This window comes from Rutilus rutilus, assembly GCF_951802725.1.
Source record: "Rutilus rutilus genome assembly, chromosome: 14".
Lineage (NCBI taxonomy): Eukaryota > Metazoa > Chordata > Actinopteri > Cypriniformes > Leuciscidae > Rutilus > Rutilus rutilus.
This window is the reverse complement of record NC_140219.1, coordinates 18560791-18664406: the sequence shown is the minus strand read 5'-3', so window position 1 is coordinate 18664406 and position 103616 is coordinate 18560791. Positions and strand designations below refer to the sequence as shown.

At 38.5% G+C, this 103616-nt stretch overlaps 2 protein-coding genes across 5 annotated transcripts; both read right to left on the bottom strand.

The window, feature by feature from the left end:
- Nucleotides 1-443: 443 nt before the first annotated feature.
- mcf2a (MCF.2 cell line derived transforming sequence a) lies at nucleotides 444-26420 on the bottom strand. The gene is made up of 30 exons (XM_084429911.1): nucleotides 25828-26420; nucleotides 21074-21142; nucleotides 20777-20891; nucleotides 20373-20463; nucleotides 17400-17519; nucleotides 17201-17317; nucleotides 16970-17119; nucleotides 16037-16158; nucleotides 15833-15947; nucleotides 14763-14882; nucleotides 14489-14680; nucleotides 13501-13692; nucleotides 12704-12875; nucleotides 11579-11661; nucleotides 10937-11019; nucleotides 10791-10857; nucleotides 10563-10678; nucleotides 8913-8982; nucleotides 8713-8805; nucleotides 8531-8623; nucleotides 7201-7326; nucleotides 6908-7129; nucleotides 6595-6687; nucleotides 6089-6167; nucleotides 5938-6001; nucleotides 4148-4248; nucleotides 2418-2530; nucleotides 2206-2318; nucleotides 1182-1285; nucleotides 444-1078 (listed from the first exon to the last, which is right to left on the bottom strand). The coding sequence occupies exons 1-30, from the start codon at nucleotides 25919-25921 to the stop codon at nucleotides 1038-1040; spliced, it is 3330 nt and encodes a 1109-aa protein (XP_084286037.1). The 5' UTR covers nucleotides 25922-26420; the 3' UTR covers nucleotides 444-1037.
- A 3819-nt stretch (nucleotides 26421-30239) lies between these two features.
- On the bottom strand, nucleotides 30240-93221 carry atp11c (ATPase phospholipid transporting 11C (ATP11C blood group)). 4 transcript variants are annotated; one of them, XM_084429628.1, is made up of 31 exons: nucleotides 92654-93221; nucleotides 61983-62102; nucleotides 60088-60177; nucleotides 51587-51667; nucleotides 50136-50243; nucleotides 48480-48608; nucleotides 48042-48130; nucleotides 47233-47283; nucleotides 46801-46865; nucleotides 46640-46721; nucleotides 46011-46161; nucleotides 45537-45734; nucleotides 44579-44740; nucleotides 42932-43119; nucleotides 42769-42840; nucleotides 42489-42562; nucleotides 41794-41897; nucleotides 41502-41683; nucleotides 41146-41412; nucleotides 40612-40789; nucleotides 40403-40505; nucleotides 39722-39867; nucleotides 39565-39624; nucleotides 39012-39139; nucleotides 38792-38927; nucleotides 38324-38389; nucleotides 38124-38227; nucleotides 37516-37672; nucleotides 35233-35323; nucleotides 31869-31900; nucleotides 31055-31093 (listed from the first exon to the last, which is right to left on the bottom strand). In XM_084429628.1, the coding sequence occupies exons 1-29, from the start codon at nucleotides 92678-92680 to the stop codon at nucleotides 35234-35236; spliced, it is 3408 nt and encodes a 1135-aa protein (XP_084285754.1). In that variant the 5' UTR covers nucleotides 92681-93221; the 3' UTR covers nucleotides 31055-31093; nucleotides 31869-31900; nucleotide 35233. The 4 variants fall into 4 exon arrangements, with proteins under 4 accessions (XP_084285756.1, XP_084285754.1, XP_084285753.1 ...); XM_084429627.1 differs by lacking the exon at nucleotides 35233-35323 and adding an exon at nucleotides 33458-33566; XM_084429629.1 differs by lacking the exon at nucleotides 35233-35323.
- Nucleotides 93222-103616: the final 10395 nt, after the last annotated feature.

The window sequence follows — 103616 nt, the reverse complement described above, 5'->3', positions numbered from 1 at the left end:
AAACGCTGGTATATCAAAGTCAGCCCTCCAACTGTGGGCCTGAGTTTATGTAGTAAATTCATATAAGGCTTCAATTAATATTTAATTAAGCATTCGAAACAGTGGGTATATTTAATGTTTGCTGTATGATCTCACTTAATAAGAAACCTCCACTAACACGGCTCTGATTTTGCAGCAGCACGTGGCGCCATGCTTGTGACAAGAAACACACATGAGCTCTGCTCGCCCCCTCATGACTCATATTTGTGACTATAAAGTCAACATTACATGACTGCCCCCAGGTCTTCAAGCTGAGTAGATTCTGTTCCTGACAAGAGAATCGTACTAAATAAGAGAGGTAAGAACTGATAGCATGCAAAATTCAACTGGTTTAAAGCTGTAGAGAGACACAAATTTGTGTGACCTGAATAAAGTGCTTTGATTTTTTTTTTTTTTTTTTTTTTGAGGTAACTAGTGCACTACATTAAATTAAAGTGGGGAGACGGGCATTATGGCACTGCATGATTTGGCATTAAAGCTCACAGGTAGAGCTCTGTTTGTTCAAACAGGATAAATACAACAACAGTAACAGTACACGATAAATAACAGCACATACGCACAGTTTAAAAATCCAGGTCCGTTACGAACACAATGTTTTCATTGGTCAATGTTTTCAAGAGTGAAGACAGCCACAAAGGCCAGATAAGAAGAGGTTTTGATGGGCCTTGATTCATTAAAAAAAAGTGTCAAGTCTACTGGGACAATCCCAGAGTCAGAATGTTCTAGGCTTCACGTAGTCAGGAGGACTGAAGTGCTTAGGCGTAGGACTGATCTTTAAGAGCGCTCTCTGGGTATTCTGAAATGATGATCTCTTGTAAGGTGTAAAAAAAAAAAACCCAATATGTATTTTGCATTTTAGTAGTGTCTGATCGCAGTGACGATCAGAACAAGAACGTTGGAATACAATCCTGCTGGTCAAGTCTGAATCCGTGTCGTCTCGTCCAAAATGAGCTACCAAGTGTGAATGTGAAGGTCCAATATAGCACTAGATGATTCCTTCACGGTGAACTGAGCTTCCGCGCTTTACGATTCCCTGGATCTGCAGAGAAGATAGGGCAGCATGGATCATATGCAACAAGGAAGCTTTCGTCTCTTCAGGGAACTACACTAAACGGGCAGCAAATGTCCAAATAGACTCTCACCTCCAAGCCGGTTGGAGTGATTCTTGATGCGGTCTCCCAGAATGCCCTGCAGGTTGGCAGTAGGGATACGGCCTTCTTGTCTGCGACTCAGATTCTTCACCAGCCTGTGACAGTTCACAACTAAACTGATTCACACCAAACTAACATTTAAAGCCACTTTAGTGTTGTGAAATTATCATTTTTTTAACTACCGTAAGCCAGTTAATTAAATAATACGGTTAAGAACTATAGTTGCTACAGAAATCATTTTGACCTATAGTCAAAGCTTACGGAGTGTATAAAAGCAGAAATGCGAATGCATTTTTTGTTGTTGTCGTTAAAGCACTTGCATGAATTATTCAGTAATACATGTATTATTTGATCTGTAAAGTTCAGGGTTTTGCACCATTCAGAATTGAGAACGCCTTTTGAATTCAATTCCTGGATCTGAACTATTTAAATTGAGTGAACAAACAGGGTTTAGATTTTTTTATGTTAGGAAGTAGAATTAAAATAAATTTACATTTATATAACTGCAGTAGTGAAACTAGTGAAGCAACGTGCCTTTGAAAGGAATCTAATTCTTTAATTCAGAATTTTGCAATAAACCCTTTGCCCAACCCTTGTTAAAATTGTTCTTTTTGATAATAGGACTACATTTCTCACAATGCTTCACAACACTTTTTTTTTTTTTTTTTTTACACATTGAAAGAATCAAATTCATGATTCTGTTGAGTTTAAATGGATAGTTCACCCTGAAATTTCTGTCAATTTTTACTAACCCTCATGTTGCTTAAACCTGTATGACTTTCCTACTGTGGAACATAAAATATGATGCATTTAATGAATGTTGGGAACCAAACAGTGACTATTGATTTTCATTGTATGGACAAACAAACATTGAGGCATTTCTCAAAGTATCTTTTGTTTTCTGCAAAGAAAGTCGTACAGGTTTGGAATGAAGTTTCATTTTCCAATGAACTATTCCTTTATTAAGTGGCGTTTGACCCAGAATATCCCTTTATGTTCCCCACACATCACTCACCACTGGCCATCATTTTCCTCATGCTGTAGTTGTATGATATCACCACACTTAATGATCAAGTTATCCAGCCCGGCTTTCCTCCAGTCGACAAAGGCCCTATATCTCCCTGGAACCTAAAACAAAAGTGAAGGCTATAAAAAAAAAAACGTGCGTCACGCCGTCACCCTACACGAGTTAGCACATCTGAAATAAGTGAGTGTGGGATGTCTCACCAGATGAGCGGCGTCCTCCTCCTCAGTGTCAGACGGGTTAGAGAGGCTGTTTGCTCCACTCCAGTCCTCCAGACCTTCACAGATATCTACAGAATAAGGTGCGCCCGGCCAGCCTACACAAACACACCGCACACATGCTTCAGTGTAAACTCTTGCATTCTGATTCATGAAACACGTTCAAAATTCACTATACAGTGTCTGATTAACTCAACTGATGCTGACAGCCTGCGCCAGCTTAGAGATCATGTATGTGGGTGGAGAAATCACATGCTCCTTCATGTTTACTGCTTGTGTGTGGCTTTGAGCTTTGGCTTGAAGTTTGTGGTGATGGGGATAAAGGTTTTACACTGAGTGTGATGTCTAGGATCAGGTGAAACAGTAAAAATTACACTTTAAAGGGTTAGTTCACCCAAAAATGAAAATGCTGTCAGTAATTACTCACCCTCATGTTGTTCCAACCCCGTAAGACCTTTGTTCATCTTCGGAACACAAATTAAGATATTTTTGATTAAATCTGAGAGCTGTCTCACTCCTCCATAGGCTTCTATGTGACTGAAACTTGCTGGCCCAGAAAAGTTATTAAAGAGATCGTTAATATAGTCCAAGTGACTCCAGTGGCTCAATCTTAAGTTTATAAAGCGACGAGAATACTTTTTGTGCGCAAAAAACAACAAAAATAACGACTTTATTCCACTATTCACTTCCTTCTATCTGGGCCTCGAGTTAGTTCACGTGGTGTTTTTGCGCAGCGCGCCTGTGTTACACGTCACCACGTAGGCTCACTATTGGCCGACGCTGGTCATGTGTGTGATGCGTGGTGACGTGTAACACAGACGCGCTGCGCAAAAACACTACGTGAACTAACTCGAGGCCCAGATAGAAGGAAATGAATAGTGGAATAAAGTTGATATTTTGTTCGTTTTTGCGCACAAAAAGTATTCTCGTCGCTTGATATACTTAAGATTGAGCCACTGGAGTCACTTGGACTATATTAACGATCTCTTTAATAACTTTTCTGGGCCAGCAAGTTTCAGTCACATAGAAGCCTATGGAGGAGTGAGCCAGCACTCAGATTTAATTAAAAATATCTTAATTTGTGTTCCGAAGATGAACGAAGGTCTTACGGGGTTGGAACAACATGAGGGTGAGTAATTACTGACAGAATTTTCATTTTTGGGTGAACTAACCCTTTAACTATGCTGCTTTGAAAGTGTTTATAAGTATACGTTTTTAGAAGCGTTTATACGAACTTACCTTACTTTTTTGGTAAGTACTTACAATTAAGTTTGTACAATAAGACTACACTTGCACTGTGTTGGCCTAATGCATTCACGTCTGCATTGTATACTTAAACAGCATACTTAAAGGGTTAGTTCACCCAAAAAATGAAAATTATCCCATAATTCACCCACAAGCCATCCTAGTTATATATGACTTTCTTCTTTCAGACAAACACAGTCGGAGTTATATTAAAACACATCCTGGCTCTTCCAAGCTTTAGAATGGGAGTGAATGGTACCTTACTTTTATGGTAGATCATCCATCTATCATAAAAGTAAGCCATATGGCTCCTGGGGATTAATAAAGGCCTTCTGAAGTGAAGCGATGCATTTTTGTAAGAAAAATATCCATATTTATAACTTTTTAAACTATAATCACTGGCATCCGGTAACGGCCGTAATTTTTGGGTGAACTAACCCTGTGTATGTGTGTAAGTGTGTAATACTCACTGCGTCTGTTGCGCTGGTGCTGGCTAGAGCAGCTGAACGGGTCTGGACTGCTGTGGCCTGACTCAGTCCCCTCTGAGCTGACTGACGCTCTTTGCTGTTTGCTGTGGGACAAGAGCAGAGCATGAAGTGAATAAACAATTATTCACACATACACCATATCTTATACATGAAACAGGAGCAAAACCAGCCATCAGCTCAGCACAAACCATATAAGAAGCTGGCAGATATGGACAGATGGCAGAAATTTCATGACTCTTTCATAACAGATGTGCTGATAAGGAAATGGAGAGAAAATAAAGAGATACGCTCTTGATTTATTGAGATACGACTCAACAGGATGAGCTTGTTAGCATATCTGTCTTGATCTAAAAAAAAGGCCTGTCTTCAAAGCATTGTTCAACAGCCAAAACAATGGAGTCAAACTAAACTCTTCTGGTGTTCTCTTTTGTTTGCATGTCATGCAAAACAGATGCAGAGATGAGCTGGCAAAGCATCTGCCTGTTATATTGATGAGCAGGGCACTGCTGGTGAGGTCGGAGGGGTTAGGTGTGTATGGAAGGGACAGCGATGGTGGTTAAAGCCCTGTATGTGACGGAGCACAGATCCCGCCTGCTTTACCACTGAGCGTCACTGTCGCTGGGAGGGGCGAGTGAGGCGTGGGCTCCGAGCGCGAAGGCACACACACACGCCCCCCGACAGGGACACAAGGTCCAGGCGGGGCAGGCAGCCCTTAAGAACGCCACGGGAAGGCCGCACGGCCCTGTGGGAGGACAGGCAACCACACACAGCGGCTTCATCCCCATCATCATCATCACAAATACTTTTTTTTCATACACTTTGACTTTGGATTTGTTAAAATAAGACAACCTGAATGTGTATGGGTTCCATATATGCAAATACAAGAAATATGTCAGGCTTACACACAGGGTCCAAAATGAACTAAATTAAAAATAGCACTGCGACCATGGCGAGTAGATAAAACACCTACTCAGCAGTAGGCCAGTTACTTTATAAGTAACTCCAACATTATATGACTTAATTCAAATTTTAATAATGATAATCTGACCTTCACTGATGTTAGTGACGAGCGATTCAAATCTACTTAACAAAACATCTATCTATCTATATCTATCTATTGTTTTCTGTTTTAAAATCTTAAAATCATTCTAATATGCTGATTTGCTACACAAGAAACATTTCTTTTTATTATCAATGTTGAAAACAAGTTGTGCAGGATTCCTTAATTAATAGAAAACTCAAAGGAACAGCATTTATTTAAAATAGAAAACTTATGTAACATTATAAATGTCTTTACTCTCACATTTAGTCACACTGTGTCCTACTTACTGACCCCAGTCGTTTGAATGTGTATATATATATACAAACATATATACAGCATATATAATAAATATAAAATAAAATATAATTTGAGTAATATGTAATATAAATATGAAATGTAAAACTAACATTTTATGACCTGTATATTTATTGCAGGTAAACTTTCTCAATTCACAAAAGTTGCATTTAATTAAAAAAAAAAGTTAATTTTGGACCCTGCTTACACATGTATTGCTAAAGCAGGGGCTATAAAAGCAGGAATGGTACTGTAAAAGCTATTGGCAGGATTCTGGGAAGGAAATGTCATGTAAGAGATCTAACAGCTAAAAGCAGCAAAAAAGCTGGTCTAAGCCAAAGGGTCAAGGAGAGAGAGTGATTGGTGAGTGTTGATTATGAGGGATTAGAGAGGGGGGGCTCAGGGATAGTGTTTTTGCACATTAGTGGACTCTTACCTCACGGAGAGGGGAGGAGACATTTGCATCTGCTCTGAGACTGCAGCAGAGTGACACAACTCCTCTGGACCAACGAGAGAAAATGACAGATTACTCAGAGGACTTGTGGTGGAATAACAATGACATTTTATCATGGGAAATGTGTTGAAACCTTTGAGTTGTTTCTGCTGGTTGGTCAGAATCTTTCTGATCTCGTTCAGCCAGGCGATCTTCACCTCCACTGTGGGTGCCTATGGGAAGTTTTTGCATATCTATGTATATAATAGTAATCATTATCACAGTCCATTAAATGATACTTTCTTTAGTTTGTTTGTAGCTATCTTATTCATTTTAAAATGATCTCATTTTGGTATTTACTTTTTGATTTATTTTGTATTTGTATGAGTAACATATCAAATACATAATACTGTATGTTTGAGCATTCATTTCGGAATATTATGTAAGAAAAAGGGGGCGGTCAGAAATGGTCTATTGACCGTGAATCATGTTTTTATTTGAAGCTTGATAAATGTGTAAGTAGTTCTCTAGGTTTCATTATTTGGCATTTGGACAACAGTTACAGTGCAAATTGTGGTTTGACGGATCTAATTGAAATGATAACCTCTATGAAAATGAGTTGAGAAGAATCGCTCAGACTGCAATTGCATTCATTCTTACCTGTATCACATAGACTTCCTCTCTGCCACTGTACCAGATCTCAAACTTTTTCACATCTCCTTTGACATTCTCCGTAATGCCTACTGCACTCATCTGCATCATAAACACACCATTTTATACTCACAGTCAGATACATAGATACCTGCTGTATAAACATTTCATATCCTGTGACATACAGTATAACATCATTTTAAAAACAAGGAAAGAATGTTGTCAGGAACAAACCGGCTGATATACAGCGATGCATGCACATGTGATGCCTCCAGGGCTTCCTGGGTTTGTATACGTGCTCACAGCAGGAAGTGTGCCATACCTTAAGACAGTGCTTGAAGCTGTAGGAGGGAGTTTTGTCGGCGTTCTCTCCATGTTCCTCCCGCCGCTTGCAGAAGAGCAGTGCGTGCTCGTGCAGGAACAGGTGTCGCTGCATGGGCTTGAAGCGGGCCAGTTCCTTCACGCGGGTCGGACCCTTCTTATGACTAATCCACACACTGAAGGAGCCTTGCATTAGCACACGGCCCAAATCGCTGAGTTCGCCCTGCAACGAACAACATGTTAACTAGGCATTGACACACACAGACACTCACTTTAAGTTGGTAAAAATGTCACCTCATATCCAGTGATGGCAATCTGGTGCATTGAGTCATTGACTGACTTCAGCAGGTCCAGCATGGCTGCTAGCGCCCCCTGCAGTTCAGAAACTCTCTCACAGCCTGAGCTGTACTTCAGAAGCTCCTGTTATCAGACACAAACAATTCCTGATTTCATTATTGACAAAAAGATGCTTGCTAGTGTTATTTTAGTACTGATTGATTTAGCTTTTATTTTTGTATTTTTATTTTTTGTTCATTTTAGTTTAATAATAGTGTAATGTGCTTTGGTCATTTTATTATTTCTTTAAAATATTGCTATTTAGGTTTAATTTATTTTTAGTTCAGTTTTATTTTCTATTTACGGTTATGGTTTTTAAATGTAGTGCTTCAACTTAAAGTTATTTCAGTTTATTGCTAAGGCAACATTTCTAATATTCTAATATTAGAATAAATATTTATAATATTTATATTTAATATTATTTCAACTATTTCAATTAACAGAAATGTTTTTAATAGTTTTACCTAACAATATTAACCCTTATTCTTTCATCACAGAAACTACACACTACTGGCTACTTTATTAGGTACACCTAGTAAGTACTGGGTTGGACCCCCTTTTGCCTTCAAAACTGCCTTATTTTTCATGATATAGATTCAACAAGATCCTGGAAACATTCCTCAGATATTTTGGTCCATATTGATATGATAGCATCACGCATTTGTTGCACATTTGTCGGCTGCACATCCAAGATGCGAATCTCTCATGCCACTAAATCCCAAGTGTTCTCTACTGGATTGAGATCTGTTGACTGTGGAGGCCATTTAAGTATAGTGAACTCATTGTCATATTCAAGAAACTAGTTTAAGATGGTTTGAGCTTTGTGTGTTATCCTGCTGCAAGTAGCCATCAGAAGATGTGTTCACTGTGCTCATAAAGAGATGGACATGGTCAGCAACAATACTCAGGTAGGCTGTGGCGTTTAAACAACGCTCAACTGGTACTATGGGGCCCAAAGTGTGCCAAGAATATACCCTCCACACCATTACACCAACAGCAGCAGCCTGAACCATTGATATTGTATCCATGCTTTTCACACTGTTTACGCTAAATTCAGGCCTAAACAACTTGAGCAGTTGAACAGGTGGCTGGTGAGTGTATTTCTTGGTGGACTAAAATTACAAGATTGCAGGATGATATGATACCAATTGCAGATCACATTAACCTTTATCCCAGACAACCTTTTCAAGCACACTGAGGTGTACAATTTTCTGGTCAAACGGACTTGGCACCAAAATATGTACTGTAGTGTGAAAGCGTCCTATTTGTATTCAGCTAAAGTTCACACCTTTAATAGGAGTTGATATTTCGTAAGGCGCTGGACTGGTTTCAGCAGGTATGAGTCAAGAGCAAGTTTATGTTCCAGCTTCTTTTGGCACTCCTGAAACACAAAGCACACATCTCAGATTTTTTCTAGATGCATGCCAGTGAGCTGCAAGTGCGATTATAGATGGAGATGGTTTTTATTACCTGGAAGAACGGACAGTCAGAGAACTGCCTCCATAAGGACTCAGATCGAGGCTTGTTTTGACAGTAACATTCATATAAATGGAAATGGTCTTTCTGAAAATAGACAGATATTTAATGTTAGATCTGTTTCGTGAAAAAACGAGTAAAGACATGAACACTAACCTCAAATTATTCTCATACGGTGTTTTAAACTTCCTCACCCGTTCCAGAAAACATGCCCCTACTGCCTCTGGACTCTCTAGACAACTTTCCAAATCCTGTAGGAAGACACTGGAAAACAAAAGACATATACATGCATATTCATATATATATATAGATAGAGGTAATTATTTGTTTTATACACCCCTCACTGAGTGTCAGTCAGTCTATCTATTACAGAGATGGAATGAGGCATAGTGTGACAGGGAAAAAAGGAACCAAAATAGTTGCTAAAATATTTATGCATACTAGACATTGTATACATAATTCCTGTGATGGCAAAGCTTTATTTATTTTTTTGTGAAGTTTCACTCTATAGTGTCATGTGATCCTTCAGAAATCATTCTGATAATATGCCGATTTGGTGATCAAGTAACTTTTCTTATTATTGTAAATGATGTCAGGATTCTTTGATGAATAGAAAGTTGAAAAGCATTTATTTAAAATAATAAATAACTTGCAACATTATAAATGTCTTTACTGTCACTTTTGATCAATTAAATGCATCCTCTATGAATAAAAGTAAAAAAAAAAAAAAAACTTTTGAATGGTAGTATATACATTTTAAAATATTATTCTATATTTAACCACATCCTTTAGTATCTCATTAGTATGTTTCTAACCACAAAATGTTTTCTTGTTTTAAACATAAATCTGTCAAAAAAAACAATAAAAGACACTTAATTCAAAATATATTCACTAAAAACTAAAAGTCTTTATTTTAAAACGATTTTGCTTCTCAAGTAAATTTATTTTGTTGTAAGGATGTTTAGCTTTTTTTTTTTTACTGGAAAACAAGGCAAGAAATATAAAGAAATAAATGTTTGCTGTGTATAGCCTTATAATCTTACTGACTTCTGAAAGGTAGTGTATGTGTATTGTATATATGTGTATTGTGTGTTGATATGTATGTACAAATCATATATGTTCTACAATTAGTGTGCATTACATTAAGTATGCACTACAATTAGTATGTATTAAATAAAATTTACACCACAAACGCATAGTTTAAATGTGTATACACATATACACATAGTATATGTGCTGTAAAAATCTAGTATGCAATTACAATTAGTATGTATTCAATGTAATATTCACTACAAATATGCACTATGCAATATCTAGTACATATAAATAATTTAGCAACTATTTCGGTTCCCCAGTCGCACTATGCCTATTTCCGTCTCAGTAATAGATAAGACTGACTGACACTCAGTGAGGGGTCACAGCTGTCTATCAGAGCCCCCGCTCTGCTGATGCGCTCCCTTCCAGCTGAGCTCTCATTGGCTTAATCAAATCCTTATTTGACCAACAGCCATTTAGCTGTAATTAAAGTGCTTTAATTGGCGTAACGACTTCCTGCAGTCAACCAATTTGGCAATTTGCCTCACCCGGGGATGAAGACCCAGCAGGGAAGACAGGTTTCAAAGCCGCTGGCAAACACAGCTGCATAAACCGATAAGTTTTATTTAAAATAAGATGTTTTATGAAGGTGTCTTGAAGTCAAAACTGAGAATGTGCAGTTGTGTCTGACTTGCTTTATCTCACAGCAAACAGAATCATATTTCCGTCTGAAGTTACTGTTAACATTTTGCTCCTGCCGTTAGCAGCGTTATGAAGTTCTCTGTGTGTGTGACTGTGTGTGGCCTTGCCTGCTGTGGAAGTTGTAGATATCAGGCAAGTTTCCAAACAGCACATCTCTCTTGTTGCGAAGACTTGCTGGCAGGACCGAAGCAAGAGACGGATTGTCCATTTCAGCCCTGTAGCCCTGCAAAATGTAGTGAGAGAGATCATAAACAAATCCACAGCATCAACACCTCATACAGTACATTTAAACTCTATTTTCAGTGCCACAATCAGAAAAATGAAGGTCATCTTACCAGGAGCACCGCCAGCAGCTCCTCCACATAGATCCTCTCGGTTTCTATCAGCTCCTTCATCACATGTCTGGAGTCACACACATTCACAGGGTCGTCAGACACGTCAGAGTGTCATTTAAACAGACCGTGTCAGACAGCAGACTCACCGTTTGAGCAGGTCAGTGCTGTCTTCTCCATCTATACTGTAGGGGAGAGGGCTGGCCATCTGATAATCATGAATCACCTCAATCTGATGCGCATAAAACACTAAATGATTTCCTGATGTTGATTTAATCAAACCACACATACTGCACATGTCGTCTGTATCTTTTCTGATCTTTATCATCTTTTATACTATATATGCCAAACAAAATATTGACAAATATATTTATTTTTTAAGTTTTCTAAATACAAATAAAAATCACGATTAAATCACATTTTCAGATTTTTAACGTTTTAACGATTGTCAATTGTGAAATGTGTGATTTAATTGTGATTTTTAAATGTATTTAGGATACAAGCAATGAAATTATCCTTAGCAAAGCAAAAGTTTAAAATGGCACCATAATTTCCACTACAGAGACTTACAATAAATCACAATAATACAAAAAATCATTTAAGATGTGATGGAAATGAGTTTCAGACCAAAATGAAAGAATTCTACTGTGATTGGACAAACAAACATTAAACTAGTGAGAGAGTTTATTTTCTACAGTTGAAGAAACATCCATATATTGTATTATGACATTGGTAGTAAATTCGGACCATTGGTAGTGAAAGAACCTTGCAAATGAAAAAGTACTGTTTACCTTCCTGCAGTTTGGGCTTTTCCTTGATGTTCTTTTGCCTGGCAGTGGAAGGTCAAAGGTGAACTTTAAACTGGAATTAAAGTCTGCTTTAAACAAGAAGAGCAGGTGGATACAACACAGAATTAACACTAACACAACACTCAAAACATTTACAAGAAAAGCATCTGTCATTTTTTAAAGGTTGCTTTACTAAAATAGACCAGTGACTATAACACTAAACATTAACATCCACAGCACTATGACCAATCATTTGATATCAACAACGACATTCAGACAGCACGGATCTGACTTTGGAAGTTTATGACCTCTGTAAGTGAATAAAATCCACCCTAAAGCCCTTGTTTCAGCTACAGATCCTTCTTTACTTTGCGTTCCTGTCAGATCACTTTTGATGGGCTGTTATCCAGCTGTGCTGAAGATCACTGTGTGTCAGGTGAGCTCTGCACATCTCTATCGCTTCTTCCCTTGATCTCTCCATCTTAAAGTGCTTCAGCTCTCTAAAGAATACTGAGTGCCAGAAATCTCTCTCCTTTATCGTCTCCTTCACAATTAACTCATCCATAATTTTAATCTAAAATATATTATTATTCTGCAATCCAATTTAATTTTTCTCAGGACTGGTAAGCGAACATATTTAGAAGCTGCCATGGTCACTAATGACGTATACAGTTTAATGGTCATTACACAAAATTTGACCACTATTGACCAATCAGAATGAATCAAATGTAATCTTTGCATTCTGGGGTAAACAAAAAGTGATCCTTCCTAACTTACACAAAGGCTTTCATTTGACTGTAGGTCATAAAAAAATCCTTTGTTGTGTGTCCCTGGAGTTAAAAATTATCAAAAGAGCTTTAATGTGAACCCTATTTCACAACTTCCCAGGAAGTCTGCATTATCCGCAGGGATTTATTAGTAAGAAGTAGCAGCTGTGTAGTAGGTTGTTTGGCTGCTGTCTAGCTTCATCTCTCAGATATGAAACATGTAATGCAGAGTCTTGAGAAGGATGAACTATTTATAAGATTGTGAGAACTCATGGCTGAAAACATATTGAGGATAAGTGGACCTAAATCAAAGTATTTATTATAAAAATAGTCTTTTTCAAGGTCTTGTGCCGGCACATACCATGTTTGGGGGAGAAGAGGGGGGATTTTGAGCGTGGTAGGTTCTCTGGTCGAGGGGCCACCAGTTGAATTGGCCGGACGTGTTTGTGTGCCAGTTTCCTCAGGCAGTTCTGTCTGGACTGAATTAGAGCCTGCACAGAGCTATGCTTTTGAAACGTCTTCTCTATATGAGCCTGAAACAGCACAGACACACATAATTAGGCATTTACATTTATACATTGCCTAGAATGTAGCCAAAAGCCGCTTTTCCACCATCGGGCCAATACAAATACATCAGTCATTGCAAGAGTTTACAGATGGTATAAGATGTAAATAGCGACTGCGTTGTGAAGGATGATCAGATACTCTGCTCAAGAAGAAATCGCTTGGCAAGCTACTGAGAAACTGGCAGCCAGGCAACAGACAAGTAACCAATCCTGAGTGGCGATGTCACTACACACACACACTCTATCAGCCAACCAGGCTGAGAATTCCTGGCTGAGAACAGTTTGTAATCTATATCTGGAACAGCATTATTATGGTTTCTAATAATATATCTGGAACTGTTCCTTGCCGTCCTCAGAACCGCTCAGCCCGAAGGAGGAAAAGCGGCTTAATATTCAAAACATCTAATTTTAGGAATTAGCCATTTAGAGAACCATATTGATCAATTGTTATTCTGAACATCAGCCAAATCAGTCATAAATACGACAGATACTGAACAATCAAAACTTTCAGCTTCAATCAAAAGCTAAAATGTACATTTCTGTAATTACTGTCTGTAAGAACTTAGTCTTTTCGTAGTCTGTCAGTATTCACCTGTATATAAGGAGTGAGCACAGATTCATTCTCCAGAAAGAGCACATCCGTGCCTGCACCGAGGAGAGGTGGTGCCCCCTCCAGGAACTTCTCGATATCTCGAAGAGCTGACTGTGCACCCTCTTTAGACTGGAATTTATCCACCTGCTGATTGGCCAAGAGATAAGCGCCATCATCACACCACCGCTGAGCCTGCAGGACAAAAAATATTACAAATCCATGAAGATCAAGACACTGGAATATTGTCAAATATATACACCCTTAAAAATAAAGGTTCTTTATTGGCATGTATGGTTCCATTAAGAACCTTTAAAATAAATGGAACTTTTTCATTGGACAAAAGGTTCTTTATTATGGATAAAAGCTCTTTAGATTACTAAAATGTTCTTCACACTAAGAAAAAAAATGGCTATTTTAAGAACTGTTCACTGAAAGTTTCTTTGGGGAACCCAAAAATTGTTCTTCTATGGCATTGCTGCAAAAAAGTTTTGATTCAGAACAATATTTAAAATGATATCTTTATCGTTACAGAAATCCTCCTTGTTGTGAATTGGCCTTTATTCGGCAAGGACACATTCAATTGATTAAAAGTGACAGCAAAGACATTTATGTCACAAAAGATTTCTTTTTCAAATAAATAAATAAATAATATATTAGAGTTTGCACAAAGAATTTAAGGAGCACATCTGTTTATAACATTGATATAATAAGGATCATGTGCCACTGAAGACTGGAGTACTGATGCTGAAAATTCAGCTTTGCCATCGCAGAAATAAATAATATTTAAAAATATATATTAAAACAGAAAGCTGTTTTTTAAATTGTAATAATATTTCACAATATTACTGATTTTACTTTATTTTTGATAAAATAAATGCAGACACAATTGAGAATAAAAGGCTTCTTTCAAAATGATTAAAAAAAATCTTAACGACCATAACAGTAAATGAGATTCTGTAAAAAATAAAGAGGGAATGTGTTATCTCACCTCTTGGAGGCGACGCAGTAGGGTCAGTGCTTGTGTCAGTGAGTTGCTTTTAGTACTGAGGGCAGAGGTCAGGGTGTCACACTGATGTCTGAGTTCATTACAGCGCTGGATAATCAGAGCCATGGCATAGTGGTGCCCAGCAGCCAGCTGATGCCCGTGCAGGATAAGAACCTGAGCCCGACTCATCTCCTCCTAAAACACACACTGCTGTCAGAAACACCAGTATATGTGTGACTGCATGTACAACATGAACAGGGTGGCATGATGCAGCTACCTGCGCACGTTTTTCCAGATTGTCCAACTCTCTGACGGTCTGCTCTGTTTGGGACAGGGATTCTCCTGTGACACTTATCTTCCTTTCCTGTGCTCTTAATTTCTCTAAAGAGCACTCCATCTGACAGAAAGAGAAAATGTGTTAAAATACCTTCAATGAATCTTATTATTATCACAGAAGATGATCAATCTTTCTTTTCTTTACTTTTACTCTTGTAAGATAAATTGCTCGTGTTTGTTGCAGGGGTGTAGAAAAGAATTGAAAAGCAGGGCAAGATTCCAGAATTTGTAACTGAATAATTAATATAATGCAGTTTTACTATTATAATAAAAACTATCAGCATTTTAGAATTTTATTTATATTTATTTTTGCATGACTTCTGGCATCATTGGTTGAATACTGAGCACCATGTTGAATTCAGTGGAACAAAGTGATTTTGTCATACATTATATACAATACAGTATATTATTTTAGATTTACTCATTGCCTGGCCATGTCATACTGTATAAACACTATGGTACTGTTTACTATGGTTTTGCTACATTTTATAAAAAATTAGCAAGATGTTTATAGAGTGCTGTGGGGATTACGTATTTTATAAGACAAAACCCGAAACGAGTTCTGGTTCCATCGTCCCGAAGTCAATGGGTTTTTGTAATGGGATTTTGGTTAAAAGCCTGAAATAAGGTTTGTGGTGAATACAAACTCAAGATATTTTCACCAGTGTTATATTAACTTCAGGGTTGGCCTAAAAAAATATGCCATCACTGCAGCACTCTATTGCAAGGCATTAAGTATTAAGCAATTGTCCTGGTATACAATGCCAAAACTTAAAAAAATATAAGGTTCATCAAAAAAAGTCACTTTGAATAAAATGCAAACTCTTGCCTTGACAGATCAAAATTACCCAGAAGATGTGGATATGATCAGAATCATTTCATGATCAAATGCCTACACTGGCTTTGTATAAAGCATTTGTTTGTGAGCCAAGATTGTATATCAGTACAATGTGATCATGGCTAAAACAATCAGAAGCCGTTTTCGATGTTAGAGACAGAAAGTTAGTTCACCTCCTGAAAACTGTGCTCATATCTCAGTAGTTGTAAATACTGCTGCAGTTTGAGGTGGTGTTTATCAAAGAAGCCATCAAAAGCCATCTCCATATCTGTGAGCTGAGCCAGCAGCCTGCAGGAACACATACATCTAAGTTAGGAAACTTCAAAAAGTTCATGTCATTTTGGAAAGGAACATGTGTGTGTATATGTGACGCATACCTCTGCATGGTATCCCAGTCCTGTGTCATGTCCCAGCGCGTGTCAGCGTCCGCCTCCTTCCTCGAAGTCTCCAGGTTAGAGAGTAGCTGCCGCCCTTCCCTCATCACAGATCTGATGGCATCCTTCACCCATGAATATTAACAACAACACTGCTATCATTGACATCACAAAATCGAGGAACAAAACAACAGTGAGAGCCCAGAGGGGCTGGACAAACTCAAGAAAAGACTAGACAGGGACTGCAGACTGGGGTGGAATAGACCTTTTGTGCTCTCTTTTAACGCACTAAGTTCTGTGTACGCTAATCATAGTTTATTCCCCTAGGTTTGGTACATCAAATATTTTTGATGTTTTACTTGGCAAAAGCAAGTGGTATAAACAAAGGACCGAAGTTAGGGTAGACACCATGTTTAATCTGATGCAAAAAAAAAGAGGCTGTGAGAGACTGTTTAATAGATTGTCCTGTCAAAGGTATTAGGTCACCTTTAACATATCCAGTACATTATTTCTTCATTATTATTATTATTTTTGTCCATTTCTGACTATTACTAATCATTTGATCATTTTGCAAATTCTTTTATAATGAGTTTGCATGCCCCTCTACTAACCTCATATTAATTTAGAGACTGGTGCAAGATAATTGTATATTTATAAACTAGACAATTACAAAAAAATGTATTATTTAATGAGTATACACTATACTTTATATCCTACTGTTCAAAAGTTTGGGGTCAGTAAAAAAAAAATTTGAAAGAAATTAACACTTTTATTCAGCAAGGATGCATTAAACTGATCAAAAGTGACAGTAAAGACATATATAATGTCACAAACAGACTACTTTGAACAGTAGTCATCTACTGTACATGCTAGGCTAAATGGCTTTTGATGTTATTGAGAGCACTCCCTACACACGAGCGCCTCATTGAGCTGTACCTTAAGTCTCCTGTATTTCTCGGTGTGTGACATCAGTAGGAACTCAATAGCACTGCACTCCTCTGATAACTGTGTCTCAGCCAGCTCTGTACCAAACGCCTGCAGCATCTGAGCAATGTCTTTAACCAAAACCGCAAAACTCTCAATGGCCTGTAATGAGCAAAGAGACTGCCTTGTTTAACAAGATATTTTTGTGTATTAAGTTAATATATGCATTGCATCGTTCTTTACTGTTCTCAAGACTATCCAGTCGCTGTGGCAGTAGTCAAGAGTTCCTCCAAACTCTGAGGTCAGCTGGTTCTCATCAATGTACCGCAGCAGATCTGTGACAGAGCTGAGCATCACCACCTTAATAACAGACACACGTGGGGTCACTGCAGTTTGCAAAGATTGTAAAATTACAAAGAATTGAGGTTGTAATGAGTCATACTGGCATTTTGAGCATGAAGTCCTCTTGACTAAAGCGGAAGCCGAGATCTGTGACGGTACGCTGGAAGAAGCTGGTCGGTCTCAGCACCAACACCAGGTGAAGGTTTCCAGGGAATGAGGCCTAAGACAGAGAGAGATGAAATCAGCCTGGCAGACACACAAGGACAGGCCACCTTAAGGGACAGATAAAGGCATGCTTAACCCTTAAAAAAAATGTTAACATGTTTAAGGAATGCTGACTTCCATGGAAACTTTGGAAAAAACGTTTTTCAATTGCCTTTAATGGTTAGATTTGATTGTTTTACCTTCATCCCAGACTCAATGTTAAAATAAAAATCGTTTCATTTTCAAAAATGAAATATGATCAATTTCAATTATTCACTATTAATTTAAATTCTTTCCAGCACAATAATTCCCATGGCCAAATAAAGTTAGTACAAATGCTAGCTATGAAATTAGCCTCAGCAAGTCTCCCGTTGCATTATAAATAAATAAATAAATAAATATGGTTACAATGTAATTTTCACCATTTGGAGTTCAAAGTAGACATGAGAACTTTTAAAATTTTAAAGCACTTATATCAATCCTTTCCTATTTCCTTACAAAAATGTATTATTTGGCTTGCACGATTGTGCAAGTTGTACTTTTAAAAGTGAGACTAACTGCTGTATGCTCTAAGAACATCTGAACATCTGTGAAAATGAGTTCACATTATCAAATGTCACAAATTTAAGTATCTGATTGGTCATTTAGAAATGGCACGGAATCATATTTCTGAAATCACTTTAAATCATAATGCCTCTGTTTTTAAATCTTCATATTTTCTGTTGTTATCCATTTCCAGGATTAAATCCCAGATTTTCAATGTGGTATCTTACTTTTGGACCCCACTGTATATGGGAAACATAAAGTACATTAAAAATAAACCTCAATAAAAAGTACAAATTCTAAAGTTCAAATATTACTCATTGAATTGAATGTGATGCTACTCCATGTCCCGTAGGAACACAGACAGCACACATCAGTCACAAAGACAACTGACAATAAGTCTGGACAGACATCAACAAGCTGTCAATCAAATTGATCAGACAACACTAAAACTAGTTAACATGATAAGATCACCAGTCTGTTTAGCTGCTCTCAGTGACATCTACTGTAACCTAACTACACAGCTTATAGAGAAGACACGAGCTGAATGACATGACAAGAATTTGAAACATATCGGTCTAACCAGCCTTATTTATTACTTTGACAACAGAAACAGGAAGTCGCGATAGTTTATCTTAGCACACTGAAAGGACACCACTTGACATTGATTCGTCCTTACGTATTTGTAAACATAGCATCATCTGCGACAATATTCACTCGGATGTCGCTTAAATTCATAACAATACATATCTTTATAGGTTACGTGAATCAATAACGCCTTCGCTAGCATACCCAGGACGAATGACTAAGCTAAAGGCGTCCGTCGCGCCGCAGTGTACCGCTATGAGCTCGCGCTGCCGCATTGAGCTCATCTAAACTTCAGTCCAACTCTTTACTGCAACTACTCAAGACACATTACCGTGGAGCGGCGGATCCTCGGAGGTCCACGCCTGTAGTTCCGCTCACTCATAATTATCGATGTTTTATGAGGATGTTTTAAGACCTCGCCCATCCTGCTGTGGCAGCCCGGTGCCCGGCGCAGTGGACGGTCTGCAGGATTCATCGCCGCAGCGTCGGGAGGGTGGCAGCACCGTCTCTCCTGCGGTCTCCTCACCTCTCCCTCGCCTCAAGAGCGTCATCATGTAAAAACCTGCGCATGGTTTGTGCTAACTCATGCATTCCCTTTGCCTCGCAGTGAGCTCGGATTTCACACACTGTTCTGCAAGCTGTTATTAAAATCAAACTTCAGTCAGAGCTGCCGCATTTAGTTATTTATTCAGGCTAAAGCTCAGAGAAATGGGCAGTAAGCACATACTGTACTGTACTGTACTGTAACTGCGCTGATGCACTTCAGCACCGCGGACAGCGACAAGAGCAGTTTAGCAGAGCGCAGTAAATACAGGCGCGTGGTGCATTCAATCCCCAGAGGACAAATAAGGGTCAATTGTGCTCATTTATTTATTTATTGCCTAGCTCTATTAAGCTTTTCAAAACTACAATAAATATGCAATCAGTACAAATGACTTGAACATCTACGTGCAACTATTTTCACTTTCTGAATTAAAAGTAAATTATGATGTTTAGGATCATTATAATCAAGAATATCACAGATTTTGAACCTTTAGAAAAAATGCATCCTAAAAACACATCAATAGTCAAAAAAATGTGTAAAAGAAATATTATATATATATATATATATATATATATATATATATCTTCAGAAATATATATGAAAACTTGGCAACACTTAAAACCTTTATGTACAATGCATTATAAAAGCATTTTTAATGCACTAATTATGTCTTTTAATGCACCGTATAATGCATTGTATGATCTCATGAATAATTGAACCACAGTTAGGCTATAATACATTATAATATTCATTGAATATATATATATGAAGAGTTCAGATGCAAAAGCCTCTAAGTGCCATATGAAATTTTCTTCTAGAATGATCATTTTTATAAAGCTTGTATATTTAAGTTTAGTATTTTCACTTAAATGACAATTCATAGGTAATTTTCATTGCCATTTAAGTGAAATTACTGAACTTAAATATACAAGCTTGATAAAAATGATCATTCTAGAAGAAAATTTCATATGGCACTTAGAGGCTTTTGCATCTGAACTCTTCATATCTATATATATATATATATATATATATATATATATATATATATATGTATGGTGTATTATAAACAAATTAAAATAATATATTATAATACAAAATAATAATAATAAAATGATCATTCTAAATGACACTTCATAGCCTTTTGCTTCAAAAAAAAAAAAAAAAATTTATAAATAAAACATTGTAATCTCTCACCGCTATCCTTGCCAGTGCTGTTTTGATTGAGGTCCAAGTATCTAATCTTCGGTCTAAAATGATGATAAATTTTACACCAGGTTGCCGTGCTCTGAAAACATGTGAAATGCATCAGGTATCACAGTAACTTCTTGGTTAAGAACATTGGCATTGTAAATATGTATAATGTATGTAAAATGTACACTGGATTTTTTTGCATTGAAATATATATATATATATATATATATATATATATATATATATATATATATATATATATATATATATATATATATATATATATATATAACAGCTCAATTTCTGTAAGGGCTTTTGCAAGGCTTTATGTGAAGAGAATACATAAGGGATTTTTGCTGTACTGCAATGCAGTGAGATGAAGAGGCTTGTAAATATTAGACACAGACCTTGGGATCAGTGTGAGGTATGAAAGAACTTTGGCCAGGGCTTCTTCAGGAATGTCACTGAAAGCAGAGCATTCTGGGAGAGTGATGATGACACTAGAGTCCTCACCACATCCCCCTGTAATCCAAATAAACACATGAAATTATTACTAAGTCAAGGACAAATTCTGTGGCAGCTGAAATTTATCCTATCTCAAACATCTCATCCTAATGAAGTTTATCTGATATGATGAGACAAGCCGTTAGTCCACATGTATAATGTACTTTACGTCTCCAAAAAATAGAAAACAGAAACCCCACCTGATAAATAGGCCACTTGTTTTTCAATGTAGCCGGCCACTTCCTGCAGACTCACAGGCACTGTGACCTCTGAGGAGACACACATATAAATCACACATAAATAACACCGCAGCAAGCTTTAGGTCATGTTTCTGTGAGTTTGTGTGGCTTTGTCACAGTTATGTGAAATTTGAAGAGCAGCACCACCCAGTGTTCATATGTACAAAGTACAGCTGTAATTCACAGTGCTATATAAAATGCTAAAGTTATTATCTGTTAATGGAATCCTTAGTAATATTGACAACAACATTAGTAGTAAGTGGGAATGAGTCTTAAGCATTCATGCCTGCAGAACCATCAGGATGGACTGAAGCCATAGACGGTGGTTCGGTTTCCTCTGAGCCTCGTCTCATGCTACAATATACTGAAAGTGGAGGTTGACAATAGAGGATGTGTTCAAATTACACATACAGCAACACTGGTCTCCAGTGACTTCACCATCAACTCACTTCCTGAGTCTGCGGCAAACAAAAACAAATGAATTCCGCAAGGGGAAACGCAATACGCTGTAGAAGAGATTGATTATTTCAGGTCTTTATCAAGTTACATAGAAATCAAGCTTCTTTTTTCCTACTATAAGGCTCCCCACATTCTATACTATAACCATGATAGATTAAAATAAAAACACACACACAATTACATTTATGTATTCAGACGCATTTTTCCAAAGTGACTTCAAGCAATTCATCAAGGAGCCAAACATATATGTAAATATAATATACAAGGCTAGGTTTATTTGACAACTATAAGCAAACTAGAGAAGAGAAGAAATGTGTGAGTGCATTGGTTTAAGGGTGTGTGGTGGTTAAACATGCTATTGATCTTAAATATAGGGTCATGTCTAGCAGAATGCTAACAAACATGTTGTAATGTGTAAAAAAAACTGCTAGCTAACTTAACCTATTATAATAAAAAATGAATGCTGACGTTAAAGTTTAATGAGTTTCCAACAGGTACAATGTTGCTGGGGCAGAGATGAATGTCCCGACAGAATATTTAATGGCACTCGAGACAGTTTCGATAGTTTAAAGCATTAAATACTGCATACAGTATATATACACCTCAAAATCTAAATTAATGAGACTTCTGGGAACCCTTTTATTCAAGATAAATCAATAATTGTAGTCAATTTTAGTGAGATGTATTTAAACTAGACTAAACCATGCAATGATAAAAATAGAGGTTAAGGTCTGTGAAAAGATTAATCATTAAAATCATTAATCAAATTAATATATTTAGACATTTCCTATTTTTCATTGAGTCTGTTTAGGCACTAATAACTGGAGTAGCCTATTTGCTCATCGTTCTCTGTTTGTTCTTCATGTGATTTCAGGCTTTATAAGAAACCCCAGCATTGGCCTGACACTGTTAACTTTAGGCAGCATCGCCCTTATAAAACAACATAGATAGAAAACCACAGCTTACACTCCTTTGAGGGTGTGTTCAAGAGATTTCATCCAGTCTGTGCAAAATAAACATTCTGGTTCCGTCCATGTGATGTGGCATGTCTAAAGGCCCCATTAACACCATAACTATAAAGATATAGTTCTAAAAATCGTTCTAAATATAAAAGAATAGGAGTCCACACCACAACAACAAAAATAACAGCACAGAGAAACAATATCGTGGGAATCACATTCTGAACGATTTTTTCCAGCTGAACGATAAAAACAACGACAGCCAATCAGAATCCATCCTACTTTAAAGGGATACTCCACTTTAAAATGAAAATTCTGTCATCATATACTCACCCTCATGTTGTTTCAAACCTGTATGAATTTCTTTCTTCTGCTGAACAGAAAGGAAGATATTTAGAAGAATATCAGTAACCAGACAGTTTCTGGTCTCATTGACTTTCATAGTATATTTTTTTCCTACTATGGAAGTCAATGAGACCAGAAACTGTCTGGTTACTGACATTCTTCTAAATATCTTCCTTTCTGTTCAGCAGAAGAAAGAAATTCATACAGGTTTGAAACAACATGAGGGTGAGTATATGATGACAGAATTTTCATTTTAAAGTGGAGTATCCCTTTAAAGAGCTCACGCATTTAAAGCGACAGGTGACAAAACTGCAGCGCACGCTTAGAGTAAACAACGTCACGACATCGTAAGCTGGTGTGTACGCTAATATAGTTATCATTATCTTTATAGTTATCGTTCTTGGTGTGACCGGGCCTTTACTCAGAAGGCTTCTCACTAAACAAACCTGTACTGCTTTACAAATCTAAGATTCAGTAACTACAGATAGACTTTGATCTGTCCTGTAAGAGACAGGTTTGTTTGTCTCAAATATGCTCAGATTAAGACAAAACAGGGGTAAAAAACAGTAAAAAAAGTACAGTAAAAAAAAGACAGTATTTTTTGGTTTCAGTGTTGTGATTGTTGTGTTTATATTTGATTTTTAAAGGCTGAAGTATATATTAAATGCATTAATGATTCATTTTGAGAAAGGCTGTTAATTCAAACTGTGCTGATCCAAAAAAAAAAAAAAATTTTACCTCTGAGTAGGCTAAATAATAACCATTTCTGATTGTTTCACAAACATCATTGTAGATATTTTGGGCTTGAATGTTAAGAGGATTATTGCATGAGCTTTTCTACTGTAAATTTAGAAAAGCACTAGGCCTAAACCACAGACGGTGACAACAAGCTTAGATAAACATGTTTTTTTCGATTCACAAGCTCAAAAGTATTTTGACACTTTAGTTACACTTACACCTGTATGTGTACACTTGGCTACCTATCAAGCCAAGAGGAAATATACCAAGTAAAACATTACACAAAAAAGAAATGTATTGGTTGTCAAATGGTAGTGGTTAAAGGGATAGTTCCCCCAAAAATGAAAGTTCTCTCATCCTCAAGTTGTTCCAAACTTCTGTGAATTTATTTGTTCTGCTGAACACAAAAGAAGATATTTTGAAGAATGTTTGTTACAAAACAGCTGATATAGGGCACCATTGACTTATGGGGAAAAAAAATACAATGGAAGTCAATAGTGCCCCATTAACTGTTTGGTTACATTCTTCCAAATATCTTACTTTGTGTTCAGCAGAACAAATACATTTAGACGGGTTTGGAACAACTTATGTAAATGATGACAGAACTTTCATTTTTGAATGAACAACCCCTTTAATGTGATGAACTACACCTGACCTTACTAAAAATCATACTGTATATTCAATAAAAATCACCTTGACAGTGAATCATGTGTGCCACTTGGCTTAATATTTCATCTATGATATTTATCAATTAAGTGTGGTTTAATATCCAAATACATTTTGGGGCCATTTTTGGCATAAATGTGGAAGCGTCATGAATGATTAGCACATGTTAATTTCCATTTATAACATACAATGTAAATCAAAGCTTTTGTAATAAATTAAATTTAAATCTTATCTTAATGGGATAGTTCACCCAAAAACTAAATTAAACCTGTTCATCATATTAAGCGATCAAGTCTCTTCAGAAAATGTGTACTAAACCGCTCGATCTCTTTATGAACTTTTTGTAGCGTCAAAGTTTCAGTTGCGTAGACTGTCAATGGAGAGACAGAAAGCTCTCAGATTTCATCAAAAAGATCTTCATTTGTGAAAGATCATTTTTGGCTGAACTAACCTATTAACATTTAAAACCAGATCTAATGTAATGTGGTTGTGGGAATGAAGGGGTGAGAGTTCAGATCTGAGGATTAACAACACAGAGTACTGAAAGGCAACTCAGAAAGCAAGTTCAGATTTAAATACACTTCATCATAATTGTAAACTTATTGTGTCAAATATACTGAGGAATACTAACATCTGACTTTCTTTGAACACATTCTGGGCATGCACCAGCCAGACATGTGTTCACAATGACTCTGTTGTTGTTGTGAACCTGTCTCGGCCTGAGAGGGACTACAGTCTCGTATTACACTGCATCATTACAACATAATAAACACCTTTCCACAGCGTTACTTTAACACAGACGTGACACTTACACTCACATAAAAACAACACCAACATGGAGACAGATGCCAATGACCCGAGCCACGCTGCCAATGCTAATCCTGCTACGATCACTTTGAGGAATCCGAAGCATTACATAATGCGTTATAGTAAATATTACATAACACACAACAGAATTGAGTGATTCAGACTTGGACCTTTAAATGCATTTAAGTGACGCCTGTGGAAAGACACTGGCTAAAAATGAAGATGCTGAGTCATTGTCTGAGGAACATCCTCTGGGTTTAAAGCCGAATTGAGAGACAGAGAGCAGGGCAGGGGGTTAATAATACCGGTGCTCTACTTTCTGTCTCTCAACGTGCCTTGTTTTTAAAATGGACAGTACAACTTCTATTTTCAAATCTCACTGCTGGCCCAAATTCACATTGTATGATTATAAACTGAAAGCTTACTGTATAAGCCCATCAAAACACTCATAATATTGAGATTTCATGGAAACATTATGCTTTTCAATAGAAAACTGTTCATCCATGCAGAATTCCAACATATGGTTCTGGAATTCCCAATGCATGTCATTACAGAAAGATTGAATCTTACACATCATTCAAGCAGATTATCAAATATCAGATCTAGGTTATGGCCAAAACTATAAATAGCATACATAATCCCAGCAATACTACATAACACACCAGTGAACATCCTGAGAACATGCTCTCCTTAAGTTAAAGTGGTAGTTTTAAAGACACATACATGTAAACATATACTCACGTTGCAGCGTGCTCTCCAGCTCCGAGCCTGCCTGCAATAGGTTGTAATAGCCCTCCATGTCTTTTTGGGGCTGTTGAGGAGAGGCCGAGCCCATTCCCTGGCTGTTCCCGGAGAGGGGTGACTTGACTCTGGGCCTGTCAGGCCCTCACATCCTACTCCACCAAGGATTCATTTCACTACCTCCACAGATCAGATCCCAGCTGAGGCTCCACTTCAGTTCCGTGCCTATGAACTCCTCAAGTCACCTTGAGCAGGAGCAAGTGCATCCACAAACTCCAGCAGCACGGACAGTCCCCCGCTGGAGGAAACGCTATCTGGAAATATCTACTGTATGGCAAACAGCCTGCTGCAGCTGGTGAGCACTGCAATATCACATCTCAGCTTACAAAAACCACACACACACACACATAAGGGAGGGGCAGAGAGGATGAAATCCTGTCCCAAAAGTGAATCGCATTAAAAGGGTTTCCTGTCCACAGTGCTGACGGTCTGCTCTCTTAAAACACACACCACACACACTCCATCCGGCTGCAAACTCCTGTGAGATAGAGTGCGTCAGATCTGCATCGCTGTTAGACTCAGACTATTGACACTCCGCCAACTCCCTCCCCATTGACTTACTCCACTGTGGAGTTTAGACCCCGCCCACTGCTGATCTCCACCCTCCTCATTGGTCAGTTTTCCCTCACAGGCAGTGACTTTCTCACTGCTGTAAAGGATCTCTGCATGCTGTATTACACCCATTCTCAGCCTTACAAGCACACACACACACACACACACACACAAACAGGCAGGCTGTTCTGAATATCACTATTGACAGCAAAACTATTTTTTCTTCCAAGACTAAGAAGTTGCATTGTTCAGAATACAGAAAAGTATGACGTGTGGGAAAATTGCACAAAGACAAACAGCTACATGAATAAGAGGCATTGTTGACAAAGAACACACTATGTATGCTTCTACAACCACATCCTATGTCCACGAGAGACTGCTGATTTGAAATAGCATATGGCATTACAATCTTTATTTATTTTACGCATCCTCTGCAATTGTTGGAGAGTATTAACTTTAACATCTGAAGACAAATAAAGGACAATACCACAAAAAGAACATGGACAAGGAAGATTTTACTTAAGTTATCACTCTTTTTTTTATTATGAACTTCCACTTTTACTCATGAACATTTTTAGGATTTTAGGTATGTATGAATGTATAAATATATCATCATTATTATTATTAAGATATCAGTATTTATTACACAGATCTGTGGAATACTTGATTCTGATTGGTCAATCACGCCATCCAGCGGTATGTTATTTCCCGATAACAAGATAACAGGCTCATCCGGGTTACTGAAGTCAGCAGCGCTATACGCTTTGGAACGTTTTTTCTTTTTGTGGAAGTTTTGTGTTTGGTGAGTTAATCAAATATATATAAAAAACAGTCAAATAAATATTTTGTGTAGTTAATTACATCATCCAGTATCGTGGACTCGCTCTCTCGTTTCATACAAACACAGCTGCTGCCATTTTGCGACTATTCTTTTGTACACCGTTGGATTATACAAACAGATAACAAACAGGTAAGATTTTAAAAGATTAATCTCAAAACAATCTCAAAATATCAAAATCAATATCCCCATAATTATTTATGTAGCGAAATGCTGTGTAATAAGTGGTATGACTATACCTTATCCCTTAAATGTCCATCTAGTTTGAACTTGCCGAGCTGCAACTGCTCTCTCCGCTGAAGCTTTGCGTTTAAAGACCTAATAAAATATTTCAACTGAGAACAATAGTCCGTGTCTTATTTTTTACTTAGGTGGCAAGTAGCCGTGTAATAACTTGGATAATGTGTATCCAGCCGGTTATCATCTCAGAATAAACCCCTTCAAGCTGATGCAAGACCTGATCACCCTGTCTGGGTTTATTCTGAGATAACAACCGGCTGAATGTACATTATCCCATACATATTCTTGTAAACTTCAACATAAAACCTTAATGTTTATGAATAAAAGTTGAAGTTCACTGTAAAAAATAAAATAAAAATAATATATATATATATTAGGGCTGTGAAAAGATTAATCGCGATTAATCGAATCCATAATAAAAGTTTGTGTTTTATAATAAATGTGTGTGTACTGTGTATAATTATTTTGTATATATAAATACAAACACTTGCATGTATATATTTAAGAAAAATGTGTTATTTATATATACAAATATTTATATATAATATAAATATGTTAATATATACATGCAAATATTTCTTAAATAAATACATGCATGTGTGTGTATTTATATATACAAAATAATTATACACAGTACACACACATTTATTATGTAAACACAAACTTTTATTTTGGATGCGATTAATCGCGATTAATCTTTTCACAGCCCTAATATATATATATATATATATATATATATATATAAATAAAATCCTGTTATTATTGTTGTTTATTAAGATATACTTATATTCATACACAAAACAATAAAAACAACATCACATCAGGTCCTGTAACTGGTTATCATTTCTTTAAAATTTTAGTTTAAATCATTTTTAGCTTGTTTTGTCCAATAACGAGTCTCTATGGCATGACATACATTTTTAAACAAACAAATAATGTAATGTGGTATAATTTACTTTGAAGCCCTGTAAATTGCATGTTTAATTAAACAAGCAGCAGTTTAAAAAAACAGTAAAAACAAGAACAACAATTGAACTCAACAGAGAAATCCTAGGCAAAAAAGATAAAGCGTCACACACAGATGTCTTCTTTCAAAACAGCTTTTATTTGAGAAAAGTTTGAAACAGACTGGTCTTGAGAGGTACATTCAGATCAGCTGGAGCCTGAGGGACATGATGGAGGGAGCAGGGCTGACCGAGTTAGTGCCTGACTCGTTTCACAGCAACACACCTCAGCCCTGCCTCACGCTCCACAATCAGGCTGCCTTTTTTTCTGCTTTTTTTTTTTTACTTTTTCTTTTTCTTACAAAAAGTGGCTCAAAAAGTTTCATTAAAAATACAATCAAATAATTTCATATATATTTATATATATTCAGGCAACATGAGAATCCAAGAATTATCATAAGCTTTGAAAATAGCATCTCTGAAGTAATTTAAAGGTCTGTTTGGAAATTTCAAACATTGCAGGCAAGTTCCATTTACCCCTCTTAAACTGAGCTGAACAAACACATGAATGTCTTCATCTTGGTGAGTGTGTATGTGCTCACCAGGGTTCAGTCCAGTGGTGGCATTAGTGATCACACATGCACAGAGAGAGAGAGAAAAAAAAAAAGAGGGCTCACGCTGGATTAATGTGCACACTAAAACATCACCCCAACTGGCCTTACATGTCTAGTTAATAAGCAAATAGAGCTCTGATATATTTTCTCTGGAAAGCTAATTAATGATGTAATCAGAAATGAAAAGAAGGCCTGGTGGTTACGCTGGGCTGTGATACAGCTGGATTAAGCCCGGCCCAAGATTTGGAGCTGAGCTTAAGATGCTTAGCATCATGACACAGTCAGAGGTCTAACACACACCACTTTCCCTTGGATAATCCACACACACACTTGAAGATAGTTGAAGCTGGAATGGGGGCATTTTTCATATGGCATTGTTTTAAGAGAAACATAAATCAAGAAACACACTGGCTCTTCTAACACCCATTTTGGGCTACAAGCAGAAAGAACAACGGAATGGATCGCTCATATTAAAGGGACACAGAGATTTCAGCTGCATTAACACCATATATGATCTATCGGACTGATCTCTGATCAGAGAAAGAGCCCAGAGCTGCTGGTCTGCAGGTTCTGCTCAGGCTTACAAGATATAGAAACCCAATCTGTTCAACAGCGGATTGCACAGAAAAAAAGAAAAAAAAGAAAAAAAAGAAAAATCAAATGGCACAAGCTGATAATGATTAATTTAAGAGAAGGAAATTCATCTGACAAAAATATAACATTTATGAGTATAATTACAAGGTACAATAAATATGTAAAAAAAAAGAATCATAGTCAAGAATAAAATATTTCAATTATAATATAAAATGTGATGAAATCATGGCACGTAGAAATGGAATGTATTCAGAAGTGAAGAAAGTAGAATGAAGATCCATTCGCTCCTAACCACTAGGGGGCAAACATGGGCTTACCCTTTTAAGTGATTCATTCAGTAACCTCAAAACAGTAACATGCATGCACGTGGACGTGAAAGTGCGTTTTTGAGTTCTGGCCTGGTATTTAGAGCTGACACATTGCTCAACAGTGAAGCTCACTCCGAAAATACACAATTAACTTTGCTTTGAGGACTTGTCTTAGCATGTGCCGTTACCACGGATAATTCACCTTCAAGGAAAAACTGAAGAGAGATGGTCGGCCGCTTTTTTTTTTTTCTTTTTTTTTTTTGGCATCAAGCAAGAATTTCCACTTTTCACCAGTACATTTCTTACATCTATAATCCAACTGTAAACTGATCCCCGTTTCAACAATAAGAGTAACATTGAAAACTGTGAAAGTACGTTTAGTACGATTTTTCACACCCGCACGTACATGTACAGAGTTGTTGGGCACCGTGGGATATCCCAGAACTCCATGTGGTTGAACAAACAGCAAGTTGTTGAAAGGCAGCTTTTATACCCATAGGGTCAGTGCCCTCAGTGCAGCATCTTAGAGAGAGCTCACATTTAGGGATCTCGAACAGCTACATATCACAAAACTCTAAACTACGATCTGGGATTGTGATCACACCTGTTAACCGATCACAAAAGGGGCCAACTGTCTGCTAACAAAGTAAAGAAAACTAGAGAGCATGTTGACGAAGGAAAAGGGTGTTTATAGGAGGGGGGAGGGGGGTTCATGCAAGAGAGCCAATAAGGAATGAACCAGGGTCGGTACATTCTGCAGCAGTTGAGCGCTACGGACAACTTCTCCAGCGACACATTTATCACAATACGGTTGAATATGAGAATATGGCAGTAGGGCAGGGCAGAAAACGTTGTGAAAAGAGTTCCCGTGGAATCGTTCTGGGATGAGAGGCTTTGAGAGAAGTGAAGGGACATGACAGAAAAGGTGGAAAGAGGACTGCTGGTCTGAGCAGTTTAAGGTGGTTCCATTGTCATGTTTCATTTAAACAGGCAGGAGGAAGGGCAGCGACCCTGGAAGATGCGAGGGTCCCATCAGCAGTCTTAACCCAAAGCTGTCCGTGCCCATCAGTAGCGCTCCATCAGATGCTTATAGGAGAGGGGTGTGACAGCAGCCATCTGTGGTGTACACAACAACAAAAATCACCACTGCGCACAAAACTGTTTAGCACATATGTAACAAAGTATTTAACAGGTGAAGAGGATAGATCTTATTAAAGTCTGAATAGCAACAATGTGTCGATCTCTTATTTGATTGATTTATCAAATATAACCAACCCAAACACATAAACCCAGACAATTCTGTACACAATACCAACCCTAAATCAAATCAAACTGATCTGCACCAATGAACCATCCTAATCACAGGAGGATCTGGTTGTCAGGAATGATTCGCTCATATTATCAGTCCAAATAAAACGTGGATTTGAATCCTCGTTTATGGAATGTCCTGGATTTAAAACAAGTCCTCTATGTCTCAGATGCTGTCAATTACCACAGACATTAAACGGGCAATGCACCGCTGGCAAAATGGGTTTTTAATTAAACTTGACTGTGAAATCGATGCTACATGACAAGCAAAAATAAAGTAAAAGGGCTGTGGCATTATCTTTTGCTGAAAAACTTTCATACCTATAATTCGCTTTTGATTTTGCATTTACAAATGCATTAGCAGCTACCAATGGAAGTCTATAATTTACATTTATCTTCCATACAAAATGTGTTATTTGTCCTATAAAGTGGGCAAAATTGTTCAACGAATTGACGGATGAATTTTTGGGAACGCATTACTGGCGTAATTCCTTTGGATGGATTTGTCGGGAAACGTAGATGCTATCCAAGATCAATTTGTGTTGAACCCAGAACATTCCTTAGATCATATTGAGCACTTTACCTGTCTGTGTAAGTTGAAGTTTCCTCTGACAGCTGAGAAGAACAGAAGAGCAAGTTTAATGCTGGTGAGTACTTCCTATCTACAGCCTCACCAATAACTTATTACAACCATCACAAATTTGACCCCAAAAGCTTCAGGCACAGGCGAACATGCAAAACACCCATATCAGCATGCAAAATGCAAAGCATTAATGCAGGGGAACAATCACCGGAACCAAAATAACGTCCCACAAAGGTTAGACAGCCAACTTCGATAGTCACAAAAAAAAAAAAAAAAAAAAATTTTCCAAACTACAAACTACCACACAAAATACCCAACACAGCAAAAGACACGATAAGACCAACATGACACTGCGGTTTCCATTTCAGTGTATTAAAGTATTGCACAAAACAACCACACTCATGTTGTCATTCACACACATATAAATGAGGTTAACCAGAACAACACGACAGATAACTGGTTTAGTCAGTTAATACGGACCCAATCACAGGTTACTTGAGGAGCACATGCAAAGCATAATGAGGGGCGGAGCTTCCCCTGGCAGGCTGAAAGGATCATTTAATATTCATTCATTTTTTTTCCCCCTTCCGCTTGTTTATTTTTTATTCCTTACTGCCAACAGTACTGCACTGCGGTCTATTATTATAGTAGCGTCACTTATTAAATACATACGTTAATTAGGTATATGACAATTCTACAGGGTCATATGTCCTGTAACTCTTGATCTTTTTTAATATAAAATGCAACAGCAGAATTCTCAAAAGTAAAAATCCCATTAAAAATCTCCATAGAGAAAATATTACATTAACTTGTTTCATTGCAAATTTCCTGGTAAAGTAAGACACTATACACAATCCTGAACCAATCCCAAATCAGAACATGGCTGTTATTCTTTCAGGCTTGTAGAGGCTAGCAAAGTAATGCAAGCTATCTACCTAGCTTTTTAATACTAGTTGGTATGGGATTTTTGTGGTGTTAAAGCATAAAAGACATTAGTGATTTATCCAATAAGAAAACACGGTTACACTTTATTTTAAGGTGTCTTTGTTACACTGTAAATGTACTGTGAGGTACTGAGCAATAATAATTAACTACATGTACTTACTATAGGGTTAGGATTTGGTTTAAGGTTAGTTGCATGTAATTATAGTAACTACATTTAACATGTAACAATGACACTGTAAAATAAAGTCTTTTTCACATTTTCAAATACTTTTAGCATCAAATCAAATGTTGTAATTGTCAATCTCAGAGCTGGATGGTTTAGTTCAAGAAATTTTAAATCTCTGTGGAGAAAATCAATGGGGATGTACTTGTGGAACACAAAGTGGGCTGTCACTGTTGAGCTGTAGTGTGTTCTTTTTCTTAAGTCAAAGACTAAATGTCTTTTCAGCCAACCGATGTGAGTTCATCCTGAGGTAGGGAGAATTTCCACAGCAGAATTCGGAGGAAATTAAAAGCATCCCACAGAGGGGGCCCGACTGAACCCAAGGGGAGGAACTGCACTGACTACGAGGCAAATCCCTTGTGGATGACTAGGGTCAGGCACTCAATTGGGGCTCTGATTGTAAAAGTCTGGGGTCTTGTACCTGTTCATTTGACAGAATTGGACTCGTCTGAAAAGGTTCTCATGAGCAGGGGTCTGGCTGAAGACTGAGAGGAATGGCTGCCCCCAACATTCGACTGACCCGGCTTTTTCTGAAAGGGGGTGGTGAAAGACACTTGAACACGATGGATCGGACACACACATACCCACTCAAACACACAACCGCGGTACAGTAAATCCTTTAAAAATAAGACAAAACATGGTGAAGGATGTTTATAACGATGAGATTTCATATTTGAGGGCACAATAACGTGTTTATAGTTTCCATACAGATTAACTTTCATGGAAGAATTCATAATGGCCATTTTTCTAACATAATCCCTCATCCCTTTTGTGACCCATACAAAAGTCAGCAAACACTCAAAGAAACTCACAATGTAAACCCACCAAGAGATGGTTTCGGATTCCAGTTCCTTAATGATTCAGTTAACAATTATTATTTGTATATCTACTTTTAAAGTAGTGCCAAATAATTGATCCTAACTACACTACCATATAACAATGTAAATGTAAAAGTAAGATTTTGTTTTTCAAAGAAAATAATACTAATTCAAGTGACTAAAGACATTTATAATGTTATAACAGATTAGTATTTAAAATAAATGCTGTTCTTTTGAACTTTGCATTCATCAAAGACTCAAAGATTTTTTTTACCATAGTTTCCACCAAAATATTAAGTCTTTTCAACACGGATAATAACAAATTCTGAAGGATCATGTATCACTGAAGACTGTAATGATGCTGAAAATTCAGCTTAACCAATCAAAGGAATACATTACAAACAGTTATTTAAATTGTAATAAAATTTCACAGTATTACAGTTTTTACTGTATTCTTCAGAGACTTCTTAAAAAAAAAAAAAACATTCAAAAATTCTTACAGATCCCAAACTTTTGAAAGGGAGTGTATACTATATATATATATACATATACAATATTTGGGTAACATTCTAATAGGAACCCATAGAGGCAATGTAGATCAATGAGACTCATTTGAGCGCCACTCTGACTAATTCAAGAACCGGTGTTGCCCTTGGACCCCGAAGCCATTCTATTGTACTGTATTTAGCGCCTAATTTCAAATTATAAAAATAGAATAAAAAAAGAAAGAAATAATAATCGCATTATGGTGTATTTATGTTTAATTATGATATATAAAATGATCAATAAAATGCCCCTTTCTTCTCTGTTCTTCCATCTTTTTTTTTTTTTTTTATCCCCAACACTAACAAGACAAAACACTCTCTCTCACATACACACAAGATCTCACTTTGAATCAAGCAGCCCAAATGCACCCATAAAGTCAGTGGTTTGGGTGGGGAGTGGAGTAGTTTGGGCCGAGCACGCATGCAGGAAACCCTGTATGTTTGTGTGCTGCATTCTCCTGGCTGGGCATGCAGAGACAGCAGGCACCTGGAACAGGCAGCTGAAGGAATCCCCATCATACCCTGCAGCCCTTACAGACGCACACTGAGGACCACCCAACAGAGCGGCTCAGCTTTTGGGGACAATTCTTGCACAACGCCTCAAGACAAACACCCGCTCAAAAAACTGCCACCACGATACACCGTTTGACTCACAATCCAAACCCAGAACCCATGACAAACACATTTGAGCTAGCGGAGAACACCACCTTACAAAGAGGGAGCAGAGACAAACGGGTGGAGAGACGGCAGGCAGGACACTGAAGATACAGACAGGCAACCCAAAGGAGGAGGGACAGTGAGACAAAAAGCAGAAGAGGAGCAGGCAGAGAGACCTCAGTCACTCCAGGAAAAGCTGTGAGTGCTAGCAGTCTGCGACAGCATGAAGATAGTGGATGTCCCAGAGGAAGGAAGACGTCGTTTCATCTATGGTACAGCACACAGGTGGGCAAGAGACCAAAGAGGACAGGAAAATTAAAAGAAGATCATGGGTAAGAAAGGGTGGGAGTAAAGTTATGGGGGTAGAGATAGAGAAACAAGAGAAATGTGGTAGACACGCATTTAAATATGCAAGTGAAAAGCTCCAGTAACTAGAACCATGACTATGTACTGTAAGTTGACCAGCTCAGCATGAATAAGCATCTATAAAACAGACTAACTCTTCTGGTGGAAATTGATTGCCACATAAATCACATAATACATTTATGGTCCGCAGAATAGAATATTAAACTATCAGGAATTTAAATTAAAAATCATACACTACCATTAAAAAGTCTGGGGTTAGTAAGATTTTGTTTTAATGTTTTCGAAAGAAGTCACTTATGCTCAGCAAGGCAGCATTTATTTGATCAAAAATACAGTAAAAACAGTAATATTGTGAAATTGTGATTGTGAAATCAAAACATTGCTTTTTTTTATTAAATATGTTTTAAATGTAATTTATTTCTGTAATGGTAAAGTTTAATTTTCAGCGTCATTATTCCAGTCTTCAGTCACATGATCCTTCTGAAATCATTCTAATATGCTGCTAAAGAAGCATTTCTTATTGTTATTAACAACAGTTGTGCTGCCTAATATTTTTGTGGAAACAGTGATTTTTTTTACATTTTTAACATTATAAATGCATCTAAATAAATATTAACTTCTTTCAAAAAAATGTACTGACCCCAAACTTTTGAACGGTAGTGTAGATTCTGAATTAATGAGCTGCATTTGTATTTGTAGTAAAATGCAAATAAACACACCTGTGACCGCATGTTCTATATTAATGAGCATAGTTTAATTTTCATTCATTTTCAATAACAGCTGACGGTGTGACTAAGTTCAGCAGAGCTTGACTTTAAGCCAGCATCACTGCTCATTTGCATAATGTCTGAACTGCAAACACTTTTCATAGCATTTTCAACAAGCTGCAGTCATTAATAAAAAATTGCTTTACAATGTATTAATAGAGTGTAATAGAGTAATTATGTTTTTTCTTATTCATGTTTTCAGTCTTTCTAGGGACCTGTAATACACATTAGCTTGTGATATAACCTCTACACACAATGTATCGTTTCACATTTTAGAAAAAAAGACCATGTTTCTCATCTAACGGAGTTCATTAGGCTATAATTATAAAACCATTTTTAAAGTTGACAATTGAATAATTGACATCATTATCACATTGACATCAATGACACAAAATTTCTCCCCGTTAGCCATTTTAATTGACACGTGGCATTCTTGGAAGGGAAGCGACACCTACCTGTGAGGAAGCAGGGGGCAGATGAGCACCGTATGCTCATCTCTGGCCTGAAAGGCTGCTTAATTAGTGTCACAAACATTAGCGACTCCCTACAGCGGGTGCTCACTTCCTTTAAATAATTCAAATTACTGGAGGGGTCTAATTATTGTTTATAGATTCTAACTGTGGTGCATGTTAGCTGGTTGGGTAGCCACTGACAAAAGCACAGAGTGATGCAAGTATTTATGTCAGAGTGATACATGGGACAAAAAGCTACAGGAGAGTAGGAGAGTGATAGTAACAATTAGACTGATTGACTTCCTGTCTGTTTGACCAACCCCAACAATCCAAACTGTTCAGAGCTTTGAAACAAGGCAAGAGTTCTGTTAGGAAAAAAGTCAATGGAGTAATTCATGACAGTCAGGGGAAGTAAGGAAAAGAGACACTTGAGAAGTGACAGAGTTTAAGAATAAAAAAAAAAAAGTAAGGTCCTAAAAGGTAAAATAAGGCTGGGGGTACAGGGGATTGTTAAATGTGACTGTGTGTCCTAAACAGGTGTGACGTGATAAAGCAACAGATGACACAAACCATCTCTCTACCATGTCAATCAGAGTTTATGTGCTAACCAGCCATGACCACACCAAGCAACAGTGCATTTTGCTTGCCTACACTGGTCCTAAAATCCTGGTCAACATAACTGTGAATTAAACATCAAATATCTTCTAACTGGCCATGACTGCGTCACGTCATGCCTGGTTAGGACACGGTGGAAGATGAAAGAAGAACAGAAGAGAAGGTAAATCAGGAAGAATAAGGGAGAATAGGATGGATATGGTAGAAATGAAGAGTTGAGGAAGTCCGAGAGGAGTAAAAATGGGAGGGAGAAGTATACCTGTCGTGAATGGGGGCCTCTGGGCTTGCGGAGGACCACCAAAAGGAGCTCTGGCAGCAGACTGAGGAGAATGAGGATGATGATAACCAGCCAGGCAGACACTGAACTTAGCATGTTAGCAAACACAAAGTACAAACGCTGCTGCTTCAAAAACGGCCTAGAAAATAAGATGGAGAGAGACAGAGAGAGAGAGAAAACAAGAGCGTTAGACAAGTTAACTCATGCGATTAAACGTAGGTTAATTTAATTTATCTTTACTGATAATTATATTTGCTTCATTCTACAATCATTCAAAAAAAATCCCTAGTGGACCGCAATCTGTAGTCGGAATTATCAGTAAAGAAATCCACTCTTTAACAATTCAAGATGTTGAAGTTATTTGCATCCTTTTTAACTACAAATATAATATCAGCTTAAAAAGTGAAAAGTGATCTAATGACGTGTGCACAGGCGCTAGGGCTGGGTAATTATCCCTCCCCTCCTGCAACCTGTCACTCACATGAGATTTGCAGCAATTACGACAACGATACAATGAATTCCTGATGGACAAAATCAAGCGTGCCCTTCATAGAGAAGAAAGGACTTTGGAGACTTTAACGTTTCCTCACCATATGATGCCTCCCCAGAAGAAACTGAAGAAAACATAGAAGGCCAATGAGCCCCAGATCACAAAATGGTTGATCCACGTCCAGTGCCGCGTGTCTAAAGCCAGCTGGGAGAGGGGAAACAGTCAGTCTCTGACAAATGAAGGTCTGAGATACTTCTTTTATAGTTTAGAAGTTTGAGACGAACTGATCAAGCCACCAACCTTCAATGTCACAGTGAAAACAAGGACTGTAAAGACAATTGTTCCATAAGACCAGTTTCCGAAGACCTGTAAAAGGAAGGAGTAAATCAAATGCAGTTCCCGCTTTTTCATTCATACAGTTTTTAAAGTCACCATTAAATCATGGAATATTGTAGTATTAATCATTATTTATCTGTGAACATCATTTTTTTTATTCAGGTGCCCTTGTAACCTTTAATCAAAATAACTTCCCCCTCCCTCTTGTAACATATTTTCTCTTCTCTGATTAGGTGTTTATTTGTATGAGGGATAAACACTACACAACAATCCAACAAGCCAATCAATTCCCGATAGACAAAATCAAGTCCCACCCAAAATTTTGTTCGAGAAGCCATTTCACGCGGATATAGAATGCCACAATAGAGTATAGCATGTCACTATTGCGACTCCTGTTTCATGCCCAATTTTAAAAAGCAAACCAGCTCTAACCTGCCCATTATCCTGCAGTGCCGGATTGCTGAACAGGAAACGGACACCAAAGAAGAACATGAGACCCTGAAAAATTCCTAATACTGTCCAGTAGAGGAAGGGGCGCCAGCGTAACATGGCATTTTTGGCTATTTGTCTGTAAGAAGGATAAAAACACAGTACATCAGCAACAGCATGGTACAAATGAAATAATCAGAAGAGTTGCAGTGCAGACTGGCACCTGTAGAGGGTGGCATTGTCCAGCAGAACCTCGATGGACATATGCTGTTCCAGCAGGCTGTAGGCCAGAATGGGCATGGAGGTGAAGCAGATGTTGTACATCGTCAGATAGGCTGCGTCGTACAGGGGCTGGGAAGGGGAGCGAGGGAAAGGACGGGGGCACCAGGGAGGTTAATACCACAATAAGGACATCACACATATGCACACAATCTGACTGTGTGGCCACATGCAATGGTCGCTTAATATACAAAACACATGCTGGAAAATGTGATGTCAAGATCCATTAGACCAATTACAGGAAACCACAGCTGAGAATTGGTTAAGAGCTGTTTCTAATCTTTTTTGTTTGTTTGTTTGTTTAATCGATTGCAGAAGTGACAGGGCAATACTACAGGAGAAAGAAGGAAAAAGATGGGACACAACTGATATATATAAATATCAGTTCAAAAAGGGCAGAGAGAAATGCAGAGGAAAGACGCAAAGTCAAGAGCAGAGGCAGAGGAGAGGGACCTGCTGGGACGTAGTCTTCTAACAGGTCCTTTATTTACACATACCTGCTGAGAGTATCCACAGAAAAACTGGTAAAGGAACTGAGGTAATATGAAGCAAAGATTCTAAGGGAGAGAAGAGAAAAAAGGTTTAAAAGAGTCACTAAAATAACTACCTTTATATTTATAGATTGAAACATGGGTCACTGGATGCCAGATGTACCTTATAAAAGAAGTACTGGACAAGATGAGCAATGCGCACATAGTAGAGATGCCCATGAGCCAGCAAAAGCTTCTTTAAGTGCTTGAGTTTAGGGATGGCATAATCACTGTTCCTCACAGCTTGACGACCCTCCTTTCCTTTAACACCTGAACACACAATAGAACACACAACACCATCACATTCCACCGCCAAAAACTAAATAAAAAAATCCTAAGCAAGATATGTACAGTTTAATAATGTACACTTACCATTCAAAAGTTTAGAGTCGGTAGGATTTGATTACGTTTTTGGAAGAAATCTCTTATACTAACTAAGGCTGCATTTATTTGATCAAAAAAGAATTACATTTAAAGTAACTGTTTTCTATTTGAATAAATATAATTTATATTTAAAAGCAGAATTTTCAGCATCATTACTCCCGTCTTCATTGTCTCATGATCCTTCAAAAATCATTCTAATATGGTGATTTAGTGCTCAAGAAACACTTATTAATATTTTCCAAATTGAAAAAAAGTTGTGCTGCTTAGGATTCTTAGCATTTATTTGACATCCAAATCTTTTGTGTCTTGCTGAATAAAAGTATTCTTTCAAAGTATTCCTTTTAAAAAAAAAAAAGAGAGAAAAGAAACTGAGCCCAAACTTTTTAACAGTAGTTTACATGTATGCACAATGAGATCTCACCAATGCCCACGTGTGCCTCAAGAATCATGCTAACATCATTGGCCCCATCGCCAATGGAGAGAGTGATTGGGGAACCTTTGGAGTTCTTCACCATCTTCACGATCTAAAGTGAGTAAAAGAGAACTTTAGCCAACTAATTCATAAAGTATAAGCGCATTTAATTATAGGCACCATAAAGAGATGCCAAAGTGTCAGCCTGCAGGTGTGACCTGAGCTTTCTGCAGGGGTGCCATGCGGCAGCAGAGGACGGCAGTGCTGTTCTGGCAGATCTGCAGAAAGAGGCTCTTGTACAGGCAGGCATCTGCATCACGGGATGGGTTCATCAACAACGACAGCGTAGCACCGTCTATGATGAAGCCGTACTCCTGGTTTGATGTAGACCAACTCCTGTGGTACAAAAATGACAGTAAATTAGGTAATTAAATACACCCATATTAAAATTCTGGCTGATACGATAAGCCTATAATTATGCTCATGTTATGACTGAGACCTGATAAATGGCAGATACTAAAACTCTATACAATTTTGTCTAAAAAAAAACAATTGTCTTAAATGCTACAAGTGAATTTAAGCATCATAACTTTACAAAGTTAGTTCAATACCATATTTCTTATTACATTTATTCATGTTTTTTTAAACATCCAATTAGATGAGCGTTAGGTGACACGTAGTCAAAAACGTAAAAATAGGGAAAATGAGTATAAATTCAATATTGGCAGCCAGTAAGAGGTCAAGGGTCTGACCTGGTGACCCCAGCTTTGACTGGTGGGGCGTCCAGCACTGCTCTTCTATGGTAGTCCTGTAACAACTCAAGAAGTTTTTCCTCGCGCTTTGTCCTCCCATCCTCCAGTGTCCGCACAGTCAGTTCCAGTAGCTCCGTACCCCTCTGGAACAGGCGGCAGGCATAGCAGGTGGACTTGGCCGTCTCCATTTTGTCCCCCGTCAGCACCCAAACTTTTATCCCTGCACCCTGCAAGGCCTCCATGGTCTCCGCTGCCTCTTCCTGAAGTCTGGGACACAAGATTGTTAAGATGTTAAGCTATCCAGGGCTTCTCTTTGAGACAAAAACGTGGCGTAAATAGCCATTTAGGTCACCAACCGGTCCTCTACAGCGGTCGCTCCAATCAAACTCATGCCCGTCTCCACTTGGTTATAAATGGCCATGAGTTTCTCCTCCCTGTCCTGAAGAGCCAGTCTCGCCTCCCTCAGCCCAGTGTCTGCCACGGCATACTCCTCAGCGCTCAGCTGCTTAAAGGCTACACACAGTGTACGGTAACCCTCCTGGTGAGCGAAATCACACAATTAGGCTTTTTCAATATTTATTTTATGGTCATAACATCCTTGAAAATGAAAGACACTGCAATACATTAACATTCTGTAATCTACTGTACCGTTGCATTTCGCTCAACGTGCAACCGAATCCTTTCCACCTCCTCTGGTTTGACTCTTGGGAAGATGGAGGAATCGGCTCCCTTACAGAAAAGCAGCGTCTCCCCTAAATAAACAGTAGAAGACAGGTGAGAGACATTCAGAGTTACAGATTACAACATAAACTTGCTTCTTACATCATCTGCAAAAGTCACAACCACAATGCTAAGATGTTCTGTGGAGTTGCTAAGTGGTTGTGGTGTTCTGAGCAGTCAGAGACTGTTTGCATAAATTATCTTTTTTTTTAACTTAGCAACAATTCATTCTGATGTGATAATATGTAGCATTTTAACTGTGACAGAAAAAAAAAAAACCCGCCAAAAAATGAGAAAAATTAAATTAAGAATAATAAAAAAAAAAAAAAAAAATCGAACTAATACATTTTTTTTTGTGTAGCTATTGGTTGATAAAGGAAAGAAAGAAAATTTCAAGCTGTATTTGGGTTCCGGCTTCAATGTAAACCTATGGCATTTTCCTGCTCAGTCCATCTACTACTGATCTCTAAAAAGGTCACTTCACCTCAAGTCACATGGTTTAAGTTATCATTCATGTCAACAGCAGAAATGGTGCAGGACAAGTTATGCAATTCAAATCTCTAACCCTGCATATGAGCAATAGCAAAAGCCTTAGCAAGCATCACTAATGATCTCTAGCTCACCTGATTTGGTCTGCACGATGACGCTCATTCTCCGTCGGACTGGGTCAAAGTTTAGGACATGGAGCAATTTATACCTGAAAAGTTAGATAAATAATATGTAGAAATACGCAAAACTAATAATAATAATAATAATAATAATAATAATACGTAGCTATGCAAATCTTCCTTACATCTAATTATATATCGCTCCAGGTTTAAAAAACATCCATGGGTGTAAGAACTGAAGAAGTATATTAGCAATAATATTGTGTTTGATGAGACGTCAATGATCATAACTTACTCCTCTATATCATTTTGCCTATTCTTGATCTTCATGTTCTTACTCTCCAAACCAAGAAAGGTGAAGCCATATCTAAACAGAATAAAAGTTATGTCAGTAAGTGCCAGCGATCCCACCATTATCAGCCACAAAAAGAAATAAAAACTGCATATCATGGTCCCACCTCATGGCTCCTTTGACCAGTGCGATCTCATCAGGAGAAGATGCGATGAAACATCTTTCCTCCTCTGGCTGGGGAAACATCCCATCAACACCATCAACTTGGTCCCCAGGAGTTTCCTCCGCTCCGTCCTCCTTGACCTGCACCGTGTGGCACAGGCACAGGGCCCGCAGAAACAACTCCTCTTTCTCCTAGCAGACAGAAAAATAGCAAGCTGCTTATGAACATGCATATTTGTGCATGTTTACTTCAACACTTGGAAAAACTTGAAGTACCTTTAAACATGAAAGCTAATTGGTAAATAATTGAATAATTTAGCTTTCACCATTGTTTTCATTTCATTTGTTAATATTTATAATATATTATTATAATATTATTATACCATTCAAAAGTTTAGGATCAAACTTGATGAACAAGAGAGAAAAAAAAATCTTGCTGATCTTTTTTTAACGGTAGTGTTAATGTAATGTAATTAATGTAATTAACTTTTTAACCCTTTACCCAAAGAAACCCAAAATTTACATAATTAAATTACTAAGCAGAGTCTGAACTTTGATTAACTCCAAAGTAGTGCTGAGTAATTTGCTGATAAATAAAAAAAATTGTTTTCATAATTTATGAAATATTTATTGTATTATGTACTGCAATGTGATAAAAACATCATACTGCTCAGATAGTCATGTGTCATACGTCATTTGAAAGGTCTCACGGAGTCGAATACAACAAGCATGACTAGTTTGGGCTTTGACGAAACTTTAGATCCAACACTTAGATATAAAGATATTATATTTTGTGTATGTCTGGAAACAACAATTAAAAAAAAAAAAATGTCTTCCAGGTGTCAAGGGCTGAAGAAAACAGCTACCTTGGTTCCAAACACTGTAACTTTTGATTACTTTTTGCTATCACCACAAAATTGGATCTAGATGCAGCTCGCATGTAGGGGAACTTCACCAAAAAAAGAATTGTCCTCCTACCTTATTTCCTTCCTGAGTTATTGCATGTCAAATAAGAAAGATATGTACAATTTCCATTGAGCACACTTTTTTGTCTTTTATCAGCAGTTTCTCAGCATGAAAATGCCCAAATGAAATGAAAATGTATATTTACTAAACGTTTTCTATCAAACGATACCTACCTTTTGACTCTCTTTGCTATATTTTTGGAGTTATGACTCTTTACTTTTGTTTATGTCACAACATGTCACAATGACTTAAAGGGTTAAATAAAGGTAGTTCAATAACAATAGTTCATCAAAATTGGTAGAGAACCGTAAAATTTCACTGGTATCAGTACTGAATGCTAAAATGTTGGTATTGTGACAATCCTAGTATACAGATCATATGCACAACAATCTAACAAGGGCAAGGAGAAAGAGGAAGTGCTCTCAAAAGACCATCCGTTTATGGAGCATATTAGTGTATTATAAAAAAGAGTTAATCTACATAACTTAAGTCCTAAAAAAGCCTGCCAACACTGACATTTGATGTTTACTGCCTTTGTGTTTACATCTCAGCCTCAGAGGATTCATAATTTAAAAGGTTTGCAGTCAGTTTACATACTGAGGTGAACACATTCAACAACACGATCCGTAAGTGTAAAATCAATCCCATCTGAGGTCCTTTGGGTCTCAGAATGAGTGTAACTCACCAGTCCAGCCTTCTGCTGCAGTTTACTCACAGGCCCGTCCGTCACAGTGAAGCCGTCCAGCTCGTCTCTGTGTCTGTACTGGAAGCCGTCTATACAGCACTCGATGAACTCCATGTTGTTCTGGGTCAGTGTGCCCGTCTTGTCTGTGAATACATATTCCACCTGCAGGGTGCAGACAAATGTTGACCTTACCAATTATAAATCCGGGCAATAAAGCACTCCTTTCCAAATTAACAGAGTCCAACGATAAGAACGGACAATTAATTTGTGACAAAACCAGTCTGCTTGCATAAATCAGTTTAACGAAGCATGGCCTGTAATTTAGAGCAATCAACTGCATAACCAGCCAAGGATGATCTATGACCTCACTGCCAATGGAAGAGCCAGGGACAGCTCAGATTATGTTCATGTCATGATTTACTTTCATTTGGCCGTTCAGACTAAAACACATTTACATATTATATATATATATACAGACCCTTTCCAAAAAATTTGAATATCATTAAAAAGTTTATTTATTTCCATAATTCCATTCAAAACGTTAAACTTCCATAGATTATAGATTCAGGGCCCACAACTTAAACGATTTCAAGTATTTAGTTGTTTATTTGTACATAATTTGGGCTTCCACCTCATAAAACCCACAAATCATAAAGTATAAAGTTCACGAATATTACATGAAATCACACAATAATTACACAGTGATACCATGGTCATTGAACCAGGTTTTGGTTCTTTTGGCAGTGTGGGCAGTTGCAAATCCTGCTGGAAAATGAAGTCAGCATCTCCATAAAGCTTGTCTGCTGAAGGAAGCATGAAGTGCTCTGAAAATGTCCTGGTAGATGGCTGCGTAAACTTTTCCATGATATTCGAATTTTTTGGAAAGGGTCTGTATATAATTTTTTTTTGTTGGTTTTTTTTTTTGAGTCAGATATGCCACAGTAATCCTGTGTCTAACCTGGCCAAGTTCCTCATTGAGGTCCGAAGTGTTGACGAGCGCGCCCTCTTGGATCTCCGGGTCAAAGAAGTCTTTGTCCCAAGTGATAAAGAAAGAGCCCAGGAATTTCTGCATCTCCACAGTGACGTACATGGACACGGGGATTATAAAGTTGAAAAGGACCATGAAGGAGAGGAAGTCTGTAAACATCTTCACATACTGAAATAAAGACAGAAAACCTGCATTCAGTCTCTTCAAAGCCCAATATAATGTCTGGAACAGCAAAGAAACATGGAGGTTAAACATAAAGCTATTTCCTAATTATGATGTATTAAGTATGATCTGTGTAAGAGCTGACCACAGCCACCAGAGACCAGATTAGCTTGTAATTTATATTAATTGCATCAAGAATGACTGATGATATAGAGGGAGTTGCTAATTGATTCACGCAATCATGTTAAAATCAGTCAGATGTGAAATCCACAGACTGCTCACCATATTAGTGTCTTTCTCCTTCTGCGTTTTCTGGTTGTACCACGGCTCATCCTGACCGTCTTTGCTCTGCCATACGTACTTTAGTGTAGTACACACCACAGCTTTACTGATGAGGATACACAGATACACCAACAGAAAGGCATTGATGGATCTGGAAAAAAGAGGAAACGCATATCATATGTACTTAATCATGTAACCACACATAAACACATCAAAATAAGATGCTAAGAATTTCTGTTGCGTATTTTTTTTTACTATTTATTTTATTTATTATGCATAGTTGCTGTCAATATTCTTATTATAGGAGATAAATAAATAAATAAATAAATACAATCAATAAATTAAATATCTGCATAAAGATTATTAAATATATTTTGGTTATATAAACTCTGGAAAACTATTTATTCAGGTAAGTTCTGATTCATATTATCTTGATTCACTCAAATTTTTAACTAATGTTACAATTAATGGTTAAGATTGAAGACACTATTTTCACATTAACCAAAAAAAAAACAGACATAGATTAAAAGATTGATCTTAAGATCGAAAATGAACTTTGCTAATAATCCGAAAATCAATATTTTGAACCTTACTGCACACTGGGGTATAAAACTGCTCTCGTCACTCACTTTTCAACAGCTGATCGTTTCTGAGATTTGCCCTGGTAGTTGAGCGCCATCTTTGTCTCCATGCCTGTGTATACTGCGACACCTTTAAAAGAAAAGGCAATGAAGAGTGATTCGGGTGAATATAATTTGTCGACGTCAAATTAAATGGTGCCGGGACCTACCATTAATCTTCTTGGTGTTTTTCAACGTAGCACCTTTGAGGAGAAGGTTCTCTGGGCCCAAAGATCTAAATTAAACCATAAAAACGAACAATTATGTCAATAAAGACACATTCTGGCATCCAATCCCACGTTGAAGTGGCTACTAATGAGCAGCATTACTGGAAGTATGTAGGCAAGTTTGGCCTAGCCCGCTCTTGTGAAGGACACGGCATAGAGACTCATAAAAACATTTCAAACGGCCCAGTGACAAATGGAAGAGCGTGCAGGGCTTGAAAAGTTGCCAGGCCGGCTTTACTTTAATGCTGCTATAGCGTTACGGGTCGATGGAATAATGATCAGAGGCTAATGCAAAGGGAAAAGACAGAGCTGGAGTGGCTATGAGGTACTGTGGGATATAGTGGGCCCATGGGATCAGACCAAAGACAGTCTCACCTTACTGCTGGCTCCTGGTCCGCCTTGTAAATGTGCATTCGGCCAACAAACCTGCAGAAAAGCAAACAAGCTACAGTTAAGCAGGCTTATACATGTTCTCTCAAATACAAACATACAGAAAGAGGCTGAACGATTGCGCAGACGTAACATGAATATAATCAAGACTACTTGATGAGGTCAACCTGAAAACATTCATCAGCCACGGGCCACGGTTAAATTACCGACGCCATCATGCACATGCATTAGCGTTTATTTTGTATAGACTCCTTCCCCATTATAGAGGCTTGATGATAATATCTGTATTCCAATACAGTACACTATGCAAATAAGCCCTGTACGAAGTGAACCATTTACAAGGAAGATGCTCATTGGTGATGACCCAACAGTCTGGCATATTGGCAACAGCCCTTTGAAGGGTTTTTTTTTTTTTTTTGAGACTGAATTTTAGCAGGCGACATCTGGTGCTCTAGAAATCAGAAATGCAAATGTTCTTCCACCTAAAGAGGCTATAAAGAGATGTGCTTAGTGATAGGGGGCGCTGGAGTCAAAAAACTGCTATTACAGTTGGACTGCCTCTCTGAACTTGCAGATTGTGTTTGTTTCAAGGTCTGTTTGTTCTTATTACTCAAGCAGAGAGGCCAGATAGTGTTTGACTGTTCCATGAACCACACTGTTAGCTGCTGATCTGAAATCAAACTGGATCCAACATGTAACAAAACAGTTTTTTTTGCAGTACGCTCACAATGTCTCATGTTTTGGTGGCAGTGAAAGAGATTTCTGTTAGGTTTGTGCTATCAAGGTATTCATACTTGTAGAGGTCAGGCTGGGGTTGTTCACACTCAATGGTGGCAGAGAGAGCCTGCAGGTCCTTCTCTGTGTCTGGCACTGTGTAGTGTGTCTGAGGGAAAGACAGGCGAATTAGTATTCCAGGTCGCGTTGAACACACAAATGCACACGGATGGAAGAGGGAGAAAGATGAAGAGTAGAAGAATGATGATGATGATGACGAGGAGATCTAGGCCACCTACTTAAAGAGTTTGACTAAAGCAAAGTAAAGGAATCCATATTTCATATTCGGTTTATATTTGAACAAAAAAACAAAACAAAAAAACAACACACCAGGTGATTCTTATTTAAAAGAGCAAGGAAAGCAGGGAGACAGCTTTTTAAAAATAACATCAATAATCATATCAAGAAAATCATATTTGTGCCCATGTGGTTACTTAGTAAGAGGTGCAAAAGCTCACTTTATGGTTGGATTCTCCATCCAGGCTGGCTGTGGTGACAAAACAAGTGTCATCTTCTCGAGTGGACTGCAAAAGTATCAGGTCACACGGAAAGATCTCGTCCTCCACCACTTCAACCACATCGCCCACCTGAGCAGAAACACTTCGACATTAACCACACACACAACACTCAGTCGAGTCACTACAACCGAATATTCAGCTTCTTTAACAGGTGGGTTGCAGGTTTGTTCTGATTTAACATGTAAATCACTAAATAAAAATATAGAATTTTAAAATGTAAAGCAAATAATAAAACACAGCTACATCCACAAGTGTCCCTTGATTTGTACAGGCTAATGTTAGCTGCTTTTCAGTTTTTTTACAAAATACATTTTTTTCTTATGTCACGTTAATAAGTTTGCATTTTTGGGCTTAAAGTTAATAGTAATATTAATAAATGTCAGTGTTTGATTAGAAAAAACATCTAATCATGAATAACAATTTTAGTACAATACTGGGTTGCCACTTGATGTACTAATATTAGGGATATTTATATATAAAAATATATATATAATAATAATAATTATTATTATTATTATAAAAAAAAAAAATATATATATATATATATATATATATATATATATATATATATATATATATATATATATATGTGTATATGTATATGTATGTATGTGTATATGTATATGTATGTATGTATGTATGTATGTATGTATGTATGTGTATATATATATATATATATATATATATATATATATATATATATATATATATATATATATATATATATATATATATATATATATATATATAACAAGAAAGGCTAGTGGTGCCACACTTTGAGTCAAATTATGCTGTATACACCCAATCTCACTCCGAAATTCAAGCCCTGTAACACCAACAATATTCATCCAGAGCAAATGAAACAAGTGAGTAAAGGGACACGGGTTTGTGTGTCAACTCGCTGTCTGAGAGATGAGAGAGCGCAGCTGGTATTGTGTCTCCCGCGGAAGAGTTTCAGATATTTCAGGATCGATATGTATCGAAAAATCTATATTTTTGACAACATTAGATTGCACTTAGTTTATTATTTCAGATTCTTTCTTAAAAGACTACAAATGAAAATGTATATTACATAAAATTCAACCCGTCAAAGTGGCTAGTAGGAGTGATTGCGTTACACGAAACTGCTGAAATCCACCCGCATATGGCGGGTCGGCAGGTGTTAATGTCAAGCCCTATGTAGGTAAGGAGTATTAATACAGTACGTGAGTGTGTTTGGGTATATGATTGTTAATAGTAACAACGTTGCTGAAAGAAGTATCTTTTGCTCATCAGGGTTGCATTTATTTGATCAAGACTTTTAAACGGTAATGTACGTTACAAAATGGGTTACAAAAATCATCTCTAACACAATTAATTAACAGCTAGCTAGCTGTATTGGCAAACACTTCCAAACGTCTTTGACCCTAACGGTTTCATAGTGTACAGCAGCGCATTTGTTCCATTTCATATACAGCAAGGAAACACTCCCAGCTGTGAACACCCCTAGTGGGCATTCTTCTTTTCCACATGTGAAGTATGGCAGCGTGCCACACCCTGCTCCCACGGTGCATGTTATATGAGAAACTTGGCAAGGGTGTAGCAACAGAAAGATACCTTGATCTTCTCGCTCTCCTTCTTCACTGACCGCCCGTCCTCTAACACCGTCACCGGGTACTTATTCACCTCGTAGTCTGCTTTGTGCCGCAGCCAGTCCTCATAACCCTGAAGAGATACCGAGAATGTGAGAACGGTATGCTGGTGTGTGTGAAAACAGAAGAAGGTCAAATGAGGACTGAGCCAGTCTAATACATTTCTCACATGCAAAAAATTCGGGCTTCCCCCTACTAGTGACTAAACGTTAGTCACCTAGAAGAGGCTTAGCCAACCGAAAATGTCATTAGACGGTTAGTTGCAGAAGAAAAAAAACGGTGGGTCCTTGTGGTAATTACCGTATGTCGGGCAGGAAATCCAAACATTCGCCTATCATCCGTCAACCTCAAATATGGCTTATCATTTGAAACATTCAAGTAGCAACTTTACATGGTTGCTCGCTCTAAAGTTAACCTAGATAAATGCGCGCTATTATTTTGTCTGGAGTGTGAAAGTTGAAGTATACTGCGATTACTGCATGACATGGAGGCGCCGGCGCAATCACTTGCATTTTTCCCTGACAACAGCGGAAACAACTTAAAATACTCCATCATTTTTGGTCATACAGATAACAGTAATACCCCATTTGAGTCGGGTCTACTTTTGTTTGTGTAAACTCACAATAAAATATATAAAAATAAAGAAAACAGGATGCGCGACAAGCTTAATGCGTGCGCTCGAGAGCGGAATTGGATATATATTACGCCTATATTTATTAAAAGCTCATTATGGTTTAGTATTCTCCTCAGTATATATTTAAGTATTTTAATTAATATAAACGTGCGATTAGTCGACTAATGGGTTAAATGAACGGCTACTAGTCGACTAGAAAAAAAACTTTAGTCCGGGGCATCCCTAAAAAAAAAACAATATTCTCTGTAAAATACACACATAATGAATCTGGTTTTCACTGCATACAACAGGCCTGTATTAATAATGGAAACTACGTGAATGAGCTGAGGGAGTCCAGGCATTTGAAGTCAAAGTGGGCTGGGGTCACACGGGCCCCCTGGGATCTTATTTCAAAGCCCAATTAAGGCCTGAGCACCTCTCAGTGTGAGGCCACAGAGATCTGGAAGGAAGTCCACCTTCCATTGTGCTATTCTACAAAGCTTGCGGCAGGCCGGTGGAAAAAAGTTGATCCTAAAACAATACATCTAAAGCTGTGAGAGAACCCCTGTGTTGTGACAAGCCCTTGGATCATTTGTTTTGTGCGTGCGAGATGGACTTTGGGGTCCGGCTGGGGTCGGCATTATTTAAGCAGTGACACACGGCTATAAAACATCAAGTGCTTTAGCGATAGCCAGAGAAACTAGAGGTGGCATGTGAATAAAAAGCGAGAAAGAAATGAGAAAAGAGTTCGAAAAGGATGAAAAGAGCAGACAGGGGCATAAACAGAACATAATTCAACTAACCTGTTTGATGGCCGTCACTGTGATGACAAAAAACAAAGGTAAACCACTGGTCACGGGGCTGGTTGGGGTATCAACAATCACCTTCAAGAAAGGACACACATATATAACATTATTTACGTTTACAGAATCATTTTACTTTGAAGTTGCATTGACATTCATGCATTGCATTAACATTCATAATAGAAATCTATAGGGCAAGATATTTCAGAGATCAGAAATGCGACGCTTACTTTCTTTGTTGCTGCTTATTTCAATTCTCCTGTTCAGAATGAGTATTATTTAAGATTTAAACATCCGCTCAGCAGTGGAGCTCCCATTCAAGGAGGATAAACGTTAAGTTTTCGGTTGCCTACTATTCCTGTGGGTGTATTTGTCTCTATATCAACAATATTTTGTGGATAGTTGTATCATGTCTCTTCCTTGTGAGTATCTTGCAAAAATGCTCATGACGGGAGTTGAAAATTGTCAGTCATGCCAACAACATGCCAAATAAATGCTGTTCTTTTGAACTTTTTATTCAAAGAATCATGATAAAAAATGCATCACGGTTTCCAGGAAAATATTTAGTAGCACAACTGTTTTCAACATTGAGAAGAAATGTTTCTTGAGCAGCAAATCAACATCACAAAACCAGTCACAAGTCGCACGGGTATATTTGCCAATAGCCAACAATACATTGTATGGGCCAAAATGATTGATTTTTCTTTTATGCCAAAAATCATTAGGATATTAAGTGAAGATCATGTTCCACGAAGATATTTTGTAAATTTCCTACCGTAAATATATAAAACATTTATTTTTGTGAGTAAATGCAGCACAATTATTCAGCTTTCAGATGATGTATAAATCTCAATTTCAAAAATGTGACCCGTGTGACTGGTTTTGTGGTCCAGCGTCACATATTAGAATGATTTCTGAAGGATCATGTGAGTGATGATGGCTGTTGAAAACAGGACAGGAATAAATTACATTTTAAAATATATATTCAGAAGTACTTGGTGAGTATAGGTATAATTTCATGTTTTGGTCGATAACCGACAAATAGCCAAAATTCTAATTATATACTATTTTGCCAAAATAAATTGAATGTACAGTATAAAAAATATATATTCATTTGGAGATTTGCTAAAGATTACATTTAACAATTAAAGATTACATCTAATTGTTTTTGTTTGATTTAACAAACTGCTGTATGAGACTTTCTCTGGTATTCAGGTATGGTCACAGAAACGGTTCAAAGAGTTTAGGCTAACTTGTATTGAACTCAGAACAGATAGATTTTTAAAACGGCATGAATAATAGTCCAAAATTAAAGGCCTAATGTTTTGAAAGGGCAAGTAGAGAAGTGACTCATGTGAGATGAGATGTTCACATTAATGTTTGTATTTTAAAAATGCAGCTGGACAGGAAAAGCATGCGTCATATCATAACCTTGAAAGCGTGAGATTGAACATCTAAGATCTGATTGCTTAGAACAGTAAACACCAGTCTATCTTTAACATGAGCAGTTTGTCATGTAGTAGGAAGCATTTATACTTCCTCTATGTTTGTGTATTTATGGAAGAGAAAAAAATAGGGTAGGTTATGAAGTCAACCCACAGAGGTGTGAACATTTTGTTCGTCCAATGAGCTACGGCCAACACGCAACTCACTGCGTCTCCCTCTCACACACACACAGGAACCCTACAGGGCATGGTTGAAAGCGGCCAGTGCAAAAACCACAAGCCACAGTGAGAACTGCATTTTCACTGCAGAAAAAAGGCTCAAACACAAAGATGCCGTGTGTGGCATATCGGTGCCAAAATTCCTGTAGGGAGAGAGTGTAAAGCCGGCAGGACTTCAGAAGGTGAAAGCCCATCTCAGACCAGCAGCACTCCAGCTCAGAGCTAATAATCCCCATCATCCTGATCACGCACACTTTTAACACACAAACACCACAAAGTACATTCAGCCCTTACCCCGTCTAAGACCAAATAATCCCAAATAACCTGATCTGAAACATCCACACACACACACTTTAATTTTGGACTTGGCCATTAGACGTCATCTAAACCGCTTTGCAATCCGGCCAATCATGTAACATCCCCCTCCTCAGCCCACACGCAAGCCGTTGCTTAACATCCACAAGTTAGAGCTTGCAGACTAACCCAAATATACTCAGGCATCTTTAAATCCTGCCCTGCAGCTTATGCTAAAATATCATGCAACACCTTGAGAAACGAGCGCCATATGTGTGCATGCATGTTCACAGGAGCACAGATCTTTCAACAGTGGCCCATTAAGTTATAAACATCTCTCAGCTGCCAGGTGTCTGCTGACAGCTGTTTAGCAGTAGTGCCATCAGGAACAGAAAGAGGAAGAGAAAGGGGGCTTTTCCTGCCAACGCGACACATCTGCATGAGAAAGCAACATTAAAGGGATAGACCTAGTTCACTCAAATTTAAATTCTGCCTTTATTTACTTACCCTTATGTCATTTAAAAACCTGTTTGAATTTCTTTCTTATGCAGCAGAACATAAAACAATATGGAAGAAATATTGAAAAAACGTGAAATTTAGAGTAAAAAAACATTTCATTAACTGATGTTAATATAACAAAAATACTAAAATATGTTTGTAACTATATAATGTACACAAGTGGTGAAGAGAAAGCCACATGATGAATCAAAGTTCATCATAGCTTTCCCACAAGCTGAGGTACATAATAATAGATACAATACTAATAAAATAATGCAATAAATATTCATTTAACAACATAACATAAAAACCTAATATACATAACTGATAACAACAACAAAAATAAATACAAAGAAACAATTGTTTAACTGTAGAACAGTCAAATATCAAGTGTCAGGAATAGTAGGTAATGTCAATTTATGTTTTTTCACTGTAAAAAACGGATCATTTAAACTGTATTTTACTGTAAAATTACATTATATGTCACATCAAATCTATGGTTTCCCATCGTATATAGTAAGGGAACTTATCCAAAATCAATTAATTTGCCATTGCATTTTCATACAGGTTTGGAACAACATAATGGTAAATAAATTATGACAGCATTTATATTTTAAGGCAAACTATCCCTTTAAATTTAGCAGTTCAGGAAAGTACTTTTGAAACGAAAACACGAAAAACAGCAAAGGAAGCAGAAGCACTTGACTTGACCCCTGTGAATACCACCCCTGGTTTCCCTTGTGGCACGCGTGGTTCTCTCTTTCTTCTTTCTCTCTGAGACTGACCCTTCTCCCCAGCAGCCAGGGCTGAGTCTAGGATTCGGTCAGCAGAAAGCGCTCTAATGCGCTTGTGGTTCCTACAAGTGATGGATGTTGTGGGAGCCAGTGGTCCCACACATCGTTTTTTTTTTATTTTTATAAATTGATAAAGGCCCATCTGGATGGAGCCCACTGCGGCTTCCCACTCGATTAAAAATATTAAGAGTGATGCGGCCCAAAGTGCTGAGCACAGTCTGTCTTATGTTTTCATTTGTTTTCTGTTTTTAATACACACAAAAATGCATGCGTAGTGGGGGTTTATTCCTCTGGATCGCTCAGTTACAGACAGCGCCACTGATACAGTTCATCAGCGACTGTAATGAAATAGTCACTTCTCTGATGAAGTGCTGCCCCTTCGTCGTTTTTACGCTCACACAAAACACCCCCACCCATCACTGCCAGACCCACCTCGCTTGTTCCACCGCGTAGACGCAAATACTATTCATTTAACCGCCGCCTCGAGGGAGCCAATTCCCAAAGCTAACGCTGAACACATCAGTTACCGCCGAAACACCTTACGAAGGCAGACACACAACGTGCCAGTTACTAAATACCAACACGAACCTTAGTGGGACTAGATGCCATAACTTAATTGGTTGCAAATTAAAAATGAGGCTGTGAGGAACCACAATACAATCTGTTCAATTTGTCCTACTGTCATAAAGAGGTAGTGTTTACATACTGCACATAAATATATCCCTAATATGTGACAAACATTATTTGTTTCAGGGAAATTCAAGGAAAGACACGGAAAGTTAAACACTTGACACCCAGGTGCCGATATAAGGGAAGAAATGTTTAAAAGTAGGGTAGGTAGGATTTTTCCAAAAAAAAAACATTCCAAATTTGTTTAAACTGTCTTTATATACCAATACATAATTAAAATGTAAGTACTCTGAAAAAGAGAGTATAAAAATCGAGTGTCTGTATAGACCTCTCACGACTGTTGTAAACACAGCTAATTATTTCCATTCACTCCACCCCCTCCCTTCTGAGCTCCTTCCAAAGCCACGCCCCCAAAACACATGAACGCGCGCTCAGGCTCAGCTGGAAGACGCACCTGAGACGAGTGGAGAGGAAGGAGCGCAGTGCATGCAGTGACATCATGTCAGAATCACATGTAATAAAATACCTAACTTTATCACTATGAATATAAACAAATAAGATGGCTTTTAGTACTCACTATCAAGTTAGCATATCGATACTGGTAAAGTTTAAAATATATTTTGTTTGATTCGGTAACGAGCTATATTTATAGGTAACGAGCTATATTTATAAGGCAAAGCTAAAAACAGGTTGCATTGATACACGTTTTTTCCATTACCATCAGTTACACTGTGATGAAGTTGAATTTCGTGTAAGATTCATAACATAAACGGTGTTTTGCATGTAAGAGTTTCCATGATGAAAACATTGTTGACTCTGATGAGGACTACACTCCGGAGACAAGTACCGCATCGTCGGTTCGAGGACAGGTCCGGGGTCGAGGGCGAAGCAGAGGAGTGCGCGCATATGGGCAGATCTTGTAGCAACAGGGGTGGTAGCCATGGTTGCGAGAGAGAGAGTGACAGTCGCCCAAACCAATCAATTGTTTCGTCCCGGATGGAAATAATTAGCTGTGTTTATTGCAGATTAAAAGGTCTACAGTCACTCGATTTTTCAGAGCACTTACATTTTAATTATGTATTGGTATATAAAGATAGTTTAAACAAATTAGAAAAAAAGTGTTTTAGAAAAATCCTACCTACCCTACCTTTAAGTACTACCTCACTAAGTACTCGGTTCTCAATGAAGGGGTCAGAGCCCACTGGGGGGCCTCAGCAAACTTCCAAATGAGCCAGAGAATGACTTAATATAAAAAAAATATATAAAAAAATGAATTAAAATGCTATTAAAAAATAAGAATTGAGTTGTAAACTGAGAATTTTTTTCCCTCAATAATTATTGTTTTTATTGAAAAACAAATCACAAAATTAATTGTGGTTAATTTATTTGAAAATATTTAATTATTATAATAATCATTAAATTACATAAACTATATATTAATAACATAGTATTTTAATGTAATCAACAATAAGCAGCATTTATTGAAAATAAGCAGCATTGTCATAATTACAGCAGAGATGCCAGAGAAAATAACTTTAATATACGTGAGGCCTATATTCCCAAAGGCTGAGAAGCGCTGCACTATTTGATTTCACTAAATGATTCTTGAGGCATCTTAATTTTTAACAACAGCATTTTTTACAAGTTTGCATAAAAGCTGTACTAAAACATGTCTGCTCTTATCTAAACAATTCTACATCAATTAAAATCTTCATCGGAGCAACATTAAACATTAAATTAGCGTGGGACTTGTTTTCTGAGCCTGTGCATAAGAATTCCCCAAAAACATAAAGTTCATGGAATTTATATTCTTGGTGGGTGGCCTTATTTAAGATGGTGTAAAATAACGTTTATTCAGGCTGTAAAATGTCCCGGCAGGCTCCCACCTGTGTGTGTTTGAACAGGTGTAAACCAATGTTTCTCAACGGGTGAGTAACTGATCTGTTCTGTTGGCCTGTTCTGGTCTCAGACAGTATGGAAAAACATGCTACATGCAAATAATCAAATTTAAAGAGGGTATTATTTAATAATAAAAGTCAATGTTGCTTTGAGGACGTTTTTGTTTACTCTCGTACGATATCGTGTCTGCTTGCCACTTTACATCTAATGTATAATCTGGGTGCTGAAGCAAAATCAGAGTTTTGCGGTATAGATGTCACTGCAGATGTGCCCTTGTTTCCATTTTTGAAGCATTGCAGCCTGGCACGGCACTTATGTGCGTCGTGTTTTCCCCTGGATATGCTTTTAAATAAGAATTAATAACTTATTTAAAATAAAAATGTAGAATTTTTGTGGATCAACCCAGAATAGTTTGATAAAGACTTGGTGAATCATACTGTAAGCGCTCTCACATCGATCTGCTCTAAGAAACAGTAAATGCACAAAAACATTCATTTCACTCTCACTCTCTCTTTCTCTAACGTTTACTCAAGATTATGTGCTAATTTCCTCTTTACGGTTATGCACACTTCCACTCTGCTGAACACTGACTGCTTGTTAGCGCAATCCCTCATCTGCATTCACACACACAAACACACACACACAGGTATTGAGAACATTCCAGCAGAATGTGTGTCAAAATGAGCGTGTGAAAGACAGATCCCCCTCGACTCCTCCCCTCCTTCTGTTCTCCTCTCCTCCCATCTCTCTTTTCCCATCAGGACCCCGGCGAAGGCACGCAGTGCTATTTTTAGCATACTGGTGCTTTTTTATCAGTCGGTGTCTATTTGTGGCTCAAAAGAACTACAGAGGGCTTCCTAGCTGCTGACGTCAGCAGTGCTGTGCTGCAGAGGCGTACAGGACAGGGAGAGAGAGGGAGAGAGAGAGAGAGAAGGGGGGAGAACAAAGAAATGAGGAAAAGAGAGGGGGTGTGGTATGGAAAAATGGCAGGATGAAGAGACATGGAAGGATGGGGAGATAGAAATGAGCATAAGACGGTGCGTTTGCAATGGGCCTCAGGAGAATAGAGCGGTTCTATTTGGAGGCTGGTGATTTAAGAGCAGGTCTTGTGTGACAGGCGCGCGTGTGTGTTTCCCTCGTGCTGTTATAATAGTGGGCTGCATGGGGAGAGCTAGTCGGCGAGAATAAGAAGCCCCTCAAGAGAAAAGCAGGATTAGTAGAGGCATGCCAGAACCAAGCAAACTCCTGGGGATCTCTCTCACACGCGCACTCAGATCACATCACAACATGGATGTACATAAGACATAATGAGGCATGCATATTTATTATAGACTGTATGAAACTCCCTTGTTTAGTTAGTCAATCTTTTAGTAAGAAGAATGAAAATTTGATAAACCATGATGTCACAGTACGCCATAATCTGAAAAATCGAAAACATTTAATTCATGCGATACAGAATCCTTACGTTAAGTGAGAAAGAACAGTTTATCATCTATATTTATATATGAATTTGCTGCTTTCTAATCTGTCAGAGGTTTTTTCATATATTTTCAAAGAACTGCTAATTAATGCGACTGATTTTGATTCATTAATATAATTGGCTTATAAGCTTAATACATTCGCGAGAAAGACTATAATGGTCGAGTTTGAAGTCGAAGTCTGTTTGTTTTTACAAAGTCCTTTTCCATTTTGCAGTGCATAGTCCTATCTAATCACATTCAGTTTAACTCGGATAACATAAGTTTTCTGTAGTATTCTTTCAAACATTTGGGCTCAGTATGACTAAAATGAATAACACTTATTCAGAAAGGATGCATTAAATTGATCAAAAGTGACAGTAAAGAACCATTTTAATGTTCATTTTCTATTTCAAATAAATGCTGTTCTATTCATCAAAGAATCCTGAAAAAAAAGTCACGGTTTCCACAAAAATATTAAGCTTGACAACTGTTTCGATATTGATAATACATGTTTCTTGAGCAAAAAAACCCCCCAGCATATAAGAATGATTTTTGAAGGATCATGTGACACTGAAAATTCAGCTTTGCATCACAGGAGTAAATTATATCTTACTCCTTACTTTTAAAAGTTATTTAAAATTGTAATAATATTTCACAATATAAAAAAATTTACTGTATTTTTGGTCAAATAAATGCAGCTTTGGTAGAGCTTTCAAAAGCATACAAAAAAAAAAATCTTACTGAGCCCAAACTTTTGAACGGTACTATACAAGTCTTTTTTGCCAACATACCTCCATATAGTGCCTGAGAACGCATCATTCGCAGGTTTTTGATACATTCATTACCACATACATCAATCTCTCACGCACAAAATCAGCTGCAAAATCAGGTGTCAAATCGTGCGTTTCATTTCTCACTCACTTGCACCTGACAGCAACAAGACCATGTGCTCTTCATCAATCCACCATTACCCTTTCAATACACACACTTAAAATGGCATCAGCTGTTTATACGGTTCCACTCTCTAGTTTAACCAGGGTCATCTTCATGTGCTTTTATGGAGTGGAGCAGAGGCTTCCCCGTCTCTGTCTCTCTCTCTGCCATTATCACAGGTCCAGTGACATCAGATCAGCATGGAGCAGAAGCAGCCAGGCTATGAGTCACGCATAAACACACTGATATCCTCACACACACACACACACACACAGGATGTTTCTCTAGGGATGGCAAACGCTTATGACTGATCAAAAGCGCTCACTTACCTGCACCAAGAATATGATGAGGAAGTAAAAATTAGCAATTCTTCTAAACTGCTCGAATAGGTTCTTTGGCAGGAAGTTCCACACGGTGTACTGAGGAAGTGAGAAAACAAAAACAAAAATAAATGTAACAAGTTAAAAACCAACAAGCTGTCAATCAATTACTATAATCATTTAAAGTTGTAAAAAAAAAAATTATTTTTCCCAAAAATGAAAACCGAGCCATCATTTAATCATCTTCACACAAAGCTATTGTTTGGCTTCAGAAGACTTTTAATATAGTGTTTTTTTTAGCTTATCAGTCCCAGTCCTCGTTCACATTCACTATATGGAAATGCAGCAGGAACACTGCAAAATAATACAGAATTTTTATTTTTATGTGAACTATTCCTTTATAGCAATGTGATTGTAAACCTACATCCTGATGAAAAGCTGGAGGAAGGATTAAATGCATTCAATATTCATCAGCTCCTGTGTTTGTGCTTTTCTGGGAGAGGGAGCTTAGGTGACTTCAATAGCTCCAGAGCGCTCTGATGTGTGTGACCGGGCAGCAGCTCTCTGGGCCAGCAGGTATTACATTGATTCGGATTAACGACTCATCGCCTGGAACCCCGGAAAGGGGAACCTGCCACCTGATCCGTTTGAAAGTGTCTCGCAATTTATCCACTTCTCTTTTTAGAAGTAGACACAACAGCAGAAGTGCACTAGTTCATTAATACTTAACATCAAATTTAAGGCCGAATCTAATACGAGCATATAAAAGAAAGTGTTTTATATTTTGTTTTTATGAACCATTTTATTTCAAATAAATATTTGAGAGTGAATATCAGCTTGAATTACCCGGTAAGCCAAATACTCAGCAATACAACTAATAAATGCAAATGCTGACTGGATAATGTGGAAGGGGAGACAGAAAAATAACTGGAATGTAGACAGTCATTTCCACCTAATATAGCCATGACTGCTAAATAATGGATCGCCAACAGTGAGGAAAGGCAGATTGAGGAGCCTGCAATAAGATAAAAGGGAATACATCATCATTTCTAACAGAGCAGATGTTATACTGAGGTGAACTCCATAAGATGTGGCAGGTCTGGACCTCTTTTAAGAGGAAAAACTGGATCCAAGGGAGTTAGAGAGGGAAGATGCAAAGCAGATGCATAGAGAAGTGTAAACATTGCAGTGCAGGTAATTAAAGTGTGTTTAGAGTCTCATGCCAGAGAAAAATTGATCACCGTACACCACAATGCCACAGGTCTGATAAATCTATTACTTCCTACTCCCTCGTTTCTCCCTTTCCTATCTTAAAACACTCCTCATCTATCGACTGAATGAGGAGATTCAGGAAAGAGGGGGGGGGGGCAGAGTCAACCACCCTGAACACTTGAACTTTAATTGCAACTATGTATTTATCAGCCGGATCTCAAGCACTGCTCTGACAGGCAAATTAGGATGTTTCATTGGGTGGAAGGAGATGGTAAGATTTACTGCAGTTTGTGGATAGCGTATAATGGAAGAATAGAGAGGGGAAAAAGAGAAAATGGAAAGAATGTAGTCTCATCCCAGACTCAGTAGGGGGTTCCAACAGTCTCTTCACACCTGGAGGAACAGGTGGCTGAACACCAGGGCTTTAGAGAATCATGCTCCAGCCATACTCTCAACATGCTGCTGTTACCACACATCTCTTATGTGTTAACGCTGCGCTGCAGTTGCCATGGCATTAAACAACACTTGCTAATTACGGGCTAAAGAAAATTACAAACAGGCTCTTGTAGGGAACAAAACCCCTAATGCTGTTATCCTGTAAAATCTGATCACACTGTGGCGAGCTTAAGTACATCCCAGTTCCTGCTTTTATATTTGTGACAAGGTGTGATATAACAAATACCAGAAGTTACCTTGGAGGACACAATCCTGTTGTCACAGAATTTGGAGGGGATGAAGGCCTCTGTGTCCGGACATGGCCGACGTCCTACGTAGATTGTCCTGCTGTCCACTCGCTTCTCATCTCCTCCACACTACAGAGACACGTGGGGAAACAGGAAGAAAGAGAGAGAGAGAGGTCAAGTGACAAGTCTGACACAGTAACATCAGCCGAAAGCAATGGAAAGATTCTGACCAATGTCAAACAGGGAGCGCGTTCAGAGTAACATGTTTGAAAACAGTCAATATTTTTGCTACTCAGCATGGTGAGTTGTTGTGAAATCTTCTAATTTAAAATGTGGCCAAGGTAATATTCTGTAGTGGATGCCAAGGATGCCACAGTCTTCCAAAAAAAAAAAGTGTTTGCATTTATTAGTAGCTTTCATGGTGTCACAATTATTTTCTGATGCAAAAATATGTTTTTGTGGCAGGGCCAATTGAAATACTAGAAGAATTATTGAGATTAAAATGGAGGAAAAAACAACCCCTAACTACAATTTGCAAAGCTTTGCAGAGCGAGCTTTGGAGCAGAGTTCCAAATTTACTAAGAAACGCAGCCAAGTATAGCAAAGGTCAGGTGGGTCAATCCACAAGCGGAAGAGTGATCAAGCTCCTGAGACTGGACAAGTTTGTTATATAACAGTTGAAAGATCTCACTCTTAGATATGAAAGCAATTACACGATTTATTTCTATCTATCTATCTATCTATCTATCTATCTATCTATCTATCTATCTATCTATCTATCTATCTATCTATCTATCTATCTATCTATCTATCTATCTATCTATCTATCTATCTATCTATCTATAACTACATAGCAAGATGGCAGTCAGAGCCATTTATTGCATTGTAAGAATGTGGTCATTCTTACACAGCACTGGGAGTGTTTGGGTATTGTTGTGTAAAAAATAGAAAGGGAGTAGCTGGGGTGAGTATTCAGAAGTAGTTAATGAACAGAACACAGTTTTTCCTGCACTGCTATTCAGCAGAGACAGTTGGAAGATGCTGAATCTACAGCATCACAGCAAAAGAAATCATATTTTTTACCTGAGTTGGGAGTTTGAAGTCTGAGCTGAATGCAATGGAGACAAAAAGAGTGGGTACCGCAAAATAATATAACGATAATAAACAGACAGCATGTCTTTCTTTTGAGTTGCCCTGAAAAACATAAAATTAACAGGGCAGACCAATATAGTTTGGTCACGACTCGTGAACAAACTTATAAGCGGTTTCTCACAAAACTAACAAGACTTACAAAACTAACGAGTTATCAGAAACAATTTGAAACTATCCATCAAACGTATTAAATGATCATTTGAAATCACTTATACTGACAGGTCAGGAAGTTTGTGTGAGAACCAAGCGGCAACCTCCCTGAAACCAACACTGAAGTGAATTCAACGGCAATTCATCGACTGGCCACTTGAGGCTGGGTGCAGAAGTGAGTCAAATCTGTATCTCCCCCATGTTAAAATGCCAAACTTTACAGCAGAAAAAAAAACACGTTTACAGCCTGGTGCAAAAAGTGGCTTTGGTCTATATAGCTTATTTTTCCCTTCATGACGACTGTGAGGGGGGTGAATGTTTTTATAACTCATCCGTTTACATTATATTAAGCCTTAAATTTCTGCATAATTAAGGGTGTCCACTTTTGAGTGACAGGTGGATTCCCGCTGCAGTGGTCATTAGTCATCATTAGCCGTTTGTCTGCTGTTTGTTAGCCGTCACGTTAACTCTGCTAATTGTCTGACTGTAAAAATAAATAAATTCGGGAGTAACGCGCTACCAAGATGGCGACGGTCGGCCACGCCCGCTTTAGGCTTCAAAAACGGTCTTCAGAAACCTACGGGTGACGTCACGGACACTACGTCCATATTTGTTTACAGTCTATGGTGAGAACACAGTTAAAGATACATATTTATTGTTTAAATGTAATATTCCATTATTTTTAACTAAACTATTATACTAAACATCAAAATGTGTTATACAATATATAGCATGTTTTGTTTAGTATGTAGGCCTACTTAGGACCAATAATGTGGTGTGTGGCAGAGGTTTGAGCCCGCCCACTGAAAAATTCCCTAGGAAACACTGAAACAGGTCTGTGTTTCCTCTGTGGTCAAGTTTGTGACCCGGGACATTCTTGTAGCATGAAAAGGGCAACAAGTTGACTCGGAGCTGTGTAAGCACTGGATTGCTGGAGGAAACGTTGGCATAAAACACACACGGTGACGGACAGCCAGGAAACTCTACACTGCTAAGCTACAGAAAAAAAGTAGCTAACTGCATTTAAGGTACTTAAATGGGAATATCTTTTTAAATATACAACCTACCAGATGATGTTATTTAATTGAATCTGAGGCTAATCTTTCTGGCACAAAAAAAATGACGTTTTTTTAAATGAATGAACAAACGAAAAAACAAAAAAAAATCTCAATAAGGGTGACATCAACACATTTGACATCATTCAATTAAGATGCAGCTATAAAATTATAATATGCCCTAATTTATATAACTGAGTGGAAAACTGTTTTCGACTAGATTCACAGATTTCATTTACGTTCGAAAAAACAGATTCACTTGAATTGGACTTTCCAAAGCAACATGGAAAGAGAGTAGACCATTTAGAACTCAATTCACTGCAATTAATAAAAATCAAGACTTTCAAGTTCTACATATAAAGCCTGGAACACACCAAGCCGACGGTCGGCCGTCGGGCAGTTTTTGAGCGTCGGCCGACTAAGTTTTCTCAGTGTGTCCCGCACCGTCGGCAGAAATTGGTCCTCGTCGTTTTTTTTTAGTCACACCCCAACACTGCCATTTCGGTCTCTGAGGGTTGCGATGAAGACAACACACACAGTCATCACATCTCAGCAGGCTTTCAGCATCACACTTCAACCACACCCACCGCCCACTCTTTCTCACCCCCCCTCCCAGTGTTCCCCGGGACAGTGCAAGCAGCAGCAGCACTATAACCGTGTGTGAATAATTCAGAACGCATTGAGAGAAAGAATGAGAGGGTTTATCGAGAGCCACAGGCTGAGAATATGTGTGTGTGTGTGTAGAGCTCCCCTCCATCGTTGTGGTCGGGTCATCTGTCCTACACCTCTGCCCCCTCAGGTAGAGGGATTGTCGGCATCAGGCCACAGGCCACAGGCTAAGTGCTGTCACAACCTGTCCGGACATTTTCAACAACTCGGCGACAGGACTTAACGGCATGTATCAGATAACACACTGATCCTGTGCTCTAGCATATCTGCCTGAATCGCTCACATCAGTGTATTCATCACCTGAGAACCCAAACAAAGCGCATCAGTATGCGTCAGTGGTAAGCGATAACTCCCGTCCCTCACTCAGGGGCCTCGAGGAACAAGAGGCTTGTGCGTATCTACTGCAAACTAGATGCAAATCTTCAGCATGCAAGTCGCTCTCATGCACATATGTGCTCTGAGTCAGAGGAGACAGCTATTTAAAACAGTCAACGACTGTTTCTCCTCCTTTCATCTGCATCATCTTCTCGTCTCCCACTGGATCTGCCCTCGATTCGGCTTCTTCTGAAAACGTACGTGGCAGCGCAATGTGTGTATTCTGGCTCTCCGGTCAGGAAGAGCCTGGGATTACGTAAGTTTTAGTGAAGCGTGACGGCTCTTCACACATCAGCGTGGCATGCGGTGCGTTGCCGGTCCCGGATGAAGCAGGCTGGTCCAAACGGAGAGGGGAGGGGCAGGTGTGAGGAGAGAGGAAATGGCACAGGTTCCAAAACTCAGGGGATTGAATCCACCTCCAAATGCCACCCGGTGTAAAGGAACACAGCCCAGGGCCTCGGAAAAGAAAGCACACGGACCTGTGTAACATCTAAATAGAATTATAAGGTTATCAGAGCTGTGACGATGCTTGTGTGTGAGGGCTGCCGTTTCAGCGTTTCACAGAAAGGTCAAAATGCTACGTAAAAGTGAATGATTCAGTGAGGCACTTTAGGTTAGATGCTTGCTCAGATACGGTCTCTTCATTTCATTAGTTATACATCAGCCACAGTCTGGCAAATGGTTAGGAAGAGGGGAAAAGGGCCTTTGGGAGGGAATCCACCTTGAATGACTCTACTGATGATGATTATTATTTTCATGCTGTCTGTGTTGTTTAGCACCTGAAGGAATTTTGCTGATGGTAATGGCACAAAAAAAATGGCTATTTCAGGGAAATAGCGTAAAAAAAAACATGGCCAGACAAAGGCTGAAAGAAAGCACGTGGAAGGATTGTGACAGGGAACTTTGAAAGACAAAAAGTCCATGATTACACAGCCTCCATTTACTAGAAAGTATCAAATCTGGCTCAGATACTGTTTCTATATAATGATTCCAGTTCCTACATGATTCGATTAAAGTTTCGATTCATTTTTTTCAAAAAAAAAAAAAAAAGACTCGCTTTTCATGACTCTCATGATCTTCATATTGCAGAAAAAAAAGAAATCTTATAAGTTTGAGACAGATTCATATATTTATTCAACTAAAACACTAAAAATAATCTATTGGGAAGACACTATTGGGAAGACACATTATACATTGTGCATTAAACTGCCTTTATCCAAGCAAATGTAACAAACGCTTACACAAATCTGCACTTCTATGTATTCATGATTTGAAAAACCATCCCACTCACGAGGAACTCATGGATAACTTGAGTTTGAGACAGATTAATAAACCTTTGAAGGAATCAATTCATTAAAAAAAAAAAAAAAAGTCAGACTAAACTGGCCAGGCTATTGTGAAGACAACACATTATATAATGATGTTGTCAGGTTTTTTTTTGTTGTTGTATTTTACATCATTCCCTCTAATAACATACAATGAAAGAAACTTTAATATCATGAAAACCATTCATTTCACCCAACCAAACAGTGACAAATGCTGACATTATGAATCTGCACTTCTATTCAACTCTATAATGAGCCTCATTTGCACTCAAAAGGAGATGTGTTTCCCCGGAAATAATGACAATAACTTTTTAAAAATTCATGGTGTAGCACTTTACCAGCACATATGGTATGTGAATAAGACAAAGGCAACGGTTGAGTGAACTGGCTCATCAGAGTCTCTGACAAATCAACCTTTTAAGGCATTGTTACACAGCTGATTTAAGGCTGCTCTGTGCCTGCTCAAAATTCTGTGTAAAGGCGTAATGCTGCATAAAAGACAAACTAAATAATGCCTGCTCTGGCCCACCTTAGCCCCTAGAATAAAAGTATACTATTAAAATTGCTGTGTAAAAGCATTTATGCCACGCTTTACGCTGTTTACGCTTTAAACAGTCTTCACAGTGTAAATTTGGCATTCATTAATTATTCCCACTAGTTCTTGTGAAACGAACAAAAAAAAAATGTATCTCAAACCTATCACAACACTAATAAATAACTAGTTTTTCTGAAAACTGTTTTCAGGAAACTGAATAGAGAGGAGTGTAAAAGTTCAGTTCTGACAGTGATTAATTAATCGGGGTTAAGAGTGCAGGTCAGTGAACCTGCGTTTTAAACTAATCTTGCTCATCTTCTCTCGTGTCTCTCTCATTGGGAGTCATTAACCACAAGACCAACGTTACAGAGCTATCTCAAGGTTACCTGCCAAGCAAACACTGACAGGCCTCAGTATAAATCATAGTTACTCAACAACAGATAGAACACTACAGCTACATCATTCTGGAACATTGACAAAACAGACATAGATAGTTAAGAGAATACAAATCACAGACAAAAAGAAACAGAACGGTGCACATAGAAAGACAGTGTAAGGAGGAAAAAAACAGGGGACAGGAGAGATAAGAAGACTGCCAGTGAACTGGCATTGATTTCGAAGGGAGTTCAGTGTTAAACATAATGAGGGGCAGAATATAGGGCCCCGTTTCATTTTTGAAATGCTACACGCTGGTGATACTCTTTTCACAACCGCTTACTCAAGGCCAAACAATGGAGGCGCTAATGTAAGAAAGGAAAGTGAGAAATGATGGAATTATCTTTTCCACAGGGTGTGAAGTGTGAACTCGGACAGACCTCATAGAGCCACTACAAATGCTAAAAAAAAAAATGCATAGTTTGAGTGCACCAGTTTACTAAACTCTTGCTTCCAAGAACGCATTAGCCAATAAGGGAGAGTGGGGTAAAATGTGTCAGTGGGTAAACCGTGTTATCCCTTTAATCCAGCATAATGTACACAATTTTTGTCACACAACCATTTATTAAGGTATATCATATTCAGCTGTCTATGATTGTGAGAGGAACATTAGAAAAATGAAAAACATTTTTATGAGAAAAATAAAATGAGTTTTAATCAAACCAAGTTTAATATATGGGTTGACAAAACTAAAATAAGTATGCCATATGTACATATACACACACTCTCTCACACACACACACATATACATACAAACAAGCAAATGTAAATAATTAATTTTAATAAATTAAACATGTATTTCCAAAATGGTAGCTGAGCTGTGGGGTAAAGTGTGCCAGTGGCTCAACTAACAGTGAGCTTTGCATCCAAATACAGGAAATACTATTACATTGGTCTCATCAACAAAAAATTTCATTAAAGAATCTGAGGCAATCTTTTCTCCTTGACTAGAGGTCAAATCAATGAAATGTGGCACAGTTTACCCCACTCTCCCCTACTGTCTAAAGGAAAGAAGGATCAATATTACAAACACTGCTTGCTCAATTGAGACCCAACACAGCTGCCATTGAATAAACACGACGTTGGGGAATTGAGTAAACCGTATCATTACTATATCAAATTAGACTTTAAAGACATCATGTTTACACGGTTTCAAATAAACACACAAGCACAGCAGTTGAGTGCTGTGATTTCAATGGAAACATAAAGCAGCATTCAGTCTGTGCCAGCATTACAGCTGCAGACCACTTACTCAGACGCAGACAGCTCACCACGTGTTTGAGACCGACACTCAAATCAGAAGAAAGAAGAAGAGTGCCATGACTGTGGGCAAATGCATACTCCACCTTAGAGTAGTTCCACAAAAAAAAAGAAAATTCTCTCAATATTTACTCTGCCTACTGTCATTTCAAACTCATTTGTTGTTCTTTCTCCTTTGAACATAAAACACTGGTCCATGTTTTATGAGTAATATTCTAAGACAGGGGTGCCCAATCCCATTCCTGGAGATCTACCTTCCTGTAAAGGTAGGTACATTATTACATTACCTCTCTCCTCAGTCTGGCTTGAACACGGCGATTTCGATGAAGCCCCACCTTCCGAAATACGAAATGTGCTGTGATTGGTTAGATTGGCAGCACTTAGCGTGTGTTCGGGAAATGTCCCACCTCTCCATAACTGTGAGTTCCTCTCTAGTGGAAATATTGAAGATGGCGTCAATTTCAAACCAATTCGAGCCTGATTCAGACCCTGACAATGTTACCGAACAAGAGGATCGTACAGAACGGATTTCACACACAGATTTTGCAAGCACGGATTTCACAGGACGTTTCAGAATGGTATGTTTTTTGTAGATTATAGATACGATTTTATCCACCATTTAATCGTGATATTTGTTGGAAAACTAAGGTAATACAAACACTAATCGGTAACAAAACCATGGTTAATTTTTTTTAAGGAGCAGTGAATCGTCTTACAAAAGCGAGAGCTTACAAAAGCAACAAAAAACAAGCATAAAATTTGCAGAGTTACAGATAAATGTTGGGGTTATAATGTTCAGAAACAGTGTTAAAAATACGTTTTAACCACTATAAAATTCACTATGTTCGTCAGCTATAGGAAGGTCAAACAAATGAGTTTTAGAAATTGTGTCTCTTTGACATAGCAACAACACCGTCTTCTCTAATGCAGCTCAGCCAGGCCTCGCACCTTTTTTGCGTAATCCGTGGGTGGGGATTATTTAAATGAGTACTATTGTGACTTCCTAAAATACGGAAAAATCGCGTTGTAGTCCAAATGAGCCGTTCACTGTAGTTCTTGAAAAGGGGATTCTGTTAAATAAGATATCTCCCTTTTGAGTGGACTTCGAGCTTTGTAACCTTGCAGATATTTTTTATGCTCAAACAGCAACATTACACACTAACTAAAGTTGAAAAAGCATAATAGGACACTTTAAGATCTTCAGGAACACTTGATAATTATTACAGATGTGTGCGTTTGATCAGCGTTGCAGCTAAAATCCGCAGCAAGTAGATCTCCAGGAACAGGACTGGGTACCCCTGTTCTAAGACATCAAGCAAAAGATTATTTAAAAATATATATTTTGTGTTCTCAACAGAAAGAAAGAAATAAAAATACAATAAATGGGTTTGGAAAGACATAAGGGTAAATAGATAATGACACAAATTTCATTTTTGGATGAACTTTCCCTTTCAATCAAAGGAGGCTACACCATTCAGGTGACTAAACAACAACAAAAAAAGTGTTTAAAGTAAACAATTCTTAAAGGAACACACCACCGTTTTTTGAAATAGGGCTTATTCTAGGGATGCACGATAAATCGCATGAGATTGTTATGCGCATCTCGTCAGTAAAGCCGGTTCTTTGATTAGTAGTAAATCGCCATCACCTGCTTTCAGATGGAGCGGCATTTACTACAAAGAGCCGTAGTTAACTGACAAGCTGAGCCATATCGCATTAATTATCGCTGGCGATACGTCCGCGATATTAATGCGATATGGCTCAGCTTGTCAGTTAACTACGGCTCTTTGTAGTAAATGCCGCTCCATCTGAAAGCAGGTGATGGCGATTTACTACTAATCAAGGAACCGGCTTTACTGACGAGATGCGCATAACAATCTCATGCGATTTATCGTGCAGCCCTAGCTTATTCACCTTCTTTCCTACATTTAGATAGGTGGGCAAATGCATTTTTGTCTCGGTGCATGCACTGTTTTAGTTTGACAGGGTCGGCGCTAGCTTAGCTTAGCATAATGAATGGAATCCTTTGTTGCCAGCTAGCATATCCTGAGTAAAAGTGCTAAAAAATAAATAAATAAAAAAACCTAATTACTTCTTGTGGCCTGCGTATTCACAACGAGTACAAATAGCGATGCAGATTAACACTAGGCGATTTCCTAGGCTGATATTGACTTGGGACTATATTAGGGTGGAAGCACAGGCGAAGCATTGCTGCTTAGGCGAAGCACTGCTACTTGGGCGCAGAGATATCACGCAACACATGAAATCCCACGACTTCCGTCAACATACCGGCGTGAATAGTAGCTGGCTATTTTTCCTACAGTACATGAATGGCAATGAACATGGCTAATTTTGTGAGAGACGAAGAGGGTGACTTCTCAGACAGTCAAGAGCCAGAGCCAGAACCATACCTGAGTTTTCAGAAGATGAGCTGCGTGCTTTGGAAATAGAATGACAGGAGGAGGAGGTTGCGATCGCTCAACAGCCTGAGGACGTGAGTATGAGAGCCAACACGAACTGGTGGTGTGAATGTGGGGGAATATGCCAATCTATCCCGACTGAAATAGTGTCTGTGCTGTGGCGAGTGGGACAAGTTTCTGCCATCGATGATCGGGCTCAGCGCGTCAGATCAAGATGAGAGTGCCCGCAGTTGTGTCACAGCTACCGAGGATTTCACGGCGTTGATCCATCCTGCAGTAACTTTTACTCTATTTTTTTTTCCCGGTGTGATAAAGTGAACTGGAAAAAAAGCCCCACGCCGAATGGACCAAATGGACAACTGTCCACAGAGTAAGTGATTATTTTAAACATGACGCATGTATAGATCGACCCATATTATACCTGTATTCACATTCACATATTATACCACATATTCACATTTCATGTGTTGCGTGATGTCTCTGCGCCCAAGTAGCAGTGCTTCGCCTAAGCAGCAATGCTTCGCCTGTGCCTCCCCCTAATATAGTCCCAAGCCAATATCTGCCTAGGAAATCGCCTAGTGTTAATCTGCATCGCTATTTGTACTCGTGAATACGCAGGCCACAAGAAGTAATTAGGTGTTTTTTATTATTTATTTTTTTACTTTTACTCAGAACATGCTAGCTGGCAACAAAGGATTCCATTCATTAAGCTAAGCTAAGCTAGCGCCGACCCTGTCAAACTAAAACAATGCATGCACTGAGACAAAAATGCATTTTCACACCTATCTAAATGTGGGAAAGAAGGTGAATAAGCCCTATTTCAAAAACCGGTGGAGTGTTCCTTTAACATTTAACAGCTTACTTACATGAAATTGTTTAAAGCATGAGAACGTGTTAAAAGATTTGTCTGATATGCCCACATTTAACCACTGTCACACTAAATTTACCAGAACATCCTGTGCTTGAGTTTTTTTTTTAAATAGCTACCTTTGATAAATGGACAAACCACAGATTGCACAGTCATGGCTAATGATTCCCATGCCTATTTTTGCTTTTAAGGCTTTATATTTTATTTTCAGGTAAAATAAATGAGGCTTCCTGACAAAATTGCCAAGCTGCTCCTGCCGCCCAGGCACCTGGAACTGTAATGAATATTCTGATGAAACGTTTTAAAGTTGCAGAAAAACACAGAGTCAGCTTGTGATGGAGTAACTCTCTCAGCAAATGATTGATTGCATCGCTGTTGAGCAATGGGATGGGAAATGGTCTATGATATATCACTTATAAATACACAACCTGAACCCTAAGCTGTTGCACCTCACGTTGTTTCTCTCAGCAGTAAATAAAGAGTGGATTGAAAGATGAAAAGAGTGATAGCGTGACCTCTATCCACCACACTGCTGTGCATGCAATAACAGCTGAATTAACAATTGATTGCTGTAAATCATATATATTTCTCTCAGTGTTTGGTAGGAAGGCATGTTAGATTTATAATTAGCAGTGCTTGCCTAGCAAGCATCACTATTACGACTGCTAATGCATAGGCATTTGAACTAAGTATTAAACTCCAGCAAATATTACAGACATAAATGATGCCTTAAACTGTGTGGCTGTTCTATTACTTTTCCAAGTAACTGGATTTATGATTGATTTTTGTCTGGCGAATAATAAATAAAAAAAATCCACATATTAACACTGGAGGAGTAAGGAGGTGGGCTCTACTAGACTTGGGGTCAGTAAGCAACCAACCATTACTAAGTTTACTGTATTTCTTATTAAATAAATGCAGCCTTGGTGAGAACATTCAAAAATTCTTAATGAACCCAAACTTTTGAACAGTAGTACAAGTAAGGGTGCTTTTCACAATTAGTTCGATTGCCTGGTCCGAACAGGAGTTCAATTGCTCCCCCTTGCCCTACTCGCGATGGATTGTGCTCACATTATATTATCTGGGTCCGAACCGAGCTCCGTATGCATCATCAAAGCAACAGCTGTTTACCCGTGTTGCTTGGTAACGACAATGCAGGAGAAGGCGGCAAAATGCATAGTGTTGCCCACCTCACTTTTATATTTTGGATTTTAAACCTTTAGTTTTGTTTTCCAAGCGTCAGCACATATTGGCACTTGCATCTATCTGCCACGAATGTACTCCAAATGTTCTAAAGACCGCAGGAGTCCATTTCTGCTGAAGGCGAGCAGAAATGAGATATACATTCTCTCTGCTTGCAGTGTCCCCGTTACGCTTGTCAGGAAAGTGAGTGAGAACACACAGTTTTATCAAACACATTTGTCATCAATAGCGGTTCTCTTCCGTGATTTAATATAGTGGAGGAAAGAGTTGTGATTTGGCTGTATGAGACAGATTATCCCATGTGTTCAGAATTTCATATAATTTCACAATAATGGGCCAAATTCTGTTCTATTTTTAAAACATCCTTCAGGCCACATCGGAACAGGCGGCGTGCCGCAGTTTGGACACCCTCTGAGTTAAATTAATAATTAAGTAATGGAAAGAGTACAGCACAGCTGTAAATCTACCGAAAGCAGGCCGTCCTTGAAAAGTGAAGAAACCAAGAGACCAACGATTTACAAATTTCAGACTGGAGAGAAAACTGCTGTGCGGACACTCCACCAGTGACATGTCATATGACATCTCCCCTACAATGTGCCAGAAGGCACGTGGGACATCTGAAACCAGCTAGAAGAAGTTTCTATGGTCTGATGAGACCACAATTGAGCTTTTTGGCTTAACACTTCACTTTTTGGTGTGAAGTCAAATGCAACATAACACATAACATCCCTCTGTGGAGGACTCGTCAGAAGGCCCTGGAGGACTTGTGAATACTTTTTGTAAATGGTGTAAACAATAATAATAAAAATAAAAAAAAGTGTCTAATTTTGTGTCCTACTGATGGTGACAAGCAAGAATTTGGTTCACCGAGCAGGGTATTTCCATACAATGAACTTCCTCATTCTTATTATTGAGCACATTCAACATTCTTATTATTCTTATTTTTACTTTGCATTTCAAATGGGCTCAGCAGCTATGTAGAAAGACACAGTCCTTGATCATCCATCAATGCCCAGGCTCTACACCCTTCCAGAAACCTAAATGAACCAGATTCCCTGCATTACACAACAACAACACGAGAAAAGCAGATGAAAATAGGGCAAGACGACAGGGCATCAAAGTGACAGTGACAGACTGAGAGAAGACGAACAGACTCAAGTCGAGTGTGAATGACTGAAGTGAACAATGAGCTTCTAAATACTCCTGAAAGTGGATGTCAGAGGAGATCTCGTGGCCCGGCGCTGATGAGACGCTGCATGTGACCAGCCCACAACCACAAACAAATGGCAAAACAAATGGCAAAACAAATGGTCTACTACTGACTTTGCATATTAATTTGCATACTCGAATATGCAAGGCTGCTTCGTCTGAGCAGCCAAACATTGACAGAGACACTGGTTGCCAAAGGATCAAGACTGTTGCTACACTGAAAAGGGACCTAACTAAGAGCACCGATGGGGGGAAAGAAAAGGACTGAGCGCTTAAAATAACTGCTCAGTTTTAGAGACTTGAAGTAGTGTAAGGGGCTTTATAAAGGCTGTATTAAACCATACAACACCCACTCACTGCACTCAGCTCATAACCTGATGCGAAGTTGAGCAAAAGGGCATGTTTTTAGAGACCCAAACAGCTCTCATCAGGCACATCTGAGTTTGTCCTAAACTCCTAAAATCAACTAAATTAGTCATAAGGATCAATACCGGGTTCACAATTCCAACAGTCTTCATAATACATTGTTTCAAAGCAGTTGTACAAAAAAATTGTGCCAAACATTTAAATTGATCATTTTATATATGGATTTTAAAACCACTAAAAATATTAATTATAAAAAAAATTGCATGTTAAAGATTTCAATTATACAGTTAATATTATATAAAACAATTATCAAGCTGAGAAGTTTAAAACATTGACAGCCGAATTGCATTGCACCAAATGAGTGGGCCTGCCTTGCACAATAAGAAAGTCACACACTTTTTTGACACAGAAAAAAAGTAAACATATCAAAAAGTGTATAGAAACATGTCTGATTATGATCCCGGTGTCTTTGAAATGTCATGAATGTTGTGGGCAGCACTCACTGTGCCAGCTCTGTGCTTTACAATAGTGGTGCAGCAAAACATTCAACAAGCTTAAAGCCAAATAAATCAAGCTATCTGGCTACAGTTTTGCCATAGTTATGCAAGGAGTGCCGAGGTTCCCACAAATTGAAACAAAAACCTGATTATTTCGACATCATGACTACATTTACACAGCTAAATTTAATTATCAATTTGTTGGCACAGAACATCATTTAGATCGGATTTAGATTGAGCTTTCATGGGGAAAAAAATGAAATACATCAAGTAATATTAACATCATCAACCTTACATTAGGACTTCAGCTGCTGCTTCTGTACATTACCTGATAATAAACCTGAATAAAAGGCTTAACCACCTTCATTAATCATATTTTATACCGATAGTAGACACCACGCATAGCAGATCCCACAATGCTTTGTGGTACTGACTCCTAAGTCTTTTATTCTCCATCACATGCAGAATACAGGGTGGCACCAGGAGGATATTAATAACACCACCACGACACGGCGAAGTGAAGACTGGTAGTGAGAGAAGTCTGAGCAGCGGTGCAGCAGAAGACACTGTGTACCGTGGCCTGGCCTATATTAACACGGCCTCAATGAGAGAGAGAAACGAAAAAGGACAGAAACGAAAAAAAGAAAGCAACTAAACTGCATCTGGGAATCTTTGGTGTTGCAAGCTCAAATGATGTGTGAGATAAGCGTTCACTGATAGCTTTGCGATGTCAATGCTGATTGCTTTTTGTTTGAGACCTTTTTTTCACTTTCGCTTTTCCAACTGAAATTATATCAAGATGTGTTCCCAAAACCTTGCTGAAGACAAGCCTGTTCTTGCTCCGAACTGCAAATGCAACTGGTCTGAGCTTGCTGGGCTCAAGCCCAGTTCTCAGACGGAGTCTGCAGAGACGTGAGATTACAGGGATGTGAAAGAGGTGAAAGTTAAGGGAAAGGATGAAGGAGAGAAAACAATAGGAAGCCAGTGTGCTGTTGTCTGCACAAAGAGAATGTGACTTGATAACAGCTTGCTGTCAAGCGAGGCTGGGAACTTGTTTTTGGAACATTACTGATATAACATTACATTCATTAATCATGATTACAGACATCATGACACACCAAGAACAACACAAAAGCAAACTCTATGACTATTATTTCTTACTTAACAGAATTCATCAGGTCCCACATTTCTATTCTTCTCTTTCGAATATTTGAATCTGCTTGGTCAGTCGTGCCATATTACAGACAAATATTTCTGTATAATGACTGCTTCAATACGTTGTCTCATACAACTGATTTGCTGTATAGCTGTGCTTGTTTCATTCACACGTAACAAATAAATTTGAACTCAAATCAATCTCATGCAGGTCCATTTACTAATCTATTTTTGTGGTCATGTAATAAGCAGTAAAAATGTACAGTCAGCCAATCATTAACACAAAATAAACCCAGACAGCGTGCATTATTCCATACATGTATCAGCATATCCATATTGATCCCATCAAAAGTCTTGTTCTACACTATTTTCCTCTGGAAATCCTCGTTCTGAAAGTTAAAGGAGCTGTGAATGCGGTTTCATGTTGTCTTTGAGGAGGACATGTACAAAATGTTTTTCAACTTGGACCATGCTTAGCATTTGAGAAAATAACAAAAAAAGTATTTCTTGACAAAGGTTTCTGATTTTGTAATCAATAATGAAGAAATATAACAACAGCATTTATCAAATTACTTTTTTAAAACAATGTTGACAAAAATATGATGAGAAAAAAAACATGCAATAATGGCAAAATAAATTATGTTGGGAATTGACCCACTTGAGTAAAAAGTGCTGAACACGGCTGAACTGCTTTTGCTAGCTTATTTAACTCAAACACATCTGAATATATATGACATTAAACAGACAATGAAGCGAATTCACAGGTTAACTTGAACTTTAACATGTGCCTAAACACCCTAAGACACACATACAAAAAATAACTGACTCTAAAAAAAAAAAAATTTGCACACATTAGCTAAAAAAGGAGTCTGTACGTGTGTGTGTATTATATTATATATATATATATATATATATATATATATAGACAGCGGGGGCAGTAAATATATTTCCAAAGGTGCTATTGACATGAAAATTTCACCAGATGTTGGTAACAACCAAAATAAGCCGTACATACCAAGAAACAAACAAAAATAAGTTCAGAAATTAAGTTATGTGTAATAATGTGAAATGACACAGGGAAAAAGTATTGAACACATGAAGAAAGGGAGGCGCAAAAAGGCATGGAAAGCCAAGACAACTGCTGAAAACTTACAGTAATTAAAAAGCAATCCAGCCCCCTGTCAGTGGAAATTAATAACAGCTGGTTCAGTCCCAAATGATGGCCTACAAAAAGGTCTCATTGCCAAGGTGTCACACAAGACACATCTCATGATGGGTAAAAGCGAAGAGCTGTCTCAAGACCTTCGCAACCTAATTGTTGCAAAACATAATGATGGCATTGGTTATAGGCGCCATTCTAAGCTTCTGAATGGTCCAGTGAGCACTTTTGGGGCCATAATACGGAAGTGGAAAGACAATAATTTCACCATAAATTTGCCTCGACCAGTGCTCCTCGCAAGATTTCTGATAGAGGAGTGAAAAGAATAATCAGAAGAGTTGTCCAAGAGCCAAGGATCACTTGTGGAGAGCTTCAAAAAGACCTGCAGATAGCAGGTACTGTTGTCTCAAAGAAAACAGTAAGTAATGCACTCCACCGCCATGGCCTGTATGCACGCTCACCACGCAAGACTCCATTACTGAAAAAAAAAAAAGCATGTTGAAGCTCATTTAAAGTTTGCTGCACAACATTTGGAAAAGCCAGTGAAATACTGGGAGAATATAGTGTGGTCACATGAGAGCAAAATTTAACTGTTTGGATGCTATAATACACACCATATTTGGAGGAGAAATGGCAGTGCACATTACCCTAAAAACACCATACAACTTGGTGTTGGCTCTTGGACAACTCTTCTGATTATTCTTTTCACTCCTCTATCAGAAATCTTGCGAGGAGCACTGGTCGAGGCAAATTTATGGTGAAATTATTGTCTGTCCACTTCCGTATTATGGCCCCAAAAGTGCTTACTGGACCATTCAGAAGCTTAGAATGGCGCCTATAACCAATGCCATCATTATGTTTTGCAACAATTAGGTTGCGAAGGTCTTGAGACAGCTCTTCGCTTTTACCCATCATGAGATGTGTCTTGTGTGACACCTTGGCAATGAGACCTTTTTGTAGGCCATAATTTGGGACTGAACCAGCTGTTATTAATTTCCACTGACAGGGGGCTGGATTGCTTTTTAATTACTGTAAGTTTTCAGCAGTTGTCTTGGCTTTCCATGCCTTTTTGCGCCTCCTTTTCTTCATGTGTTCAATACTTTTTCCCTGTATCATTTCACATTATTACACATAACTTAATTTCTGAACTTATTTTTGTTTGTTTCTCTGTATGTATGGCTTATTTTGGTTGTTACCAACATCTGGTGACAATTTCATGTCAATAGCACCTTTGGAAATATATTTACTGAGAAAAATGATGACCTGTTCAATACTTATTTCCCCCGCTGTATATATATATATATATATATATATATATATATATATATATATACAGTGCCCTCCACAATTATTGAACCCCCTGGTAAATATGATCAAAATTGGCTGTAAAAAATAAATCTGCATCGATTATCCTTGTGATCTTTCATTCAAAAAATGTGCAAAATTCTAACCTTTCATTGAAGTAAAAGAATTGAAAGTGGGGGGAAATCACATTATGAAATAAATGTTTTTCTCCAAAACACGTTGGCCACAATTATTGAAACCCTTTTATTAAATACTTTTTGCAATCTCCTTTTGCCAAGATAACAGCTCTGAGTCTTCTTCTATAATGCCTGATGAGTTTGGAGAATAACTGACAAGAGATCAGAGACCATTCCTCCATACAGAATCTCTCCAGATCCTTCAGATTCCCAGATCCATGTTGGTGCTTCTCCTCTTCAGTTCAGCCCACTCATCAGGTCAGGGGACTGAGACGGTCATGGCAGAAGCTTCATTTTGTGCTCCACAACAAATTTTTGTTTTGATTTTGATGTTTGTTTTGGATCGTTGTCCTGATGGAAGATCCAACCACGGCATATTATAAGATTTCTAGCAGAAGGCGTCAGGTTTTGATTTTTTATCTGTTGATATTTGATAGAATCCACAATGCCATGTATCTGAACAAGAAGTCCAGGACCTCCAGCAGAAAAATATGCCCACAACATTAAAGATCCAATGGTATATTAAATTGTACACATGGGGTACTTTTTATCCTTGTGTTCACCAAACCCATCTAGTGTGTTTGCTGCCAAAAAGCTCTGTTTTAGTCTCATCTGACCACAGAACCCTGTGTTGTTTGAAGATCCAGTCGTGTCTGACAATTAAATTTGCTGGAATTTGTTTTTGGATGAGCGAGGAGGTTTTTTTTTAAACCCTCCCAAACAACATGTGGGGATGTAGGGGTTGTTTGATAAATTTTTTTTTTAGGCTTTCTGACCCTAAGACTCAACTAATCTCTGCAATTCTCCATCTGTGATCCTTGGAGAGTCTTTGGCCACTCAAACTTTCATACTCGCCGTGCATTAAGACAGTATAGACACACGTCCTTTTCCTGGCAGATTCATAACATCTTTAGTTGGTTATAACTTCTTAATTATTGCCCTGATGGTCAAAATGGGGATTTTCAATTCTTTAGCTATTGTCTTACAGCCACTTTCTAGTTTGTGATGCTCAACAATCTTTTGCTACGCATCAGAACTATATTCTGTGGTTTTACTCATTGTGATGGATGATTAAGGGGATTTGGCCTTTGTGTTTCCTCATATTTAAACTTCTGTGAAACACGAAGTCATAGCTGGACAGTTTCATGTTCCTAGTCACCCTGGTGTACTAAAAAAGGTAAATATTAATGGGAATATACTTCAGAGATATTTTACTCGTAAAAAAATCTAGGGGTTTCAATAATTGTGGCCAACATGTTTTGGAGAAAAACATTTATTTCATAATGTGATTTCCCCCCACTTTCAATTCTTTTACTTCAATGAAAGGTTAGAATTTTGCACATTTTTTGAATGAAAGATCACAAGGATAATCGATGCAGATTTATTTTTTACAGCCAATTTTGATCATATTTACCAGGGGGTTCAATAATTGTGGAGGGCACTGTATATGTATGTATGTATGTATGTATGTGTGTGTGTGTGTGTGTGTGTGTGTGTGTGTGTGTGTGTGTGTGTGTGTGTGTGTGTGTGTGTGTGTGTGTGTGTTTAATTATAATATATATTCATATTCAATAGCTCAGGTTAATTGACAAAACTAAAAAAAAGTAAGAATTATCACTGTGTGGGAAAAAAAAAAGTCTAGAAGGCTTTCAGGAAAGTGTCTCAAGAAAGACATAACATTTTGAATTCCTACATCTAAAAGAAAATCATTAAATATATTTAAATGCACTACAAAATGACTATTTTAAAGTCTATAGTGCCAGAGATATAGGAAATATGCATATAAGCAATTGAGATCCTCTCTAGCTAGCATGTTGGAGGAACATTAGCGCCACGGTGTTAATTTAGGTACTATCATGTCTGCATCTTTGCACGGTGCGTCTTTGGATAAACTAATCAGTTTGACTGCACTGTGGCTTTCATCCCAGAGAGAGAAAAAGAGGGGGAGGGACAGAGGAAGGAGTGATGGAAAAGAGGGAGTCGTTCTTGCTACCATTCGGCATCGGATATTTGCATCTAAATGCTGACATGCAAAAAAAATCTGCATCTCAGCTCTTGTGGATCTGATGCCATTATCTTTTACTATACATTGAGCATCATGGACTGTAATTGCCGTTCAATTAATTACAGCAAATTGTGTTTGAAGGGACAGAGAAAAAACTAGCTCTGTCAGAAAAGTCTAACAGCAAAAGGAAACTAATGTGCGCCATGGAGCATCCAGGTTGCTGAGGCGGCAAGTGGTTTGAGCTGCAGGGCCACGGCTGCTCGCAGGCACCAGTGAGCCGAGTAAAGATTCATTTCTCTCCCTGCAGCGGACTGATGGGAAAGCTCCAGCGTGGGCTCATCCGGTTCTCATTGGAGCCCGTTATTTAACCAGGAACTCTGTGTGCGCGGGTGTGCATCAAGGCCGGGTAATGGGTCCTTTTGCTTTTGCTGGTGTAAGTGGAAAGTGTCTCTTTTTTCGCCTGTAGAAGCAGAAGTACCAAGAAACACTAACTCACATTTTCTGTTTCCCATTCACACACTCACACTTTTCATTATTCTCTTCACACTATGGCGTGAGAGCTCTTGGGGTATTGCTGGTAGCTAGGGCACAACACAGGGAATCTCAGGATGAGGCTTTATAAATATATCATGACAGGAATGCATTTCAAGTCCACAAGCCTGGTGACGATATACAGCTGGAAAGGGAGGAACGCTGTGAGGAGAATTTTAAAAACGAGGCACGTAAATTATTTAAAATGACAAACTGAGAATTCAGCCTTGCTTTTAGAGATAGACTCGGATGCTCCTTGATCTCCGACGCTCTCTGAAAGCCTGTCTATAATACATTGAAGGTAACGTAGGGGTACAACAGGTAGATCTGCACATGCACTTGCATTGCCTTGTCTGCTTTCTGCACCGTTTTCTCTCACCCATCCTGACTCTGATGGGATGTGCAGTTCAGCCTTGTGCGGCTGGCTGCGTTTTCATTATGGGGTGCCGAAGTGCAATGAGAGAGAGAGCGAGAGAGAGAGCGAGAGAGAGAGAGAGAGAGAGAGAGAGAGAGAGAGAGAGAGAGAGAGAGAGAGAGAGAGAGAGAGAGAGAGAGAGAGAGAGAGAGAGAGAGAGAGAGAGAGAGAGAGAGAGAGAGAGAGAGAGAGAGAGAGAGCAAAAGAAAGAGGGAGAGGGAAAGAAGTAGTAGTCAGCATAAGCATTTCTGTCTGCCAGCCAGTTCGGGAGGGACAAGACAAATGGCAGCAAAACGGAGCAAGACTCTAATCAATATGTGGCTCTCCTGATGAAACAAGGCCAATAAATCACTGGTCCAGGCAGGCCAATGTGGGCCCCTCACCCTCTGCCACTTACCCCAAAAAGGCCGTCACACCATCAACATGGTTATCATCAGTTTAACTACCCCTGCAACACGTGGACAGTGATGATAAGGGGCTGTTTGTGATGGTCAGGTGGGTGATCTGAGATCTGTGATTAAGTGGCTTCAGAACAACAGGAGCCAGCCAGGTCTTCTGCCCGTAATACTACAGGCTTTCTGAGTTGGTGAAGGTACATGGTCACTACTCTAGCACAAAGAACAGCTTCAGATCGGTTTTAAAAAAAAAAACTGTGAACTGTATTGTCAAATACATTTTATGCATGAGCATAAAAACAAGTACTTCCCAGAGTAGGCTATACAACAAGGCTGGAATTAACATGCTTTGATGGATAATCTTCACTGGTTACTGGTTGTCATGATAATAATAACTAATTTCAGTAGTTGGTGCCAATTCCAGTGAAAATTCACAATTCTCTAAGCAACTGTAAACCTATAGGCTACTACAGAGCAAAATCGATATTTACTCAATTGTTTTAAAATGTATGTTTTAATACAGGTTAGCTAATTAATTTAAAATGCCATGAATATTTATCATTTAAGAAAACCAGCAAGAATCAAGGAAGAAAACGATCCACTCGTTTAAAACACCATAAATTATTTAAATACTATATAACCTTTATTTCACTAATAAAAATCTAAATAATTACAGCTCTGTGGATATTAATTATTAAATTAATAAATTAATAATTCTGATAACGTGCCAGATGAGATGGACTCGGTAATTGCGATAATGTATTCCTTTCTTTTTTTGGACAATGTTTGTGTATTCTTGCGAATGCATAGGTAATGTATTTGTATTCCAGCGTGTTCCATTCACCTTTTAAAACTGTTGTTTAAAACATTTAAAAAATGCTTATATTTATGGTGAGTTCATAGAGTCCCCTGTTATTTATTTATAAGCTATTATCCATTTGAAAACATTAGACTTATTTTGCCTGTTGTTAATATTAATGCTGTTGCTATAAAAAAAAAAGATGCAATTAAAGCTATTCGTTTTTTATTCGGGCAGTTTAGAATGTTTTATGATTTTATTTGTTAGAATCAATTTTACATGCTATATTCATTACCTGTTTCTTTACCTGTTTGTTTTTTTGCACTCTTTCAGACTCTATTTGATGTAGAAGTGTATAACTTGTTTGGTATGCAAGGAGGGAATGAAATTGCAGTAATTACAGTCTTTAAAAAAAATAAAAAGTGTTAAACAGTTTGTTCAGTTCAGTGCTGTATCGCACACCTTGGCAATAGAATCACCATTGGCTATAAATTTTTTTAGTATACTTGCCAGACTTTAAATACATACATACATACATATATATATATATATATATATATATATATATATAAAAAAATCAGCTTTTCCGACTGTCTTACATTATTTTATGGTATTTTTCTATTCAAGCGTAAGATGCAAAAGAGAACTCAATTCAGTATGCGCGCATAATATGTAAACCATGCGCAAGTGCCAAACTGAGTTCTCTTTCGCGTCTTCTTGTGCTTGAATGGTTTAAAATCACATTAAAATGCACACATAGGAATCGATAAACAGAATCGAAATGCACATATCCTATTGAATCCACATTTATTTGGAACTGATTCTAAAATAGAACCGGTTCTCGATACCCAACCCTAACTGTAAAACCTAATGCACAGATTGACAATGAGCACACATCTGATTTTTCACTCATTTACATTCATTCGAGACAATCAACTGGGATTACGGTAACACCTCGTCAAGATGGGCATTTGACACTTCGCACAAAGAGCCGCATTGCCTCACAGAGCGTGTGCACACGCATGCATGAGTGTTGGGTGAGCCGCCTGACAGCAGCTGCTTTCCAACAAACCTGCACACCAGGTTCCCTGAGGCTGGCGACTTCTGTTTATGATACCACCCAGACACCCAAAAAACATCCTTTGTAGACACAGCCAGACGGCACGACTGATTAGCAGCTAGGACACACCACAGTGGAGGCAGGAGGAGAGCAGGGCTGAGCGGTCCTTGCGTGACAATACGCCCGGCTACTCGGACAAAACACAGACAAGACAGCCAATCACAAGGCAAACTGAAAGCTCTTGCTGGGTTCAAAATGGGTTCAAATTAAGACGTGATGTGACGACCCTAAATTTTAAGGTACTCTACATTGCCTGGCTTTATACAGAGGAAAAAATCTAGACAGCACATCAGCACATTGTGCGCATGATGTACACGCAAGCTTTCAGTATCCCAGAATTCTGTGGGACTTGTGCCAGTATTAAAAACTGGTTGGTTTTTAAGTGAAATGAAACCAAAATGCAACTTATTTATTTTTTTGTGAATGTGTGTAATAGATCTTTGAGGCAAAAGACAGCAGTAGGTTTATTAGGCTGCTGTTACTTTAAAGGGATACTCCACTTTAAAATGAAAATTCTGTCATCATATACTCACCATCATGTTGTTTCAATCCTTTATGAATTTCTTTCTTCTGCTGAACAGAAAGGAAGATATTTAGAAAAATGTCAGTAACCAGACAGTTTCTGGTCCCATTGACTTCCATAGTAGGAAAAAATATATACTATGGAAGTCAATGAGACCAGAAACTGTCTGGTTACTGACATTCTTCTAAATATCTTCCTTTCTGTTCAGCAGAAGAAAGAAATTCATACAGGTTTGAAACAACATGAGGGTGAGTATATGATGACAGAATTTTCATTTTAAAGTGGAGTATCCCTTTAAGAGCAGCACGTATCCAACATACTGTTACACACGCATTTTCTTTCAACCGTTTATATTCACTTAAGACATAACCGATTATGTTTCACAAGGACACAATTGACATAATTTTATGTAAATTTGTCTGTTCAAGCGCAAGAAGACATGAAAGAGAGCTAGATTTAATAGAAAATTCGTGTGCTGTCTGAGAAGCAGCTTTCTGCACGCGCACTTTGGATGTTCGCGCACAGAAAACTTCTTGAAAACGTCATGTGATTCCTGTACCGCCTTCTTGTAATAATGTAGGGATTGGGAACCACTTGTTATGCATTAATCACGTAACAGTTCATGTTTTAATTTGCACATTTGATTTCGTTTTAATTCAAATGACACATACGTGCTGAGTGAACGATCAGCAATCAAGTGCATGCAACAGAAGTGCTCTCTCTCTCTTTAGTGTCAGTTAACGTTAGTAATATGCTCCTCATTTTACTCTTTGCTATTGCCATATCCGACTGAACTACAGTGCAAACTTTCCAGCGATGTGTGTGAAAAAGGGATGTGCCATGTGCGCTCAATCCACTCCATGTTTCGCTCATCAGCTCGAACATAGCAGCAATATAGGCGTAAATATTTGTTTAACATTCTATTAATTTGATACGTTTCCTTCATAGACAATCCTTCTCGGATATATCCATTCCGCTCTGTTTACTCATTTTAATGAGTGAAAGTACACAAGCGCAGTATCGGGCCCAATACCTATACTGGTATCAGTGCATACTTACTAATAAGCAACTAGTAATAGTGGGAATTGGACCCTAAACTAAAGTGTTACCAAATCCTCATAACTTGATCTTCCAATGACAACAAATTTTCCAGTAATTTTTTTGCTAAAACCTTACCACTAATTATTTTTATTTTTTTTCAATAATCCATTTCACTTGCATGTACGTCACATACCGGTAGAACATATCTGTTGCTACTTCCATTTCATCACAACTTTAATCTAGAAGAAAACAGAGCTACAATTTAGCAAAAAAGGATAACTGGAAAAAACATGCCGCCAATTGAAAGTACAAGTTTATTCACACGTAAGTTTAAAATATTCTGGCTGACCCCCCAGCGTGAGTTTTTCAAGGCGACCGTTATTTAGAATGTGTCACTTTATGGTTTCCATGGTGACGCGTCATTGCTTGTCACGTGACACACCGCAGCAACAACAGAGCTGAATGAATGATGATCTGCTTTTGTGTCATTTTTCCTTTTTTATTCAAAATATTCACAAATTTGTTAGATACGGCATGAAATATCTGATATCCCGATTGTCAAATATATGCAAGTGGAAGTGTTTTGTTTTTTAAACACCTTTATAACGATCGCGTTATTTGAGCTGTATGCGCGATGGGCGCCGCCATCTTAGTTTGTGCCGCAGACGCAGTTCAGAGAATCGGATCTGTTGGATTTACAACACGTGAAATCATCCACTTCTCCCGAAATACATAAAAGTAAGTGGCTGGTGAACTGGGAGAGGAATAGAGTAAACTTTAAAGTTACTTACACAATGTGTATCTGATATGAATAAAACGTGTCTAATTATAATGGAAAGGATTATTATTGCCTCTTCCTTTGACATCAGTGTGTATTTTACAAACTCTAAATGTATTGTTTTTTTTAGTACTTATATGTCTGAAACCTAAAATAAACAACATGTGGTTGAAAACACTGAAAAGCTGTGATATATGACAGCTCTGAGCGCGCCTGTCTCCTGCTCAGCGCCAGCCAACGCGCGAAAGCACATTTGAATTTAGAAGTTGATCACAACATGCACTGACTGTTCTAATCACAGCGGTGTGATCGTACGCTCCAGGGACCAGCCTAGACTGATCACACCGTTGTGATCGTACGTGCGAAAGGGTTAAATCCAGGTTCAGGTTATTTCCCTGTAGCTCACATTCTCCCACACAAACTTTATGTTGTTTCCTGTTGCCCCTGCATATTCATAGCAAAACAAAAAAGCCCAATAAAATGAAAAAGATATAATAAAGAGAAGACAAAAACATCTCACAGATGTTTCACAATATTGCAAAAATGATTAAATGACTGCAGATGGTGAAAAACTACAGAAAGAAGAGAAAAGGGACCTTCAACACATCAAACATTTGTGGTGTTCTTTGGGTAAGCCACGGTTAATAGCATCCGCACAGCTCCATCTTCAGATCTCCTCAGGGGTTTGCTTCAAAGAGGCAAAGTCTTTCCTAAGAGAGCATCATATGCACCAAAGGAAGCTCTCTGACTTCACCTTTAACTACTGAAGAGAAAGGACCTGAGCAAATGCTCCGAGAGAGTGACAGGACAACATAAAGAAATCCGGTCAGACAGGGCCTGACGTACAGTAGATGTGTCAACAGCAACTCTTAAGTCTAACTGAAACAAATAAACTCTGTTTGTTCATTGTAATTTCTGCTATCTTGCATTAGTATCAAGCTAGTGCTGCAGCTGCACAATATATCGAAATAAAATGAATACCGCGATATGGCTTAGTGCGATTTTCAAAACAGGCAGATTGCAATTTCTTTAAATAGTACATGTGCCATCAGTTCCAGAATAGCACTGCTAATCCACACACATGATACAGCGCTTCAGTGAACCATGAACGAACTGCATGAATGCAAAGTGCAGAGTTTTACTCTGAAACCGGCAGAGCATACATTTGCTGGCAACCCATCAAAATAAAAGCTTGATGGCTTAACATTTGAAAATGAGGTCATTTTACAATATTGCACAATATAAGATTAATTTTTTTTTATATATATATAAACATAAAAAAAAATATATATATAATAATAATAATATATATATATATATATATATATAAATATATATCTCAAAGAAAATGCAAAATAATTATAAAATTAAAAGCAGCTTCTGGGAATATTTTCATGAGGTTCCAGCAAGCAGCATTCCAAGACGTTTCCCTCTGATCTATTTTCATTAAATACTTGATTTCTTATACAGTACAATAGTTACAATATTATATTTCTTATTTTGTTTAGTATATTATAATAATAATAATATAATTATTACAATTACAATTATTATTATTTTACACTAAATTGGTCAGAAAAGTGGGAATGTGGAGAACTTTATGGTAACTGAAAAAGTTTGTGTTAGTTCTTGTAAAGACTAAATGCAAATGTGAACATCAAATTGATTGATTTTGAACTCTCCAACAAAATCACCCCATGCACTCATTCTAGAATAACTCTTCCAAATATAGCTAAGTCATCTGGTGAAGTAGGGCTGCATGATACTGAAAAAAAAAAAAAAATGACATTGTGATATTTTGTTTTTCTGCAATATATATTGTGATATGAAAACAGTTTCACCAGATGACTTGAATAGCTCTATTTGGAAAGAATTATTAATTCTAGAATGATTGGGGTGATATCGTAGGGGAGAGAATCTGCAAAGAAAATAATAAACAAATTGCAATCATAGGTAAATAAATACAATAGATCAAAGACACAAATGTTTTTCAGGCAAGTCTAACAGTAAGGTAAAGAAATGCAATAATCAAATGTAAAATAACACTGCATAGTCTTCACTAGGCTATATAAATTAAATATGATTAATCTTTGTTACAGCTACAAAAGTGATTTTCTCTTTGTATTTTTTTGTGTAATTAAGGTTAATGACACAGACAGCAGCAGGAATATTAGCCTGCTGTCACTAAGATCGAATGCACGGATCCAATATAATGATACGCATCCGTTTTCAATTGTTTACATTCATGTAAGCCACCTGCATTTATGAGGATACTCACCAAGACAGGTTCATTTTGCATCAAGCAAAAATAGACACGGAAGAGAACAGAATTAGGTGTTTGCGTGCGGTCTGTGCTGCTCTGTGTGCGCACAGAAAACAGAGAGCGAGGTCCTAATGACTTGTCTTTCACATCTTCTTGCGCTCGAATGGTTTAAAATCAGCTGAATGTTTAAACTGACAGGACCTAAATCACATGCAAATGATAAACTTTCGTTTTATGTTGGTTAAAGTTTGCTATTAATCGAAAAATCACGTTAGTTTCAAACTGTGGTGCCTGGTCCATACGAATCACCTACAATACCCATTCTTGACGTGGCACATCCTGCGATCTCCATTGCGATATTCTGCTCCAGTTAAAGTGTAACATAGCCAGTCTGTGTTCCCTCACAAGGCTGCTTGCTGTGGATAAATCTGCAAGCAAACAGCCTGTGACGAACTGTAATAAATTCAAACATGAATCTATACTAATATTGTTTGCGATTGTGGTTGCTGAATAAATGCAGATTTGCAAGCTCTGTACTACAGTACAAAGCCTTTTTTGTTGTTGTGATAGAAAAAAAGTTAACTTCATTTGCAATTACTCAAATTAATATTAGGAATTTCACCGGTTTAGCTTTTGAGGGAAGCTTCTTTAGGTTTTACTAGTTTTCATAATGAAGAGTGTGTTGATGTATCTAAATATAATGAATCAGGAAACCAGATGGGGTCAAATAAACCCTGCGTACGAGTTCTCCTGATTTGTGCTCAAGTGAAAGGGCAAGAATTCAAATCAGAATTTGAGAAATTATTAAATCACAATTATAATTTGAGCAAAACAATCGTTTATCAGTTTAACCATTATTGTGCAGCCCTAGTAAACTGGCTGCCAAAAATGCACCAGTACATGTGAACAATGCAATTGTCTGAATGTGTTCATATTGTATTCACATCTTTGCAAAAGGGAATCGAACTTGAATGCTATCGCATTTCCTCCAGACCACCAGTCAAGCCACAACAGAAGAACATCAAGAAAACATCAAAGGCACCAAGATTTAGCATTCCTGTCAGAGAACTACAACCAACAGGATTTTCCTAAAACAGGTCGCAACACCACCCTCCTAACACTATTTTTAATGACTCTGCCAAGAAAGCAGAGTTAGAAGATTCCCACCTATACAGTTATGCAACATTTGATTCCCAGTAAATTAAAAGGCATCCTTCCCTGATAACATGGAAAACTACTGAAAAACTGCAATAACAATACTGTCCACTACACAAACCACGCAAACGTTATTTATGAGCCATACAAAAAGATACTGAAGCAAACACTATAGCAGGGCCAGAAAATATGCTGACTTGAGAAATATTACAAAACTTGTGGGAATATCAGAGCATGCTATCATTATATTGGTCTATTACTGCTATAGCGCTCACACTGCCAGCAGCACGATTTTGCCTAATGGCACCAACAAGTTATTGGAGAGTTACACTATAAAAAGAGACAAGATAGTAAAGCAGCTCATCATAAAAGAAAAACCTTGTGTCAGTGCCACCAGAGCTATGTTACTGACCAGTAGGGATGTGCAAAATTTTCAAAAACGACTAGTCAACTAACTGGTCTTAAAGGATCCATGAATAATAAGGCTGGTTTTGGGTTTGCTTGAAAATCAGATAAAGGGGTAAAAAAAAAAAAAAGGTTTTAAGAGATTAAATTGTTGAATATTTTTAATTTGACACACTGTCTTATATGCACAATGCTTGAATTGCTTGTGGTGGGACGCTAAAGACAATTTGTACCAACCAAAGATCCATGTGAATGTGTTTCTTGAAGCTGGTTGCTTAAAGGATTAGTTCACTTTAGAATTAAAATTTCCTGATAATCTAAACCATCAGAAAATATGCCAGCCACGTGAAAAAACGCTTTGGTGGAAACAGGGCCTAAGTAAGCAAGTTCACACTGACCCAGAAATTAGCCCAACTGAGAATTTATACAATTAAAACATTACAATAAATTGGTTCTCACACAAACCATATTAAAGGAACAGTGCACCCAAAATGAAAACTGCAATCATTTAATCATCCTAATGTTGTTTCAAACCTAGATACATTTATTTCTTCCATGGAAACTTCCACTGCATTTTTTTTGTAATCTTCATATAATGAAATAACAACTCAGGCTATATCCATTTGTGTTCCACAGAAGAAATAAAGTCATACGGGTTTGTACTGACATGAAGGTGAGTGAATACATTTTCAGTTTTGGATGGCCCCTTTAAAGTCGGCATGAAACGGAAGTTTTGATAGTCTTTTCTTCCCTATTGTGATGTATACCTGAGCGAAACACCTTTCCGAAAAAAAAAAAAAAAAAAAATGTAGGGTGGGACTTGATTTTGACCATGGGGAATTGATTGGATCATTGTGGTCTGCTATTGCTGTGATGTCATGTGAGTGACAGGTTGTCTCACCCTTGTGCAAGCAAACATGTCATCATAGAAAAAGAAGAGGGAGGGAAAGTTGGTTTGATTAAAGATTACGAGGGTACATTCATTTTAACAAAATAATAATGTGCACAGATAATTTATTTAAAAAACAAGAATTGTCCATTTTGATTTCATGGTGACTTTAAGGATATGGAGTGCACAGTGAATTAATTTGTAAGACTAATTACAACAATAATTGAAGCACAAAAAGAGAGGAATTTGACTACAAGAACTCCCACCACAGCCTAAAACAGGCTTCATCTTAAACCCAGCATTAAACTTCAAGAGCTCCTCCAGCACTGCCCTGATGCTCTGCAATTATGTGGTAAGAGCAGAATTACTGCATCACGTGTCCAAATAAAGTTCCCATCTAAAAGGTTGCGACAGCAATGAAGGGCATTAGGAAATTAATTATTGGATTCAAGTACAACACGTAAAGGGCTTAGCTTGCAAGACTGAGCAGTATTATTTGATTAATACTATCAGGAATGCAGCTCAACTTAAAAAAAAATTGGCAGGACACATTTATACGCGCTGCCTAAAGCGATTATCTTCACCACAGCAGAGGCGTCGTCAGTCTCTCAAACCTAGTAAGATGACTGTCCTAACCCTAGGTTTCAAAAGCCTTTGAAACAACCGTCAGCTTCACAAATAAATAAATAAATAAATGACGGCTGCTAAACCCCATAAACTCATGTTTTGAATCGCTAATGTGCGTGGCACGACTCACTTAGCAACAGCTGGTCCATGTTACCAGGAAGTTGACTGCATACCTCAAGTAATTACTGCTTTGGTGGTGTTGAGAAACTCTTTGAGGCTAGCCAGACCAGCGCTTTAAGCAGGGTGGCTCCCTAGTTTTTAAATAAACGCTCCACTTATGCACCATTTCAGATATTTCATTAACATGCGCCCTGTTGTCAGACTCGGATTGATCATTGGTTACAGACTCGATCACATCTTCGTTAGCTGCGTTTAAAGTAACATGTGAGTGAACGGCACTGGAATGCCATAGTTACATACCAATCGGTTGAGCCTCCTCCGTAACATCTTTAATTCTTCTGTCTTCTTTGGTATCTGAAGACACTGATGAGCAGCTGTTCCTTTTGTTGCAGCCAACTACAGGCTAGTTGAGCTTGATGATGAGTAAGTTTGCATGTATGACGGCAAAATGCGCCCTATTTAGCTATCTACTACTTTCTAACCTGTTTCCCCGAGCTATATGCAATGCGGCGGTGAAGTTACATCGTTTCCATATTAATTGAAGCCTGTCATCTCTAACCATTCGCATTCTCCTTTTGGATACTTTGCGCGGCGCTAGTCGCGGGAGCTCCCCGCGCGCGGGGTTGATAGAGTCAGCGGCATCCTGTACTCTGTGTGCCCTGTTGCTGAGCCTCCGAATAATTCACCGCATTCGCTTCCCCACGGTTAACGGACTGCACGCGACTGGAGATTGACGAGGGGGGGGGAAGTGATGGCGATCTCTTGAAGGTGCGGATTTCCACTCGTGTGCCGCCGCCCCCTCCTCTCGTTCAGATTCCTGTCAAACACACATTTTACTCTCCTAACGCAAGTGCCGCTACGCTACGACAACAAGCCCCGCCCCTCGGTGCCGTCATGACGCAAGCTTTCTGGGAAATGTATTTTTAGGCAAGGACGATTCTTTTTAAGCGTTTCACTTTTTCAGCGTTGGTTGTAGTAATCGGAAATTGGAAATGTTGATCACTTTTGAGAAACTTGTTCAGTTGAAATTAACGTTGGTTGTAGTAGGCTAATCGGAAATTGGAAATGTTGACCTTTAGTCATCGTCATAGTAAGGTTATAAGGAAGGAAATACTCTGTTAAATATGCTATGTGTAGGCTGTATCGTGGGACATGGAAAATCCAGCATAGAATCAAGGTCAAAATTAAAACAGTCATAAAAAATACATGTAATATTATATAGGCTATAATATAAAAACCATAACATTTATTTTGAAATAGGCTATAAGTTGATTAGTGTATGCTGTAGTATAGACTCTTGGATAAACCAAATTAGCAAATGTGGCATACAGTAAAAGTAATAATGTACTGTATCATATTTATTATTTCATTATTACATGCATTAAAACACCTATATCTAACGTACTTTATGTCTGTGTCAGTGGAATTGCAAATACATATACCATTAATAATACAACGTGTTCGCTTCTGGGCTGGGAAGGGATCAAATGCATTTGACCAAAAGTACTGAATAACGGACGTCCTCTCTCACCCCTTCACTCGCACTGTCAGCTTGTTGATATATTTTGTTATAGCACCACCACGTGGTTCATGTTTAGATTGCAAGCATGTTAAATATTTACCCAACAAGGAGATTGATCCAAATTCTAAATAAATTCATATGCAGAGTGGTCACACTTTAATTTGTTTTTTTGATATGTTATAAATTTGTAGGTTTTTGTTTTATTTGTAGGCTTTATAATTTGTAAACATATATGTCTGTCTCTCTCTGTCTGTCTGTGTCTCTCTCTCTCTCTCGCTCTCTGTCTGTCTGTCTGTCTCTCTCTCTTTCTGTCTGTCTGTCTGTCTGTCTGTCTGTCTGTCTGTCTGTCTGTCTGTCTGTCCAGGGCTTGACATAAACTGTTTTGCTCACCAGCTACTATAGCTATTGGTTTTCCAAAGTTACTAGCTCACCATTTTCACTGGCCACAATTTTGTTGTTGGGATATTAGGGGTGTGACGATGCACAAGATAATACAGTCTCATCGAGACAATACACAATATTGAGTTCACAAGAATGAGAGTCATGAGAATATTTTAACACTATTTTAAAGAAATTTTCAATGCTGAAATATATGACTGGAAAAATTGTCTTCTATTTGACTGAAAATCACAAAATGCAATGCAAGTGCATTCATGGTTTAACTCCACTAGTAAAGAGCAGACAAAGAGCTGCTAAGAGCTCCTAAGGCTCTGTGTGTGGTCCACGTAGGGCATGAACGAAACACAGCAACATGAGGGCTGGGTTTGCCTCCTCCAGGGGTAGTGCTTGCAAGTTCACCACCTGGTCCTGAAAAGAAGTGGTGGGAACTTTGGTCATGTCCAGGCCGGGGTCTCAAAAATGCCTGCAGGTCCCCCACCCTCTCTATGGGTGTGAGTGTGTTCAGGAGCGCTGTCTTGAGGGACAGGATCTTAAGCTCGACTTACTCTAGTGGCTCAAAGGGCGCTCTCTGCAGAGCTGTAAGTACATAGAGGTCCCACAAGGGGATGAGGCGTGGCCGAGGAGGACTCTCAGGAACCTGATGAACAGGTTATGCTTTCCCAAAGGCCTACCTTTCACTGCATCATGATATGCTGCAATAGCAGCAACACACACTTTCAAGGCGGAGGAAGCCTTCGCTCCAACCTGCAGGAAGGAAAGCACAGAGCTGATCAGGCATTTATGGGGCCCGGTCTTCCTGACGGGAAGAACACCTATCGACAAACAGACTGTACTTCAAGGCATACGCTTGCCTAGTAGAGGGGGCTCTGGATTGAGTGATGATGGTAAGCCACTGAAGTCTGCCACGTCCCATCCAGAAGCCACACATGTAGGTTCCAGAGATCTGGACGCGGACATCATATGGTGCCCTGTCCTTGAGAAAGAAGGTCTTTCCTTAGGGCAATCCGCCAGGGAGGCGTTGTCGCAAGGATCATCAGGTCCAAGAACCAGGTCCAGGTGGGCCAGTATGACGCAAGCATCAAGACCTGCTCCTCGTTCCTCCCTGACCTTGCACAGTGCCTTTGCAAGCAGGCTCACTGGGGGAAATGCATACTTGCGTAGATCCCGGGGCCAGCTGTGTGCCTGCGCATCCGTGCCAAGGGTCCCCTCAGTCAGGGAGTAAAAAAGTTGGCAATGGGAGGATTCTGGAGAAGCAAACAGGTCTACCTGTGCATCCCCGAATCGACTCCAGATCAGCTGGACCACCAGGGGATGGAGTCTCCATTCTCCTGAGCTTGAGCTGTCGTAGGAGCGTTTCAGCTGCACGATTGAGCTCGTCCAGAATCTAAATGGCGCAGAGCAACCTAAGCAGCTGCTGACACCAGAGGAGGAGAAGACAAGTGAGTTGCAACATGTGACGTGAGCCTGGTGGTTGATGTATGCCACTGTCGCAGTGTTGTCCGCCCGGAGTCCGGACCAATACGTGCTTGTCCTGCAGCAACGATCTAAACCTGCACAGGGCTAGTAGTACTGCTAGCAACTTAACGTAGTTGATATGCCACTGCAGTTGAGGTCCTGTCCAGAAGTCAGAAGCTGCATACCAGCAGTGGTGGAAAGTAACTAATTACAAATACTTTCATTACAGTAGCTACTTGAGTACATTTTTTAATAGTATAGTATAATTGTATAGTATTCAATAGTATAACTAAATTGTGGTACTTTTTCTTTTACTTGAGTTGAATAAAAATAAACTATTCAACTTCACTACATTTATTTTTCACCAAAAGTATAAAGTACTTCACAAAGGTGCTGACGGGGCAACAGGGCGAGCTGGCATTTGACAGACACTCTACGGGACATGTGAATGTCTTTTATTTATTCCACAAGTTTTGACGCGTAGCCTATCTTCTTGTCTTGTATTCACACTCGAAATCCATATTGTTCCTTCATCACTGTTTATTCTTCCAAGTTCTTCCAAGATTCCAATAAAGAATCACATTTCTTACATACAGCATAATCCTCTTGCGCAGCGATGTCTTCTCAACAACTTATTTGTAGAGATACTAATACTTGTGTGAGGCAATTTATGCTATATTATAATAAACGGTCAAAAGCTTTGTGTTCTCCCACTGTGCGTCTGCACTTATCGCATGTGCGTCAAACTTTTTTACATGCGCTATAAAATAGACGTCACTGAACATGGGCGGTAAGAACAAATATAAACTAAAGAAATATATTCAACAGTAAATGACTAATTAACATAAATAATTATTATATCAAATTTACGGAATAAAAATATGAAAATAGAAATTTTAAAATATGAAATTTGGCTCTTACAAACACTTTTCAAACTACTTCAATGGAGCCCTGCGCTTCAGCCAATAACAGACAGGTCTGACTCGGGAGCAAAACCAATCAAAACTTCCAGTTCGGCTCGGGGGCGGGGCGTTCAAACCGCGCTGTGACTTTCAATCACTGGGGCTGGCCGCTGGCGTTTTGAATTGAATCAGTATAGCTAACGTTTCAATATTTTAGTGAATGCAAGAGAACTATGCTCATATGCAGCCCCTGAAATGGGTCATACCATTGATATTACCAGAGCACTGAGCAGTTGAAGTAAATTGAAAACTCGGACGGAGCAAGAACAATGTAAAGCCCCTTTCAAACAGAGATTCCGGAAAATACACGGATAAAGTGACCCGGGATTTGACCCGGGTTCATTTGATTTTGGTTCATTCACACTGCCAGTGATTTTCCGGAATCAGAGTGCGTTCACGGTTCACACACAACCCGTAAAAATCCTGTAAAGACACGTGACATCGACGTGATGTAATGTCTCAGCAGCGTCTTCAGTTTGCTTATGAGCTGCGATTTCTCTCTCGAGAAACCACGCTTGAGCATTTTTTTCTCTGATTCGATAATAAACTTGCGCATTACGTACCGTTTCACAGCTGGCGAACGATCCCGGCTTCAGCGTCATCACTACAACACGGCATTATTACGGCTTTTGTTCACACGTTCCGGGACTTATTTTTTTTACAGTCTATGGACTGAACACGGCAATGTTACTAGGTCCCCAACCCGGCATCGATCCCGGCATCAATCCCGGGTCATGTTTGCGTTCACACAGAAGGCGTTCTGGCAATTTGCCGGCAATTTCCCGGGTTCAAAGCGCTGTGTGAAAGGGGCTTATATTAAGTGTATAAAATGCACGCACACAGTTCAGTTGAATGGTAAAGCTTGCCCTCTTTAACGATGCAGTTAAGCTTAATGTATGAAGCTGAAATAACCTCAACATTTGCAGCAACAGTGAGATAAAATTGCATGCTTTATCTGTCTATCAGATGCATGCAAAAGTGTAGTTTGTTACTATAGCAACAGTGGACTCCCAGCACATTGTCAGTTAAACGAAAAAAAGAGTTTTTTATTTATCATGTTAACCCATACCTCACCTTATATTTTTTTACTGGCACTTTTCTATTAATACTGTTTTTACTGTTCTTTGCTTTTGCCCATCTTGAAAACATTCAGATGATCTTATGTAGACTTACTTTTCAAAATTAATCGCTCCTGGCCACAGGGACAATCGCTCCTGGCCACAGGGATAGTAGCCTATGTTTGCTTAGTAGGCTATAGCGTCAAACTCAAACATTACAATTTATGAGATTAATATGTGTTTTGCTCCAAAATCACTATACTGTATACACATCAGTCGTGTTTTGAAATAACTTCTGTGATCCCATGTTGCTTCTACACAGAGTGAGACAGAAAATATATTATTTTATAAAATTCTATACTGTGATAACAGGCTATGTCAATTAGCGTTGCATTATAGATATACATCATTCTTGTGAAAATAGCCGAGATGGCTTGAAGAATACAGATAAACAAAGATATATCATCGCTATAAAAACAAAACAACACATTTATAAACGCAATGGAAAGACTAAAAACAAATTAACAAGTTAGAAAACACAATAACAATAAAAATTTTTTAAAAAATCAGACTAATCTGAAAACACAACGACAAATCTGAAAACAAAATAACAAATCAGAAAAGCCTATGTGGCGAATGGAACACTGACCGCTGATTGGACGAGATCGATCTGTCAATCAGGAGTTGCAGAAAGAAGGCTACAGCAGACTGCGGCAGGAGAAGTCGATTTGCGTGTGCAATGCAAGTGTGAAATTTAGAGCTGTCTATTTAACTGGCTAATTTAGTGAGATTATTATGGAGAAAAAAAACTTTTCATATTAAAATCTTCCTACCAGTATCTGGTTTGGTCAGACAAATTTAAAAAAGAACCCAATCTGGTAAAGTGGGAGAGTGCCGTGTAGAGTAAGAACAGCAGATTTCGACTCTCCCTTTTTCTCCCTATACCTATCTCTTATCAGTTTGGAGAGGCATTTAATTTAAAATAAAAATGAAGAAAATGTTTAAAAATGTAAATTTTTGGCTCTTTCTGCTTCTGTACTGCCGAGAACTTCTGGGCAAAGTCCTCGACAGTGTCACTGAATAGGCCGGCCTGGGAGATGGGGCGTCAAGAAAGCGATCTTTTTCAGGATCCTTCATCTGAGCCAGGTTCAGCCAGAGATGGCGTTCTTTACATCTTCTGGCTGAGGGCTTGCGCCGTGACTTTTGCCACCTTGAGGGCAAGGTCAGTCGCCGTGCGCAGTTCCTGCATCAACCCCGGCTCAGAACTACCCTTGTGCAGCTCTTTTAGGGCTTTAACCTGATGGACTTGCAGGAGGGTCATAGCATGCAGGGCGGAGGCAGCCTGTCCAGCGGCACTGTAAGCTTGGGCAGCCGTGAACTTACAGGCCTTGGAGGGGAGACGCAGGCGATTCTGCCAGGTGGCGGCACTTTTCAGGCATAAATGTACCGTAATTGCACGCGAATCTCCGCGTACCCCTTGGCTGCAGAGCCCCACCATTGGGGCTAGTGAGAACGGAGGAAGCACCAAAGTGGCTTCGGGCAGTAAAATGTGCTTTCCATGACTTCTCCTCATGCACCTCCGGGAAGAAAGGTACCGGGGCAGGACGTTTCTGTGAAGCAAAAAACAATCAACCATGAGCGTTCCGCTCAAGCCTGACGCTCGCAGTGGTCCGGGAAAGCATGGTTGTCAACTCTGGGTCTGACTCAACCTGCACCACTCTCCCAGAAGGGGACAGCGCTGCTGAATCTTCATCCCGGGAGGACTGAAGCCCACCCTCGATGCATTGATCAACATCTGATCTTCCGCAGGAGCTCCCCCATGAGAAGGACCCTCAGACTCATCGGGAGCAGCTCGTGATGTGTGGGAGGCCATTGGGGACTGTCCCGGCGGCACTACACCTACAATCCTCAGATCACCGTGCTTATTAAGCGAAGTGGCTTTCTGTGGTGAAGAGAAACCAGAATGGGGAATAATGGACGGGGATTCCACCTTTTTCAAGGAGCTCGAGTCTAGATGTTAACATTGCGATGGTCACACAGTGAGAACATGATGCCTCAGTGTGTTGACGGCCCAGGCCGTGGCTGTCAGATGGGGCCAGGAAACGACCGCATCCAGAAACACATGGGTGGAATGCTATGCAACGTCACCCGTGTTTTGCTCTTTTACGGAAACTGATCTTTTTTGTGTTGAAGTGCTCATGGGTGGAATTGCTGCACTTAGCTGTCTACTTTGTGGGGTGACACACCGCTGCCTTTTCTCCAACAAAAAAAATGTCTCCTCTCTTTAGCAAAAGCGAATGGCAGAGCGAGTAGAAACAACTGCTCGGCTCCGAAGCAAAAAGTTGAATGAGTGAGTTAGTCAGGGGGCCAAAACTGATATTAAAACTTTGTTGGACACTTTTTGGTACAAGTATACAACCTATCCAGTACTAATATTTAACCCCTCAACATGTGTTCTAGCCAGGTTGTCAGCTTAGAAAATGTTTTTTTGTCCATTTTAACACTATATTCTTAAAAGTGGTAAAAGCGGATTTTTTTCCCAAAGTGCTTCCATTTTCTTCCATGTTACCTATTGTAATTTTGGGCAAATGTGCAATATAATCCAACTTATGTGCAAGCATGATCATTAAAAAATAATAATCAATAAATACCACAAGAGTATCACACCACAAGGGTCACTGTTGTTTCAGCACAGCTGTGATTTGGCAGCAGATTGAGGCAGCAGATCCAGAGAAGATGATCACAGCAGGTGTCAACAGTACAGTGTGAACAAAACTTTATAAAGGAGTGAATCACACAATCACACAACAGATTAACTTGATCTATTTGTCTACACAAACATTTACCTCAAGATTCTACCATTCTACCATCAAATGTTGCCAGAAACAGGTAAGCTAAACTGTTTTCCAACTAGCTATATACTTACCAGACATACACTCACCTAAAGGATTATTAGGAACACCATACTAATACTGTGTTTGACCCCCTTTCGCCTTCAGAACTGCCTTAATTCTACGTGGCATTGATTCAACAAGGTGCTGAAAGCATTCTTTAGAAATGTTGACTCTTATTGATAGGATAGCATCTTGCAGTTGATAGAGATTTGTGGGATGCACATCCAGGGCACGAAGCTCCCGTTCCACCACATCCCAAAGATGCTCTATTGGGTTGAGATCTGGTGACTGTGGGGGCCATTTTAGTACAGTGAACTCATTGTCATGTTCAAGAAACCAATTTGAAATGATTCGAGCTTTGTGACATGGTGCATTATCCTGCTGGAAGTAGCCATCAGAGGATGGGTACATGGTGGTCATAAAGGGATGGACATGGTCAGAAACAATGCACAGGTAGGCCGTGGCATTTAAACGATGCCCAATTGGCACTAAGGGGCCTAAAGTGTGCCAAGAAAACATCCCCCACACCATTACACCACCACCACCAGCCTGCACAGTGGTAACAAGGCATGATGGATCCATGTTCTCATTCTGTTTACGCCAAATTCTGACTCTACCATCTGAATGTCTCAACAGAAACTCTGAGACTCATCAGACCAGGCAACATTTTTCCAGTCTTCAACTGTCCAATTTTGGTGAGCTCGTGCAAATTGTAGCCTCTTTTTCCTATTTGTAGTGGAGATGAGTGGTACCCGGTGGGGTCTTCTGCTGTTGTAGCCCATCCGCCTCAAGGTTATGCGTGTTGTGGCTTCACAAATGCTTTGCTGCATACCTCGGTTGTAACGAGTGGTTATTTCAGTCAAAGTTGCTCTTCTATCAGCTTGAATCAGTCGGCCCATTTTCCTCTGACCTCTAGCATCAACAAGGCATTTTCGCCCACAGGACTGCCGCATACTGGATGTTTTCCCTTTTCACACCATTCTTTGTAAACCCTAGAAATGGTTGTGCGTGAAAATCCCAGTAACTGAGCAGATTGTGAAATACTCAGACCGGCCCGTCTGGCACCAACAACCATGCCACGCTCAAAATTGCTTAAATCACCTTTCTTTCCCATTCTGACATTCAGTTTGGAGTTCAGGAGATTGTCTTGACCAGGACCACACCCCTAAATGCATTGAAGCAACTGCCATGTGATTGGTTGATTAGATAATTGCTTTAATGAGAAATTGAACAGGTGTTCCTAATAATCCTTTAGGTGAGTGTATAGCTAATTTACTTTCATAATTACTAGCTTACTTACTAATAGGTAAATTAAGTTTTGTGCAGATGTGTAATGGAAATATTATGTTTTTAATTTATTTGCTGCACAGCAGCCTATTTTACAGTCTTCTATAGCTAAAAGTGTTAATAAGTTTGTTAGATAGCAAAGCCCTCAGCTTATTTCAGAGGACATTGTAGTGATCCACTCAGAAACCAATCAGACTAGTGTAGTGAAAAATTTCTTTGCCTTCAGATGAGATAACATGGATCCAGAGGGAGCTGTAAGCCTAGCGTCCAAAGAAAAAAAAAATAGGAAGAGATATTGATTGGGAAAAATGTTTCATTTGTCAAGATAAAGCCCTTTGATTGAAGTGATTTTTCAGGAAGTGGTGTCTTTGTGCTCTTTCTAGAGATTATTGTAGTATAATATTGTGCAAATTTTTGCAATATAATAGACACACACCATTATTTGCATTGCGCTTGGCTTGACCTTGCTTATTCAATCCATTCAGTCTCAAAGGGATGAGACTGACAACCTGAGAGCCACTGCTTTGATGGGGAAAAACATACCTTTGCCATACGCCTATTACATAGTTATTACTACTAACTAGTTACTAACCCCTAACCCTAAAGAAGTGAAAGAGCAGTTTTGTTAGGATGGAATTAATAACTATAGTGATATGTGAATTAAATATAATTTGTGTTACAACCTGGTACACTAAGTCAAATAGCACCATAGACCATCTACAGTTCTAAATTTCCGCCTTGACATTAAAGTATTATAACTTGTGCAGCATTGCACTGTCTCTCCCTACAAGCTTTAAACTTGGCTTGACTCATTCCCATAGATATGGGTACTGATTGATAGAGGTTTTGGGATACTAGGTTATGTTTCCAAGCTGATATTCACTTTGAAAACTGGTTCTCTTTAGGCGGAGATTGTTTATCTATCTATCTATCTATCTATCTATCTATCTATCTATCTATCTATCTATCTATCTATCTATCTATCTATCTATCTATCTATCTATCTATCTATCTATCTATCTATCTATCTATCTATCTATCTATCTATCTATCTATCTATCTATGCCCTATGTAGCACACCCTAGCAATCACCTAGCAACCACTCACTTTAGAAACTGCCTAGCAGCCACTCAGAACTTAGCCATTATTTATACGTCACAAAGACTGAAGTATTTAGCTAATGCCTCTCAGTGTTGTTTTAATTTTGATCTTATTTGGTGATTGTCCAGATGCATAATTTTATTCATTTGTTTATGACTGCTGATAATGCTTAATGAAAAGTAACTAATTCAGCTTTTAATTGTTGTTGTTATTAATATTAATATTATTTCATTGACATGATTTTCTACTTCATTATCAGTGCAAATTATATAAGGGCAGTGATTCTCAGCCTTTGGAACTCCAGAATCCTCTATTGTCAAAGTTACTAGGCCTATTTAAAGGCGCCTCAAGCTCAGACTGTGATTTTCCTCTGAAACTTGCACACTATTAAAAAAAAAGAGAGAGAAAACGGTTCAGTTCAAACTCCAAATTTTTCTCCAGTATATGAATATGATGTTAGGTTGCAAGGAAATTCCATGGAAGTTTTCTGAGGCCCCCTATTGAGCCATGTCATACTCTACAGTTGCCTGAAGAAGAGAAGAGGACATTTTCACTGTAGAGAGTCAAATTTATAATTTATAAGCT

Bases quoted from the DNA above. Each gene is read 5' to 3' on its own strand.
- atp11c (XM_084429627.1), bottom strand. From the start codon at position 92,680: ATGTTACGGAGGAGGCTCAACCGATTG. The intron at 48,131-48,479 runs GTGAGCTTTTGC...TCTTTCCCTCAG, and splicing joins ATGGAGAATCCAACCATAAA to ACACACTACACAGTGCCAGA. The intron at 46,722-46,800 runs GTAGGTCCCGGC...TTTCTTTTAAAG, and splicing joins AAACACCAAGAAGATTAATG to GTGTCGCAGTATACACAGGC.
- mcf2a (XM_084429911.1), bottom strand. From the start codon at position 25,921: ATGGGCTCGGCCTCTCCTCAACAGCCCCAAAAAGACATGGAGGGCTAT. The intron at 13,693-14,488 runs GTGAGATAACAC...TTTGTCCTGCAG, and splicing joins TACTGCGTCGCCTCCAAGAG to GCTCAGCGGTGGTGTGATGA. The intron at 1,286-2,205 runs GTGAGTGATGTG...GAACTGTCACAG, and splicing joins GAGGAAAATGATGGCCAGTG to GCTGGTGAAGAATCTGAGTC.